This window comes from Colossoma macropomum, unplaced genomic scaffold (genome assembly GCF_904425465.1).
Source record: "Colossoma macropomum unplaced genomic scaffold, Colossoma_macropomum, whole genome shotgun sequence".
NCBI classification, from domain to species: domain Eukaryota; kingdom Metazoa; phylum Chordata; class Actinopteri; order Characiformes; family Serrasalmidae; genus Colossoma; species Colossoma macropomum.
This window is the reverse complement of record NW_023494803.1, coordinates 37,515,092-37,659,270: the sequence shown is the minus strand read 5'-3', so window position 1 is coordinate 37,659,270 and position 144,179 is coordinate 37,515,092. Positions and strand designations below refer to the sequence as shown.

At 39.0% G+C, this 144,179-nt stretch overlaps 3 protein-coding genes and 1 non-coding gene across 4 annotated transcripts in view; 2 read left to right on the top strand and 2 right to left on the bottom strand.

The window, feature by feature from the left end:
• The window catches only part of hhipl1 (HHIP-like 1), a 14,622-nt gene extending 216 nt beyond the window's left edge, over positions 1-14,406 (top strand). Inside the window, exons 1-9 of the mRNA XM_036594111.1 lie at positions 1-600; positions 1,709-2,355; positions 5,614-5,757; positions 7,303-7,631; positions 7,774-7,900; positions 9,093-9,238; positions 12,053-12,134; positions 12,631-12,713; positions 13,554-14,406. The exon at positions 1-600 is cut by the window's left edge and continues 216 nt beyond it. Coding sequence (XP_036450004.1) covers positions 310-600; positions 1,709-2,355; positions 5,614-5,757; positions 7,303-7,631; positions 7,774-7,900; positions 9,093-9,238; positions 12,053-12,134; positions 12,631-12,713; positions 13,554-14,137 — 2,433 coding nt within the window. The 5' untranslated portion in view covers positions 1-309 and the 3' untranslated portion in view covers positions 14,138-14,406. The remainder of the gene's footprint in view (positions 601-1,708; positions 2,356-5,613; positions 5,758-7,302; positions 7,632-7,773; positions 7,901-9,092; positions 9,239-12,052; positions 12,135-12,630; positions 12,714-13,553) is intronic.
• Positions 14,407-17,251: 2,845 nt separating this feature from the next.
• trnat-ugu lies at positions 17,252-17,324 on the top strand. Its single transcript has one exon. It is a non-coding gene; the product is annotated as a tRNA-Thr (tRNA).
• Positions 17,325-46,135: 28,811 nt separating this feature from the next.
• Positions 46,136-87,543, bottom strand: ism2a (isthmin 2a). Its single transcript, XM_036593869.1, has 6 exons — positions 86,960-87,543; positions 66,779-67,015; positions 63,569-63,854; positions 53,464-53,601; positions 51,522-51,587; positions 46,136-48,244 (listed from the first exon to the last, which is right to left on the bottom strand). Exons 1-6 carry the CDS (start codon positions 87,086-87,088, stop codon positions 47,727-47,729), a joined length of 1,374 nt encoding a protein of 457 aa, XP_036449762.1. The 5' UTR covers positions 87,089-87,543; the 3' UTR covers positions 46,136-47,726.
• Positions 87,544-88,587: 1,044 nt separating this feature from the next.
• sptlc2a (serine palmitoyltransferase, long chain base subunit 2a) lies at positions 88,588-128,617 on the bottom strand. The gene is given in 13 exon segments (XM_036594151.1): positions 88,588-91,144; positions 94,181-94,310; positions 95,389-95,524; positions 107,599-107,725; positions 109,607-109,729; positions 109,731-109,827; positions 110,912-111,017; positions 116,998-117,091; positions 120,594-120,718; positions 124,575-124,723; positions 125,016-125,170; positions 126,159-126,353; positions 128,299-128,617. Coding segments are annotated over 13 exon segments (1,698 nt in total). The 5' UTR covers positions 128,440-128,617; the 3' UTR covers positions 88,588-91,024.
• Positions 128,618-144,179: the final 15,562 nt, after the last annotated feature.

Below are 144,179 nucleotides of genomic sequence, written 5' to 3'. Positions count from 1 at the left end.
AGGAGAAGCGGATAAACGCGTGGGAGCTTTGTTAACGTGACGCCTCGGCGAGAAATCAGAGGGGTGTTGTACACTGAATTAAAAAAATGGAGGGATGAACGGATGAGTCAGAGGGAGGATGACCAACAGATGGCACGGCAGATAAGTTAGAGCGAACAAAGCGCAGGCTGACTTTCCGTGATTGCAGTCCGGGCAAAGTGCAAAAGTGCAGAAAGGCGGTGAGGACGCCCGGGGGACCCTCAGCACGCGCTTGCATAACGCCTGCATGCTTCCATGGGTCTGAAGTTGGGCTCCGATTAACGAGGCACCATGCGCTGGTTTGGCGAGTTACTCGGCGCTCGGTGGCGTTTGCATTTCGTCTGGCTGTGTTTGCTGGGGTTTTGGGCAGCACCTGTGCTCCTGCATCCTCAGTGCTTGGATTTTAAGCCCCCTTTTCAGCCCCAACAGCAGCTCCGGTTCTGCGTTATGTACAAGCACTTCGGCTGCTGCGACTATGCCAGGGACCAGCAGCTGATGAGGAAGTTTTACGAGATTATGGACAACTTCGACTATTTTGGCTATGCCACCTGCGCAGGGTACGTTCAGGACCTCATCTGCCAGGTCAGTAGCCGTTCAGTATGAGTGGACTTAAGTGCATTGAGGAGAATTGACAGTACTGAGTTCTCTTGAATGCTGTTGTGTTTTCTATAACAGTGATCTCCACATCAGCTAAATATAAAAATAACAGTATTAAGTGTTTTAAATATGGTTTTAAGTACATGAATTATGCTTTCAGTAGCCTATTAAAGTATCATTCAATTGATTAAAGGGCCCATATCACGGAAAACAGAATTTTCTTCACTTTTTTGAAATAAAGTTTGAAGTAATATGTAAACATATTACGTAAACACTTCATACAGTCCACATGTGGAAATTAACCTACAAAAACAGCCTATTTTAAATTCACTATTTCTGTGATGTCATAAGAACCAGCTCATTTACATATATACACCTATGCACCCCATAGCAGTTTGGCTCCTCCCATTCAAACTGAAGTTATAAGGAGTGTGGCACAGCCAATCAGAACAGAGCTCATGTTTTTTTTTGTACATAGAACCACACAAATTTTATAAGGGGACCTCAGGGGGAAAATGTAGGATAAAAGAATAAGGACAATGTTGGATATGGGCCCTTTAAAGTATCATCTTTTAAAGTGTAAAAGGTATTTAAAATAGTTTTAGATATAATAATTATACTTTCATTATTAAAATGTGATTTAAAAAATACTGAAGTATCATTTTTAGGTATACAAAGTTTTAAAAAGTACTCAAAAGTGTCAGTGTTAAGTGGAAAAAGTACAATTTTAAGTATAAAAGTTATACTTTCAGTATTAAAGTATTATTCAAAACTTTTTCAAGTGTAATTTTAAGTATGTAAAGTATTTTAAAGAGAAGAATTACATATTAAAGTAAGTATTAAAGTGTCTTTTTAAAGTGTAAAAATGATACTTTCAGTATTAACGTATTATTTTAAAGCCTGAAAGAATATTTTTTATGTATAAAACATATGAAAAGTATCAAAAAGAGTAGACAGAATGGTCTCATTTAGTCTGAGTCCAAAGATTAAGCAGAACAGTACTGTGTGGACGTGCAGAACATGAGCAGTGAGGAGTATCGCAGCCTGCCAAAACTCACCCCCCCTCCCCACTCTTCCTGTTTCTTCTCATCAGGAATGTTCTCCCTATGCTGCCCACCTTTTTGATGCTGAAGACCCCAGCACACCCCTGAGGTCCATTCCTGGACTCTGCCCAGATTACTGCTCTCAGTTCTATTCAAAGTGCAAGGCCACCATCTCCCTGCTGTCTGACGACTCAAAGTTATTAGAACTTCAGCACAACCAGAGCAGGTTTTGTCAGTATCTGGAACTAGATGACCAAGACTACTGCTACCCTCATCTCCTGACCAACGAGCAGCTGAACAAAAACCTGGGCCGCGTGACGGCTGACTCCGACGGCTGCCTCCAGCTATGCCTTGAGGAGGTGGCAAACGAACTCAGGAACCCTCTGGCTATGGTGCACGCCAACGACGGCACCCACAGGTTTTTCGTTGCGGAGCAAATCGGATTGGTCTGGGTGTACCTTCCAGACAAGTCGAAGCTGGAGACGCCGTTCCTCAACGTCACCAAGGCTGTGCTGACCTCTCCATGGGAGGGAGATGAACGAGGCTTCCTGGGACTCGTTTTCCATCCCAACTTCAAATACAACGGCAAGCTGTATGTCTACTACTCTGTAGAGGTGGGCTTCGACGAGAGGATCCGTATCAGCGAGTTTCGTATCTCTGCCACAGACATGAATGTGGTGGACCATAGTTCAGAAAGGTGAGGCTTTCTGCTGAGCATGTTCTGATAATGTTCATCCTGTTAGGTTTGTAGATAAACTGTTTAACTGTATGTAGGAAGACACACTTTAATAAACAGCACCCTTGTTTTTTTGGCCCATTTTGTGTCAAGAACATAGCTTATCTCTGACCTAGACTGTGTAATTACAATATATCTGAACAGCCTGAATTAAAGAAGATAACATAATGGTTGAAGGGCCATATCCTACATCTGATTGTTCAGTTCAGGTTTTGTGAGTTTACAGGGCTTATAAAAAGTATCATTGAACATGCACTCACAGTGGATTTCATTTGTTTTTTGTTTTTGTTTTTTTTACGCTGATCAACAGAAACACTTTTTTATGTCAAAGTGAAAACAGATCTCTGCAAAGTGATTTAAATTTAATTACAAATATAAAACACAAAGTACCTGATTGCATAAGTATTCTCACCCTTTAATATGACTTTCGTAATCAAACGGATTTCTGTGAAGCTGCTTTGTGGCAACATCAGTTGTAAAAAGCGCTATACAAATAAATTTGATTTGATTTGATTTGATTTGCAGTCATATAGTCAGGGGTCAAAGTGATTGTAGTATAAATACACCTCCATCTGGAAGGTCTGACTCCTGGTGAGTCAGTATCTTGGTATAATCTACAACAAGAGGACAAAAGAACACTCCAAGCAAACTGAAAAGGTGACTGAAAACCTTCAGGGGATGCATACATGACCGTTTTCAAGTCACTGAATATCCCTTGGAGTACAGTTAAATCAATCACTAAGAAATAGAAAGTACATGGCACAGCTGTAAATCTGCTGTCCACAGAACCTGAGTGACCACGCAAGAAGAATACTAGTGAGGGAGGCCACCAAGAGACCTATGACATCTCTGAAAGAGTTCCAAGCCTCAGTGTTTGAGTTTGGAGAGACTGTGCATACAGCTGTTGCCTGGGTGTTTCATCAGTCACAGGTTATGGAAGAATGGCAAAAAGAAAGCCACTGTTAAATAAAGCTCACGGCTATGGTTTGCCAGACGGCACGTAGAAGACTATGCAGTCAGCTGGAAGAAGGTTTTATGGTCTGATGAGACCAAAATTGAGCTTTTTGGCCATCAGGCTAAACGCCACTGCACATAATCATAAACACACCACCCCACTGTGAAGCATGGTGGTGGCAGCATCATGCTGTGGGGATTCTTCTCTACAGCAGGCCCTGGAAGACTTGAGGTGAGGGTTGAGAATAGAATGAATGCAGCAAAATACAGGGAAATCCAGGCGGAAAACATCATACAATCAGAAAAAAACACTGAGCTTTAGGAGAAGATTTGCCTTCTAGCACAACAATAACCCCAAACATGCAGCCAAAGCTGCACAGGAATGGCTTAAAAACAACATTGTTAATGTTAATGTTCTGGAGTGGCTGAGTCAGAGTCCAGATCTTAATCTAATAGGGAGTTTGTGAGTTTGGACTGTGCCTTCAACATATGGTGGTAGTATGAGAGAAGACTGACTGGGGGAGGGGAGAGAACTCTGAGTCTTGGGCTGGAGTTCTGGGCAGCTTCTGACTGGAGCTAGAATCTCCCATCCAACCCCATCTTTTTAACTGTGGGAGGACCGATAGGACTTAGGAACAAGGAGGAGATGGGGTAGTGGTGGGGCTTCGTCATGGGAAACAGAAGGTAGGGATTTATAGAGCATAAAATTGCAAGGAGGGAAGGAGGAGGGGTTTCAGGTTATGTCAATTATTCCATAACTGCATTTTGGGACTGGACTTGAGAAAAGCTGTTCACTCACGATCCCCATGCAACCTGACAGAGCTTGAGCAGTTTTGCAAACAAGAATGGGAAAAAATTGCTGTGTCCAAATGTGCAAAGCTAATAGGGACCTTTCCACTCAGACTCAAGGCTGTACTTGCTGCCAAAGGTGCATCTTCCACGAACTGACATGCTGGGGGTTGAACACTGACATTATGTTTTATATTTGTAATTAATTTTAATCACTGTGCAAAGATCTGTTTTTACTTTGACACAAAAAAGTCATAAAAACGCTTATTGTCAAAAAATGATAATGGTGATTCAGTGTTCTATGGTCATAAAACAAGAAAAAGGGGGTGACTACTTTTTATAGGCACTGTAGATGCCAAAAATAGTTATAATTAATTTTTATATGATCATTTTCCAACCTCTCTTTATTATTACATAAGCTACATTGCCTTTAAGAGTAATACATGTAAATGAGCTCTGTTCTGATTGGCTGTCCTGTACTGGGCATCATTCAAAAAGAAGTCTGGACTGAAACACTACTTATAACTTCAGCATAGAATGGGCGGGGCTAAAGTGCTCTAGGCTGAATAGGTGGATATATGTAAATACATTGGTTTTTGTGAAGACCAAACAAGCTGTTTTTGCAGCTTAACTCCTATATATATGGACTGTATGGAGTCAGTGGTACATTTTGAAACCGTAACAATGTTTACATACAACCTCAAACTTTTCAAGTTGAAAGAAACTGAGGAAAATTTACTTTTACATGACATGGATCCTTTAAAGTAACACAAGATGTGTTGGCCCTAACTGAGCACACTCCATACAGGTATTTTGAGAATGCACTGTTTTAATAATTTTGGTTGCCCTAGATCAGGGGTCGGCAGCATGCGGCTCTTTTTCTGCCCTGTTGCGGCTCCACAGCAGAATTAGATTTTTAGATAAAAATGAAATAATCCTACTTTGCAGTAAAATAAAGCTTTACTGATCGTTCTAACATAGTTTTAACAATAACTAGTCTTAAACACTGGAGTTAATGTAGCATATATATTGTTTGAACTCTCCTGTTCCACCTTAAATGGTGCAGCAGTCACATTGGTGAATGAGAAGCTGACTTCAGCCTCATAAAAATCAAATGTTGAGAGACATTTTACAAGAAACTATTCCGCTTTTGGAAAAGTTTCCTGGCGGAGATGCGAGAAAAGCTGAGCTAAAGCTTAAAGCAGAGCAAAGTAAGTCTGCATTTTCATTTATATTTAATTTTTAGCCTATACTACCACATTAGCACATACCGAGACATTTTTACAGCCAAGATGATAAAATGGACATAAAATGTTGTGGCTCCCAAGGTGGTTTGATTTTTGTTGAAAGGACAAAATGGCTCTTCTTAACATTTGGGTTGCCGACGTCTGACCTAGACTTTTTTCTCATGTTTCCAGGATAACTTGATGTTTGTTGGAGTTTTCACTGACTCACAGAATGCTGTTGTTTTCTCAGAGTTATATTGGAGATCGATGAACCTGCCTCTAATCATAACGGAGGCCAGCTTCTCTTTGCTGATGATGGGTACTTGTATATCTTCACTGGGGATGGTGGCATGGCCGGAGATCCTTTTGGAAAATTTGGAAATGCACAGAACAAGTAAGTCTGGAAAAACAATCACCCAAACTGGTGGTGTGTTTTGCATTAAGACACAAAAAGAGCCATAATCCTTGCTTAAGTGGTTAAGCACTCTGTTCTGAATTTCCTTCATGCTCCTGGTTCACTGGGTCATAGTTCTTTTCACATTGACTGGGTGCAATTAAATCTCTTCATCATGATCTAATGAATGCTGCACTTCTCTTTCTATTCTGTCTGAGTGATTAAGTTATTAGAAATGTTATTTCTTACCAGATGATTCCAAAAAAGAAACATCATATTAGTTACATATGTTACAGTCTGTCTTGGCACTAAGATGGAAAGTAAAGTAGCATTACATTACATTACAGTAATATTAGGCCTAGACAGAGCAGCAGGCTTTGAATAACCATCTGTTTCTGAACGAATGCACAAATACTTGTTTTCAAAATCAGCCATAAAAACAACATATAAAGTGTTTCTCAGTTGACTGCCTGAGGGAACAGATACACATTCATTTTAATCAGTGCTTTAGTCCACACCAGCTGTGTTAGACACACTTCTTACACCTGTCAAAACACAAGCCCTTCTGATCTATTAAGTTTTACTCATCCAGTCTATTTTTTCACTTGCACGCTGAGCATTTTTCTCATCAGCATCTTTGTTCTTTTAGCTTTATTGGCCTATTTTTGTGGCTAAAAAAGGCAAAGCTTTCCAATCCAATGGGTTTTATGGCAGCATTCCTAGGAGTCCAAGCCAGCAGGGGAGCAATAGCAAAGTGAAAGAAAAAAAGTGAAAGTTTCAGCCAGTCATAATCCAGATGCTCTCCATGTCTTTCCTAAACTGCTGATCGTTTTCTCCTCCAATCACTGCTCAACAACTGTACAACTATCCTCCATTGCTTCAGACAAGTTTTCAGGGTTTTTAGTAGTGAACTAGCATTCCTGTGAATGTACTTTAAATTTGAAGCTCCAAGTGTTCAAAAGATGTGTCTGGAGGACTGCGAAAGCAAGACCTGATACCTCCACAGAGTAGAGGACTACCATTTACAAGACAAATATAAAATTGGGTTGAGTTAAAGAGAAAACGTGAGTTAAAGAGAAAAGGTGCATCGTCCTTGTCAGCAGTGATCTGCAAACTGTCATCAAAGGTAAGATATAAATGGAATAGAACAACATTTTCCCCACCCATCGTGGGGGTATGCTTTAGCTAGGATGCTTGACAGTTTGGGTTTTTAAGTTTGATAATGTTCTAAGTTGATAAATTTTCTATCTTTATTATGAACATTTCAGCTGCCCAATTTCAATTCGTAATCTTCATTGAGGTATGCTGCCATTGTGGTGCTGTATAGGCCTTCACTGACCATCCAAAAAAGGCAGCCAGATAGGGACCACCAAATACCTTGACGGGGGGATGATAATTTGAAAATCCAGGCCTGCTAAATAGAGAAACGCATAACATAACAAATGAATAACCAAGTATTTGTGGCTGCCCTGGTTAATATGCATTTTCTGAAATGCAGTTATTCAGGTGACTAATTTTATATTTGTTTGACTTTTTTATATCTAGATCTGCTCTCCTGGGTAAAGTCCTACGCATAGATGTGGATGACAATAACAGGGGGCCTCTGTACAAAATCCCTCCTGATAATCCATTTGTCCATGATCGCGATGCTCGGCCGGAGGTGTATGCCTATGGGGTGCGGAACATGTGGAGGTGCTCTGTGGACAGAGGGGACCCTCACACCAAAGAAGGGAAAGGACGCATCTTCTGTGGAGATGTGGGCCAGAATAAATATGAAGAGATAGATATAGTGGAGAAAGGCAGGAACTATGGCTGGAGAGCAAAAGAAGGCTTCTCTTGTTATGACAAGAAACTCTGTGCCAACAGCTCTTTAGGTGTGCATCCTGTGTTAGTGGACAGCAATACAGTCAAAGAAATGTTGGTTTTCTCATTTAGGGACTGATGTGTAATGTTATAAATATTGCAAAATTAATTAAGTAGCTGGCATTAATCATGCAATTTTTTTGTTCTCTTTAGATGACGTTCTTCCAATTTATGCATATCCCCATAAAATGGGCAAATCAGTAACAGGAGGATATGTGTACAGAGGCTGTGAATGCCCCAATTTGAATGGAATGTACATATTTGGAGACTTCATGAGTGGGTAAGTGTTAAAAAGTGTGAAATTACCTCCAGTTCTGAGGAAACATCACATACAGTCGTGTGCAAAAGTTTGAACACCCCAAGGGAAGTTATGTTTTGTTTTGATTTTCTAAGCAAAAATAAGTTTACACATCCTCTTCAAATGAACAAACTTTAGAATAAACTTAAACATGGCATTTTTGTGCCAATTTTATTGCTAAGTTTAGCATATTGTAAAAAATTTGCACAGGCTACATTTTATGTTTAATCTTTTAAATTAAGTGTATAAATAGAGAATTTGTTAACTTACTTTCACTCAGAAAATCAACAAACATAATTTGACAAGGGGTGCCCAAACTTTTGCATACGATTGTATATACTATACCCATGACCGAGAAGGATAAGCGATTTAGAAAATGTGTGTGTGTGTATACTATAGGTTATGCATATAGTATTTAACTAGAATACTTGTGGAAGTGGACTGCCACTGAACATTTGGATGCTGGACATTTAATACAGTTTAACACAGTTTAACAAGCCAGTTCTCATTTTATTGGAAAAGATCTTTCAACACATAAAATTACTTAAAATAAGTACAAATATGTAGAAATAAGTTATATACTTTGATAGTACTCTCACAACAATCTCAAACTGCAACATATTAGATAAATTGACTAGATTTAAAGGGCTCATATTGTACATATACTTGTTTCTTTTTTCCTGAGGTGCACTTATAAGGTTTTGTGTACCAAAAACGGCCATAATTCATATTTACATATCCATTTTCTTGCCTCTTTTTATCCTTTGAAATAGGCTGTGTTTGTTACTGTACCTTTAAGACTGATGGACATACATGGCCTCTGTTGTACTTAAATCAAAAATCAGTCTGGGCTGAAACCCTCCTAATAACTTCTACATGAGTGGGCGGGGACAAACTGCTGTACGCCAAATAGGTAGATATATGTAAATGTGTTGGATTTTGTGACATCACTAAAACAACAAATCAAAACAGGCTTTTTTTGCAACTTAGCTTCTATATATGAACTGTATGGACTGAGGAGTGAACGGCATGTTTTGAAACTTTAACAATGTTAACAAAAAGGTGAGGAAATTTTGGTTTTCTATGATATGGGCCCTTTAAAATGATGTCACCTGCCGGGATATAATTTTTTGCAGCGTAGACGTTAAATAATGTAAACGTTTGTGTCCTGCAGACGTATGATGAGCCTAAAGGAGAACAGGAACACACGGAAGTGGGTCTACAGTGAGATCTGTATGGGCTTGGGCCAGACCTGTGCATTTCCAGGCCTCATCAATAACTACTACCAGTATATCATTTCTTTCGCAGAGGATGAGGCAGGTATGACGCCAAAGAGCATGAAGTTCCTTCCCAGGCTGCTCACACGTTGCCAAAACTCCTTTACAGTTAAGAGATGTGCAGTTAAAAGTGTTTATCACTGACAGGAGTACATTTGTAGCTATTTATAGTTCTCACTTCTTCCATAAACTGTCACTGTCATATCAAAACCTCAAAACTCCACATTTTCTAGGGTTTTTATACACCATAAAAAAGAAACAGTAGCGCTTTTTTATTGTCCCTGAAGTTCTGGTATTAACCAGATACATGTGAGGTACAAACTCCAAAGTACTGTGTAGCCATTTTGGGTAAAAAAAAAAAAAAACATCAAAACAGTCTGACTAAATTACACTGAGCAGGATGTAAACAGGACATAGTAAATTGTCTCATAATTGAATAAAAACAGTGTACAATAATTTGCAGTAACAAAGTTGAAAGCAAAAACAAACTCACACTAACTTTCTCTCTAATGTTACATGTTTGGGGTGGAAAGTTACTGGAAAAAGTCTTTAAGACCCAGTAAAACTACAGTAAGAATCATTGCTTCAGATTCAGTTTTGTTTCTAAGTACCAGACAGGTACATACTATAAGTTGTATCACCTTTTCATGCAGTTGTATGCAAAAGTTTAAGGACCCCTCGTTAAATTCTGTTTTGTGAGAACACACGTCTGCATATTTTATTGCACATTTACTGTTTATTTGCTGAATTTAATATATTGGAAAAAATCAAATTGCCTGTGTAAAGGTTATTCTTTTATGTTTTATTTTCCAATATGTCAGAATATAAGTAGAAATAATACGTAGAAATTGTGCAGTAAAAGTTACAGAAAAGTGCCACATTATTTGTTCCCTGTGGTCGATGTGTTCACTTGTTTTCACTCAACAAATCAACAAAACATGTACTTTGACTGGGGTTGTTTAAACTTTTACATATAAGTATAACTGCCTGGTACTGAGAGGTGTTTCCAGTTTACTTTCCTGCTTATACCTGAGGCATTACAGAGAAATGTGGTGTGAACATGCCAAACAATCATCCAATTATGAAATAGGTTATTATGTTACATGTCAGTGTAATTAAGTCAGACTGCCTGGTGTTTATCTCCATTTCTCTCACAATAATTAGCACTTCGAAGTTTGTACCTCACACTTACCCAGTTAATACTTACACTGTAGAACAATAATCTTCCTTCTGTTAATTTGTTACTTGAACTTCATTGTACTCAAGAGTTTAAGGTAACCAGGTAACTTACTGTTTTAAGTTAAAACACTTTGTTGAAGCAGTTGGGTATTTCAGTTTAATTTAGTTTGACCGTCTTGGAACTTACAAAATAATTATGTCATAAAAATATCACTTACCTGATAAATAACTATAACTTAGTGCATGGGTCGGTAACATGCGGCTGTGGAGCCGCATGTGGCTCTTTTACCGTCCTGTTGTGGATTCACATCAGAATTAGATTTATAGGTAAAATAAAATAATCCTCCTTTACAGTAAAATAAAGCTCTGCTTATCCTTATAACACAGTCTTAACGGTCTGAAACGCTGGAGTTAATGTAGAACTGCTAATTTACTAACCTTTAAACCTGAAGGCTGGCGTGCAGACTGCTGGCCACAATAGCAATGCAGACAACAATCTCGTCTAGCTAGTAGCTAACATAAGGGCAAAGATAAAGATTTAAGACGAACATCAATAATTTGGACTTATTTGCATTTATAATCACTCCAGCTGGTTTCCTGATACATTTAATCTGCAGTTGGAAACTGTCAAACACTAAAAAGTCACGAAGCTGATGTCAGATTCTCACTTGGCAGCTTCTTTTTCAAATTTTCCTGTTCCACCTTAAATTGTGCAGCAGTTACATTCTGGCCTCTCAGACACCATTTAAGGTGGAATGGGAAAATTTGAACAAGAAGCTGGCCAATGAGAAGCGACTTCAGCCGCGTAAAAAGTCTAACGTTGAGAGACAATTTACAACAAACTATTCTACTTTTGAGGAAAAGTTTCCTGCCAGAGATATGAGAAAAGCGGCTGTAGCTGAACTAAAGTAAGTCTGCGTTTTCGTTTACATTATATTTGTTTAGTCTACACCAGGACATTAGCTAGCATATTAAGAAGCCAAGATGGTAAAACATTACTTCAATAAAATGGACATGAAATGTTGTGGCTCCCAATGTGGTTGATTTTTGGTGAAAGGTCAAAATGGCTCTTCTTAACATTTTGGTTTCCGATCCCTGACCTACAGCAGCTTAGCTCTGCCCAGTCTTTGGAAAATGGTCATGTAAAAATGAATTATGAACATTTTTGGTACATGAAACTACACAGATGTTATTTGTGGACCTCAAGGGAAAAAAAACAAAAGAAAAACGTGGTATACACAGAAGTCCGGAGAGGCCATGAGGTAGTTATAATTTTCTGGATTGTTATCTGGAGATAACGAGTTAATTATCTTGTGATCTCAAGATAACAAAGTTGTTATCTTCAGATAAACAGTTAAGTATCTTGTGATACTACTTCTGTTATCTTGAGAGAATTAGTTAATTGTCTTGTGATCTCAAGATAACAAAGTTGTTAACTTGAGATCACAAGATAATTAACTTGCTATCTTAAAATATCAATCCAGAAAATTATAGCAGCAGCTCATGGCCTCTCCGGACTTCCGTCAGTATATGGGTCCTTTAACAGACACTAAAAGTAAAAGCGTTTGTTTCTTCTCCTGTAAAATTAGCATCACAAACACAAGGATTTGTTATGACAGTGAGCTCAGGTAATGACCTGAATGCTTTGTGTCTCTGCTCATTCTGTCTGTGTGATTAGGTGAACTCTACTTCATGTCCACTGGAGTTCCAAGTGCAACGTCAGCCAGTGGTGTTGTGTATAAAATCGTTGATCCCTCTCGGTAAGAACTTTAGGCCACAACCACAGTTCAGAATGTGCTGCGTCAGCGCAATTGATTCTTCCTGAAAAGAAGCTTCTTAAGTGAATGCACATCTGCTCATTATTAAGCTGCACAGTCACTACACAGAAAACAAGTGTCTTTAGATGTTACTTTAAATGTACAGTGGAGTTCAGTCTTCCATTGCATGAAAAAAAAACTAGCTTATAAGTTACTGTCCGCTGAGACTGAGCTCATATGAAGTGAAAAGCCTGGCTTGGCACCACGCTGCACTGCTGTCATCTAAATCTCTCTCTCACTGGCATGGATTAAGTTAGCTGGCCAAGTTCTCCACAGCTGTAATGTGATTTCTGCTCTCTGTCTTGTTTCAGCGTAGTATTTACTTTTGAAATGTTTTCCTCAGAAAATTCATCAGTTTGTTTGTATCTGATTTGTGTTGATTACACAAGCTTGTGTCTGTTGGGGAACAGATTAAAGAGGATTGTTTATTTTATCACAGACGTGCTCCTCCGAGAAAATGCCATTATGACCCCATTCCAGTCCGAGTCAAGAGCAACCTCATAAAGTTCAGGCCAAAGGAAAGTATGTTTTCTAGCCCACCAAAGGCTTCATACTTCTTATAATGTGTTATGGTCTCTAGTTTTCTGTTTATAACACCTGAGTTTGTACAGATATCTTGGCAGTACCTGTTGGGTTTGGACAATGCTTAGGAATATAGTCCTGGTTATATGACGTGTGATAAAATTGATGGATATTGCATTAATGTTGCCTTAGCATGCTTTTCAAAGGCGAGTATATTGTATGAAAATAGCAAAATAATCAGTCTTATTAGCTGATGTTAAAACACATCCTCCACAGCATTAGGCCTGTCAGAATTATTACATAATGCAATCATTTGCCATTATTAGCATTTCACATCAAATGTGTGTGAATTATCACCTCCACAGCATTAGCTGGTAGGAATAATAAATATTGCATGTATTTTAGCGTAGCATAATTTGAACATGAAGATATTGTCCTAAAATAGCATAATTATTAGCCTTATTAAATGATTCAGCATTAACCACAGTACCAATCTACACTGATATTAATGTGAAAATAAGTACTGCATTAATGGTATCATAGCAAATTTCTAAGAATGCAGTATATATATATATATATATATATATATATAAACATATAAGTAACATTGTCCCACAATTCCCATATCAGTGCATCTCTAGTCAAGGTGTTGTATTAAAATAGCAAAATAATTAGCCTTTTTGCATTATTTTCAAATGTCCCTCAATTAATTGGCATTAATATTTATGCAATAACCAATATTTCATAATGTTACAGTACCATCATTTCAAATATCATGATACTGCACTACACAGCCAAAATATTCTAACTTATTAAATGATTAAAATGTCTTCTGCACAGCATTAACTGGTGTTGACACACCAACAAAACAGCCGAAAGTTGAAGTCCAGCCAACAGAGCCTCCACGGGTCACCACCAAAGACTGGCTTCAGGAGTTACTGGACACCCTCAGGGAGCAGGAGGCCATGGGCAGGACCACGCCGTCTCCAATCACTACAACAACCAGACCTCCCAGGCAGTCCCGTCCACGTAAAAGCAGACGCAGAAAAGGCAAGCGCAAGCCTGAGAGGGGCACATACAGCGGGGCTGTGAGACTGGCTGGAGACACACACGGCCGGAAGGACCGTGGGAGAGTGGAAATATATGCCAACGGAGAGTGGGGGACAGTCTGTGATGATCTCTGGAACACCAAGAACGCTGCTGTTGTCTGCAGACAGATGGGCTTCCCCTATGCACTAAAGGCCTCCAAACACTCGGAGTTTGGAGAAGGAAAACAACTGAAGATCCTGCTGGATGACGTGCAGTGTGAGGGTACAGAGGACACCCTTCTGGACTGCCAGCATGCGGGTGTAGGCACCCACAACTGTGCTCATTATGAAGATGCAGGTGTGATTTGCGGTCATTCAGAGCATGTCGAGCATTAGCGTTAGTGCAGGTATACAATCACAATGGCCTCTGTGCAAAGTTCAGGTGGAAAAAGGGACATTGACCTCGAAAAGTAGCACATAGGTCTACCTCATCCATTGAATCAAAAACAAATCTTAGCTCATAATCTTTATTTGAGGTTTTAATTGTTGCAGATCATGCAGTTCACTCTTGCATCTTCTTGTGTATTAAGGTCCATAAAATATGTGAATACACAGCTCTTATTTTGTATTTCTCAATAAATAATTCTGTGAATTACCGTAAAAATGGAGCATCAGTTCTTTCCTAAAATACCCAAATAAATAAGTCATTACTTTCCTTTTGCAAGCACAAAAACGAACTACCGGATTTTAAGGGGGAAGTTTTGGAATGGGAAACAGAACATCTGTACAAGTCCTCTTATCCAGAGCTAATTACAGGTCAATCATATTATAGATGTAGGCACATGTAGTGTTAGGAGTCTTGCCCAAAGAACCTTACTGGTATAGTGTGGTGCACTTGCAAAGGAATTGAACACTACACCAACTGCTGTAATCTAGCTCTTATAATCTTTGCAATTAAAATTGCTTTTTGAATGCCTTTGGCCAGTATCCTATTCATTCAGGTGTTTCATTCAGCCCCATTACCACAGATGCATAAAATCAAGTACCTAGCCAAGCAGTCCTCTTACAAACATTTATGAAAGAATGTGTCGTTCTAAAGAGCTCACTGAATTCGAATGTGGTACTTTAATAGGATGCCCCCCGTTGCAACAAGGCAGTTTGCGAAATTTCTTCTCTTCCAGATATTCCACGATCAACTGTGAGTGGTATTATCGAAAACCACAGCAACTCAGCCACGAAGTGTCAGACCACATAAAGTTACAGAGCGGGTTGCTGAGTGCTGAGGAGCATAGTGCATAAAAGTCACCAACGCTCTGCTGACTCAATGACTGCAGAGTTCCAATCCTCCTCTGGCATTAAAATCAGCACAAACACTGTGCGCCAGAAGCTTCATGGCATTGGTTCCATGGCCGAGCAGCTGCATGCAAGCCTTACATCACTAAGCACAATGCCAAGCATCGGATGGAGTGGTGTAAAGCACTGCCAGTGTGGACTCTGGAGCAGTGGAATATTCTGTGGAGTGATGAATCACACTTCTCTATCTGTCAGTCTGATGGGCGAGTCTGGGTTTGGCGAAGGACAGGAGAACGTTACCTGCCTGACTGCACTGTGCCAGCTGTAAAGTTTGGTGGAGGAGGAATGATGTTATGGGGTTGTTTTTCAGGGGTTGGTCTAGAACCCTTAGTTTCAGTGAAGGGAAATCTTAATGCTTCAGACATTTTGGATAATTGCATGCTTCCAACTTTGTGGGATCAATTTGGGGAAGAACCTTTTCTGTTCCAGCAGGACTGAGCCCCAGTGCATAAGGCAAGGTCCATAAAGGCATGGCTGGGTGAGTTTGGGTTGAAAAAACTTAACTGGCCCTCAAAGAGCCCTGACCTCAACCCCATCAAACGCCTTTGGGATGAACTAGAACAGAGATTGTGAGCCAGGTCCTCTCGTCCAACATCAATGTCTGACCTCACAAATGCTCTTCAGGATGAATGGGCAAAAATTCCCACAGACAAAATCTTGTAGAAAGCTTCCCAGAAGAGAGGAAGCTGTTATAGCTGCAAAGGGGGACCAACTCCATATTAATGCCTATGGATTTGGAATGGGATGTCATTAAAGCTCCTGCAGGTATAATGTGTAGGTGTCCCAATATGTTTGTCTATATAGTGTATCTTATATAATGGGTCATTCTCAGCACTGCACTAACACTGACGTGGTGGTGTGTTAGTGTGTGTTGCGCTGGTACGCGTGGATTAGACACAGGAGAGCTGCTGGAGTTTTTAAACACCTCAGTGTCGCTGCTGGACTGATAACATCACATCAACCAAAAATGTCTTACATCTACAAGGTGGACCAAGAAGGTAGGAGTGTCTAATAGAGTGGACAGAGTGTTACAAAACTCCAGCAGCACTGCTGTGTCTGATCAACTCAGACCAGCACAACACACACTAACACGCCACCACAATGTCAGTGTCACGGTAGTAGTAATAGTAGTAGTGGTAATGATCCACCACCCAAATAATACCTGCTCTTGTGGTCCTGTGGGGCTCCTGACCATTGAAGAACAGGGTGAAAAGGGGGCTAACAAAGTATGCAGAGAAACAGATGGACTACAGTCTGTAATTGTAGAACTACAAAGATCACAGATAATGATAAGTGGAGCTGATAAAATGGACAATGAGTGTAGAAACAAGGAGGTGGTTTTAATGTTATGACTGATCGGTGTATGTCTAGGTAGACAAGGACAACGGTGATTGAATTGTGCTGTCTTTAGAAGTGTTTGTGCTTTTCTTGCTCACCTCCACAGCCAGCATCGTTGTCTCTCCCAGCATGACAGTGAACACTGATGGAAATTCAACATGCAACACAAATCATTTATCATAATAATACAGCTCAAGATTTCATTTGGACCGAATATCCTCCATATTAGTGATCATAGAGGCCTAATGCCCCCCATTTAGCACTAGCTGATCACAACTACCTATATTTATCCGAAACAAAAGTCATGTTTAAGTAGGTATAACTTATATAGGTTAACATCTATAACATAGCACAGCCCGTAATCAGCCTAGCTAAAGAGGTTTGTAAGTCATATTTAACTGGATAGGGAGATAAAGTTAGTTTAGCTATCAGAGGCGACTTTAGCTGTGTTTAGACGAGTTAGCTGGCTAGCCATCCTTGGCTAACGTTACTCGATAGACTGATACGCGGTATATAACAGCAAATCGATCACAGAAAAACACAAACTAACCTCAAAATAGTTGTGTTACAGAACATTTAACCCTAATATTTGGTAAAGCATGTGTAGCTAAGCTAGAATGGTGCACTAGCTGTGTTTGAAGTGAGCTAACCGCTAGCAAACAGTGGCCACTTGATAAGTAGCCTAGATATACGCGGAAAACATTCTAATACATCAGCACAGGATTGCAGACGAACATGAATGATTTGAGTGATGATATCAATATACGTGAAGTAAAGTCTTCCACAGTCTTTATACTATATTTTCAGGCGGGTGTGCATGGCTCCATAGCTCAGTGGTTAGAGCACTGGTCTTGTAAACCAGGGGTCGCGAGTTCGATCCTCGCTGGGGCCTCAACTCCACTTTTCATTATCAACATTATGAACGTTATAATCATCGGAACCCCACACGATCAGTGGAACAATATAACATATAAATACAATTATATTCCTCCAGTAAGCATGGCATTTCTTACAGGGCCACACAGTAAGTCAATAGGAAGGAGACTATACACACAGAGTGCAGTAAAACAAGACAATACAAAAATAAATACACAGCACAACTTATGAAAGTATGAAGGCAATGAAAGTAGAGAATGTTTTGCCCTTTTTACCGTTTACCATTTTGGAGATACTTGTTGATCTGTTTTTCTTTGGACTACGACGATTTCATTGTGCAAGTGGTAGATAGACCAGTACAGATACCAGCACAATGTATTGGACCATGAATGTAATGATAACAATATATTGTAATGAATATAATAATAACAATTAATTATAACAATAGATTGATATTATATGACTTGATCTGCATCAGCGAGAGAAATATGAACGTCAGAAGGAAGAAGTTGGGGAAAGTGTTAGAAATGTTTATAATAAACATTTTCATTCAGAGCACTCTGAATGACTTTATTTACAACCGTTGAACTATTCAGAAATTCAGAAAATTGATGGAATTCCCCTTTAAGCGTTGTTTTGGTATCCTAGAATGAATGGAATCTTTTGAAACACCTTTTAATAGATTGTTAAGTGTCTGTATTGCATACTGAGTTGTAATGTAATGTGTTATGTCTGAGAGGTCAGACAATGTGAAGTTTTACCTGACCGCCTGTTTTATTTATTAAACAAAGATCACACTGACACATTCTTCCACTTGACTGTCATGTTCTAATTCACCTCCTTCTCAGTCCACTGAGGCTGGTGGAAAAGTGTGGCTGAAAACAAGGCTGAGAAGCAGACAGAGACTCTGAAAGGTTTCTCACTCTTCCACATTTAACAGGACGGCGTCCTCCTCATTTCAATAAGGACGTCTTTGTGTTGGGAGCTCCATCTCCTCTTTGAACAGGGTCATTGATATGCTGAGCGTTCAATCACGTAGGTAACGCCAGACTATCTGTGCCAGATTCGCCTCAAAAGTGCCTGTTCCACTCAAACGTAATTTTAGGTTCTGTCTTCAGCAGCATCTCATTCAATTCACGCAACTTCTCCAGACGTATAAGAATATTTCATCAAACCGTTCGACCAGGTTGGACTAAAACAGTGGAGCTCCTACATTACTATATGTACATGTTTTCATACTTTTCACACACTCAATTACAACATCGTTAACATTCAAAAGTTTGGAATCAGTTGCCATGTTAACAATGTTTGATATTTTATGCACAATAATAGCAGTTATTAAATGAAGCTATTAAATGATAAATAATAGATACCATAATTATCTATTTATATGTTTTTTTGTTAGTCATCTGCCTTGAGAACTGATAACATTCACTCTAGAAATATGATGAACTCTTGCTACTGATTTTATTATAACTCAGTTCTCAGTGTTTACACAGTACAGCTTTCTCAGTCATTTTACATCATTTTACAACATCTGCAGCTTTAGAACATCTGGATACATCCAACACATACACACACACACAAACACAAACACATACACACAAACACACACACACACACACATCCTGTATAAATAAAAATAATGCATGGCCACGACGTAGTAAGGCGTGAGAATGAGATAATTAAGTCGTGGGAAAAAGATTATGCCTTACTAACTTGTGACCACGCATTATTTTTATTTATACAGGACATCACCAGCAGGGCTCTGTAAAAAAGACATGTATGTATATAATATATATATATATATATATTTATATATTAATATATGTATGTAATATATATATATATATATATATATTTAGACGCACATTATGCTAATACCTGGACCTGTTATACTTCATTAATAGCATACAGGTTTGTTTAGACTAGGTTTACGTGTTAAGAGTGATGTTACTAAGACATCTGCTGGTGTAGAGGAGTAACTGATTTCCACCAGCATGATGGCCCCAGTGACTGAGTCTGTGACCATATCATACCAGCAGGGGGCAGTGCTGCACTGCTCAACTACTGACAGACGGATTGGAGCATCATTTGCTGTGAGCTTATTCCCCCGTTTACCACCTCGAAGTGAACACGGTGATAAAATAAGATTAGAGAAAGAAAAGTTGTGAAAGAAATGAATCGTTGAATTGCGCTCTATAAAAATGATATAGTTGGTGTCACTATAAGCACTTTCTCTTTTTGATGTAATACATATGAATATGTGCTACTTGTACGTTCAACATATGGTATTTAGGTGTTGTTTAATTTGAAATCTGTTACTCACATTGACTCACTGATTAAACTATATATAACTCTGTACAGCAGCCATTACACACATTAAAACCACAGAGGATTAAAACACTATAAAGCCCTAAAACTTAAAACTAACAATTTCCATTGCGGTCCTCATCACAAAAAACAAAGCACAGTAGACATGACAACACCACAACAATATAAAACAGGGTGGATTTTCTGGTAGATGTTCTGTATACCTCAGCTTCCTAGATTACCATCTTTTAAGAATTTTTAAGAATCAATTTAAATGTTATTTCTGATGCTTTTGAGTTTTATAGGACGTTCCATTAGAAGGCTGCAGAGTCTAAAATATTTTAGAAGTTTCTAAAGTTATTGATTGGTCATAATGGAAGCTTTTTAAGTTATTAACTGTTTATATTTTATTATATTTGTATAGTTTTTAGAACTGAAGTTATTAAAAGTATGTTCGGGTTATGACTGGAGATATTGTAGGTATGCACTGGTTATGTCTGGAGCTTCTAAAGTTACGTACTGATTATCACCGGAGGTACTGAGGTTATGGACTGGTTATGACTGGAGGTATTGGAGTTATTGATTGGTTATGACTGGAGATATTAGAGTTATTGACTGGTTATGACTAGAGTGGAGATTTGATTGATAATGACTGGAGTTTTTGAAGTTATTGGTTGTAATTAGTGTTTGTGAAGATAACTGGCTGGTTATGACTGGGTTTTTGAAGGTTTTGACTGGTTATGACTGGGTTTTTGAAGGGTTTGTCTGGTTATGACTGGGTTTTAAAGATTTTGACTGGTTATGATTGGATTTTTCAAGGTTTTGACTGGTTATGACTGGGTTTTTCAAGGTTTTCACTGGTTATGACTGAGCTTTTTGAGTTTTTGACTGGTTATGACTGAGTTTTTTGGAGTTTTTGACTGGTTATGACAGAGTTTTTGAAAGTTGTGACTGGTTATGACTAAGATTTTAAAGGTTTTGACTGGTTATGACTGGAGTTTTGACTTTGTTATGACTGAGTTTTACAAGGTTTTGCCTGGCTATGACAGCTTTTTGGAGTTTTGACTGGTTATGACTGAGCTTTTTGAAAGTTGTGACTGGTTATGACTAAGACTTTAAATGTTTTGACTGGTTATGACTGAGTTTTTGAAGGTTTTGACTGGCTGTGACTGGAGTTTTGACTTGAGTTTTTGGCTGGTTATGGTTGTTTACCTCATAAATGCTGTGCTCATCAGAACAAGGCATGGAGAACACCTGGGCTGTGTATTTATTGGCAATGATGAGGAATTACAGGAATGTGCTGGTGATGGACAGAATTAAACATTAATAACAGCGTGCCAGACACATGGCCCTTCTACTCTTACACCCACTCTGTCAGGAAGATCAAGAGTTTGCATTTTGGACATCACAAGTATAAGGCTAATGTTTTCTTTATGAATCATGTTGTCAGATGAAAAATTATCTACAGTGGAAACTGTTGGATCCAAAAGGGAAAAATGTTCCATTTCATGTGAAAAACGTTTTCCAGAGGATAAGCTGGGACAGGGCAGTGTTCACTGTTACGTTCTTTCCTGACAATGCAAAATAAGCAAGCGTTAAAAAGTGTGAACGCCAGCTTCCTTACAAAGCATACTGAGCTACATGGTTTCTATCTTCTGTTTCAAGCCAGTTCCAATCATAACGGCCAATATGGATTCATTTCACTTCTCTTATTGGTCACAAGCCTTCCTGGTAATTACGGTTGATCAATGAGACATTAATGAGCACTCTCCTCCAGCAAAGCTTAAGCAGAGCATTGACCTGTACAAATCCTATTTCCTGCCATGAACCGAGGACGTCTCCTGCTCTCTCGTTGACGACCCCAAGGACATGGAGACCCCATCCTGTAGAGTCAGGGGGGCATTTTTCAACCTCATATGTCACAGCTCATCAGAGTTAGCTTACCAGAACGCATATGGATCATTCTACTGAATTAGTTCAAACTTTGGTCCCACAGTTAAAAAAAAAAACAAACAAAAACAATGAATATTCAGACCTTAGATATATACAAGGATTGTGTTTTGATCTATTCAAATCCAAGGCATGAATTGAGATGGTAATAAGCTAAATACATACAAAATCATGACTTGTAGGGTATTTTTTATTGGGAGGTGTCTGTTCCAAACTCTAACTAACACTTGCCTGAAGATTTTCTACACAGTGTTTAATTTTCTGAGGTTTGATAAAGTGGAGCAAACACAATGTACCAGTTATGTCACATTAAAAACATATTTTCAATTGATAATTCCACATAAAGTGCTGTGGCAGTGTATATCCTGAGCAATGTTGAGGGTAAAGTAGCACAAAGTAACATGTTACAGTAATGCAGTGAATATTGCAACACATTACAGTAATGCAGTGAATATTGCAACACATTACAGTTTAAATTCCCAGTTCCAGGAAAGTATTAGATCAAATCTTCTAATCCTGCCAATATTAGACTCAATCCCATCACAGTTGGAGAGAAGTAATTAGTCATTTGTAATAGATTACTTTTTATGAGTAACTACCCCAATATTGATCCTCATTCACCAACCATTCTTAGGAAGAAAATCCCACTTATGCAGTTTTCTTGAAGATTCAGACATTTGCTAATGCTTCCTTGTTTGAGATTTGTTTTTAGGTAAGAACAGAATCTACACACTGAAGAGCACAAAAACGTGAACAATTCTGTTGTGTAAGAACACGTCACGAATCTGATGTAGGACGTTTCTCAAGAACAAATTTAAGAAAAAACTTTTTAGTGAATGGGGTGTATTACTCTCACAAAATATTGCTGGTAACACTTTACAACAAATGTTGACTAACTCGCTTTAAATAATGCATTTGGTAATAAAAACAACACTTTGGTTGTAAAAATATGGCGCTTTGAAATCAGATGAATCTTATTGAATCACCCTGTATATTGGTTTAGCCAACCATTATTAACGTTGCATCTCGAGGAAGGTAAAGCAGCCTAAACTCATACTCAAGTAAAAGTATTGATACTTGGATAAAATAATAACTCAAGTAAAAACAGCTTGAGCAGAAGTACAATAGTATCAGGTCAAAATACTATGAAAGTACTGAGTAACTTATAGAACTGCAGTGGAACTTTTTAGTAAATTTGCCATCCATCAGCATAGAAACTGAAATATGTTAGGCTTTTTTATTCTGTTAATTGTGATTCTTTTTGTAAAAATAAAATGCTCCAAAGTCATATATGTGATCTCAAAGCACTACAGATATGTTTCACAAATAAAACACAATAGATTTAACACAAAAAAGGAATTAGTAACTAAATATGAATGGCAAAGATGAGTAAAAAATTAGATTCCTTTACTCACAACTATTAAAGAATGATATGAAAATATTCATGACAGCACAAATCCATCAGTATTTTTCTTCAGTACATGCACTTGAGAGAATGTAACTAGTTCCTTCCCACCTCTGGTGGTATCACATGTGTTTTTAGTGTTATCAAATACATTAATTTTTCAATTAGGTCAATGTTGGTTAATGTGAAAACAACAGAAACAGAAACACTGTTGCTTGCTTAATATTGGCTAACTATTATTAATGTAGTACCTCATGTGTTGTTGATGTTAACAAACGCATGACCTTAATATTAGTTAATAAACACTGATTGTAAATTGTTTGCTGAATTCGACCTGATCAGTCAAGAGCAGATCAAGTGGAGTGAACAAACAGATCTGGTAACTTGCACATTCTCCACCTCCAGAACATTCCCGCTCAGAAGTGTGTCCGTGCCTATAGGTCCCGTTTATAAATAGGAGAGACGTGAACGGGTCACTGAGTGGTTGAAGGGGTCTGCAGCGCGTCTGGCTCCAGGCCGCCAGCCGATCCTATACTCAGCTGTTTACTCACAGCTAGGGGTCTTCCTGTGAACCTTCCCCCGCCCAAAGCTCCACTCACTGAGGGTCTCCTACCACGGTTCCTCTTGCCCTCTGGACTCTGGCCACACTGGAGCCATTTACATGCACCATTCACTCTCCTGCTGCACTGCTAAGCCTCAGTTGGACATTTCAGAAGTTTTAAAGAATAGTCTGTCATCACATCCCTCTGAAACTTCGGTAATGATTTGCAGTTCGTTTCATGACTGCCAACACCTGCATGAACTTGTACATGCGCTCATATTTAACTTCTTACCCAACATGTTCTCATAGCTAACATCCCCTATATTTCCCACACTATAGGTTCTCCAGATCTTTGGTAGATGTCTCGTATTAGTTATTGACTTATCTTATAAAAGTTCCTTCAGTATGATCCAGTGCATCTGTTTAATCTTCCTTATGAACTTGTCATTGTTGTATTCATGTTCTCAGGGAGTTTCTCCTTTAGAGTCTTGGTTCTTCTCAGGGGTTCTTCTTCATGCTCTTAGAGTGTTTTTCCTTTGATTCTTGGTTCCTCTCAGGGGTTCTTCCTCACGTTTTTAGGGAGTTTCTTCTTTGGAGTCTTAGGTCTTCCTCCTTGCGATTTTAGAGTGTATTTCCTCTGATTCTCATTTCCTCTGAGTGGTTCTTCCTCATGTTCTTAGGGGGTTTTTCCTTAAGAGTTTTGGTTCTTTACAGTGGTTCTTTCTTGTGTTTTTAGAGAGTCTCTCCTTTAGAGTCTTGGTTCCTCTCAGTGGTTCTTCCTCCTGTTTTTAGGGAGTTTCTCCTTTGGAGTCTTGGTTCTTTTCATTGGTTCTTCTTCATGTTCTTAGAGAGTTTCTCCTTAAGCTTTTTGGTTCCTCTCAGTGGTTCTTCCTCATGTCCTTAAGGAGTTTTTCCTTTAGAGTCTTGTTTTTTTCAGTGGTTCTTCCTCATGCTCTTGTAGTTTTGGGCTGGACCCACAATTTTTGAAAAATGGTTTGGGACAGTGTCTGTTTTAAAAATCACAATATAAATAACGTTGAACTGGGGCTTACTCTAATCTCTTTTTCCATAATTCAGCATGGCCAAATCCTCTGAGGGGCACAAGCAGGATTTCATTATCTATGACAGAAAATTCTGCCCACAAAACACATTCGGCGTAAACATTACTTGTTTTTTCCTTTGATTATGCACTTAGAAATGCTTGATGTTCACATAGATGACTGAAAAAGTCTCAAAAACTTTTTTATTCTCAAAAACTGCAGTATATCTGCACAAGCTAGATCATCCACCTAGTATTCTGTTCAGGAATCAGGCAGTGCCCTTTGACTGCTGTAAAACTTGACAAACATACAAACAGAAAGCACCAATAAAGAAAATAAACAGTGCTAAAGTCCTTAGAGGGCAGCAGGTGTGCTGTCCATCCTATGGCAGCCAGCAGCAAACATTGATATTGCTTCTGAACAATAGAAGGTCTAGGTTTACAGCGTTCTGCCACAGTAAAGCCAGTGCATTGTCCACATACCCAGGTGAGTTATCTTCTGCCATTGTGACACTGTGAATGGAAATAGCCGGGACACCCAGTCCAGGTCACGTCCATAGCGTAGAGTGCAAAGGGTCAGTGATAACATCTCCTGAGTGCTAAGGACCAAACAGCCCACAGACAATAGGCTGACCCTCAAAGGTTGAGGTCCAGCAACTCTGACGGGACAGGTTTAGACTTAGTGCACATTTTTGCACGTCTTCGCGCGGCGCTGATGACTTACAGACAATGGATTCTCTTGTATCTGGGTGGTCGACAGTTAACGCAATGCTGGACACTTAGAGTAATTATCTGAATAAACAGACGCAATTGGTGTGCTTGGTGGGTAGTAGATGGAAGAGTGTCTACTTCAGAGGAATTCTTTAAATAAATCACCAGTAAAGGAGAGAGAGAGAGAGAGCGAGAGAGAGTGAGAGAGAGAAAGAGAGTAATACCTCAGTTTCCTAAAACATTCTGTCAAATGGAACGAAAATAAGTGAACACATCCTCTACAGAGAACACACTCCTGCATATTTTAATGCAGAATCACTGTTTATTTGCTGAATTTAACATATTGTGGGGAAAATGAAACAAAAAATGCTCTGACCTGTGCAAAAGATATGGCACTTTTTATATAAACCCATCAGGCATAACATTATGACCACCTCCTTGTTTCTACGCTCATTGTCCATTTTATCAGCTCCACTTACTATATAGGTGCACTTTGTAGTTCTACAGTTACAGACTGTAGTCCATCTGTTTCTCTGCATACTTTGTTAGACCCCTTTTACCCTGTTCTTCAGTGGTCAGGACCCCCATGGACCCTCACAGAGCAGGTACTATTTGGATGGTGGATCATTCTCAGCACTGCAGTAACACTGACGTGGTGGTGGTGTGTTAGTGTGTGTTACGCTTGTCTGAGTGGATCAGACACAGCAGTGCTGCTGGAGTTTTTAAACACCTCAGTGTTGCTGCTGGACTGAGAATAGTCCACTAACCAAAAATATCCAGCCAACAGCGTCCTGTGGGCAGCATCCTGTGACCACTGATGAAGGACTAGAGGATGACCAACACAAACTGTGAGGCAGCAGATGAGTTGCAGATGAGTGGACACAGTGTTATAAAACTCCAGCAGCACTGCTGTGTCTGATCCACTCGTACCAGCACAACACACACTAACACACCACCACTACGTCAGTGTTACTGCAGTGCTGAGAATGATCCACCACCCAAATAGTACCTGCTCTGTGAGGGTCCATGGGGGTTCTGGTCTTGTCTCAGTGACGTAAGAAGGACTCCTTAAAATCAGTTGAGTGCAAGACTTCCTTAATTTATTTGTTTTTTTTTCTTTTTTCCATGAGAGCACATCAAGACAATTTTGAATCAGAAGCAGCTACCATGCGCTGTGGATGTCAAATTTCAGTCTTAAAATTTGAGCTTATTTTGTGCCGTTTGCCTCTAGAAGCATGTACAACCTACACAAGATTCACTCACTAACAACTGGTGTAAAAAAGATTAGCAGGAACCATCTGGTTTACTGCTGTGCTGCGTGGTTTCTGGTATAAAACAAGATTGCAAAAGTCTATGTGCAGTTAATTTATTATGTTCGGTGAGACACTACATGGAATAAGCTGACCAAAGTTGGTAAAATGGATAGAGACAGGCCTATTTTTTTAAATTCTTTTGAAAATTGAGGTGCTATACAAACATCCCTGCATTGAAAATTCAACCTCACAACATCACTAATACCAGTATATTAAAGGGCTCATATTCTGCCCTGTGATGGACTGGCGGCCTGTCCAGGGTGTATCCTGCCTTCTGCCCAATGACAGCTGGGATTGGCTCCAGCACCCTACCGCGACCCAGAAGGATAAGCGGTTTAGATAATGTATGTATGTATGTATCATGCATTTTTCTTGTATTTAATGTTTTCCCCAGAGGTCCACTTATTAGGTTTATGTGGGTTTATATACCAAAGCAGTCATATTTCATCTTTACATGACCATTTTCTAACTTTCTAACTGTTTTACCACTCAGAATTAAACAGGCTGTTTTTGTTACAGTGCTTTTATAACTGATACATGTAAATGAGCTCTGTTCTGATTGGCTGACCTGTTTTTTCTGTCACAGAAAGCAGTCTGTGCTTAAACCCTCCTTATAACTTCAGCATAAATGGGCCAGGTGAAGGGCTGTAGGTTGAATAGGTAGATATATGTAAATGCATTGTTTTTTGTGACATCACAGAAACTGGGAATTCAAAACTGGCTGTTTTTCCAGTGTTTACTACACTATACTACAGGTCTCGATCTTGACTCAGTCTAGCCTTTAGTGGTCTCAACACCACTTTACAACTTCATATCTGTCAATAATGTCTGCGCCCAGGTCTCTTGACCTTTCTGGGGTCAAATGCATCCCCTTAACCTCTTCTCCAGAGTCTTAATCCTTCCATTATTGTGTTTGTGGTAGCAGTGATGTACGAAAGACTGAAACAGAGAAATTGTGAGGGGAGGTATTTCCCACTGTTGAGCAACAGGCTCTTGATGCTGGACAATGTTCAGAGTGGAGCTGCTGATTGTTGATTTCATCGTTCTGGCCTTGTATTTTGGTAAATATCAAAGCACTTGACCCCACTTCAATTGATGTATTGCTGTCAGTGAGACTTTTTCTCCCTTAGGGCTCCAAAATGTACCATTATTGCTATAAATGCATTAGGTGTTAAAGGAGAACTCCACCCGTTTTTCAAAATTCCGGACTAATTCAGGTGTTGAGACATGAATAGTCATTCAGAGTGGTTTGATAAGAAGTGGTTAATTGTAGAGAAATTCACCAACTCTGATTTCTTTACAGTGATGGTGACAGAAACCAGGGGTTGCCATGTCTACAACTTAAAAAAAACCCACCAATTAACCTACATGTGTCATCTGAGATTTTATATGTAATTTGATGATGGTAAAATGGTTGAAAATCTCTTAAAACACATTTTCTTTGGGGATTATTTTGCATTACAACACCATGCATGTACCTCTCCGCCATGAATAGATTTTAAAAAATACTTTTTAGACCACAATCTGATCACACAATGATGCAGAAACTTTAAAAAATCGGTGGAATCCCCCTTTAAAAGGCATATTGGTCACTGGAGAAGTGACGTCTTTGTGCAGGTGTACTGATGTGTTCATGAAGAATTACCAAGTGAATATTAAGGAGGTACACAAGAGAGCATTTAATCTTGGGACGTGCAGAGCTTTGGGTTTTAGACTCTGATTTTAACACCACAGAGACGGAATGAGTTAAGAATTACTTTGAATAATCATTATGAAACGAAAACATCAGGGTATAGACTAGTCCCTAAGAACAGTTGCAGTTAATTGGGGCTGACATCACTGACCCCTGTGTTATTGCTCTCTTAAGAGTTTGTGGAACAGACAATCTGAGAGTAGCGCATAATGTCAAATCCCCCACGGACAAAGGCCAAATCAGCTACAGCTGCGTGCAGGACGGCAGGGTCACAGCTAGAGGGCTAGAGTTCGGCCTTGTGACGTGGGTCTCATTCATACTGCACTGGACTGTTATTACACATACAAACACATACTCTCTCAAAAACGATATGTTATTGTATTAATCTAAAGAGGAATTCCACCAATATTTTGAAAAATCTCTGCATAATTCAATCATTATAATTGAAATAAAAGAATTCAGGGTGGTTTGATGTGAAATGGTTCATTGCCGAGAACTTAACAGCTCTTTTTTTTCTTTACAGCAGTTGCGATAGGAACCAGGGGTCACACTGTCAACCCTGCAAATGCCATTTTATTTACTATCCAAAATGACCAGTGAATCTATGCATAAATGTAATCATTAGGTAATTATGAAGGTGATTATTTTTGCTCTACAGTGTCCTGTATGTACCTCTCCACCACTAATGGATCGGAAAACAAAAGCTTTAGACCAAAACTATTCAAAACTATTACAAAACAATGTCTCAGACATCATTTCTCAAAATGAGTCTAAATAATAACTTTCTGGGATGTAGACTTTAAATGCATTAAATTCTTCAGACATCTGGTTCCTATCACCACCACTGTGAACAATTCTGGGTAGAGATTCAATTATGCAGAAATTTTGAAAAATTGGTGGAATTCCCCTTTAACATATTGTATTGAATCTGTGTTGAAAGTACACTCCTGTTTCTAAACAGCTCTTGGCTTGAATGTAGCGTTCTAGGAAAACTCTAATTGGTACTGTACCTTTACATCATGTGGAGGTTCTTTATACTTGCACATCATATTTACATACAGAACCAACCACTGAAATGTTCTCTAAAGAGCCAAAAGAACCTCTCCAAAGAAACTTTTTGGAAAGGTATAACAAAATGTGTTGTCCTTAACTGGACACAGACTTGTCCAGTCACAAAAATGTCTAATTAAAGGGGAAGTATGCAGATTTTTCAAAATTTCTTCATCATTCACTCATTAAGATGCAGAAAACAGAGTCATTCAGAGCGGTTTGGTGTGAAATGCTCCATTCTAGAGAAACTTACCAAGTCAGAATTGCTCACAGTGGTGGTGATAGGAACCAGACGTCTGAAGAGTTTAATGCCTCTAAAAGCTCCTTCACAGAAAGTTATTATATGAATACACTGCCTGATCCATGACACATTGTTTTATGATAGTTTTGGCCTAAAACATGTTTTTAATACATTCATGGTGGAGAGCATGCAGGGCATCATAAGGCAAAATGGTAAACAAAGAAAATGTAGTTGTTTAAATTAATCACTGTTTTACCATCATCAGTATTACACATAAAACTCAGAAGACATGTGTAGGTTCACTGGCTGTTTTGGATTGTAAATAAATTGGCTATATTTGTATAGACATGGCGACCCCTGGTTCCCATCAGTACCACTGTAAAGAAATCAGAGTTGGAAGTTTCTTTACAACTATTTCACATCAAACCTCTCTGAATGACTTTGTTTACTCCTCAACCACAGATTTCTCTTTAAACCTTATTCATTTTGCATAGATTATTTAATCAATAGGATATAAATGATTGTGTAATTATTTATATATATTATTTACATATGTATATATATATATATATATATATATATATATATATATATATATATATATATATATATATATATATTTATATATATATATACTGTAACTAATATACTGTGTGGTTTGAAACATGCATGAGTTCATAAGTCCAGTCCAAAGATTTTCTCCAATGAGTCTTGTACATCCTGTAGACTCAAGCTAAAATCTTCATGTATATGCAAGTAACTACAGTAATACATTGACCTAGCAGTTTCCCTGAGGAAGGGAACGTTTTCATATAGAACTGTGTGGACTGTGGAGGCCTTGTTGCATAAGGATGCTGAAAATATACTCGCTGTAGAGCGAGACAGAAACCAGCCGGCTGCACAGGGACGCTCATTGACTGCACTGTGAGCTTTTCGCTGCTCTCCAGCAGGACTCTCGGAGGAAATCTGGGATTCCTGTTGGTTTGGGAGAGCAAACAGGCCTTTAACCACCAGGAGCTGGCAGTAGGCCTGAAGCACCACTGTCAATGCACATAGCGGCCCTTTCACTGCAAGGCCTGCGCACCACAGCTTCTCCACCCACCAAAACCCAGCACACTCAGGTGGTTTAGGTGGGATATGTAGTTGAGGAATTTAGTTTCTTATGTTGCATTTTCACACACATATATATATATATATATATATATATATATATATATATATATATATATATATATACAGCCAAATATCATCATATTAAAGGTGGATACAGACATTTGATGTGTTTTTGTGATAATTTAAATGCTAATCTTAATTAATATTTTATAATTTTATAATTTAATACTTAATAAGTACTTAATTTTAGTTTAAGTTAAAGTACAGATCCCTTCATTTTTCACAGAAATAAAAAAGCAAAACAACAGTTATTTTATTGCTTTTAAAAATGGAAGTGGATTATAAATGAAAAGTAGCAGCATTAAACTCTTTTCACACTCAAAGCTTGATACATTACCAGCACACCTTCACTGTTAAATTGGCTTTATGTCATTGAAATTTGTAGCCCTTAAATGCTATTTTCTCAGGATATACACTTTCACATATGCCACTATGTCCCGATAAACAGGATGTACAATTTTAAAGTATTTTACGACATTTACCATCCATTATTAAAAACTTGCCCTGTTCTGCACTTTTTATGACCTTTGCAGCTTGACTTTAATACACTCTTCTATGACTTGATAGTGGACCTGTATAAAGTACTAAACTTCAGACTTGATTTTACCTTGACTACAATATCGTCTTGTATTTATTTGCCATTTTATGAAGTCGAGCTACCTAATTGGATCACCCACTTTGTAGGAATTTGACGTCAGGTCAACTTAAAATCACAAGGCAACATATGTAAACAGCTTTATTGATTTAAGTCAACTAGAGTTCACCAGGACCACTGTTCTCTGGATATTGCTTTAATGATAGACTATTCTCAGCAAAGTAGTGATACTGTCATGGTCACTGCTGGACTGAGTGGTCCACCACCCAAAAATATACAGTCAAGAGCATCTCTGTGGTCACTGACCACTGATGAAGGGGTGAAACTGTGACAACAGGGCTACAGTCTCTAACTGTACACCAGGAAGGTGGTTTCTAATAAAGTCCAGGAATAGAAATATAAATCTGAAAATCAGTGTTTCAGTTTCTGCAGCACATATACAGTGAAACAGGAGCTTTACTCAGAGAGGTTTTTCAAGCTTCTACATTGCTAAGCATGCTAATCTTGGTCAGTATTCTTGGTCAGAGTGCTGGAACCACACAGTCCCATTTGAAATCACTGAAGCCAACAGCTCTGTGTTGAGCAGCTGACTTGGTTTCTTTACTTCCTCTGGACTTCACTCTCATCTGCAGGTGATTCCTCATCTTTTCCAGAGAGGTAAATGAGCTCTGCATGTGCTTGGCCAGCCTGCTCAGCTCCGTTCAGCTCCGTTCCCCTCTGCATTAATAATGTGCTATCATTAGGGGCTCTAGACGCAGCCGTCAATCCGTTCCCTCCTGCAGATGTCCAGCAGGACCCCCTCCTCACTGACCTCACTGCTGATGAATTAGTAATGATGCCCGACTGCTCAGAGATTAGCCTGAGACAGGGAGAGAGAGAGAGAGAGAGAGAGAGAGAGAGAAAAAGAGAGAGGGGCCTCAAACATTTAATAGAAGAAATGAGACAAAGTACTTAGTATATATATGCAGTCAAATAAACAAATTGATGGATTAACTTAATTTAAACTTGATTTAATTATGCTACACACTTCTATTCAATTCCAGTATTGTCAGCATATTCTCTCTAACCCTCCTTTTTTGCCTTTTTTAATTAAAAATACCTACTGCCCCTCACATTGTGTTTAAATTTCTCTAAGAATGGAACACAATACAATCCAGGAGCACTGCTGTGTCTGATCCACTCGTACTAGCACAACACATGCTAACACACCACCACCATGTCAGTGTTACTGCAGTGCTGAGAATGATCCACCACCCAAATAGTACCTGCTCTGTGAGGGTCCATGGAGGTCCTGACCCCTGAAGAACAGGGTAAAAGGGGGCTAACAAAGTATCAGAGAAACAGATGGACTACAGTCTGTAACTGTAGAACTACAAAGTGCACCTATATAGTAAGTGGAGCTGATAAAATGGACAATGAGTGTAGAAACAAGGAGGTGGTCATAATGTTATGCCTGATCGGTGTAAACACTCCAAATTAAAAAAAAAATGTTCTATTAGCTTCCTTACAAAGTTTTTTTCCCAACAATGTTTTCTCCTTCTCTTGGAAAGTTACCATTTTCGAGATACAAGCTTTTGTCATGTCATGTGTTCAGTTTGTAAGTCAAACAACTCCTTTGGTTCATTTTTTGTGTGTGGATATTGATATTAATGGGTCAACTTTCTATCGCTATCAAAGCTCCTTTAAAAATTAGCTGGAAAAAATATGATGCTGTTACATCAAGATACAGAGTCTGATATATAGATAATGGATGTTACACAGCTTTCAGAATAGTTATGGAAGAATCTAGAATATTCTCAAATGAGCTTTGATAGAAAATTGAGCAAAATAGTGTTCATTACCACAATCAAAAAATAATCCAAAGGAATTGTTTGACTTAAATGAAAATACACTGCGACAAAATCTTGTGTCTCTACTGTGGTAGATTCCATCTCTAATTATGTGTAGCATAATTAAGTCAAGTCCATCCAACAGTTTATTTATTTGAGTGTATATGTACTACTGCCTCTCTCTCTCTCTCTCTCTCTCTCTCTCTCTCTCTCATTTTCTCTCTGATTTTGGCTTTAAATGGATATCAGTGGAACACATTTTTGTCAGTCTAGAGGATTACTTAGAGAACATAACATTTTTTTAAACTACTTTCCTTTTAATTTTACATAATTAGAAGCTATAAACATCATTATAGCTATAAACACCAAGGAAAAATAAAAAATGAATGGTAGTGTACATACAGTGTTTACATTATGTCTGGAATGGTCTGCACAATAATTAATTGTGTATATCAGGGCTGCCCATAGTGTGACCTGTAGACCAAAGCTGGCCATCAGGGACGTTTGATTGAGCCCATCAGAAAGTGGCCTTAACACTCCAAGCCCTTACCCAATGACAGAACATAGTTTTATACTTATTTTTTTTTTAATCAAATAATTATCATTCACCGCACTGTCATTGTCTTGAAGGAAACAGGCTTAACATTCATTATAGAAAAACTATGAATAAATATAACATATTCATAACTATCTTGTCTTTTGGGCCCTCAGCTCATGACATATGTTACACTTTGACCCTCCAAGACAAAAAGATTTCATACCCCTGGTATATTCACTTTATTTTGAGTGGTTTCTTTAGATAAAACAAACGCTCAACAAATTCTCAGTAACATGTCAAAAACATATGAGGGTTAGGGTTAGGTTTTGGGTTGAGGTTAAGGTTAGGGTTAGGATTAGGGCCAGGGTGAGGGTTGGGTGTTGGGTAAGGTTGTGTAAGGTTAGGTTTTGTGTAATGGAAGTAACATATTAACAACACATCTACTTGATGTAAGTAATGTAACAACAGAACATCTACAAGATATTTACTTCCATGTATTAAAATGCTTCACTGATGTGTTGTTGATGTGTTACTGATAATCTGTTAAGAGTTTATTAATCATCTACAAAGGATCACTCCAAATAAAGTGTTACCAAAATTTCTGTAAGTTGTGCCAAAGTAGCCCTTCTGTTGGGTTTGGACCAAACAGGATTTGTTGCCCCCATGCATCAGTGAGTCTTGGACACCCAAACACACTGTCACCGGTTTGTGGTTTGTCCATCCTCAGACCAAGTCAAGTCAAATTTATTTATATAGTGCCTTTTACAACAGATGTTGTCACAAAGCAGCTTTACAGAGAATCCGGGTCCGCGCACCCAGTGAGCAAGCCTTGGCGACAGTGGCAAGAAAAAACTCCCTCAACAGAAGGAAGAAACCTTGAGAGGAACCAGACTCAAAAGGGGAACCCACCCTCTGGACCACTGTCAGTAGGTAATCACCATTGTTGACCAGGAGCACCCCAATTGTCTTGCTATTTTGGAAATGCCCAGTTATCTGGCCATAACAATATGGCCCTTGTCAAGACTCAGGTCCTCATGCCCGCCCATTTCTCCCTCATCCAACACATCAACTACGAGAACCGACTGGTCACGACTGGTCACTTATTGTTCAATATATCCCAGACCTTGTTATTCGCTTCATCTTCGAGTGGTCATGATATTTCGGCTCATAGGTGTATGATTTCTGTGTGGTGTGAAGTAAAACATTCCTGCACAGGTTGCCTGTTGTAGCTGGATCTGGAAGGTGTCCAGCATTTGTGAGGAATAAATTCTATCAGTTCTGGGAAGCAGCTGTAGTGCAAACAAACAGAAATGTGCTAATGGCTGGATTTTTTCACACCCAGCAAACTTCTCTTGTGTGTGGTGCCGGAGCGAGCTTTGATTAACAGTCGGTGGTCGTTTAGTGCCAAGCCCACATGAGCACAAGAGCAGTCTTGTGTTAAAGTAGTAGACCGCAGAAAACTCTCTGCTGTAACCGAATAGCGATTACAACAGGGCTGTGTCAGAGTGTCATGTGTCAGGATGCATTTTCTGTTTGCGTCGTCAAAAGAACAGTCTGTCCTGTAACGTGTGAAAGTATGATTGGAGGGGAGAGTAAAAGATAATAGAGAGGATATGGTGTTTGCCGAGACGTGATGTTATGAAGACGCATTGTGAGAGGAAAGGCAGAGGGGTTGGCGATGGAGGCCGCAGCGAGCCAAAGCTTTGGGCTTTGATCTCGGCTCATCACGGCCCATTCCACCAGCCCCCATCTGGACTCACTTTTCCCAGGTCTGTTTTGCATCTCCCTCTCTCTTATTTATAGCCCCAAGAGCGGTTGTAAAACAAGTCCTTCTCAAACGCTGTTCCTGCCTGCAGTGACGGAGGGCAAGCGTGCTTTCTGCCTGCCGTTCAGCAGAGTTTCAGAGGAGTTTACAGCGCTGTTTTTGAAGATTGCCACAAACACGATCATAAACCTGAACATTTCACAGCTACAAACACTGCAGTTGTCACAAACAACACAGAGCAACATGGCTTAGTCCTTTGATACGTAGAACGGAAACATATGAGAGGAGCACGTGCCAGACACATACCGAGAATGAACTAATAGAATCTGTAATAAAATGTGTTTTTTCAAATGTACACAATTTTCCATTTACCTTAATTGTAGCCAGTCTGCCAAGACATGGTTGGGATAAAAATTGACGAAAGTATGAAATTTCATCTGCTATACAATGTTAAACATATTGTATGTTACAGTTTTTATCACAACGGGACAATAAATATGACAACAAAAAGATGGAATTAAATAATTCATTAAAAAATGGATAAAAATGGATATAAAAAAATTACAAAACCCCTAAATTCCAGGTTTATTACATCCTAAGGCTCATTATTCATTTATCAATATGACTATAAAGCTAGTTACTCCTAACTTTTGTCCACTTTTATTGATAACAGTTTGTCATAAGCGAGTTTATTTGAGTTTACTTAACAGCATATTTCAAGGCAAGTGTGTGATGATGTAGGCTTGCAGCTTCACTCTTAAAAAAGATGGTTCTTCAAGGGCTTTTTAGTAAGGATAATGGTTCTATGTAGAACCATGAACACTCAAAGAACCCCTTAAATAGCCAGGACCCACTGGCAGGCCCAAAGTTTAATTACAAACTTCTATAACCTAAGAATAGCTCAGCCAGTTTGCACTGACGTCCCTGTAGTTACTGAATAATAAGCCTTAGTGTGTAATAAGCCTGAGATTAAAGGAGGTTAAATGGTTCTTTAGATTGCTGGAGAATGTGTTGTGTATGGTTCTATGTACAACCTTTTTGAGAAGGGTTCTATATAGCACCAAACATGGTTCTTCTATTGTTACAAGCCTGGCATCATAACAATATCAGAACCCTTTTTAGTGCTGTATAGAACCATTTTCAAACAGGCTCCATGTGACACTTTCTCAGACAATTGGAAGAACCATTTCATCATGCAAAGAATCCTTTAATCATGCAAATGGTTATTTGGGTTTTCATGGTTCCCTAAAGAACCACTGTCTTTTCTAAAGAACCCTCTAAGAGCCATCTTTTTCAAGAGTGCTAACTGGTGTACACAGTCTTTCATGACTTGTTAGCTACATTAGCATTGTAGCTCGAAAACTAGAGAAGCAAACTTCAGACACCAAACATGTCTTGGCTGATTGACTAATTTTAGAGTAAGGGTACTGGGTATTCCTGCTTTTCACTGAACTATTACTTTAAAGGAGAATTCCACCAACTTTTTGAAATTCCAAATTAAATGGTTAAGGTGTGAACTGTTTGATGTGAATTTTTCTGCAGTGGTGGTGGTAGGAACGAGATGTGTGAAGAGTTTCCCTTACATAGAATTATTACACACACACACACACACACACACACACACACATATATATATTCCATTACATACAGTGTTGTATAGCACTCAAAAAGACTTGTATGTTTCAGTTTACCACTATTTTAACATCATTACATATAAACACTCTAAACACACATGTAGGTCCACTGGTGGTTTTAGATAGTAAATAAAATGGCTATATTTGTGTTGTAGACATTGCGACCCCTGGTTCCCATCACCACCACTGTAAACAAATCTGAGATGACAAGTTTCTCTATCATGGTGAATTTCACATTAAACCACTCTAAAACTCAATGATTGAATTAATCAGAAATGTCAAAAAATCGGTGGAATTTCCCTTCAGGTCAAACGCTGAACTCAGACAGTAATATACTAATGGGACACAGCTTGCTTGTATTTGCTCGAAACTGAGAAATAGAAAAGAATATAAATGTTGAGGCCATAGATTTGATTGATATTGCATGTGCACAGTATTACAAGCCTCTGCCCTACTAATGCACTAACAATGTTCTGCACGGTCTATTAAGCAGAAATATGCTCCAATGGAGACTTTATAATCATTCATAATATATGAGAGAGTGCAAAGGGCACGTACATAAATGAAACAAGCATACACATAATGAATTTGGCGGTCCCTCTCTCCGGAGCTTGGCCTTTATGTTTGACCAATGTCCTGTAACCGTTTCCCCATTCATTTATTTTTGTTTCCTCCCCTGGCTGCAGACAAAGGGCAGGCGTCCCTCCCCTGGCCTCCACAGCCTCTCTGGGGGGGGCTGTTTTCAGTGCAAACAGAGGCACATACAGGTGGAGTTATCTTTGTCTGAAGCCCTGCTCTGTCCCCTCTAACCCCCAACAATCAGGCAAGGCCTGGTGGTCAGCATGGGAGCCATGAAAGACTGACCTACAATAAATATCCCCCTTTAACTCTGCAGCCAGTGCAGCTCCTCCTTGTTATTGCCACTGATAGGAAAGCAACATCACAGTGGGAGGTGCAGGCAATCCGGAGGGTGGCAATGACTTCAAAGGGCAGATAAACACAGCTCTGTTATTATTATTAGAACAAAAAAATATTATACATTCAATAAAACACAAGATATTTCCACTGGGTAACAGCGTGTGGTGATTTATTGCTTTTTCGGATATTAAATATATTGCACGCTTTGAAGGCACTTTTTCACAACACCTCCCTTGGATCTGTGAGAAAACTTTATGGCTGTTAGAGATTTTACAACACGAAGATGAATCTCGAACACATGTAACATATTGTTGCTGTTGTGACAAAACCTTGTAGATACAAAATGAAAAATTTATGAAAAATTTAAGGGTAAATTATTCTTAACTTTATTATAAGTTAAAGGGCCCATATCATACAGTTTTCTTCTAGTTTCCCTTGTCGTCCAATTATATTTGTGTGTGTTTATGTACCAAAAACAGTCATGATTCATGTTTTTGTAACCTACTGTGCCTTTAAAACTGCTGTAGGCTGAACGGGTGGGGCTAAACTGCTGTGGGCTGTGTGGGTGGGGCTAAACTGCTGTAGATTGAATGGGTGGGGCAAAACTGCTGTAGGCTGAATGGGTGGGGCTAAACTGCTGTAGACTGAATGGGTGGGGCTATACTGCTGTAGATTGAATGGGTGGGGCAAAACTGCTGTAGGCTGTGTGGGTGGGGCTAAACTGCTGTAGGCTGAATGGGTGGGGCTAAACTGCTGTAGGCTGAATGGGTGGGGCTAAACTGCTGTAGGCTGAATGGGTGGGGTTAAACTGCTGTAGGCTAAATGGGTGGGGCTAAACTGCTGTGAGCTGAATGGGTGGGGCTAAACTGCTGTGAGCTGAATGGGTGGGGCTAAACTGCTGTAGGCTGAATGGGTGGGGCTAAACTGCTGTAGGCTGAATAGACATATGCAAATGAGTTGGTTTCTCATGACATCACAAAAACAATGAATTGAAAATGGGCTGCTTAGTTTCCACATATGGGCTGAATGGACTGGAGAGTGAATGGTATGTGCTGAATGTTTAACACTGTTTACATACTACATTAAACACTTTAATTTCAAAAAGTGAGCAGAACAAATACAAACATCTAGAATAAAGTTGAATAATCTTAAAATGAGAATTAGACATATTGACTAAATTTAAGATAGTTTTTACTTGCCAAAACATTTTTTCCTTTGCAAATGGTGTAAAAACACATAAAAAAATGGAAAAAAAATTAGTTACAAGGTTTTGATATGAGAGTATATAGCACTAATACATATAGTAAGATGCCCACATAGTGATATAGAATACTTTAAAAATGTTTCCAGCTTTTATTGCACGCACTACGTTTTGTATCTGGCTTTTGTTTCCCACCGCCATCAAAAAACAAAGGACCACTAACTGCAATACTATCAAACAAAGGCATCAGCCGTGCCTCAGAAGCCCTCAGCTTGACCTTGTAGTGACCGCAGCATCGTCTGTTAGGCTTTTGAAGTTGAGTAACCATTATGAACGAAGAGAAAAAGAGCAGCAGCCACTGAGGTCACATAAAATATAAGCAAGTATCTCAAGTCGGAGCCAGTTGGATGGACCTCACTGAACTACTGAGGAAATGTATTAACCGCCACAGCAGGAGAGAGACAGAGAGAGAGAGAGGTTACTGACCTCTCCAGCAGCACCTGACTTGGACTTGAGTCAGGTTGTGTCCTGGCTGAGGCATTCAGGCAGTGCTTAATGTGGAGGCAATTAGATTATTAGTGCACCAGATGGCGGTTACATAGCTAGATAGCTATTCAGTGATAAGCTTTGTAAGCCCCATGAGGACTAGCTCTCCCCTCCTCTTTTCCTCTCCGGTAACCCAATCTCAGCGCCACTACAAGGCCACGTTTTTTTGGCTGTCATGATTGTTAAAGACTACATGTCATTTATTTTTGTCAAAGTGTTTCCTGTTAGTCTATAATAACTCCTATTAATGCCCATTGTTTTTCAAATATTTGTGAACACTGAGACAGATTACTTATAGCTTTTAGATGGATTATAACTAAATACTGCAGAATATACTAAATTAATAGTACAGCCTAATACACTGTAGAATACACTATGCTAATGGTATGGTGTAAAACTGTGGAGTATACTGTACTGATAGGATGGTATAACACAGAGGGGAAACCTTCAGAAAGGCCTAATGATTTCTGGGAACTAAAAATGCATGTTTAGTTCATTTTTAGTTTATAGAATAATTATGTTTGTAGTATTTACATTCTTAAATTCAAAGTATTGTGGTAACACTCTGACTTCAGTATCAGGTTTTGGCTGGAAAAAGAATAAATTATTGAACATTTCTCATCCGTTAGGCCTTCAGGAGCTGAACTGAAGCCTAATGTGTCATGTTAACCACCAACATAAATAGGAAGTGATTTTACAGATTTGACAAATGAATGGGACCAATATCAAAATAATGTCTGAAACTGCTTATAGGGTATAGTATATGTAAATGTTTGTTACAAGATTTAAATAAAACATATGGAATGACTTTTACAAGCTTCAAATTTTCTGTATTTAATCCAGAGTGCCCAAAAATGTGGACCTAACATAGTATTAGAAATCTCATAAGGGTGATAGCAGAAATTGTAGACGTGGGTTTTTGTCTAACTAAGTTTTGACATTTATGGCCCAAACTGAAGTCCTAGCTGTAATAGTAACAGTTTGCTACAAGTATAACACTAGAGTGTACTATATTAAAAGCATAGTATAACACACTGTTGAATATATGATACCAGTTTAGTATAAAACTGTAGGATATATTATATAATAATAATAATAATAATAATAATAATAACAATACAGTACAGTATAATATGCAATGTGTACTATATTAGTAGTGTACCACTGTACACTATACCATATTTATAGTATAGTATAACACTGTAGAGTGTACCAGAGTAATAGTAGAGTATAACACTAGAGTAATACACATTTTGTGTTATAGTAATAGTATACCACTGTACACTATACTATATTAATAGTATGTAGTATAGTAAAGTATAAAACTGTAAAGTTTACGATACTAATAGCATAGTATACCACTGTAGAAATATCGACTTCTGTAGAAAAGAAGAAAATGGATTTGTTATTATATTTGCATTTAACTAATCATTGATAATGGTTGATGCATATGATCTAAACATGTTAGAGTAACTCCCAGAAATACAGGAGGTCATTCTATTTGCATCACGCTCAATGACTGCACATGTGTGAACTGAATCTTCTCCACAGCTCAGTCTCAAGCCTTTCACGCAAAGGGATCACACACGAACGTGCATGCTTTTTCAATTACCTCCGCTCAGTAACACTTCAGAGTCTGTGAGCTTTAAATAGTGACTAAAGGACAAAAACGACGACCCATGTTCACATTAACTGTCAACATTACATTTATTATATTTATGACAGAGCTCTTGTTACAAAGGAGATGACAACTGGTAAAAAAATACATATATGACTGAAGTAGCGTGGTGTGTGGCACGGCATGAACACATTCCCTTTTTCACAAGGCAGGAACGGAGCATTTTACTCAGCTTTATATAGTGCATCTTATGGATCATGGACAATAAATACTGTACAATAATAAATCTAACAACAGACATGACATGCCAGACACTTTACATTACATAAGAAAAACGCTTTAAGAATGCAGCATTTGTGTAATTCTTCCCTTTACAATAATGACACAAATTATTATTTTTTTAAAAAATGTCTGTAAATTGTAATTACAGGTATTATTCAATATATGATAGTATATACAGAGATATATCCACTTATTTCTCTTAAATAAAGTGCCTTTCTTTCAGAAGTTTCTTAAAAGTGACACACAATCTTATCAAATATTCCTGAAAGACCATGAAGACGTAAACTTTTCACCAAATGATCTGTAGTGGAGAGCCAGATACGAGTCCGTCTGTCACATTGTCCATGGATCCTCACTCTTCAGCGCTCTTTTCTGCTTGATGATTAGATCTGAAGGCTCACGTCCAACATTCTAGAGAATCCATGCGTTCTAGCTTTAGTTGTTTCAGCACGTTTGGTACTGCTGCCAATGGTAGTGTAATACAGAGTCTTTATTGTAATATAAAGCAATGAAAACCTGCTCTAGTCTACATTCTCTATCCAAGTCTTGCGCTAGAATGAAACAGGAGTGGAAGGCTGGCACTGCTTCAAAGAAAGCCCCCACACTCAGGCCAAAGTCAGTACCCAGTGGAGTAGATAGTGGGCTTTGCCCCCTTTACGCTGGCCGCACCCACGCCTCCCGGCCAGGGCACATACCGCACAGCTCCTGGATTCCAGGGTGCTGAAACGGGAGGCAAACATGCCATAACAGAGTGCAGAGGGTGCTCACGAAGAGAGATTAAAGCTCTTTCACAGCTGCACTGTATGAGATTGTGTAGGGCTGGAATGCACAGTTAACTCACAGAAGATGCACTCGTGGCTTAAAGGAATACTTCGGCCAAACATGCTAATTTGCCTAATGATAAATGTCATCTAGTAGCCTCCAACTGACTTATCCAAGCTCTGCCTACGAAAGCCTTATATCGTGGCAACTGTTGCTAGGTTGGACAAGCTTTGCAGAACACTGACAAAAGCTGCTTTCAAACTTTAGAGAAACTGGAGCGCAAAAATAACTACATTTAAGTGTTATATATTACAAATTATACTTATATCGTATGTGTGTGAAAGGTCACACTGTTAGGGTAGACAAGTTTTTTGTTGTGTAATGTTGTTAACATTAGTGGTGGCAGATCTGTCATTGTCGTTTCCAACCTGCCTATACCGACTGGTCACAAGTAGGGGTGGGCAATATAACCAAAATAATATCATAATACTTCAAGACGTTTTCTTGATACACAACATGCATCACGATGTTAAGTTTTTCTGAGTTTTGATAAGTTAAAACCACAAACAACTATGAATAAAATTATTTTTATTTGACTTAATCCAGTCAAACAGGACTAATTAGGCTGCTTTTAATGAAAGACGCAGCTGTTTAGTGTTATGTAAGCACTAATGATATGTTTAAAAATGTACTTAAGATTGCACTACGTCAGTTTTAGGGATTTGGAGACCTCTCTGGTGGAGATGTGTAATTACACGCAATGTGTGGAAGAACATTTTGTGATGTAGGTTTTGCTTCAGACCCCTTCCCTGAGTGGACGAATCTGATGATTGTGAGCATGTTGAAAGAAAATTCAAGGAGGACTGTCAAAAGTTGGTGTCTTAAGCGGGAACGAAGTGAATTACCTACGACTATCATCATATCTTAATTAGTATAAAGTTGATTTAGGATCAACATTGAGCCAGACCTTCTTTTTGAGCCTGTGTATGTGATGTAATACGTAAAGACATATGACATGGTCCGAAAAACTCCCGCGAAATCCGACCCTACGTCTCGCACGTTTATATTATTATTTCTGGTGACTCATAGGCACAACATAGTTCAATAGGCTTTTTTCTCTTACCTAAAAAAAACGATACTTTTTTCAATTTTAGTAAAAAAATCATACTTAGTGCAGCCTTAATTTATCACAGTAATGATAAAAATGTTTGTATTGCCCATCCCTAGCCACACTCTTAAAAATCATAGTTCTCCAAGGGTTTTTCTGTAAAGAAAGTGGTTCTACATAGAGCCATGAACACTCAAAGAAGCCTTTGCATGATTAAAGGGTTCTTTGCATTGTGTAAGCGTTCGTCAGACTGATGGAGAATGTGCTGTAGATAGTTCTATATAGAACCTTTTTGAAAAAAAGTTCTATACATAGCTACAAAAAGGGTTCTTTTATTATGACGATATCAAGCTTGTAACAATAGAAGAACCCTTTTTCAAAAAGGTTCTATATAGAACCTTATACAACCCATTCTCCATCAATCTGAAAAATGCTTTCATGATGCAAAGAACTCTTTAATCATGCAGAAAGGTTCTTTGAGTGTTCATGGTTCTATATAGAACAATTTTCTTTACTAAAGAACCCTAGAACCATAATTTAAAGTGTGTACAACAACAGCTTGGTAGTGCAGCAACGTTATGTACAGTTTAAACAAGCACACTACAATTTGTAATTTGATTGAATGGGATTTTGGCCAATGTTCTGTTAACTTGTCCAACCTAGCAACAGTTACTACAAAAGACGAAGATTTGTGTGTTCAGTATGGATAAATCAATTAGCATCATATCACTGTCATAATGCTAATTGATGGCTATATAATTTCATGCACTGCTGGTAACATTAGCATTTCTGGCTGCACTGTTTTTTTAACTCATCACTGAAACCATTTACTAATAATGCACTGAGTCTGTAAGGCTCAAACCGTCTGACATCTCTATAGACGATATTACTAGAGACTAAATCTGAGTAAAACACACTGTCTATCTTAGACAGTATATGTGCTGGAAGAAAAAAACAAGCTGTCCCAGTGTAGCCCTGATAGGACATTCTGCACTGTACGATTTTTGGGGTGGGGCAACACTGTGTCTGAATTCACTCATTAAGATGTCACTTCACCAAAGGTGGATGTTTTTACTGCGGTATGGAATAGGCCTCTGTCAACACGGCTTTGTACGGTAAATCCCCGGCATTCTGTTTCAACATCTCACAAAGAGACAGATCATGATAAACGCCCAGTCTGAAAGGAGAAGCTTTAGCTGTAAAAACAACATCCCATACAAGTAGGCTTTGATTGGAGCTCACTGATCAGCAAGGGTCTGCAAAGCACGCTTTGTTTATATAGATGTTCATTTGCTTCACAAGAGCCCCTCCTACCCTAAGACAAAGCCCCCATCCATCAGCTAGGCAAAGACACTGTACGGTCAAATCACTGTCTCAGACTGCGGTCAGCACAAAAAGTTGTCAAATCAATCCAACGTGTACTTAAAGAGGAATTTCACAGCTTTAACTCAAAAAATGTTGAGATGTTGCTCATTCATAGTGGTCTGATGTGAAATGATTCATTGTAAATAAACTATCTGAGTTAGATTTCTTTACAATGTCTACAAGGCAAATATAGCCATTATAGTGTCTCCTGTCCAAAATGACCAGTTTTTCAATGCAATGTTGATAATGTTGGTAAAATAGTGGTACGTTTAAAAAAAAACATATATATCTTGCTTTATAATGCCCTGGATGTACCTCTCCACCATGAATGTATTTAAAAAATATATATTTTTTGAACAAAAGTTTATGTCAAAGCTATTACGAAACAGTGCCTCAGGCATCAGGCAGCATATCTGCTAATATTTCATATAATTACTTTCCAAGATGTAACTTTTAGAGGCACTAGACACTTCAAATGATGTCTGGTTCCTATCACCACCCCGTGAACAATTCTGACTTGATGGGCTTCTCTAGAGCATCACATTTCATATCAAACCACTCTGAATGACTTTGTTTACATCTTAACTATTTCATTATTTTGAAAGAAATCTGTTAAATTCCCCTTGAAAGGAATATTTCAGCATTTTTCAACCTAATCTCTTTCTGCCACAACTGTGTTGCACCATTGCAGATAATAATTTTGATGCATTTTCCTGGACTTAGAAAAGAGAAACTCTCTGGACCCAAAACAATAGAAGCCAATGGGCAGTTGCAAAGTTCCATCAATAGAAGTTTGAAATATATCACGTGTGAACAGTGTAAGTCTTAAGACAAGACAGGTTGAGTGAATTTTCTTATGAGATGTACAAAGATATTCTTATGAAGCTTTATCCAGCTTTCAAACTCTGGAGCAACAGTAAAATAACAAGCTTCTCTCAAGTTGTTGCATTTTGATAGACGCAAGAAGAAACTTGAAACTTGATCAAAATTTAAGCGTCCAGTCGTATGTGAAAGTTTGGGCAGCTTTGGTCATGTTTTGTTGTACGTTAAGCAAGTTAAAACATCCTCTACAGAGAACACACTTCTCCACATTTTAATGCACAATTATTGTTTATTTGGTAAATTTAACATATTAGGGAGAAATTAAACATAGAATGTAACCTGTGCAAAGGTTATGGCGCATATATATATATATATATATATATATATATATATATATATATAACGTTAAACTCAACGAATAAATAAAAATTGTGCACAAAAATTTACAAAAAGTATTATATTTACGTTTGTTCCCTGTGGATGATGTGATAACTTATTTTCACTTAGAAAATCAACAAAACATGTTTAAACTTTTGAACATATGGATTTAAACTTTTGCATATGACTGTTCTATCTGTTCCATTAGACAAACAACTGAACGATGCATTAAATATTGTTTGTAAGAGTGGTTTTAATGTGTAAAATGCTGTTGATGAAAGAGTTCCACCAAAGTGCATATTTCTCACAAACACTTACTCAGCAACTGCCTATTGACTTCTATTATAAATATCTTTCACCTCAACAGGGCTTGTGTTCTTTTCTAAGTACAGGGAGACATTTAACCAGCCGTACGCTACAGACGCAGCAGATAGACATTAGGTGGAAAAACACTGGAGTGCTCCTTTAAGACTGAGTGAAGCAATGCTGCAGCCCATTGGTTTACACTGCTGAACGAAAATTCCTGACCTTCTGAAGGAAGTGTTCCTTTGTCCCTTGTCTGATAACCTAATTATGTTCCAGTGTCATCTCCTCTAAAAGCGTATCAAAGATCGGATCGCTTTGTCTAAATATCTCAGCCTATGACACCACATGCGAATTCATCTGGGGTAACAATATACAGGCTCCAAAGAGTGGAACTATTCCATGAAATATGTTGAAGCTGATGTGCACGCGGCACTGGGGCTCGTGTTTGATTTGTTTGGATTGATCTCGCCCGGGCTGGAGGGGGGCCAGGACCGAGCTCCGAGTCTAAGACAACAAACGAGCATTCTGCTTGGATTCATCGCAAGTTTAGCAGCTTGAGTGGAATTCCTTTCATGACACATCTGAGTCTTTGAGCACACAGTAGAGAAAAAAAGAGCCATACGAATCCAATAAATGCAGTGAACTTGTTCCAGAGGATGCGTGTTTGAACCCCCACTGAGCCTTTTAGCATGATTCTGAACCAGGCCGTATAGAGAAGAGTCTGCAGACAGTCGTTACATCATTTTCTTCCCTGTCAGTGTGCTGGAGCAACTTAATCCGAGGTTATTTAGTATAGCTGTATATAAACAGTGTATGGGTTCTCTGATCAGGCATCCAGGTGTGAGTTCATCTCCATAAATCCATATTCACTTATAGACAGCTTTACCTTTACAAAAAGTGGGACAGTCTGAGATCATGTAGCTTTGTTTCTTTTAGACTTTGCGCTAATTCCACTCATGTTATTTCAGTTTGGCTGTACATAACCAGCACAGGGGTCCTCTCACCTCTTTGACTTTGCATGCAATGAAGTTCCATCAAATACTGAATTTCCGTCGCTCCATTATTCCTATAGCTCCATAATCCGTTGTGGCCGGATTTGACCTCTATAAAAGTGGCCCGGTCTGTGAGTAGACACCTTTGCTGCAGCAAATACTGTATTTCCACAACTATAGTGTTTCTATTGCTCCATATGCAGCTGCTACCAGCACAGTCAAAGTAGACAGCCTTATTTCCATAATAATTTGCGCTAACAAACTGTAAAACACTCCAAGATCAATCCCACCCTTTGCTTCCATTAGAGATGCTGCAGCTTAGTGTGGCTTTCAATACTCTCTGGCCTCCTCCAGCTCATTCATATAGACGTCCTCCTGAGGGTTTTCCGTGCACTGCAGTCCGTTGTTAGGAGGTCGGACAGAATGGAAGCGGCTCCAGTCCCCCTTGCACAGAATCCAAGGCAAAACGTCCACCTTATAGTGCAGCTCCGGAGAGAACTCTGTGCTGATGAGGTTGGGCGCTCCGGCCCCTTTGCCCCGCGTGATGAGCTTCATGTGGTCATCATAGCAACAGTGCTGAGCGGCCAGCGTGGTGCTGTCGAAGGACAGCATGGAACGCACGCAGAACTTGGCCGACGGCTTGTAGATGTCCAGGCGCTCTTTGGGGCCGCTGGCGTCGCGCCACCGATAGGTCTTGCGAAGTTTCTCGTCTAAAATGTTGACAGCGCTGTACACCACCTCAGAGGGGTAGACGCAAGGGCAGCTGGGTAATTCGGTCAGGACCTGGTGGAGGTATTTCTGTAGGAAGTCATTCTTACAGTTCAGCCACTTCTCACAGCTGTCCATATCTGTGGAGAGGAAACAGAAACAGAAGAGTCAAGACAAAGTAGAGATGGCATCACATTTTTTCTTTTCTGATACCAATATTGAAGCCATATTTTTAAAAACTCAATCTTTAAAGATTGTGGAGTAACATGCTGCCTTCTAGATGACGTCTTTTTCAGGGATGTCCATGCTTATTTCAACACAATGCGAACCACATTCTGCAGGTGTTACAAAAGTATGGCTGTGTAATCAGAGAGTGCGGGAGCTAGACTGGCCTGCCTGCCATCCATACCTGTCCCATTGAAAACATGTGGCACATTACAAAGCTCAGTACAGTTGTAAAGCTGAGGATCTGCATTATGGAATAATGGAAATAAATTACACTTTCAAAACTAGATAAATTGGAGTTTTCAGTACCCAAACGATGATTAAGTGTCGTAAGGTGATGTAAAAAATGTTGCAAATATGATCCTTTTTTTTTTTACTTTTTTGGCATGAGTTGCAGGCATAAAATTTAAAATTTGACAAAAAAAGAAAATAAAAGTTCATATGGTAAAACATAAAATAAGATAAGATAAGCTAAGATAAGATAAGATAATCCTTTATTAGTCCCACAATGGGGAAACTGTCAGTGTTACAGCAGCAAAGGGTGAGCAAGGCACTCAAGAAAAAGAAAAGAAGTAACAAGAAGAGAATTAACAAGCAAGTAAATAACTTTGTTAAGTACTTAACAAGGTTTTTTCAGTTTCTTACTTGTTACTATACAGACAATATAATAAAGAATGATAAATAAATAAAAAGCTAAGATATTTACACTATAAGCATATTTTGCCCAAAATTCACATGGAGTATTGCACATGAGGTACTGGTTTATATTACACATGGGAATGGTGAGGAGTTATAATATAAACAATTATAAATAGAAAGCTAAAGAATATTTACACTATAGAGATATTTTAAAAAATATATTGAACATGGAGTGTTGATTATATTGCACACAGAAAAACGGTGATAAATTCACAGTATGTTCTGTAGGTGTGTGAGGTCTAATGGGGGGTGGAGGGGGTTCTACTGTGCTGGTTGTACAGTCTACCAGCATGTTTTTGTAGCGATTTCAAGTAATACAAATATAATATATTAATCACTGCTTTCTGTTTTTATTAGTTTCACTAGCAATTCACGTACTGTCCACACTTTTTTTGGAATTGAGGTTTGTAAAACAGCTTTGCTAATCTTTTGGGTATATTTTACAACATGTTCCCCGAAGTGTCATCCTTGTTAAGAAAAGTTTTTCCTAAATAACCATTTGACAGATTTCATTTTCAAACTATTGCTTACAAGCACGTACTGAAACTCAAAGATGGATTAAACATTGAAAGATTGGACTTCATACCCAAAATAGTACTGTCCCTACAACTGTCACAACTATTTGTGTGATGTTGTCTTCCTCAAAATAAACCTGTTTCGTCTTAAGCAAACTTAGGTGCCCTCAAAATTTAATTGGCAGTGCTAAATCCAACTCTTTCTATACTCTAACTGACATATCCTCTCTTTAATGCGGCAGTAAGGAAAATGACTTAAAGTGAAACAGACACCTCTGAACATCAGCAGATTTCATCCCCTGCTGAGGAATAAGATCTATGCCATACTGGAATATGTTCATTAGAAACATTTAGCTTCTGATGTGAATTATAACAAAAGAACGAGTTTTTTAAGTGCTTGACACAGTATCTTGTTATGTTTTCATTCTGCATTCATTATTATTATGGTTGAATAAAAAGAGCTATCAGTTTCACTGTTCTGTGCCAGATTTGAGAGACGGAAAAAAAAAAAAAATTCCAAAGCAAATAGTACAATTTCAGGGCCCCAGAAACACTCTCTGTGGAGCAATCCTGAAAATGTTAAATGTGAGCTTTTCGGCCAATTCCAACTGGACCTCTGCTTTCTTCCTCACTGTAGCCTCAGAGGGGTCGTTTATGTAAGGACAAGGACCATTTCAGCTGCAGAGGAAACACGCTTTAAACTGGACACGGACTAAATAGAAGATAATAAAATCAATAAATATTTAAAGAGAGAAGCAGTAAAGCTAAAGTGCAGTCAGCTCTGTGGGTGGGAATTAATGGAGCACAATCTCATGAGCTCACTTAAATGCAAATTATTATAAATCGGCCCTATTTGGGGAAATGCTGGTTGGATGCTCTAAAAACACAGTGCAATATGTGAACTAATACAACCAGTAAAAGTTGAATTAACTTCTCAAGTGTACTTCAAGTTTATATTACACAGAGTTACTCTGAATACTAGAGATGGCACCTGTCTGATACCTAGTACCGGTATCGAGTTGATAACAGGGATAAGTAGTAGTGCTTAGTATTTGGTTAACCTTTTGAGGGGCCAGTTTTCGAATACAGAAATCAGTGTGGCCACATACATACATATATGTATATACGTTTTTCAGTTTTTGACATAATTTGAAAATGCTTGTTGCACTTTACATTGTGTGTAAATTTCATGATGATTGGACCAAAAGAAACAGCCCAAAATGACTTGGAAAAAAGTCTGGTTCCATTGACTTACATTAAAATCAAAGTAGGTTTTTCCCTTCTCCTGTAAAGTTATCATTTCGAAGATACAAGGTTCTGTTCTGACAGCAGCAATGTATATGTAACCATTTTGCCACATTGTCCACTGAGAAAAAACACTCCTCAAGTAAAATAAGGCAAGTCTCAATCAGCATTTAAGTTACAGGTTAGTGAAAGCTCATTAGCTCATCTGAAGAGGCAGCATCCTTTAACAGTTACTCGTCCAAGATGAAAAACTACCCATTTGGCATGGCTATTATTGAACAAAAAATATTTTACAACAAAAAATTTTTATAATTTTGACCTCCATTGCTATCATCAAAAAAGTCTTTCTGGCCGCTTTTCCCCTTTTTACTGTTGTTTTCGCAGTTAACCAGATGCCCGTATATAAATTCTTATGGATACTCGAATATCAAAATTAGTCGCAATGCACATTCCTAGCTAATAACAGCAGAAAATGCATGGTCAGAGAAAAAAAGGACAAAAAAGGACAAATCCTATCCACATTTGTAAGAAACCTAGCAGGAAATTACAGTATAAATAAAGTAGGCAATAACAACAGTAGCCTTAAATGGCATAATATTAACATAAGAACAAGCAGCTAGCCAAGTACTATACTAGAATTACAATCCCTTTATTGTAAATAGTCTAATTTTGCACACATTTGCACTGTATGTGATGTCAAAATGGCATACAGTGTTGAATCCGTTTAACCAACCTGTATCAAAAGCATCGGTGTCATTCATCTCATGTGGGATGAGCTCTGTTACTGCATTCAGGTCATCTGAAGAGGAAGAAAAACAGCAGTTAGCATCATTCAATCAAGGCCTCTGCTGTATATTAGCTTAGTAACTCTTCTCATATGTTCTTTAGCTTGGCCACCCCTCCCTGTTTGCTTCTACAAGAGATGGAAACATGGGCGGCGAAGGTTTAATGTGTACAAGCACCATCTATTACACACCGTGCATGCTAAGTGAACTGCATCTGCAATCTCAAACTGCAATTTGAGGACAAATCAGCATCAATTCCCCATGACAGCTGCAGCGAACTACACAGCGGTCTGTATCTCTGCCTAAATCAGCCGAGTTACACTAAATGGACTGGAGCTTTACAGCGTGTGTTTCGGTAAGTCAGCTGGGCTGTGAGTGGACAGACCGTGTGTGTGTATGTGTGTGGGGGGGCGTCTAGACTGACCCATGTGTGTGAGGGCTGTACTGAAAGCCCTCATTGATCTGTCTTACACAGGTCTACGCATTCAAAGGGTGAGTTTATGCTGTGTACACGACACGCTAAGAGCAGCCTAACAGCTTTTTTCTTAACACAGGAGTTTGAGCTGCTTATTAGGAATCATTCCGGATCAGAATTTTATTTATTCAGCATCTGAATAATTCTCACTAATTCCTGAGCTAACACTTCTGTAACCGCTTGAAAGACTACTTGCTTGACGATATCATAAAATGTCTCAGCGCAGCAAAGTTACCTGAAATATACTGAGGTAAATTCATAGAATAGAATTTAGACTCCACAGCGCATTTCCTTCTTACATCGCAGCTGTTGTTTTCTCTCTTTTATCGCTTTCAACATGAACTTTGGTCAAAAATTAATATGCTTTTATGGTCACAAAATGCATGGTTCAGAATCTCTGAAATTCTAATAATCTGAAAGCTGAAAATGTAAAAACATGGCCTCTTAAGGCTTCAGCATACTTCTTGCGGAGACGACGTTTGCCTGGCTTCAGCGAACAATATGACGTAATTGCGCAGAAAACGAGGCTTCGTTCGCTGGGTCGCTCACAAATTCTGTGGATGAAGACGCTATGCGACAAAGCCTCTGATTGGTTGGTAAAAAAGAGGCGTGCCATGAAACAAAGATGGACAACTTTGAGGAGCTTCGGCTTTGCCAGATACACTAATATTTCACTGTGAAACATTTGTTAAACGATGAATACTTCCTAAATGTAAGATATTAAGTCTACTATTCAGTAGTAATAACTAGTACTAAGCACCAAAACATACAGGTTATCTTATATTTAGGTTCACAAGATCATAAAATGTCATAGCGACGTGGAGCATCCGCGACAGGCAACATGAAAGTATGCGAGCTTGTAAGCCCGTGAAGGCGCTTTTGGCTTCGCACAACCCTCGAGAATTTCGTTTCGCAAAAAGTACGCTGAGGCCTTTACAGTGTGATCCTAAAGGATGCTGTAGAAGTGTTTTTGTGTTTTAAGGGCAGGTGAGATGTAGCTCAGGTAAGAAGCCTCACCGGACTGGCCTGACCATGAGTGTGACAAGTCTGCGCAACCTTAATGAAGACCTGGATGCAGTTTGAGTGGGATGAGAGAATTTTGGGAATGTATTTTTACAGAAATGACTGGGGTGACTATTAAGTTCTAGTGTTTATTACCAACATTAGCCTTGTAGCTTCAGGTTTAAACTAAAGAAACAAAAACTACATCTGAGATGGAAAAATTGAGTACATTTGATTTTTCGGCAAACTAATGTCTATGATATAGTGGTGGATTAACTGGTCAATTCACTTCATTGTGGAAAACTCTTGACTTCTCTTGATGTCACCTACGGATCAGTACTGCTATTCAGGTTGAGGTTTGTTTTGGTTTGCCTCCCCATTACTGCTGGTCTGCCACTGAGCCTGAGCCTCACCTGGACACCTCTGTTGTTCACATGTGCGCGACTCCGTAGCAGTGCAGGCGTAGCCACATGAGCGGATTCTCTTCTGGTTGCCATGACCACAGGAGACGCTGCATGGAGACCAGTCACTCCATTCCTCCTCTTCATATTCTGATGGTTTGAGACAAACAAGACAGCGTTTAGACTCACTGTGTCTCACGCAGTGTATGAGTTTCTTCGCAGTCCGGTAGGAGTAGGGATGGGCGATATGACGATATGATATCAATAGCATTTTAAATTACATCACTCTAGCATTTCTGAGTTCACTTAATGCTGAAAACTGCATGTGTCATCCCAAGAGGTGTAGCCATTTAAAGGTTTGCTGTTTCAATCTTGGCTATCTTTGGGAATCTTTGGTAATTTTGGGAATTTCACACGCTCTTTATCTTGTACTAGTTCCCAGCCAAACCTATAAATTACATTTCCAGACATCTGAAAAAATCAATCCAGCTCTAATGGGGCTTTAAGAGTAAAACTGACCCAATTTAATTTGAAGTAGTGTTATATGTAAATGTGTATAGCTTATATATAGTTAAACAGTCATAATATAGTTCAAAAGTATGTGCCACACAGGAAATCTGGATTTTTCACTTCAAACCTGAAACAAACTACTGAAAGTTTTAGAAGTTTGAAAAATACAATACAAAGAAAAGTTGTGACAAGTTTAATGAAGAAAGAATTTTGAATTTTCTGCACTACTAAAATTGGGAACCCTTGCAAAACCAAGACAAAACCACATACTAAGAAATTCTGAATCTTATGTAAATATTTCAAAAAGATTCTCATAATGAAATGTTGATGATATAATTTATAATACAAAACAAAAAAAAGCATTTTGTGTACGTCTCATAAAAAGCTTTTTTTTTTTGCTTATATATATATATATATAATATCTATATATATATATATATATATATATAAGCAAAAAAAAAACTGAATACTATATACATAACTAAACAGTCATTTGTGTTTTACATTCTGTTTGTATCTAAAGTTCAGTGTTTCGTGGACTCAAAATGTGAAGGCAAGCAAGTTACTTACATTTTTAAGTTAGAAAAACTGAATATGTTTTTTTACAGTGTAGCACAACCACTTTGTAATGAAGGCAAGACCACGTAAGAAATGCCTTTAGCTCTGCTGAAGATGCATTAGCACACTTCAGAGGGAAAAACGTGTCCAGAAAGAACACCTGAACTGAACAGAACTCATTCCAAGCTTGTGTTTTTCTCTCGCTGCCTTTTCTCCCACTCTTTAAACCCTGTACCTGCTAGGGTTCGAACCACGAGCGCTGTTTGAAGTCCCACTTCACGAGGCAGAAAAAACCAGCCATAAAGAGCTCCTCTCGGCTCCGCTTCCACAGCAGAGCTAATGATGCGCAACTAAATTAATATTGCATATTTCTCTCCAAAATATAATCTCGCTAATGAACAGGATGTGGGCTCTCCTGGCAGGCCGGGCTTTTTTGTTGTAATAAATATGTCAGTGGCAGAGACAGAGGCGAGCGGCCGGCCAAGACAAACACTTCGGTGGGAAAGCAGGACCTAATAGCTTAGCTTTCTGTCCAACAGTATACTCTCTTCACGTCCATGGTAAAGAAATTAAGGCTTTAAGAGGACTCCATGGTGGGAGTGACGGAGAGAGCGAGAGAAAAGCTTATGTTGATCATGGCTACTTGCATTTTGGATATGATGCTGCTTGCTGGTTGTAGGTTAATTAGGCTGGAGATACAGCAGCCTAGCCATGCCAAAGGAAATACAATGAGGTGTCCATGACATGCCTGGCATGGTCAGTTTTTTTCTGCTTACTCTAATCCTGGAATGTTTGGATGCACTCTCTGTGGAAAAAAGCTCGTCCAAACTGGACTGAAAAACAAGCAATCTGAGAATTCTCATCAGCAAACAGGAACTGCGCTGCCTCTTTAACACAGAGGGGAAAAAGCAGCTATTTCTGGCTACTCTTCTTCTTTAATAACATATTTTCTCAGTGCTGTCATTATTTTTTGATAAGTAAAGTACACTGTCTAACAAAGTTGAACATTTTTGGATTTTTGGGGGGTTTTTTTTTGTACCATAAGCTTCATTTTATAAAGATATATAACATAAGAATAGGAACGTCCTTCACATGTTAGCTGTTACTCTGATCAAACAAATCAATAATAAACATTTCCATTGCGGTGTGAATTATATTCTGAATGTGTGCACATTGCTCAAAAACTAGCACAGTGCATCCAACAGTATGGAGCTTCTTTTACACAGTGATAGGAAACATGGCAGCATACAGAAAGCTCAAATTCATATAGGCTCATCACAGGTTAATAGATTATCGCCTGGTCTCAATTATTTCAGCTGATCACAATTATTTTCCACAGCTGTGAGCTATATGAAATGTTTACATTGCAACAAATACTGTAAATTGTGTGCATTTTCATCAGTTATGTTGATGCAATTGAATGCAAACAAAAGAAATCAGAAAACGCTTGTATTGAGATGTCATGGATCTTACGAAAAAAAAGTTGATATTGCACCTTTAGGGGGCAGTGGTGAGTAGTATTTGTTTATCTGATGTTTGTTGTAGGGCCTAGATCACAGGAAATCAACATTCTCACACTTTTTTGAGAGTTAGATGTGATATGTAAACACTGTTAAAGTTTCAAAATGTACCCTTCACTCCCCACTCAATACACTGTTTCTGTGACGTCACAAAAACCGAGACATTTACGTCTATCTATCCATTAAGTTTAGCTCCTCTCACTCATACTGAAGTCAGAAGGAATGTTTTAAGCCCAAACTGCTTTTTAAATGAGGCACAATACAGAGCAGCCAATCAGAACAGAGGATATTTACACATATCCATCCTAAGGGAACAGTAAGAAAACATGTTCACTCCTAAGGGATGAAGAGAGGTTGGAAAACAGTCACGTAAAAATGAGTCATGTTTGTACGTGACATCACACGAATGTTAGAAGTGGAATTGAGGGGTAAACAAAACACAAAATGTCATTGATGCGAAGCACCAACATGTAGTACCCCATTAATATTTTATTGTTTGTTTGGTTTGTTTTTTGCTGGTGGGCATAAAAATGAAAGTATTAAATGGTAAAAAGAGCATTTAGAGAAGTTTAATATAGAAATATATTTATCCAATAAATAAATAAAAGACATACAAACAGCATCAAGGTCAGAGAAAAATGTGGGCACCAGCTACGTTGCTGTATCTGATCCACACATACCACTGCAACACACACACTAACATGCCACTACAACAACAGCACTGAGAATGATCCACCACCCAAATAATACCGGCTCTGTGGGGGTCCTGACCATCGAAGAACAGGGTAAAAGGGGGCTAACAAAGTACGCAGAGAAACAGATGGACTACAGTCTGTAACTGTAGAACTACAAAGTGCACCTATATAGTAAGTGAGGCTGTTATAAACTATGTTATATAAACTATGAACATAGATACAGTGAAGTGGGAGGTTGTACATGCAATAAATAGCAGATCACATTCTAATACGCTGATGTGTTTTACTGTCACATCCTCTCCTTCCGTCATTTCCCAAGATACTTTTAAAAAATATGTGTACATTGCAGCTAAGTTACATCAACGCATACTTGAGTATCCTGATGCGGAGAAGCTCTGGGAGAAATCTGAGGTTTTAACAGTCAATTGAGAACCAAGCTAAGTTCTGTAAATCGCCTTGATGTAACCTATAAAGCAGGACTGGGAACTAAATTCAGCCCTGTACTTTGATCTAGACCAGCCCACTATAACCACAGTGACCTCCACCCAGCATGACCCACCCCACCACCTCCCACACTGAGAATGCAGCGTACAGATACATGCACTCCAGGATTCGCCTGGCACACGCCGTTTGTCCCGGGCGGTCTCCATTCATTTTATAGAGTGCTTTATAGAGGAATTAATGTATTGCTCTCTCTTTCCCACTCTCTCAGCAGCCCACCGGGAATTCTCCATGGAGTGCCAGTAGCTCCCCACCTTGTGGACAATCTTGTTAAAGTGAGTGAGTGAGTGAGTGAGTTACAAGCCAGGTCCAAGTAGTGCTTCACATCTAAAAAATAAAACACACCAAAAATGTAGAATATGGGCCCCTTATTAACACCTTTAGAGGGCAGCGGTGAGTAATGTTTGTTAATTTGAGCGGAAACTGTGTCTTCTGTCAGTTGAGAGCTACTAAATATCGATAGCTAATCAGCCAATTTCCTACTCCGGGCTTTTATTTTAATAGCTGCAAACAATGAATAAAAAACAACAATTACATTTGTAATAGCAATGAATTATATGGTAATTAATCATCAGCTAAAATTTCATGATCGTGACTGGCCTAATTTCACATGCTGATCCATTTTCCTTCGACAAACATGGAAATACATGTGCACCATCTACTCTGGGGGAAGATTTTAGTGCATTAAAACAGACAAAAACAAAGGCTCTAAACACGTTGTCTGTAAACGTAACATAGGGTTAACTAAATTCTGGCATAACTAGACGAAATGCCAGAAAGAGGCCATGTCCTGCCCTCTACCAGGCCACCATGCTGCTCATGGCCGGGTCGTGTTTCTGCGGCTGGCCATAATTACAGGAAAGCGTTACATTGCTTAGTGTCTAGAGATTATGTGGTGGCCACATCATTAATAATGTGGCTCATTTTCCCTCCTCTGTTTCACATTCAGGCTTGTTTGTACACAGCAGAGTCCTTTACGCTAAGTACACTCATTAGGTCCAGTTTTAGAGGGCTGGCCCCTCAGAGGTGACAGGGGAGGCAGGATTAACCCTATAGCTATGATTTCTGAAACTTCGGTTACAACCACAGTGAGTACATTGCACAGTAAACGGGTCTCTTCTGGGTGGGTTTGCAGTTGACCACACCAGTGCATTAGTCTCCCTCTAATGACGTTTGGAGAACATGGTGTTTAGGCCAGGGAAACAGAGCTGTAAGACTTTGTGGTACGCTGCACCAATCACATCAGGGCGGTACGGCTCAAACGAGAGGAGTTAACCTTTGATGAAATTGCCGATGGAACTGATACGACTATAAACGCTGCTTTTGACGCAACACAGTGTAAGCTAAGCTTTCTGGTAAGGAACACTATAATTTCGACGGTTTACCAAGGGCTTCACTGAGCCCGAGTTTCAGCTCTACGCAAAAAACAGTACAATATCATATTCTTTAACATTCTTTTAAAATGATCTAAATACACTATCCTTCAAAGTTTGAGGTTTGAAGTTAAGAATTTTTTTTTTCAAATAAAAATGACCATGTTTCTTTTCTTGGTTTCTAATAACTTTTTGCAACATACTAAAGACTAAATATTTTTGCCAATATATTTGTAACCTTGGGAATAATGTCAAACCACACTCACTCAAACCTTTCAGGTGTTTAAACTGCTTTTTGACCAAAAGAGTTTCCTTATGCGCTTTTTGATTTTCAACCTCAATTTAATCATTTAAATCATTTAATCATTCCAGCTTCACCTGCTAGCAAGCTCCCCATCCATGCTATCCAGCAGGGAGGGTGAAGACTTTTGAAGCACCATCAAATCTTTTCAAACAGCCGCTAAAACAGATGCTATGTCATTGGACAGCTCAACACGCTTGGAGGAGAACACTACAGTTGGCAGTACACTTTAAATGAAAATGACGTTTCAAGGCAAAAGAATGTCTTATGGCTGGAGTTTGTTCAGGGCAGTGTTTGCTGCTTGCTGAACAGAAACCTTAATTACCACATCATTTGTTCTGAGACCTCCCTGACTGGGATTAGTCCACTGCATGAATCAAGCTTCTAGCAGTGCTGAGACGTGGTAGATGGGAGTTTGATTTCATTTAATTCTTTAATAAACTCTGTACTGCCAGCTTAACTGTCAATTCTGTTACGTCAGCTAAAAGACAACCATGTTGGCTAGCATTGTGTGGAGAGGTGGGGGCGTCTTCACCCAGACAGAGCGGGGCCAGTTACGCACTCTTGGACTGCTGGCAACAGATGTCAGTGGCATCTTCAAGGATCAGAATTGCGGATTGAACTCTTAGACAGTTGAGCCTCTATGCGCTCTTAATAACAGTTTGAAAAGAAAACTGTCAGTTCAGTATTTAGGAAAAACCTGCTTTTCACATCAAGGAAGTTAAAGAATACCCAAAGTATTAGCAAATGGCTGCTTTATGTTAGCAATTTTGTTTACAAGTAATTTTCTTTCTTAGCTGAGATAAATTCATATTTCTAAACATGGACACGAGAACTTTGGATGACCAGCGTATAGAAACTTTTTTTCTATGCGTTTCTTTTCAGAACAGTTTGCAAAAGAAGCTCAAATGAAGCTCAAAAGAAGCTCGAGAGCAAATCAGTAAACAACTACTTGAGAAAAAAGAATCAAAGGGTTTTTTTGTTTTGTTTCTTGTTTGGTTTGTTTCAAGAATTTTCTTTCTTTTCACGATATACGTTGAAGGTAGTGGACTTTACACATACAAGCAACACAAGAAATATCAATGCTATATAATGATTAATACCACCTTTATTAGAGAAATAAACGTGTTCTTCTATACATCAGCTATTGTTCTTATTATGCTAAACTCACCATTATTATCCAAAACTGTTTTAGCATTTTGGAATCAAACTCGTCAATTAGAGACAGAAGTGAAAATAGAGACCACAAAGCCTAATTTCGTGCCGAGCCCTGAAAAGTGCCACAAATTCCTCAGCGAGCTCAAAGTGTCCAGGCCGTGAGAAGGACAGGGCAGCGGCAGGCTAGGAAGATGAAAAGGAGCGCGGAGGCCTTCTCTGGCCAATCTGCCGTCTGATTGAACACAAATATTAGTTGTTAAGCCAGTGGAGAGGCCCCGCACTGCTATTAGCAAGCGACAGAGCTTCTAAATGCGGCGCTTTCCCAGCAATAATGTCAACTTCAAAGAAGATACAAAGGCCTGATGCTTGAGTGCCCACTGTTCGTAATGGAGGCCAGACTGAGCCTCACGTAGTCTCCCCCCACTGTCACAGACACACTGATAAAATGCTTTTAAATGGTTTGGAGATGGAAATCTCGTACAAGTTTGGAGATTTAAATCTTGTACAAGCCTGAAGATGTAAATCTTGTCGAATCTTTAAACACTGAATTCTAAAATTGAGCTTTAAAACATTTATATCTCCTCACTGTCTTGGTAAAAAACACTTGTATGCACAATAGGCAAGAAAGAGACTTTGAGGCATGTCACCACTAACAGCTTAAATAATGGAAGTAATATATCAGGACACACCACATTTAGGCTCTATTTTCTATTTACTACTGATAGGCATCAGAAGAAAGTCTGAGAGACTGGCGGCAGCAATGGCATGTTTATATAACGGTTCTTGAGTGCAACCTCGATTCATAAATCATGTCAGGACTATAGAGGAGACCGGGGCCAACGTTGCTGTTTCAATCTAGGGGAGGAAATTGGTTTAACAAAAACAGCTCAATGCATACAAACTCCAGCTTTAGAAGCACAAACATAAACGGCTGTTGTTTCTGATAGCGAGGCAGAGCGAAAACAAAGTCCCAAAAGTCAAGCTTCCTGTTGCTTTTCTGATGGGAAGAGCCAGCATGTCACATTTTTGCTGCATCCTCGCACTGAGTCAGAAAGAGCTCTTGCCTTCCTGCCAGAGGGACATATGAGCGTCTGCTCTGAGTGTAAATAAAGAAATCTTTGACCGGTTAGGTCAGAGAACTGACCAAATCATCGTAAACAAAAAACAAAGCTTGTGAGATCATGTGCTGTCGTTACTGTCGTTCGAGCTCAGTGCAGATCACGGACTGACGATCACATCATGTAGGGTGCACTTATTATTCAATACCTTTAAGGTACCAACCAAATGACTTCAATACTGCCAAGTATAGAAACAATTCTTTGTCATTGAGCCCTGAATTTCAATACCTAATTAGTCAGTCTTCGTATCCGTAAGCCAATAGGCATGCTCGTTCCAAAATCTGGACTGCTGAGTCTCTACATTTCATGACAGCATGTTATTAAGCCTGGATTAGTCTGCAGCCAGTAAATACGTCCATTTCCAGCACTCATATGCTTTTCGTTTGTAACTAAAAAACATGGTATCAAAAAAAGCATCGTTCAGGTATCAGTACTGAAAATAAGGTATCTGGATTGGTACAGATATCAAAAATATATTAACAATTTTCAGCTCTACTTATTAGGATGATTATCAGGCTGGGAGGCACTTTCAATGAAGGCCAGGATCACAAGGAAAGATTTGTATCTACTCTGAAAAATACAGCACTTTACATTTACTTGATTCAAAGACTGTAAAACCTGATGAGTTAAGTCAACTCAAATGATTTGAGGAACCTTAAAAGTTTAATAACTTTTACACTTAAATTAAAAGAGAAAATTGTACTAACTAAACGATTGGACTTAAGTTTAAGCTGTTCTACCACAATATAATTGAGTAATTGTTAATTAAATTTTATCATTTTGACAAGTTCATATTGTATTGCAGAACTAGACATTTGTAGCAATGTCTTGTCCACCTTAACGTCACTGTAAATAACCTCACCAAACGCTGATAGGACAGTCCAGAGTGCAGATGTAGTCTCTGTGGTGTTGAACCACAGCAGAACCACATTCAACAGAGAGAAACTTAGCAACTCAGCTCTCTCAACACTGATTTTTGATCAGTACTGACCGGCATGAATCACAAAAGTTTATAAATCTTGTCAACACAAGGGTTGGCTGGGGAGAATGACAACACACAGAGGGTGAAGAGACACACCTAATACGTAAATATGTAGTACTAAGAGCCAACAGGAATGATGAGAGTTTTACTCAAGAAGGCTGCAATGACCAAATTAATAAATGACACCATTTATCAAGCAAAGCTGAGAGTCTAAACTAAATTGCAATAATTTGAAGGGATCTTTGAGTCTGAAATCATCAAAGTTATGAAAAAAGTATGAAAGTCCAAATCATTTAAATGTAAACATTTGTGCTGTCTATCACATTAAGCCACACTAAATTTTCAACAGCCCATTATTGGCCTGTTTGTATTTCCATGTAAAGTCAAATTAAATATAAATAGTGAACATAAAACATTTAAATAAATTTACCTCAACTCAAAATATGCTAAAAAAAAACAACCTTACCCAAATGACCGCATTGCTCTCTCAACAATTCATTTTTGAGTTAATTTGATTTTTTTAGATTACGTTACTCCAAATTTAGTATTTAAGTTGTGTTAACTTGAGTTTTACAGTGAATGGTTCAACATTCATAAATTACATCAACACTGTTTTGTCTTTAATTAACAATAGTTGTGTAAATGTAAAATATTTTATTTATATGGATCGATATGCAGAGTTGAATCAAGTAAATTCAAGGCACTATTTTTTCAGTGCATGCTCATTTTCAGCACAGCAGGTGACCAAACGCCAGAGAGACGCCTGCTTAAACCGGAGAAGATAAACATGCTTGTATTTCCAGGTGTGGAGTGGGTCATTTTACCACTGAGGTGGTAAACGGGGTACGAATGTTGATAATTCAAGTGTAAAACGTTGTCTGTTATATTGAACAACATCAGGAAAGATGAAATGCCACTGACAAAATTACTAAAATTTCCGCTTTTCTAAAATATGTCATTGACAAAAAAACAAGATTTATTACCAAAATAAAGTTACATTTATATGTTAAAGTAATTTGAATATAGGAAGGCAAATATTTTATTGCATTTCTAGAGTTTGAACTAAAAAAATAAACACCAATTGTTTCACATAAAAATAATGCTTCGCAATCTTTGAAGTCACCGCAATCCGAAAACTCACTAAATTTAAAATTCAAAAAGAAAAATTATAATCTTTTTTCGGCTAATTTATGAACAGAATGAAAAATACATGAACTTTCCAGGCTTTATTCTCCTTTTGAGCTCATTTTCATGGTTTCAGAGCTATAAAGACAAAATAAAGTACAAAATAAAACACATATTCTAAGACAAACACAACTGCATTTAAAGCGTCCAAGTTGATTCCATCCATCTCCATTCCCAAGCCAAAAAGTTATCACCGTAAAATCGAAGCTGTCTTACCGTAATTCTCTAATGAGTCCCAGCCTTTCCAGCGCCTGCCCCAGTCCACTCCAACTCCACTGAGAAGAGGATCTTCTCCGTCATAGTTGAGGTCCTCCCCGTTCTCCTCTAGACTGGCCTGGCCTGGGCTTTCCTCACTGGAGTCATGGTACTCCCAGAAGAGCGGCCAGAAGAGCTTTTTGTGGTCCAACCATTGCTCAGAGCTCAAAGACCAGTCATTCCTGCCCTCTTTAGCCAGGTCCATCTCAACCTCCATCTGGGGGTCATCTACGACTTCAATGGTGACCTGAAAGAGGGTAAAAGAGTGAATACTGACTTTTTGAGGTCACCGTAGGTCCAGTACATTAAGAATGAGCTCTGAGATGTATTCTCTAGTGATGCTGACTGTCAAACTGGCCTGAAATCATTCTATTAGGAATGTCCACAGCCTAAACTGAGGCTAGAGTGGGGATGTATATGGACTTTTGAAGGCACAGTCGACGCTGAGGATACTGTGGGTTACGAAAGAGAGCCGAGTAGTATTTTTTGACGAAGCCGATCTGCGTACAGCTCATAAAATAAAACATAAAAAGGCCCCCACTGTCCCCTCCAGAGGATGTTTTCAGGGTGACAGGTTTATGTTCAGCATGCCCTGGCTTGTACTATCTACTGGGTGATAAAGAACTTCCAGCTATCCCCTCAGCAGGCCTAGACAAAGGACTGGCTGTTTATATTCCTCGCAACGTAACAATCTGATGGCTGTAGCAGCTGTTTATAAAGACGCTGTGCTGTTTAGCAGGGTGATTAAGCTACTGTAGCCACGCCGATTACGTCAGTCGGCCTTGTCCTCCTCTGCCCCGGACTCCAGACTGTGAGAGCAAAGCTTAGAGCCGAAGATCTGATGTTCTTCCAGAACCTACACTACAGTTTGTCTGACGAACATTACAGGTCGCAAGAGCTTTTAAATCTTGTGAGATCACACAGTTCCTGCTGAAGAAATCAATCAGGGCAGGCAATCAGCAAAATAAACTTTGTTTTTAAAAAATGAACATGGGAGAAAATGACCAAACATCTGAAGCACCTTTTAGCCAAGTTCACTTTGGATCCTCAGGGATGTCTGAAGGAGCTGAACTGCATCACGTTTGGCTTTGCTTCAACTTAAATGGAGAGTCTTCTACCCTCACAACTCGGAGAATAAGTAAAGAATACTCCTTTGGCCGGCAAGTTGAAGAGCGATATCTATCATATTTTCGACTCCCCGGCTCTTGAATACTCTCTTAACATTATGATAAGGACGCAATATGATAAAAAAAGGCCTAAATCCTCCCACATGTACTGACTTAAATGAAAGACACATAAAAAAAGCGAAAACAGCTTTGTCTGGTATGTATGAGGATGGACCGTTCCCACTTGGACGACTGCAACTTTTTCCCTGTTATAAAAGTAAATTTGGATACCAGGGTTCTCTTGTGTATTTTTTTCCCAGAAGCCTAACTTCATTGCCTTTAAAGTCTTCATGAACACATAAACTTCATAAGAGTACTAAAAATAAAATTTTTTTAAAAAGGACCCGTCTTTAGCTCACTTTAAAGATCGGGATCAGCTGTAAACATTAAAAAGAGGCTGTTAAAACAATTTCACCTTTTGAGATATTCCTGTTTTTGTTCCCTCTTTCATAAACTCTGGGGTTTGAGCAGCACGGCTGAACTGTGCTCCTTCAGTGTAAAGGTTTCGCCTGGGGTAATTCAAGAGGCCTCTTTGCTTAAGAACAGCTGTGACACAGCCAATAAGTGCGCAGAAATCCCACTCCCTTCTGCAATCACAGCGACACACTTTGCAATAACAGTATGAAACAATGAGTGCATAGGTTAATTACATCCACCGTAAAGCGCTGCCAAGTAAAATTAATCCATTTCTTCAGCTTACTACCAGTTGATTTAGTGCTCAGAGAGGTGGGAAATCTACAGCACTGGGCACTGTCACACAGCTATACATATTTGTTATAACATATATGTGCCTCTCAATGTCAACAATGGTGTTTAGACAGGAACGAAAGCCAAGATATACAGACCAACTACAAAGTAAGGCCCCAAAGCCCAAGCCGCAAAATGATTGATCTAGCGCAATTACTCATGCGATTCAAAGTTTCAGCCACCCAGTAAACAGTCTACAAGCTTATTTAAACAGTGTTTGTGTACAGTTAAAGAACCAGAACACCTAGTTTAAGTTGTTACAGTAAAAGCAATACTAAAGCCAAACAATACTAACACTCCACACACAGAGACGTCTAGGCCTGGTCTTTTTCTAACAGTCTCTGACAGACTTTTAACGTTTGTCATTGGTTTATCACGCGGATTTTTCCTTCTCCGTCTGATCTGAGTGTCTGTTTAATCTCATAATCTCATTTCTTTAATTCTTAAAAGCATGTTTAGCATTATACTTCTATACAGTGTGCATAGGTTCCCCTTTTGAGCCTTGGTTTCTCTTAGTAGCTCTTCCTCACACTCTTAGGGAGTTTTTCCTTCCACTGGCTCATTACACACTTAAAGAAGATGGTTTTAAGGGTTTTTTAGTAAAAGAAGTGGTTCTAATTACAACCATGAGGGCTAAATAGAACGCTTTCATGCTGAAACGGTTCTTTGCATGATGAAATGGGTCTTCAGATTGATGGAGAATGTGTTGTATATGGTTTTATATAGAACCTTTTTGAAAAGGGTTCTATATAGCAGCAGAAAGTCTATGTTACAAACTTGACATTGTCTCAATAGCAGAACTCTTTTTGATGGTATATAGAACCCTTTTCAAAAAGGTTCTATATTAAACCATATACAACACATTCTCAATCAATCTGAAGAACCATTTCATCGTGCAAAAAACATTTCAGCATTCTATATAGCCCTTATGGTTCTAAACAGAACCATTACTTTTACTAAAGAACCCTTGAAGCGCCATCTTTTTAAGTGTGTAGTTAATTGTGTGCCCAATACTGAGTTTAAGAAGCCAAAATTAAGCTGACAGCCAAAAATCTCTGTCAATATAATTTTATGTAGTCAAAATTAAAGACAGTCCACTAATTTTAGTTCAGTTGAGTTTTATATGGTAATATTGATAAACCCATGGGACCTCAATATCAGTCAGGCCACGCATTTTCTAGAAAACCGCTTTGAGAATTTGCTTGTTATAAAATTTTTTTTTGACATGAACTGAATTGTGTTCTGAATATTTCCATACCTGAATGTTTGGATTTTGGGAGCCCAGGTCAGCATTGGCGAGGTCAGGAAAGTTCTTCAGGTCTAAAATGAATGGCTCCTCTTCCTCAGGCGCAGGTTTGGGCAGGACTCCCTCTGAGCGGAGCTGTGACCATCTCCGCCTGTGGCGACGTGAAGGTGAGCGACTCTTTAGCTGGTTCTGCTGCTGGAGCTCCGCCAGCGTCCGCTTGACATCGACAGAACCAGCCTGGCCTCCAGTCTAAAGAAACAGGGAAAAATATAACATCATGTTACGCAATAAGCATCACAATATTTAGTTTTTATGAAGTTTTCCAACAACCTGACACGGACAAAATGTATAAACATTAGATCCAAGTTTAAAAAGAAGTGAAGAACAACTACGACTTCTTTTTTTATTCAACATTTAATTAGCTAATTAATAGCATGCAGCTTATGCAGTTGCTGGTCTATAATTGGTCTAAATCTGTCTATTTATTGTACACATGAATAGGGAACCATCAGAACCTCCTAGTTCTTCAAGAGAATGTCTGTAATTTTAGTTGACTTTTTTTAATCATCGTGCTAGAATCATGATGCATCATGCCATATTTGAACTCAATACTGGAGGTACTGTAATAATATGTTTATTTCTTTAAGTTTTAGTTGGAAACAAAAGGGTATAGATCGTGGAACGCCCAACAAAAAATGATCCAATCAGTATTTTTTTCATAGTTTCTACTAGGGGTGGGAATCTTTAGGCACCTTACGATTCGATTCGATTACGATTTAGGGGGCTGCGATGCGATTATAAAACGATTATCGATGCATCTCGATGCATCTTTTTTCTCTATACAGGATCTCTATCTTCCTACTGTCTAAAAACTTGGTAGTTTTAAAGCAAAGCATTTGTAATGATCCAATGATTCATTACAAATACTTTGCTTTAAATATCTAAAATATCTTTTATTAATAAATCAAATGGAGGTGATGTGGCAAGTGAACTAGAAGGCTCTCATTCAGAGACGCTGCTGCCACTCATCTGCGATCAAATGCGCTGTTGCCCTGAAATAAGATCCAGTGGTGATGGGTGTCCACGCAGCGCGTTACAGCCATCCTTCCCGACTGGACGCTGAATCTCGGCTTCAAAGTGTGCAGCATAGCGCGAAAGCCCTGGTTCTCAATGACTGAGAACAGCAGACAGCAGGTCACATAGCCCCGAGGTCCGGCCTCGCCAGTAGCGAACGAAGAAACAGAGATTAAGACGAACATTTGGAGGACTTATTCGCATTTATAAGCAGCGCGGTTGGTTAAATCTGCTGAGAGACTGTCTTTCTCTAAAAAGTTGCGAAAATGAACTCGCTTCTCTTTCGAATTTCCCCGTTCCACTTTAAATGGTGCAGCAGTTACATTCGGCGCCTAAGGCAGAATTTAAGGTGGAACGGGAAAATTAGAACGAGAAGCTGGCGAATGAGAAGCGACTTCAGCCTCGTAAAACAGTCGAACGCTGAGACATTTTACAATAAGAGGAAAGCGGCTAAAGCTGAAGCTTAAAGCAGAGCGAAGTAAATCTGCGTTCTCGTTTATATTGTTTAGTCTATACTAGGACATTATCCCATACTGGACATTAAATGTTGTGGCTCCCAAGGTGGTTTGACTTTGTTGAAAGGACAAAATGGCTCTTCCTATCATTTGTGTTGTGACTCCTGACCTAACCTGGCTTTAATGCAGAGGGTGCCGGGCGGATTTCTCGCTCATCCAGTTGTGTTTTTGTTATGTGCCGCCACAGACTGTCCGGGCGCTGCACTTACCCAGTTCCGCCTTTTGCGTTCTGTCAACATTACGTTATAAATTAAATATTTAGAAAATCGATTTTTGACATTTATGAATCGATTCAGAATCGTTCACGTCCGCATCGCGATGCACCTAAGAATCGAGTTTTTCCCGCGCCCCTAGTTTCTACCTACATACAACTATGCAAGCTCTCTTGTGGGTTGCAACTATCAACCTATTTAGGAAAGGTCAGAGGAATTAAATAATCCCATTTTGATTTACAATGAGACCAATTTGTCTGAGAAAAACATCACTGTAGGTCTTCTGGAATTCCAAGATACATCACTGTGGTTACGAGTTGTAGTCTAACCAGGTTTCATCAGTTGTTAGAAATGGAAAACAGCGGTGGCAGCTCTAAGCCAGCACTCTTTTCTGAAAAACTGCAACACAGAGGGTAAAATATATCACTGCTGTCAGAAGAAAACCTTGTATTGTTTTTCAGTTTTTGACATAGTTTGAAAATCCTGTGGCTCTTTACATTGTGTGTAAATTTCATGATGAACGGATCAAAAGAAACAGCCCAAAATGACTTGGAAAAAAGTCTGGTTCCATTGACTTACATTAAAAGTAAAGTAGGTTCTTTCCTTTTCCTGTAAAGTTACCATTTTGGAGATACGAGGTTTTCTTCAGTCCATTACAATCTTCAAATAAAAGATATGAGATATTTTTCAAAAGCTTCAAATGTGTTTAACATAACGAAAAGTGTATTGTGATTTAATGTATCATGATGCGATCCTTCTCAGGTGACTGAGTCTTTGCCACAGCTTCCTTTGCCTTCATTAGGAGTCTGAAGCTGAATCTGTTGAAAGCTGCTTTGTCCCAATGTGTACTGTAAATAGCACTACACGATTGAGTTTAATTGGTTCTGATGACCCAGCCGTCTTATATTTTATCAAAAGAATCTGATTCAACTACACGTTCTGACGGCCAAATTACTCACCTATAAAGTCTTCTGAAGAACAAAATATGGGGAAAATATTTCCTAAAGCAATTATACCACGCATGTGAAGGAGGTTAGAAGATCAGTCATACTCCAACACCATATCAAATGTATACAGCTGTGACCCTGCACTCTTACGAAAAAAAGGCCTCGGTTTCAAATAAACCCATCTGGAGTGAAATGTCTACCACATGACAGCATATCAGGTGGATTTTGCAGAGGGATTAGGGGAATTATGTCAATAATCTTTTCACTGTATGGCGCTCGCTCCATGGACTCTGAACCAGTCTTAGACCTACAATATATGAAAAAAAGTGACGTGCTTTTATTGATGAAGCTTACAAGTTTAAATTCATAGTGGCTTACAGCTCAGTTTACATTCAAGCTGTTGAAATGCAAGAACGCTTCAGTATCCTCAAACAATCTATTGCACAACCCATTTGACATTGCAGAACTATCTGATAAAAGGTGGAGGCTGTTGTTCTTAGGCCTCCATCCTACATAAGTTATTTATCAAACACAAAACCTCGGCGCTCCACGGGGTTCCCGTTAGCAACCAAACAAAACAAAGCGGGCAGAGAAACATCACAGGCATGAACAACATGACGGCGTTCGGCTGGGCCGCTCTGCTCTGTCTCTTTCGCCCACAGCCAGACGCGCCTCCGTCTCCTGACAGCTGGTTGACATTAAGTGCGATGCTGGGTCGAACTGATGGAGAAGCGCTGTGAATTCCTGGAGAAAGGCCCAGGATGGTGCATGCAGGTAAATTATTACACATTAAGGGATATGTATCTCTTTCATCTGGTTTACTTTAATATGGAGACTTGAAGTCTGGGCTAGAAGAGCGGCCTCCTGTTGTCTCATATCCACAACAGCGCTCTCTATGAGCTTTGGAATTATCTGCTGTGCATCACCGGCAGTGACCGTTCAGGCAGCTCCTGTCTCATCACTGAGCTCCATGAAGTTCTGGTGGTGCTGATGGTCCAGAGATTCGTCACACTGTTTTGAAAGGCAGCTCCGGATAATCTCATAATGCTCCAGTGTGCTTTACAAACGTACTAATAATTTTAACGCACCGCTGTGCGGGAGTTTCACTCATGAAGCACATTTTACGCCTATTCTCACTTCCAACTGACGAGCACAGGCTCCCTTGAAAAGTGACCCAGTTTTCACACAGGCCAATCAATTTTGTCACTGATACAGATTTTACAGAGCTAAAAATTTTAAAACAAATAATACTGGCCAATATAATATCGTATGGTCAAAAATGAAACAGTTCTGGGCCTTTTTTAAAGCCAGCGCAAGTATTTTAAGTATATACACTGGGGTCCAAATTCTGAGACCACTGGTGAAAATGCATTCCTTTGTAATTTAATACAAGGTTTTTTAATACAAATGATACTACATTACATTTTAAGTGAAGAGTAGAATCGTTGTATGTTTACATGAATTTCAGAATTTCTTAGTATTTGGTAGGTCCCCCTTCTGCTTAAGCTGGCATGGGTGTGCAAAAGCTTCTGATCAGTAGATCAAATCCACCTAAAAGTCATCTGAATGTGTTTCAATGGAAGGAATAAGACAAAAATAAGAAAAATCACTTGACCTTTTTGTCCAAAGGCCTCAACATGGTCAGTTTCACAAATTTGCTTCAATTAACAGTGACCAGTAAATAGTACAGAATTTCAAATATTTCTTAATTTTAATTGTCATATCTTTTCTTTGTTCAACCTTTTTTTTAAGATTCTGAAACTTTAAACAGGTTTAAATGAAACAAATATTAGATTTTCAATGTGTTCTCAGACTTTTGGACTCTGTGTGTAAGTGTATGTAACAACACAACAACATATGACTTACTGGGCTGGACAACACACTCATTTGTTACTTTGGTGGTCAGAAATGATAACTCCAGCAAGAATGTGGGTGGAGTGGCCCAACACAGAGTGTGACATTCAAAAGCCACCGGTGCAGCACGACTTTCAAGCCTATTTTGTTCTAAAAACGTGCTTGAGCCGCCGCCTCCTTTTTTACTTTTATCATAAACACAAGCGAAAAAAGGGATTTTCCTGTGTCCAATTTCTCACAGTGTGATTGCGTGGATGAATACCGTTTATATCACCTCACTTAAATATGAATAGGTAACTTCTCCCAATTGCTAACCAAATACAACTAATTTAAAGATTTTTCATAACACAACTCAGCTGTGACTAATAAATGTGAATTTACTCATATTTGAGGTATTTATTTATAATTTAAAAAATAAAGAATACAGTGTATTAGTACTTTGTAGACAGAATACCGATTAACCCACACAGCCTTAATAATGGTTGATTTATTGGCCGAATGATATATCAGTCAGGCCTAACTAAGAGTGTCTTTAGCCTGACTATCATTATGAACCACATGCATGCTTTAACAGCACCAGATGAGACCCAGTCAGGCCAGGCCTCTACATCCTGATTTCCTCAAAACTTCAAAGGACTCACAGAGGCCCTGTCTATAAGCCACCAAAGACATCAAAGAGCTGCCATACAACAGGATCAGCCAGAGACCCAGAGCCACATACACACCAATAATGACTAGGTCAGTCCTCCGGCCTTATCAATTCCCTCTGTATTGTCCACTTTTTAACATATTGAAACCTGCTGTATGGTATTTCTTAAAGCCTTTAAACTGTGAGGACACACATCCACATATCGCCAGATTCACTCATTAATCCCTCACACATCATAACCACATTCAGTCCCTTATATATTAGTTTAAAAGGTAAGTTCATGTATGGGATGTGTTCTTGTCTAGCTGTCCTGATCCCAAGGTATTCGAGGCATAATCTGATCCTGTATTGTGATTAGATCTGGCGTGTGTGTAAACGCAATACAGCCAGCTTGGCAACATTCACTGTCTAATGTCACCCACAGCTTTCAGTATTGTTCCAGACTGTTCATTCAAATGTTGGATTACAAACGCAGAAGCCACTCATCAACAGTGAAGGGCACAGCTGTCGATCAATGCAGCACGTTTTTGTTTTGACGGTGTTTCATTTCTGGCCACTAAGCAAACGTAGATAACTTGTCATGTTTTCTTTCTCTCTAACTTACAACACCTTAAATGCTCTGCATCGTGAGTGTAAACAAAACTGCATAGCCTGTCTATGCTACATCTGCTCACCAGCACCTTACCTGCCTCATTTATAATTTGAATATCAATGGACAGTGCTGGCTCTACCTAATAAGCAACATAAGCAGCTTTTTTTGGCCCCGCAGCCATCAGACGGCCCCCTAACAACGTCTGGGATATTACTGTTGTCTAAGATGCTCGAGTGAGGGGAAACTTGTCTCAAAAATGAATGTATGAATGTAATCAAAACACAAAAAAGAAGAAGAAAAGATGAGGTAAAAAGGCTTGAAGATAAAGGTATGTTTTTTGTTACTGTTATGTCATTTCCTTTGGAACAAACACAGACACGGTTAACTCATTTTACAATAGCAGCTAACAACTTTCTATGTTAATCCAGGTTTAGATACTCAGACTATGATTAGTCCAGGTTTAGATACTCAGGCTGTGATTAGTCCAGTTTTAGATACTCAGATTTATTAATCCAGGTTTAGATACTCAGACTATGATTAATCCAGGTTTAGATACTCAGACTGTGATTAATCCAAGTTAGATGCTCAGACTGTGATTAATCCAAGTTAGATACTCAGACTGTAACTAATCCAGGTTTAGATTCTCAGACTGTGATTAATCCAAGTTAGATACTCAGACTATGATTAATCCAGGTTTAGATACTCAGACTGTGATTAATCCAAGTTAGATACTCAGACTGTGACTAATCCAGGTTTAGATACTCAGACTGTGATTAATCCAGGTTTAGATACACAGCCTGTCATTAATCCCAGATTAAAATGAACAACCAATCACATGAAACTTGTGGAGCAACAGGAGGAAAGAAAATCATACTACCTAAATATGCAGAAAATAAAGCATTTATAACAGTAAAATGCTGCCACCACTGCCACCACGGTTAGAACCAAATAAGCTTAAAGTTAGCCTGGTTAGCAAGATATACTGTATCGTGAGACAGACGCCTGGATCAAGAATGCTGAGGTTATCCGTAATTTAAATCGTAATTTAATAGAACCCCAAATGAGCATCAAATCATCAGCAATAATTAGCCACAGTTAGCCAGTTATACATTTATATAGTTTCGAGAACATGTAGCAGTCACTGTTATTTGTTAACCTTGTTATAGCCTGTCTATGCAGGCTGCAACGTAAAAGGTGTCTTCTCAACTTTACCGTCTCCAACTTGCCAGACCAAGAACACAAAAAGTGCTGGCCTTAAAATGCTTTACTTCATGTTTAGGACGTATAGGCTTCAGGGACACCCAAAATTAAAAATAAAACATCTGCTCCAAATGAAACTTGTTACCTTCCCAAAAGACAAAAAGAAAAGAAAATACAAAAACATATCCTAACTCCCTAACATAAAGACAAAACCCCAAAAGAAACAGTCTGCACCCACTACAGCTTCCAGATCAGCAGAATGAGAGGCCCCCCAAAAACTCTGCTCAGTGCCCCCAAAAAGGCTAGAGCAGGTCCTGTGCATGGGGAAGTGAGATGTGATTAATATGTGGCTGCAAAAGCCACATTTGAAAAGGACAAGCGTAAACATGCTGGATGATCCGATCACAAAGATCAGACCACAGTGATCAGATGTTAATGCCAAGTGTAAACAGGGCCTTGCTGGTACAGCAGCTGCATTCCTGCCTGGGCAGGGATTCAGTTCCCCAGCCATCTGTGGACTGATGTTGTTATCCACTATGGTATGTGAATGCTCGTACCACCACTTGGTCTTATCAGAAGGAAAAAAAAGACTTCTCAGCACCATTTTTGTGACCATTTGGCATCCTACTGTCCAACAATGAAACAATAAACCTCTCATACTTGAGCCTCCATGTATCAATACTATCTGTTCCCCCCAAATATTGGGATACTACTTTGTGCCCCAATCTATTAGTTACAGGATAATAAACCTTATATGAGTGAATAGAAAGCCTAGAGCTGAAGAGGTTAACTACTGGTGTTGTTATGATCGTCAGAGCTAAGACAATCAAACACTAATAGGGAGCAATAGTGCATACAGAGACCCTCAGTGTCTGTATTTCTACCTACAACCGCAGAATTAAAAGACCACGTTAGTGCTATCAACTACAACCACATCTGTGCTGCTCCTGCTCTTCCTCGTGCACATCTGGAGGCCTGATTTGATTGTCTCTCTCGTCTTCTGGCGGAGCAGCAGAACTGAGAGTGGGGTGCAAGGGGCGAGAGGCTGCCTGATCAAAGCCTTCCTCTACTGATCATGTGTAGCCTGCCTTGTCTCACTTCTCTGACTCCGTCTCTCCCACACGCAAAGCAGATGTCCTCTGCTCCAGACGATAAAGCTCACCCCGCCGCTCTCTATTGAATTTCACCATCTCCTGGGAAGAGACGGAGGCACCTTCTGCGGTGCTCTTCAAACAAGTACTGACCTCACAGCGAGACAGAAACACTTTTCTACATTAAAAAAAAAAAAAAATCTTTGTGTGAACTTATTTTAGTTATGACACACATTTAATCAAAAGAGTAGAGTCAGAGTAACAGAATGGAGTCAGCATATATGGATGCAAATGCAATTAATGCTGATATATGTTCAGCTTGTGAGAGAAATTGGTTCTAGTATGGTTCTAGGAAAAACTCTAGTGTCACTTTATTTGGACAGTCCACTGTAGTCCCCTATAGATTATCCACAGATGTTCAAACTATCTGTTGAAACTCAGTTGATTCTAAGCAGTGGTGGAGTTAGGATTAGGATTTGGAGCAGGGTTAGGGCTGGGTTGAGGTTTTGGGTTGAAGTTGAGATTAAGGTCAGATTTAGAGTTACAGAAAATTGTGGTCAATTTAGTAGATATTTAGTTGAATGTAACTTGAAAGTAAATTAAGTATCTACAAAGGTTCCAAAAAGCACTTCGTCATATTCTTCATAACGTTCATATTTCATAAGCTACATTTAAAAGGTGGGTGTCATATGAGAGCTGGTCTTCTTTCCAGTCAAATAGATGGGTGATGTAATTTTAAACCCTTATAATAAAAGAAGCTGAACTCACAATTTTTTTTTCTACTGAAAGTCGACCCATTTTTCCACAAATCTGGGCTATAAACTATAAACAGATGGCGTCTCTTCAGTGATCTGCTCTGTAAAAATTATTTTTATAAAATAATACAAAGAGCGTCTAAGATTTTTGGCTTTCAGCAGTAAATTGTAAGCATATAGCGATATGTGTGATCATAAAACACGTTCTGTTAATTTGAGGGGAGCTTTTAAAAATAAATAAATAAATAAATTAAATAAAAATTTACAGTTATTTCATGCAGTTACTGAATAATTTGCCTTATGATTTGGTCACGTAAATTCAGATGGACGAACCAAAATATACCCTGGTCAATAAGAGGTTTTAAGGGACCATCCGCTAAAAAACCCACATTCTACACATTCTTGATTTTTTCTTTCTTTTATTTTGTGAACATTTGTGTTATGTACCAAAAACAGTCCTAATTAATTTTCACCAACTTTATCTCTTAGAATTAAACAGGCTGTTTTTGTTTTGCCTTTAAGACGTGTGAACGGGCGGGGCTAAACGGCCGCAGTCTGAATAAACAAACATATTTAAATGTGTTGATTTTGTGACATCTCAAAGACACTGAATTCAAAACGGGCTTAATTTCCATATTAATTTCACACATTTTTAAACTTTTGACAGTGTTTGCATAATACAAACTTATTTTATAGAAGGAAAGGCAGTTTTTCATGATATAGGCCCATTAAGAGAGTCTTTAGGGAACCAAAAGTGGCTCTTCTTTTTGGCACCTTTACTGTTTTTTGAATTTCCAAGCTGGAGGTCTGCCATCCGATCTCGAAACAAGAGTGAAACCAGGGAGAAATGTTTCATCTTGACATGTCTTGCGAGTCTGAAAGCGAAGCCTGAGGAAGCTCTTATTAGTTAGTGTCTCGAATGTCCAGCTAAATGAGATTTCCCTGAAAACGTCCAGTCACTGCAAAGCTATGAGTGTACTTTTTTACAGGTGCGTGTAAACGGAGGAAGAGGATCTATTACATGACGTCTGCCCTGCAGTAAGTCTGCAGTGAGAGAAATGAGGTACTTGAGAAAGCCTTCCAGGGATCTCTCATACCTTCTACCTCAGTCATGCTATAATCGAACCTCGGAGAAAAGTCGGTGCCAAGATAAGCTACTCGCTCAACATAGCACCGTTTGGATTAGTCTCTTCCTCCACATCAATGGGGATGACTGGGCCTCCGAGTTTCGGGGGAGGAAAAGGACGGCTTTGCTTTTATATGAGTAATACAAGTTAATAATGGAAAACAAACTACAGAGAGGACGTTCCTGTGGTGTGCAGCACCCCACAACAACTGACTCTAATTCAAAGTCCCTCGAGCTGGAATTCCTAACCATTCACATGTAGAGGAGGAGGAGTTGCAGACAGGGAAAAAAAAAAAGGGCAAAACGCAGCCACGCCTGATCCCAGTGTCACTGCAGGGATGGACGCCTGCCCAAAGCTCGTCTCAAACACGATCTTTATGTTTTTCTTGTTTTCTCCCCCTTTCTTTTCTCCCCAGGTCCTGCATACCAGCATGTTGCAATCTGATTTGGTTGGCATGTCCCGATAGCATCAGTGTACCATGCGTCTCACAAACACTCATTGTGCTTTCTCCTCAGTGGGCTCAGGCGCAGGGGCCCGAGAGAACAAACACGGCAGCAATTTGCCAAACATAATAGCATGAAACCTGTGGCCAGACTGTGTGCTGGCTTCCGCTGGACTTAACGTGATGAAACCAGTGCTCCATCATTAAGAAAGCAGAGTCCATTGGCTGCTTACAGAAAAACATATCAGCTTTAAGTGTTCAACTATACATTCCTTTGAATTAAAGAGGAATTTATTTTTCAAAATGTCTGCATAATTAAATAGTTATGATTTAAACAATGTCATTCAGAGTTTTAAAGGTGAAACTTACTGAGTCAGAATTGTTCACAGTGATGGTGATAGGAACCAGACGTCTGTAGAGTTTAATGTCTCTAAAAGCTCCCTCACAGAGCTATTAATGAAATGGTTATGAATACCCTGCCTTGTTTTACGATCGTTTTAAGATAGACTTTCAGGCAAATATGTATTTTTCAGAATACATTCATGGCTGAGAGATACATGCTATGTGTTCCAAGGCAAAGACGAATGTATTTTTTCAGATTTACCACTATCAACAATGTATATAAAAACTTTTAGGTTCACTGCTGGTTTCGGATAGCAAATAAAATAGCTAAATAAACAAAATAAAACAGCCCCTGGTTCTTATCACCGTCGCTATAAAGACACCTGAGTCATTAAGTTTCTCTACGAGGAACCACTTTTCATCAAACCACTCTAAAACACTTTCTATCATCTCAGTGATTGAAGTATGTAGAAATTCTGAAAAATTGGTGGAATTTCCCTGCGTGATCTGCGTAAAATTAGTTTGGGAAAAGCAGCATATTAAAAAAAGTGAATTATTGAAGTTAATTTCTGTTTTTGACAGTTGCAAAAAACGAGGTCCCATTAAAGGGGAATTCCACCAACTTCTCAAAATTCCAATTCATATTCTTTATACTTCAGGGGTTTAGATATTAATAAAGTCACTCAGAATAGTTAGATGTGAAGCGGTTCATTGTAGAGAAACTCAGACTCAGGAACTGAGGGTCACAATGTCTACAACACAAATATAGCCATTTTAGTTGCTGTCCAAATGACCAGTGAACCTACACAGTCTTTGATGCTGGTAGAAAAGTTGCAAATCTGAAAAAAATCTGACTATTTTGCCTCATAATGCCCTGCCTGTACATCTCCACCACAGATTTTTTTTTTTTTAAATGTAGCCATTTTAAGCTGAAACATTAAAAAAATCATAAAACAGTGTAATCAGACAGACAGTGTACTGTTTACTCATAACCATTTAATATAATAATCATCTGTGAGGGAGATTTTAGAGGCATTAAACTCTTCAGACGTCTGGTTCCTATCACCACCACCACTGTGAACAATTCTGACTCTGCAAGTTTCTCTACAATGAAGCATTTTAAATCAAACCACTCAGAATGTCTTTGTTTACTTCCTAACCATTTAATTACCCAGAATTCTCCTTTAAGAAAACCCCTTAAGAAGAGCAGTTAAGAGGTTTAATGCAATGCACTTGGCCTAGCTTAGGTTTATCCCTTAAGTATTCGACTTAAGATAAATATTTAAGATGTTTTATGTGCACACGTACATATGGTTGGAGGCTGAGTGCTCTGAAGCCCTCACAAAGCATAACCTCCTGTTGTCGAGACAGAGACCAAATGGGATGTATTAAAATGGAAAACTGAGCAGCGAGCTCATAATTCAATGAAATGGATGGATCTGATTATTCGCCTCCAAAAAAATAGGAAAAAGATATTTTTTCATAGGCCTAAGGATTAATCACTGTGTCAGAAGTCCTTATTCCTTACAGAGTTGTTATGCAGTTAAACACCTTAGTGTGCAGGACGTGAAACCGAAGGAAAGGACGTCCAGATGAATATGCGCCACAAAAGTCAAATCTGACTGGTTTCATATGCTGCAACAGACAAGCTTCAAAAGCTTTTGACTTCTTTCACCAATCACCAATCAAATTCCCAGAGGAAATTACTGTTGACACACAGTAACTGCATTAATTCACTGTTTACATCGGGACGCACTGGATCCAGTGCATTCTTTGAAAAGAAAAAGCTTTTAGTTTAACTAAGCCATGCAGGAGAAAGTTTTCCTCTGTTCAAGTAGGGTCTCTAAACCCCCCCAAAGTGGGTCTTTTAGGTCATATTATCATTTCGCTATAACTCAGAGATGCGGCTGATTAAATTATATTTCTCTGGCGTACCACAATCCTCCAACCTTGCAGTTATGGCTGTACGTCACTCTACTCTGTAACATTTATATGTTCATCTGACATGGAATAACATAAAGCCAAATTTCGAAATCCTTGCTGAGCCTCGAGGAACTTTTCAGGAGTCAAAAAGTCCATTAAACATACAAACGCTTCATATAGTACTGTGCAAAAGTCAGAGACCACTCTTCATTTACTTGATTTCCAGTCAAAACAGTCTTTAAGCACAATGTATTTTGTTTTTTAGACGGAGGAAAAAGTAGAAAATAGACACAAGCCTCCAAAAACTAAATATAATATCACTGTTGTTGGAACAAAACCTTGTATCTCCATTTTTGACGTTTTTCAGTCTTTAACAAAATTTGAAAATACTTGGCCTTTACATTGTATGTAAATTTTATGATGAATGGACCAAAAGAAACGACCCAAAATGACTCAGAAAAATTCTGGTTCCATTGACTTACATTAAAAGTAAAGTATGCTTTTTCCTTCTCCTGTAAAGTTGCCATTTTGGAGATATGAGGTTTTATTCTGTCAGAGTTATACTCTTCTCCTTTATTACAGCTTCCATTCTTTTCAGGAGACTCACTTTCAGTTTTTCAAAGAAACCTGCAGGGATTTTTTTTCCACACCTCTAAAGTTCAGTCGTCGAAGTTAGTTTTCTGCCTCTCACCAAGTCAGAGAGGTGTCAAACTCAGCCACTAAAGGGGTCAATTATGATCTCAACAAATCTCTGGGCCAGAGAGAAAAATGTTTTTATTTAATTTTTAATTCATGTTCCGCTGTAACCCGAACTGCCCATTGTTTTTTTCAAAATACGTAATAACTTACAAAATACAGGCACTAGTAGTAAACCTTGAAATATTACATGAATACTTGAAAAACTCAAAATTTAAACATCCCCAGGAGCTCAGTCTGTTAAACCTACCTATTTGCTTGAACTGGACACCTGACATCCTTTCTTTGCTGCAAGTTCATTAAGACTTGGGCTCAGTTTCTGACCAGCTGAGCTGACGTTAGCTGTTTATGTTGGTTGAACTGCACCTGAACGCAGGTAGTGCATTTGGTGATACGACTGGTGTGGAATTATGTAGAACTGTGTAGAACTGAGGTGTAACCGCTGTCCCATAGATTACTGTTGGGGTAGGAGAGTCAGAGCACACATTATGTTGCAGGGCATGCTGGGGACTGTAGTGCAGCACGTTGTGAACCAGGGCTAATATTAATCGGACAGGATTTTGCCCTGATTGGGCCTTGTGTTTGACACATGGGATCTAAGTAACCCCAAACACATTCAGTGATGTTGAGGTCTGGACTCTGGGGTGGTCAGTCCATTGTTCAGCTTCTTTGTTTGATGTGTCCGTCTCCTTTTCTCAGTGAGGTTCTTCTTGACAGCTACACATCCTTTCAGACCCACAGCGCTGAGTCGTCTTCTCACAGTGGAAGGATGGACAGAAACACCTGTGGATGTTTTCAGATCTGAAGCAGCTTGATTTTCTCCTCTCTCTCAAAGACGAAAGCTTTAAGCGCTGTTTATTCGACGGGGGCCGTTTTTGGTGGTCTGTTAGGGGTCCCATTTTCTATTATGTCTTTCGTATTATTTATTGAACTCTAGGTTTGGGAAGTCCTGTTTTTTTTACTTTTAAAAATCTTAAATCTAATATATCTCCCAAAAAGTGAATAATTTTTATTTAATGGTGGTTTTGACTGGAAATTACATAAATGAAGGGTGTTCTCTGACTTGCGTACAGTGCTGTTAGTCTACAGCTTGGCTCCTGGGTTGTCTGCATGTTCTGACCGCTCTACAGAAACATTTCATTACAGCTAAAATGGCTGAAGCCAGTGATATACACTTCAGTCATTATATTCATTACCGTAGTGAAGCTGGTGTGTTCTTATGTGTTCCTGTGGTTTTACTGAAATCTATGCTACTATTCCAGCATTAAATCCTGGATATAGCATCCACACAGCGTGTACAAAAGCTCGCACCATATACTTTGAAACACAGCTTATGGTTTACAGTTTCAGCTTAACCTCAATTAGGGCGCTGGATATTTGAGAGCTTTCCAGCCCACAGTCATCCAGCACAACAGTAAAGAACAGCAACATGAACTTCTGAACAGGCTCAAGAATTTGGCGCCCTCTGCAAAATGTGGCACCACCAGCGTCTGCTCGGTTCTAAGAGCAGCCTTTGATTATTTGGCTTATCTATTATGGCACCAGGGCTGCTCTACCTATATAGCAACTCACATACCTTTCTCCATCTCACCTCTTACCACAGATCCCAGAGGGTTGCTGTCGTTTCTCTGAAACAGTGGCCCATGTGATCCCGAGAGGTCACGTTAATAAAAACAGTTAGTCCAGTTGAAAGGAGGAAAGGAGAAAAGAGCCACATGTTCACATGTTACACAAAGGCACCCTGTCAGCACATCTTTCTCCTCATTGCTCCACTTTCTGACGTCCTTGCACTACACATAGGCAGGGTCGGCCCTCGACTATCGCGGAATTTTAGCTGACAATTCATTGCCGTATAAATAATTGCAATTAACAATTTTGTTGTCTTTTCTTTTCATTGCAATATGTAATTAATAAAGCCTATTCACTGACGCCCTCTAAAGCCGTCATTAAGAAAACATCAAAGAAACAAACGTCACTCACTGCTGCCCTCTAAAGGTGTTATTAACAAACATCAAAGAAACAAACGTCACTCACTGCCACCCTCTAATGGCGTCATTAACAAACATCAAACAAACAAACGTCGCTCACCGCCGCCCTCTAATGGTGTTAAACAACCATCGAATAAACAAACATCACTCACTGCCGCCCTCTAAAGGTGTTATTAACAAACATCAAAGAAACAAACGTCACTCACCGCCGCCCTCTAAAGGTGTTAAACAAACATCGAATAAACAAACATCACTCACTGACGCCCTCTAAAGGTGTTATTAACAAACATCAAAGAAACAAACGTCGCTCAATGACGCCCTCTAAAGGTGTTATTAACAAACATCAAAGAAACAAACGTCGCTCACTGATGCCCTCTAAAGGTGTTAAACGAACATCGAATAAACAAACATTACTCACTGCCGCCCTCTAAAGGTGTTAAACAAACATCAAATAAACAAACGTCACTCACTGACGCCCTCTAAAGGTGTTATTAACAAACATCAAAGAAACAAACGTCACTCACTGCCGCCCTCTAAAGGTGTTATTAACAAACATCAAATAAACAAACGACACTCACTGACGCCCTATAAAGGTGTTATTAACAAACATCAAATAAACAAACGTCACTCACTGCTGCCCTCTAAAGGTGTTATTAACAAACATCAAAGAAACAAACGTCACTCACCGCCGCCCTCTAAAGGCGTCACTAACAAACATCAAATAAACAAATGTTGCTACCGTTGACCTCTAAAGATGTTATAGCATCAGTCAAAAGTCATAACTTCTGCTGTTTTGTTTTTGTAAGACCCATGACGCGTCTGATCTACTGTCTAATTCAAACTAGATCTCTGTAAAGCACAGTAGCCTCAGTTTCTTCAGGTCCTCACAGAGGGCTTGTATATGACACGGGTTGTTTTTAGCAGGGTATGTGGCTAGTAAAAGTCTGCCTGGGGTGAAAATGCATTTCCTCCCTGTGGTAACACTCCATAAAGCTGGTGCTGCAAATATAGGGCAAAGAATCATGCCACTGCCCTTTAAGCTGAACCAGCTTGCTGATTTCTTTGTATTTGTTTGCTGTAGCTGATCTCTCAATTTAGGCCACACATTCTCTGAAACCAGTGGCTCCTCTGATCTCCTCCATACCGTATGAATTTTGTGTAAGTGTATGTATTTTTCGAACCTTTGGTCATTATCAAGCATCTTAAAGGGGAATTCCACCCATTTTTCAAACCTGCATAATTCAGTCATTGAAATGTAAACAAAGTCATTAAGAGTGGTTTGGTGTGAAATGGAGCATTATAGAGAAACTTACCAACTTAGGTTTCCTTACAGTGGTGGTGATAAGAACCAGGGGTTGCAATGTCTGCACCACAAATATAGCCACTTTATTTACTATCCAAAACCACCAGTGAATCTATGTGTACCTTCTTGGTTTTTAAATATAATAGTGGTAAATCCGAAAAAGTATGTTTTCTTTTGGGATGGTTTCGCCTGTGTGTACAGCTCCATCACAAATGGATTTAAAAAATCCATTAGACCAAAATCTTATCTCAGAACTATATTAAACAATGCCTCAAGCATCAGACAGTGTATTCATAACCATTACATGTAATAACTTTCTGAGAAAGAGATTTTAGAGGCGTTAAACTCTTTGGATGTCTGGTTCCCATCACCACCACTGTGAACAGCTCTGGAGCGTTTCGCATCAAACCACAGCGAATGACTTTGTTTCTATCTTAACTATTTAATTATACAGAAATTTGGAATAATTGGTGGAATTCCCCTTTAACAAATGTGGAGGAAAATGTTACATGGTCAAATCTACCACTCGGCCACCTGGCCAACAAGAGAGATGCACAAAAATGAAACAATATATATTGTTAAATGTATATTTCAGAATATAAATAGAATAGAAAAACCTTGCATCGCTAAAAATGGTTTACAAGAGGAAGATAAAATGTTACTAGGTTTTAAGGCAAATTATTGTAACTAAGTAATTTTGGGCCATTTTTTTGGTGTGTTCATTATCAAATGTTCACACAGGGATAGTAATATTTCCACATATGGAAAACATAATGTTTTAAGCACATTGTTGCTGTCAGACCTTGTATCACCACCTTTTTTACTTCAGCTGAAGCTGCAGTTTTCAACTGAGGTAAAAAAAAAAGAAAGAAAAAAATGGAGATACAAGGTCTGACAGCAACAATGTGCTTAAAATATTATGTTTTCCATATGTGGAGATCCCACTACTATCCCTGTGTGACGTCTCCAACTGTATTCGGGCCAACTGGACAGCCAAAGACAGCACACAACACGACTGGGATTCAAAGCCTCAACTACTGCTTATCTAAACAGCCTTTCCAACTACATACATTCTGGGACAGTTACTACAGAGTACATCACCGATTAGCCTTTGACACCATTCCAATCATCAATCACCCTTTATCAGGGAACTAGTGGGGCAGTTTGACCTCTAACCAACGGGCCACTCTTACACTTGCCACTACAAACATCTACACTTCAGCGTTTCAGACACCTGCTTCAGTATGAGATGAGCTCTGGCATGACTTAAACCTGGACCAGTGCTTGGCCACTTGAACCTGCAAACCCTTTCCCACATGACAGAAAATACAGCTGATCTTAGCACTGACCTGCAACAGTCACTACTGAGACAAGGCACAGTTAGGTACAACTAGATCTACAGGGTTGGATCCCCAGGGTGATCTTAGTAATCTATTTATGCCTGCAGAACTAGAACTCATCATTTAGACTAAATGAAAAGCACATAAATAATGGACAATGGATTAAGCCCATTTTTGGACTCAATTTAAATGTCAATGGAAAATTACCCAGTCCAGGTTGAGTCTTAATCTAGGTCTGGGAATCTGGCCTTTAGTCATTATTCACCCATTTTCAGATCACATGTCTATGTGTAGTATAAAGGCATGATGGAAAACCATTGGGCTGGTTTCTTAGACAGGGATTAAACTTAGTCTTGGATTACATTAGAATGCAAATAGAGTTAGTTTCCTAGATAGAGGTTAAGTCTAATCTTGGAGTAAATTTAAGTGTGGGAAATTCTCTTTAGTATATATTTAGACTTAAACTAGGTCTGGATTAAAGCTAGAATTGCCTTACGCTGCAACGCAAACAGGATCAGGTTCGTAGACTCAGATTTAGCCCAAACCTGAACGAATTTTCAATGGTAATTCATCACTGGCACTGTAGTTCATTCCCAGACTAGTCTTAATCCATGTCTGGGAAACTGGACCATGGTGTTTCACCATTAAAACTCCCATTTAGTCTAGTTTAGGCATTATCTAGGTACAGTATCTGGGCACTTTATCTGGGTACTTTATCAATGTACAGTATAAATGTTTTAAATATTAAAATGATGGAAAGCCATAGCACTGGGCACTTGGACATGGATTAAACCTAGTTTGGATTGAACTGCAACACAAATAGGTCAATTTCTTGGCCAAAGATTAAAATTAATCTTGGACTAAATTTAAGTGTCTAAGAAGAATTACCACTGGAAATTCTTTTTAGTCTAAATTTAGGCTTAATCTGGGTCTGAGAAACTGCCCCCTAGTCATAACTCACTCATGGTCAAGGCACAACAGGTCTACGTACAGTAAAAATATGTAATAAGTGAGTGGAGGATTACATGGATTAAACCTAGTCTTGGATTACACTGGAATGCAAACAATGCTAGTTTCCTAGACCCAGATTAAGCCTAAACCTAGACTAAAAAGAACTTTCAATGGTGATCCATCATTGGCACTGTAGTTTAGTGCAACACTAGTCTAATCCATGTCTGGGAAACTGGCCTATAGTGTTCCCGCATTAGAAATCCTATTTAATCTAGTTTTAGGATTAATCTGTGTCTATTTAAATATGTAAGTGATTGAAAGCCATAGGGCTGGTTACTTGGACATGGATTAAACCTAGTTTGGATTACAATGCAATGCAAATAGGTCAATTTACTTAGACAAAGATTAAGACTAATCTTGGACTAAATTTAAGTGTCAAAGAAGAATTACTACTGGAAATTCTTTTTAGTCTATATTTAGGCTTAATCTGGGTCTGGGAAACTGACTCCCTTGTCATTATTCACTCATGCTCAAGGCACAACAGGTCTACGTACAGTATAAATATGTAATAAGTGAATGGAGGAAAGTCTTGGACATGGATTAAACCTAGTCTTGGATTACATTGCAAAGCAAAAAGCGCTAAATTCCTAGACCCAGATTAAGCCTAAACCTAGACTAAAAAGAATTTTCAATGGTGATCCATCATTGGCACAGTGGTTTAGTCCAACACTAGTCTAATCCACATGTGGGAAACTGGCCTATAGTGTTTTACTGTTAAAAATCCTATTTAATCTAGTTTTAGGATTAATCTGGGTCTATTTTAAATATATAAGTAATTGAAAGCCATAGCGCTGGTTACTTGGACATGGATTAAACCTAGTCTTGGATTACGCTGCAATGCAAACAGCGCTAGTTTCCTAAACCTAGATTAAGCCATCATTGGCACAGAAGTTTAATCTGAGACTAGTCTTAATCCATGTCTGGGAAACTGGCCCATAGTGTTCCAGCATTAAAAATCCAATTTATCCTAGGTTTAGGCTTAATCTGGGTCTGGAAAACGGACAAAAGTCGAACTGATATCAGCTCCAGCTCAGGTGGGGACCAAAGCTGATCTCAAAAGAATAAATAATTGCCCTTTAAGTTCACATCACAGCACCTCACCAACCCCAGCGAGGGTGCTGTGCTCACGTACCCGCAGGGCGGCGCTGCTCCCGGGCTTGGCCTCCCCAGCTTTAGGCGTGAGGGCGGGGAAAGCCTGGACTGACAGGAGAACAAGGGTCAGGAAGGCAGTCCAGTGCAAAAGTGTCCCCCGAGTCCGCATAGCTTTCCAAAGAACGAGCGAAAAGAAGAAGAAACACCTATTGAGGTTTAGAAAGGCTGTTCGGGAAACTGGCCACAGGTCCGGACTGCGCTCTGTCCAGCCTCAGAGAAAAACAACCTTCATCCAAAGTCTGTGAAACCAACAGAAGCTCCGGTTATGCCCTCGTTGCCATCATGTCTCACGAGAACCTCCTCATACTCATAAGTCTTCGACCCCCTGAGCATAAGGTGCCACTGGCTCTGCACTGAATCCTGCCCTGATGAAGGTTCTCTTGCCCCTGGTGGTCCATGTGGGGGTCTTCACACTCCTAGAGTTCCCCTTCTTCCCCTCCTCGCCGGGTATCTTCTCGACACCTTCTGCTACGAGCAGCACAAACGCTTGAGGAGAAACTCTGCACCACTTCCAGCATCTGCCCCAGCGTTCTACCCCCCAGCGCTCGTGCACGACTACAAGCGCCCCCCATCCCGCATGTACTCTCGTGAAGAAACTCACTCACCCAATCCCCGCCCCCTCCCCTTCTCACTGGTCGGCTTGGGAGCGTGACGTACGAGGGGGAGGGGCCTATTGGGCACCAGTGGTGCGCGCCCCCGAGAGAAGCCTTGATGAATGAAGGCGCGTTCAAGACAGTGCAGTGACCCAATAAGAACGGTCTATATTTAAACAACTATGAAAAATTAGTTAGTTAGTTGTTTTTCACATAATTTCACAGATATAAGTAGTAAAAAAAAATGTTATTTTAACTTTATTTCTCAAAATTTATAAAAAAAATGTTTTTTTTGTTAGTTTATGTTTCTCATATAATTTCAGATATAAGTAGTAAAAAAAAGTTTATTTTAACTTTATTTCTCAAAATATATATAAAAAAAATGTTTTTTTGTTAGTTTACGTTTTTCATATAATTTCACAGACAGTGGTAAAAAAAGTTTGTTATTTTAACTTTATTTCTCATAATTTATAAAAAAAAAATTTTTTTGGTAGTTTGTTTTTCATATAATTTCACAGACATAAGTAGTAAAAAAAATTGTTATTTTAACTTTATTTCTCAAAATTTATTAAAAAAAGAATGGTTTTTTGGTAGTCTATGTTTTTCATATAATTTCACAGATGTAAGTAGTAAAAAAAAGTTTGTTATTTTAACTTTTTTTTATAAATTTTGAGAAATAAAGATTTTTTTTGGTAGTCTTATGTTTTTCATATAATTTCACAGATATAAGTAGTAAAAAAAGTTTGTTATTTTAGCATTATTTCTCAAAAAAAGTATCACTGAGTAAATTAAGTCTTATTTTAACTGCTGAAACTTCATTAACAGATAATCAAAATGCGAGAATAATCAAAATAGTCGAACCTGCTCAGTCCATCTGCCTTCATCAGTACTAAATGAGTCACTTCATGTGTTTGGACTTCATTGGACTGGACTGGCCAGTATGACTCACTTTAATTCATAAATAAAGTGAAGACCGCTGCAAACTGTAACGCTGGAATAAAAATCCAAGACAAAATACACTTCAGTGCTTGTATTTTAATGTCCTCCAAGGAGTGAAACAGTTTAATACGAAGCCCACAGTGTACTTTGATCCAAAAAGGAGGTCTATCATATGGTATGCAGTCTTTGCAGGAATTCCAAGTTGTTAAACACAGACATGTTCCTATAAAGCAAGTGACTTGGTTTAGATTTACACTGAAACTGTCCTGCTGTCCTCAGACCTGGTCCACGGTACTACAAAAACTGAGAAATACCCTCAGCGTTTATCCTAGGAAGTACATATATGTAAGAAAGAAAAATATAATAAAATAAAATGTATTTCAGTGGTTAGGCCACCTCATTTTCTCATCTCGCATCTTCTCACACGCTGTGATCCTAAGGAAAAAAATAATTTCTTTCTCATGTAATCTGGTGTATAATTCAATATAACTGCAGCTATATACTTTTGTCTTGTATATACTTAACTGTCTTATTTTACAATCCATCCTTTTTTGATTTAAAAAGGACAAATCAGAAAGCAAAATGCCACGTGAAACATCTTATAATCAACAAACGCAATGCAAAGATTAATGACCAACAACAGTGATAACAAAGATCTGGAATGAAAAGCCACAAAAGCCACAAACCGTGTTCATTTGAGCACCTTTTATCGTAAACTAGCAGCTTCAGTGACGTCGTACGTGCATTTGAGGGGGTTACAGATGATAGAAAAATACTCATCAGTAGTATCTGCATGAGAGCATGCACACTGTAGACAAGCGTGCACGTGTGAGGCCTTCTGGAGCTGCCTTAGATAAATGGAGTGCAGTTTTCCAAGAATAAAGACAAGAACACATTCATAATAAATAAATATGTACACAGAGAAACTGGAGTGTAAGAGAAAGCACATATAAAGCAGGCGTTAAGACTCCTGACATGGCCTGAAGACTTCAAAATACACTAAATGACAAAAGAAAAATATGATAAAGCTTGTGGTCAGAGCATATAAAAGGGGGTATAAATAAAGAACTAAAAAAGAAAAAAATTGAAAGACACGACTATAAACCCGCTTGACGAAGGTGATATTAATTCATGACAATGAAGCTTATATATGCATCATTTAAGACTCTGCTAGCAAGAATATTAAAAAAAGGGAAAATCTGGTTCTTTTTAAGGGGCATTTCGACCTAAAACTAGCATTTAAATGTTATTTGTCATGTTATGAAGTACTCTGTAGCAGAACGCTGCACCCCTCAGCCTCATCGGATCACCGGAATTCACAGCTTTGCATCTTTTTGGGTTGTCATCCATCAGTGTTCTCTCACTACAATACCCAGCATGCAAAGCTCATATGTAACCACTGGGAATCCACCCTACTGCCATAAAGAAATTCACTGATATATAGGCTAACAAATATAGACGTGATATTCATCTTTCTAGAAGTAATGTTAGCTATCTGGCTTCTTTCTGCATTAGCAAGCTCGTAGCAAAGAGCCCACCCCAAAGCGCTTGTAGTTTTTCCAAAAGTTGCCAAAAGTTCCCCCTTCCTTCAAGATACATCATCAGAAGGGGGTGAATAAGCATGTTTACAACAAATATAGACATGGTTAAGTTTTTCATTTTGGCCAGACTGCCCCTTTAATATTGGCGAATAGAAACATACACACAGGGCTTTCCTACGGACAGATGTTCAAGCCTCTGGAAGCAGTTTCCTGCACTGGAACTTGATGGATGTTAGCTTATTCTGGTATGCGCATATTTTTCTTACAGATGAAAATCTGATAGATGTGCATGACCACAGATTTTCCAGATATGAACACTGACCGTCCTGATTGATATTGCAGTGAAAAAAATAACTGGCAATGACCGCTAAGTTCAAGTAAGACACCAGTTCACGCTGTGAATCGATGTAAACGCGTAGAAGGCGAAGCTGTGGTGATTTTGGTGTGTGATTTAGTCAACATAGCAAAGGTACTACAAAGCAATCGGGAGAACCAATAGTTGCTTTCCTAAGCCAGCGTCTCTGGGACTGATAATTTGTTCCCCACTGGTCTGGTCCCACTTATTGAAAAAGATGCTTTCTGCGTGCAGGAAAAAAAAAAAGGGTTTGGTTTGAGGGCTGCAGTTACATATGGCTTTAGCAAGAACATAAGCAGTCCAAAGCCTCTTGTGGTTCACAGAGAGGAATTTAAGCATTTCTTTTTCCCGCAATAAATGTCACAATGACTTAAGTTCACATCTCAAATCTTATGACAAAATGACAGACAAGAAACGACTAAGATGACAGAAAAAAAGAAGACAATTTCCACTTTAAAGCATCAGTGTTATTAGGAACTCCATATGCTTTATAAAAAAAAAAAAATCATGATAAAAAAAAGAAAAAAAAATAAGAATGGCATTTGTTAAGTGGTTCAGTGACTCTTCTCGGAGAGCTCCAGAGGAGCAGTGCACTTTTGGTTTGGACTGGAAGACTCTCAGTCTTCACACTCCTCATATGTGGTCTCATCAAAGGGCCGGTCGAGAGTGGGCAGGATTCTGTGTCGGGAATTCTTCACCTGCAGCAAGTCGCCCACTTCACTGATCGCACTCAGAGCCTGTGAACAACAGACAACACCATGCTGTCAGAATCACACAGGCAGCTTCTAATGTACGGTCTGGTGAGACCACAGCTGCATACAGTTGTGTACAGAAGCTTGAACACCGCTGATCAAGTGATATGACTTTCTGATTTTTTTTAAGTGAATATAAATCAGTACAGAGAACACAGTAATATGGCATTTTTCTGCAAATTTTAGTGCACAATCTCTATTTATTTGCTCAGTTTAATATACTGAAAAATAAATAAAACAAAACATAAAAGCATAAAATGTGCCATAACTTTTGCACAGATCGCATTTTAAGGTCAAATGTTTCCCCGTTATGTTAAATTCAGCAGATGAACAGTAACTTTTATAATTACTACTTTCAATAATAATTATTCAATAGAAATGATGCAAAAAATACTGAATCTAATTATTCTTTGTAGTTAAATGTGAATAATTGTATTTGTCTAATTTTAATAAATAAGACAAATTCATTTAAAAAGTGTGAGTTTCCAATTTTTATTGCTAATGTCCAGTGAGAGCAACAGTGGCTGCATGCGCCAATGAGTGTATATATCATGTGTGTGTGTGTGTGTGTATATATATATATATATATCATATAGAGTCAGTGGTCTCTTTTGTGATTGCAGCCTCACTCTTATTCCTAGAGCCCGTGGGTTCTAGCTACAGTGGAGTCTCTCGAGGAGAACTGGAGCTCCACTTTGCTGATGCTTTTGTTCGTTTGCTGCTGGTTGATTTATCCAAAGATCTTTCACAAGCGCTGTAAAGCACAGTCTGCTGAAGGTGCTGAAGGGATCACTTTAAAGGCTGTATTTGAACGATAGGGCTACAACCACTGATTCTACCATAGCAACAAACCGTGCGCTGCAGCTGGGCCTCAACCTGCACTACTGCAGATGGTTTCAAGGGTCAAACTAGGATTAAAAGAGCATTAAAAATGACTGTGTTAACTTTGACAGCCCTAGTAATTACATAAATGATCAATGATCACAGTTACATACATTATATCTGAGAGTTTGAATTTCCCCTTGTTTATCAGATCTTTGAATGTTTTTAAATTTTAAATGCATTTTTGCTGAATTAAAAAAAGTATTTACATTATTTTGTGAAGTAAATATGACGATACATAACTGCGGTACACATCAGATTTCTGAGTCAGTGTTATTTCTCCTAAATCCACAAGGGGCACTAAGCACATCATTCGGTTTCCTCACACAAGGATATATTTTTACCTAATAGTGTTATTCGGTTTATGAAGTAAACGTCACCACATTCAGAACGACTCAGCTGCTGAAAACCTTTTTCTCCCATAGATGATAAAAACCCTATTAAATTCTTCACACACACTTTCTAAGCCGCTCATTCTGGGTCACGGGGGAGCTGAAGCCTATCCCAGCGGTTACTTGGTGGAAGGCAGGAAACACCCTGGACAGGTCGTCAGTCCATCGCAGGGCCCCATTCAGTTGTAATGAAAGGCAAAATAAATTGCAATGGTATTTTCCCTTCCTTTGGAGTGGTTAGTAATTGGCGTCAGTCTAGGTGCAGCAGCAAAGGGTTTAAACATTCAAATGAATGTTTTCTGCATTTTAATGTGATTTTTTTTTCTTTGGATTTGACGAATATTCGAATATTGAAATTTATTTCGACAGCCCTAATACTTAATTCAGATCGATTGCAATGCACCACAGAAAACACAGGGGGCAGCAAAGCTTCTATTGTTCCATTACACAAAATTAAGTCACTTGAAGAGAAACTTTCAATGACTGAATGATGCCAGCGCTGTGAAGCGACTTGGTAGTACTCAATAAATTAACTGAACATAGAAAAAAACTGCTAGTTGCAGCCTTTCTAAATACACCAAACTACTATTTGATTCCAAAATCTAACCGCCTATATGAAACACCCTCAGCACGGCAGGGTCGAGGAATGAAGAGGGTTTCTTTTCCCTCGAGAAACGAGAGCACACGCCACAGTTACCTCTCATAACAGAGTTCAAGCCCCAGTCCATCAATCCTCTGAAGTTTAGTGTCTCTAACTTGATACTCCCCTCTTTGTTTGAATGCAATTACTGATAAAGGAATGCGAGGCTGCATCTTCAAAGTGTCCCATGCCATAAATTAATTGACAATGTCAGCTCTCTTTGGCAGCCCGCAGTTGAGGGGTTTACATAAGAAGTGCCTGCCACAGGGGTCTGCTCTGGCAGGAGATCAAAGAGCATCTTAATCTGCCTCCCCAAGGACTCTTGATTTAACCATGCTGAAAAGCACTCCGGCCGTCACCCCCCACCCCTCCAGCCCCCTCCCCTCTAAGAAAACAGGCCCAACTTTGATGTGACCGGTTATCGCATCCACGCATTTCTCAGCCGTTTCTGCGAGATGTTTTCCGTGTATCTGCTCGCTAGCCGAACGGAGAAGCTACGAAGGCCTGACATCAGAAACTTATTTAACCAGGATATCAATTACAGTCTCTCTCTCTCTCTCTCTCTGATGTCACTCCCAGTCTTTCATGTGTGTTTTATTGCTGTCAGCTAATGATCCTCTCAGCATTATTTATGGGTTTGTCACATTTCTCCCCTCAAACACATTTTCATGTAAAGGCTCTGCAGCGGGTGAGACTTTTTGCAGCTTTCTGGTCTTTTTGTAGATGAGAGGCTTTCCTCTGTGAGCTTCCTCCCCTCTCTTCCTCCTCCTCAGGCCTACAGATGAACCGTGTGCTGCTGTCACCTGACCTCAGTAGAGACTTGGACAGCATTGGTTCAAAAAGCATCCAATACTTTGCTCCCTTTGCTACAACATGGACAGAATTGCAGATGCTACATGCTGTCATTCCAACAGACTGCAATGCACTGCAACTAAAACACAGGGGGCAATATAGCTTCACTGTTCGCAACTAATCGCCTAAACACTGAAGCCCTAATCTGATCCACCAGGCCAATCTGGAGTATTTGTAAAATCTTTGCATGGATGGTTTGACACAGCAACATGGTGGAGGAGTGTTCTTTGTGTTAGAGAGGTTCTAGTACATTACCTGATCTAGCATTTCTTTGGTGTGGGCTGCAGACACACAGAAGCGTGCTCTGGACTCGATGATAGGAGTAGCAGGGAAGCCCACTACCACCACACCTATATTCCTCTTCAACATCTCTCGACCAAAAGCCCTGGACAAATCAAAGGGTAGCAATTAAAAAATGCATGTCTCTCTTTTTAAAATTTTGTAGAGCCAACATTAAAAGTACAGAGATCCCAAAAGGACATGGGAGGAGGGAATAAAACGACATTTTTTTCTATAATGGGTTAAAAAGAAATGAAAACCTCCTGCCCGCAAAATGACCTGGGATTTCTTAAATTAATTATCTCGACATAATTTTCTCAAGATAATTTTCTCAAGAAATATAGTGAAAACTTGAGCACATTTACAGTCATTTTTCAGTGCTTGCCAACAAACATCGTCATTTTACATCAGAGCACAATTGGAAATGTTTTAAAATGCAACAGACTGTTTTGGAGGAAAGGTTACACCAATATATCCAAGGTACTGTTTTTTGTTTTTTTTTTTTATTAAAGAACCGCTACAGCTTTCTGGACAACTTAATGGCCATAGCTGGATGCATGCAAAGTTTTTAGAGAATAACCTGTGTGTCAAAGAAGAAGACGTCCAGAAAATTACCCCAAAATAATTAATTTGAGGTAATTAACAATCTCAGGTCATTTCATAGGCAGGAGTTTTGTTTTTTTTTACGAATAATAGAAAAACCTATGTCTTTTTTTTTTTTAAACCATGTCTTTTCCAGGGCTCCGTATTAAAAGCAACTTTGGCTATTTTTTTATTATTATTATTATTATTATTATTATTATTATTATCATCATCATTATTATTATTATTATTCAGCTATTAATCCCAAGGCTTATAATTCAGTAACAACCATGAATTATTCAATAGCAGAACCGTACAAAAGTCAGAGAACACTATTTATTTTATTTCCAGCCCAAATGTCCGTTAAGTAGAAGTTACTTTTTTCTAAGAAGACGCCTCAACAACTAAATATAATATCACATTTTTCAGTATTCAGTTTTATTGTGTGTCTAGGCTCTTAAGGCTTAAGGTCCTAAACATCTTTTGAACACTACTAATGGTGGACACAGTGAATTACAGCCAGCCATTCCGGGCTGAACTCATGTGTTCACGCGTTTGCTCCCCAGCAGAGTTGTGATGCAGGCTGAAAAGTGGAAGCTCACCCAATCTTGGCAGGCATATAGAGCATCAGGGGAACCACAGGTGAATCGTTGTTGCCATAGATGATGAAGCCCATCTCCCGTAGCCTCCTACGGAAATAGACTGTGTTTTCCGCCAGCCGCTGGACGCGCTCTCTGCCTGGAGCAGACACACATATACAAAAAGACATTTCAAACACCGACGCTTTCAGAGAGGGAAAAAAAAAAACAAAAAAACAAAGCCTTTTCACTTGGCGTTAATCTGCTTTTTCCACAGCCCTTTCATGCGATCAGACAATTAAACTTACCAATCCACAGGAACCATTACTGGAGTTAATAGGGAACCTGACCACCTGAGCTATAAACTTTATCATCGGACTGGAGCAAGAGCCGAGCTGCGGCTCCGCATGCAGTCCGTCCCGAACTGTTAAAAGGAGAAATATTTTATACCTGCTGATTTTATTCAGCTTTTTAAAATTTCCCCTGTGATGTCATCGAACCGCATGCCCTTTGCACAGAGAGGGATAAGATGTTTACTATTCATGTTTCCAGCGTGAGGTTTTATCACACTTTAAGCTCCATCTAAGCCCTCATGCCTCCGCCAGAGAGATGCTAATCGTCTGGCTAAACAAAACCCGGCGCTGTATGTAACAGAGGTGCTCTGAAGTGGCTGCGTCAGAAAAACTCCACAGCGAGATTGGACGGCAAGAGATAAGCCTAATGAGAAATGTGCTGTAAACAAGCAGGCCTTCACAAAACGACGTGTTCCGAGAAGGTGAATTCAAATGCTTTCTCTTGGAGAGGGGCGTGCGTTCCCCCAAGAAGGCCCACTCTGCAATCAAACTCAAAGGCATTCTTCAGACGTTTCAGCACAGCGCAGTGATCTGCTCAAAAGCGCTTTCTGAAAGCTTCAGTTTTCACTTCTAAAACGTTCCACGCATGCCAAGTAACAGCACTGAGGAATTTCCTGTTCTCTGCTAATGTCCCACCCTGGTGTCACCTACGGATGTTCTGTACGCTGGAGCTTGGCAACAATGTTAATATAGTATTGAAAATGTGCAAAAATTAATGTTTGAAACAAAACACTGAAACTTAAAGCTTCACTCTCTTCCAGCGGAGGCCAGAGACAGTGATCAAAAATCTGGGTGCATCGTCTCAGAGTGAAGTGGGTGAGGAAGATCAGCCAACTTAACACTACACAGCCACAGTCCTGCAGAGCTTAGGGGGTAAAAGCAAACTCCTCAGGAGAACGTCGGCCCGTTAATTTGTGCGATCTTGGTGAAAGACATTAAAGAAATAAGCCGTGAGATTTACATTTCTTTTCTATTTAAAGAGTGATGGTAGGTGACACAGAGTTAAACCCCCACCTGTGGTGAAATTACTGTAACACACAATAATCAAGTGGCTCAGTGCTTTTACACAAATGTCAAAAAAACAGAGTATAATAAAATACAATATAATATACAGCCATACATTGTAATAAATTGCAATGTTCAATAAAAATAATTTAGATCTAAGATAATTTCATTAACAACTGTTTTATGGTTTTTAATAGCTGGGTACAATTAGAATATTTTACTAAAGGGTTGATATTGATAGTCTACATGACAAATAACCTACAGCCTGCATATGAAAACAATTAAGACTTTCTTAGGAAAATGATTAGGACTTTAAGAGAATATTGGAGAACGTTTGAAGTTTTTTTTATGAGAATTGCTTGTTAGAACATTATAGACTTCTTAGGGTTTGTCTTAAGATACTTAGTTTTTTCTTTGAAAAGCTTTCATGTTGATGAACTTGAACCACAGTACTGACAATTCAGTATTACCCTAAGTTCTAAAGGAGTTCTCGTAAATGCTAAAGAAGCCCAGAAAGAGAACCAAGTCCCCTTTAAAGCACTGAGGTCAGTTGCAGCTGGTTCCCTTTCAGGTTCACTTTAAAAGAACTGAGTTTGGTTCATTGATAAAGAATGAAAGTGTGAAAACACCTGTCAATTTTACAGGCTGCAATCTCTGGGGCTTATTAGTCCTCGATAGCCCTTTACAAACGGCAGCACTTCCACAGAGAAGAGCTTTGATCGGCTGTGTAAAATGTTCAGGATGTAAAATGTTCAGGATAGCAACTCAAGAAAAAGAAGACTGTAGAAGACTGCACTTAAAATCAACTCCAGTCTTGATCTTAGAATCAGAAATCACATCGAACCTGAAAACCATGTATCGCTACACTTCCACAAAACAACGCAAAAGGATTTAACCAGAAAAGAACAGTAACAGACACGCACACACACCAAAATCAAACAGGTCTGCCAGAGCCAGCTGTGCAGCCACACGTTGGCCCTGACTGCAGCGCTCAGTCTCAATTAGGACCGTTACATCAAATATTCTCAGCAGTGAAAACGTACCATCTGGTGGCCCGCGGGCAGGTTTAGCTTTACAGAACGGGGCGCTTTTCTGAAACAGAAGTCAGAAAGCAGTAAACGGAGGAATGGAGCGAGGGAGTAAAGGATAGGCCTGCAGTGCGACAGAGCAGCGTAGGTGTGCGTGTGTGGGTTTATCTCTGATGAGCGCTTGTGAAAGGAGACTTGACTGGCTGTGAAATCGGAGTCCTCCAACGATCCCTCTCCATGTAAATTGGCTACTGACAGATAAAGCAGGCTCCACATGTCACGACTGGGTCACCCACTTTGTGGTAAGGAAATGGAGCCTGACCGTTCGTGTAACGTTAAACACCTCGTTTCACAGCGAGCGCGCCTTATTCCTCTCTCCGTGAGCACGGGCTGCTGTGCCCTCGCCCTGCACCCTTACAAGACACTGTGGGAAATTACAGCCAGTGACATTTTGAGAGCATTCTGAACCACGTCCTGATTGGATCTGAAAGATCAGGATCTGAGCGGATAAAGGAATTTCGGAATTAAGCCCAATCCATTTCCAATCCTTTATAAAACTTATTTTCTTTCCAGACTGTGATGTATTTGCGAATGAAACACAGAAACCGGGAGGGTCTCTGAGCGAGCCAAGCATTTTCTCTTGATGATAGGTAGGGGTTAAATGATAGGTGGGGTTTAAACATGATATTATTGGTTAATATTATTCTGCCCTTCCCACTCGTGCATGGTGATGTCATCAAAACCCCGAAGACATTTTAGAGGCAGGTCAAAGTCATTCAATTTTGATTACATTTCTTGGGAAAACTAGAATTTTCTCTTTAAAATGATGTAATATGATGAACTGTGCTTGATATGACATGCAGTAACAATGTAAAAAGGTCAATTTTTATTTAAGGTTGACTTTTAAAGCCATTATCCACAATTTGTGGCGTTAAGGTATGTTTTCTATGTGCAGTGTTGCAATGAGGAACTATTTTAAGGTGGAAAATGAAAACAGCTCCACAGCTACTTGTAATACCTGCAATGCCAGAGTTTCAACTGTGGTCAAGCTAGCCGCCTTTCATTCATGAACAGTTAAACTAGTTGCGTATAAAATGTGAGTGGACAGCTATTAAACACTTGGAGATAGCTGGGAAAAAAAACATTTCTCATGCTAGATAAAATGTGAAAGATGTATATTAAATTTTTCAAAGATGTGGTCTAAATAGCAGAACACAGTTCAAAGTATGCACATCCTACTGAAAATATAGTGATTTTAATGTAATATTTTTAAGTAACTGACAAGGACATGGGAAGTCCACCTGCCTTGGACTGGCTGCCCACTCTACACTGAAGTCTCCTAACTATTACTACTACTACTATTAATATTAGTAGAATAATAATTTTGTACGTAGTTTGACCAGAGGAGGATGGGTCCCCCCCATGTGAGCCTTGGTTCCTCCCAAGGTTTCTTCCTCAGCTCTGAGGGAGTTTTTCCTTGCCACTGTCGCCCCTGACTTGCTCACCTGGAGGATTTACATTTCATGTTGAAACTTTGTTCTAAACGGATTTCTGTGAAGCTGCTTTGTGACAACATCAGTTGTAAAAAGCGCTATACAAATAAATTTGATTTGATTTGATTTGAAGTGGGGGTGCTGTAGCATCTCCAGATTCCAGTATTATTTAACCTCAACTGCAAAAATAATAATATAACCATTAGAATCATTTGGGCCTAGTAAAGAGGAGCTGTGTGTATTTTTTATTGTATGTTTTATACTGATGAAGATATGATGACAGTAGTAGATTAGTCACTAATATCATCAGAAGACACATTCTTTGGCAAGTTTTGACCAAGTTCTCTTTGAATTCTCTTTCAACACGCTCACAATTATTATATTCATCCCCTTGGGGAAGGGATCCGAAGCACCACCCACATTACAAAATGATCTTCAGGCCATTGTGTTCAATTACACATTTCCACCAGAGAGGTCTCCAAATCCACAAAACTTACACTGAGCAGCTTTCAACTTCAAAAATTAAACTAACACAAAAATGTTTGATGTTTTGAATTCATTTCAATTTGTTTTTTCAACCATTACATCCCCAGCTTAGGTTTGAATCTTCAGAAGGCGCCGTTGAGCTCGAATGGAGTAAGACATGTTTCTCATAAGCTGCAGCCAAGTGAGAATTTATATTATCAAGAGCGCGCTGAAAGAATTTCTTTCCTTATATTTTGTTACTTTATTAGTTGTGCATTCTCTCTAGCACTTTGTTGTCGTTTCACTGGAAAAAGGCAGAGCCTTGCTGTAAAAACAGGTCTGAATCTTCAGCGGGTAGCTTGACTACGATGGTGGCACAATCTGTTTCTGCACCACCTATCAGCAATCTGATCGTCGCTCAGCTTATTTACCTAAAGTTTGTCTAGAATGAGAGACAGCAGAGCGAGCAGTGTGTGCATCAGCACGTTGAGGTGCCAGTTGGATGTTTACATAGTCATCTTTTATCAACGTACACATTATCAAAAGAATTCAATTGTAAAAAATACAATTTTGCATTACATCACTGTGTATTTCACACATACGCTGCTTAAAATTTCAGCATTACCAACTCAAAATACTGTCCTGTGTTCCAGGTTTTTGGCAGCTGAGCATAGAGGACCTAAACTGGACTGTTTCATAAGTTAAAACGTGCACTGTGCAGCTGTATCATCCACAAAACCCCAAATATTGGACTGGAACGTGGCACTGACAGATACTGGACTAAGACTGAGACATCTCTACCCCATTTAACTGTACATCTGCAGCACCCAACAGCGCTAATCCCTGATTTAATGAATCCCTTTTGTCAGGTTCACAGTGGAGTCGATCGGCGGAATCAACCTGCCGCTCTTATCACTCTCTGAAAGATAGGCGTAAACAGCGGCTCTTACTGCTGACAGCGATTACGGCCTCTGCGGAGTTCAGCTCCAACGAGAGCCCTTGATAAACAGCAGCTCTTCCAGAGAAGAGAGCTGATCAACTACGTAAAAGTGCACAACTGCAACAGAAAGGAGCATCTGAAAGCAATAACGCTGGAGAGGAACTCAAACTGCCGGACTTCAAGCCCTTCAGTCAGCGAGCAGGTCCTCCAGGAGGTGGGGGAGGGGGGTGCTGGGGGGTTGGAGGTGCACTGGGGTGGAGAAGGGCTCTCCAAAGTAAATCTTTCTGGGGTACCCTTTCAACAGCTAGTTTCACAATGCACAACCCCCCCCACCCCCCCCACCCCCCCATAACTCCTTCCAGACACAGGGACTGGAGGATTTGAAGCGAGAGAAGGACCAAGAGAGGCTGAAAGAGCTTCCAGATGTGGGGGGCCGTTTCCCTTCCTCCCCCCCCCCAAAAGCCAGTTCCTCCTCACTTCCTTTTCATCTGAAGGGGAGAGATAAGTACAAACACCCATGTGGAGTTCAGGGCTATGGAGGTACGCCCCCCCCACCACCGGCCCCTGTCCACATGGCCCTCTCAAAAAAAGGGCACCACGAGGCTCTGCAGCACCTTCAAGGCTCATCTGTGCTGCTTCTGCTGACCGCTGGGTTCATATGCAGCTGTCCAGCTCTTGATCTGATCTTCATCTCAGCAGATGAGAGCTGACTGACTGGACCGTTACGTGGACCAGAGCCCAACCAATATACTGGATGGCCGATAACTTGGGTCAATAGTGACTATCTATGGTTTTGTTTGTATCAAAAATAGTGTAGATAATTACAGGTTTTATCGTGGGGATTCGACTTCAAGGCCTTCAAGGCCTTCAAGTCCAATAAGAATCACACCATGTTTAACTATAAAACAGCAGTACAGGCTGAAGTGGTGAAAGTGAACACAAAATGGTTAAAATAAGAAAAACAAAACAGAAAAAAGGTCAAATGCATCCAAACCTAAACTTTAGCATGAGAATGTCATATTCTTACATTTCTTTATCAAAATAATTAATGAAAAACAGGAAAATAGGAGGTAATTAATGGAAACTAAATCATTTTTTGCTACACAAATTATATTATTAACTGACGATCATATCAGCCTGTAAAGTTCTGCTAAACTAAAACTATTGCAACACAAAATGAAAATCCAAAAAACATCTTTATAAAACTATGCCAGCCAATATTACTGGCTATCAACATTTTTAGCCAATTAAAAATTATATCAGTATCAGCCACAAACTGCCCAGACTGAAGCATCTCACAGCCTTACAATCCAACACATCATGAAGATCAACATGATACCTGATCCTGAAAAGGTATCAGATATGGTCACCATCATAAAACCGTGACTTACAATGTTAATGTAATTTTAAATCTAATATGGTTTGCTTTTCAAAATTTAATTCGTCCATTCATCATGTAACGTTCATACTATGTAAACGGCGGCTGGCTTTCAAAAATAATGCAGCCAACATCAGTCCAACTGCAGCTGGGTTTCTACCGAATACCAGATTATTTTTACTTCTTTCCTGTAAACATGATGAGAGCTGGTGATCTGAACATCTCATTCTTTTCAAAAGTGGAGCACTGGGAGTAAACAAACTCAAACACCTAAAACATGTGTTAACTCACTCTCCAGCCAAGCAGGTAAATACCTTCAGACAAAGATGAACGTCTAATGTTTGTCAAGACCGCCTGTGCACACACAAGGCAATTAGGCTCAACAATGAGCTTAGATTTACTCTCCTCTCTGAGCCTTCATCCCACCACACAACAAAGGCAGACAAATGTTAAGACTGTCCTGGTCAACCAACTAACTAACTAACTAACTAACTAACTAGTCAACTATGTAACTAGTTAATTAACTATCCTGTTAGAAAACAGCCTTGATGGTCACCAGCAAAACCAGCATATCGCTGCTGTCGGAACCTTGTATCTCCAAAATGGTAACTTTACAGGAGAAGGAAAAAACATACTTGACTTTTAATGTAAGTCAATGGAACCAGACTTTTTTCCAAGTCATTCTGGGCCGTTTCTATTGGTCCATTCATCATGAAACTTACACATAACATAAAGGGCAAAGGTATTTTCAAATAATGTCAAAAACTGAAAAATGACAAAAATGGAGATACAATGTTTTGTTCTGACAACAGCGCATATGCTGCATTTTGGATACTGGTATGCTGGTCAACCAGCAAGACCACGCTGGGTGGCCAGCTAAACCAGCACCAAACCAGCACTAGACCAGTATAAACCAGCTAAAACCACCCTGGAATTCATGCTGGTCTAGACTACTTTCTTCCTCTTTAAAATGGTGAAGACAAACTAAAGCCCAAGACTAAAGGATCACCTCTGCACTCATGACTAGAGATAGATGCACCAATAAAATAAAGAAATGGACAGACAAACTGGACAAACAGGTGAACATAAAGCGTCGGTTCCCTGGACACACACTGCCTTCTCCACTGAGAGCCTGAGAGCGGCTCCATCTGAATCTGGGAAAGCAGCCCAAAAAGTGTGGAGCAGCTGTCGGCCACTTAATCCTGACCTCATATGTTAGCAAACAAGAATCAAACCCACACCAAATACTAGGGAATTTGCTTTGATGACGAAATCAAACAGTGCCTGAGTGACCAAAAATTACACAAGTTCTACGAAGCTTTGAGCCTGGCGTCCAAAACAAACTCGACGCCTGCGTAACAACTGGGTTAACAGCGCACACAGACACGTGAAACCACATCTGCAGCTGATGTCAAATTGACTTGCAGGATTTAGACCTCTTCGAAACAGCCGAACGTTAGCCAAACATGACTGGAACATGGCTGGGTGAGGAGAGCCAATACCAACTCTTAGAAACGGTGCATACAGCAGAGTTCATGTTTTATGTCTGTGCAAGCCTGACACAGATCTTACTGCAAAAACGGTAAAAAAATTAAATACAAATAAATTTAGTCAACATAGGAAGTGAAGGTTTGGCAAAAGATCTAATTTACACAATTTAACAGTGTAGCTGTTCAGCCAAGGTGTGTTTGGTGTTTGAAATTTCTTTCTTTAGTTTTACACAGGAGCTGCGAGGCTAATGTAGTTAATAGGGACGCATGATAACATTGAAATCATATCAGTATTGGCAGATAGCTATTATCTATAAATGCTAACCCAGGCAGATTTTTGCTATGTATTTTAAATGTTTATGTATCAGAAAATCGGGTAACGCTTCACTATAGGGCAGCATTCATAAGGCTACATGACGCCTACACTATTATAATAATAAAATCGTCATAAAGCAGTGTCAGTAATAAAATCTTCTGACATGCAGTCGAATGCAAAAGTTTGGGCGCCCCAGTCAAATGATGTCTTGCTGATTTTCTAATACATCCTCCAGAGAGCACACTTACACACATTTTAAAGCCCAATTACTGCTTACTTGATGACTTTATCCATTTTTTTTGGAAACAATAAAGCATGGAATGTGGCAAAAGTTATAACACATTTTATACATCATGTTTTATTTTTTCCAATATGTTAAACAGAGCAAATAATTAGAAATAGTGCACTAAAATTTGCAGAAAATGTCATATTTAACTGTGTTCTCCATAGAGGACGTGTTCAATTATTTTCACAATCAACAAAACATCATTTGACTGGGGGTGTCCAAACGTTTACTTACTTTTACTGTCAACTTCACATCAAAGTTGAGAAAATTTGAGAAAAACGAGAGATAATGCCTACTGGCTTTATAAAAGCTTATGTGGGTTTAAATTTACTGACATGACGAGCGCACGTTGGTGTTATGTAAAGAAGCAAACTTCAGGCACGAAACACGGCTGATCGACTACATTTAAGTATGCAATTGTGTAAATAAAGTTCCTGGTCAGTCCGTCGCTTCAGTGATCGTTACGTGTCTATGTGCACTGTGAGGCTGGCTGTTATGAATGGACTGGGGCTGAATGAGGCTGGGACTCGGCCCTGGACAGGAGCTGAAGAGGTGCATGTTCCCAAGAGGACCCACAGGATATCTACCTCACTGACCTCTGCCTGATTAGTTTTCTTTGTGAAACCACCTCCCCACCCCAAACACACACACACACACACACACACACACTCAATTGTTCTTCATGTCTCTCACGTAATCTGTCACAGATGCTCCACAATGAGTTAATCTGTAATGATGTCATTAGTTAATCTGCAACCTGTTATTACTCTGTTCTCTGAACCACTATACTGTCTCACTGTTCTTTTATACTCAGAAGAGAGGCCCCTGGAAATGGAAGCAAATGTGCTTAGAAAATTACAGCAATAATATCATTAGTCATACTGACACTGCACAGAAAAGTGCTGAAGAATCTGGCAGGAATTTTCACACTAAATAAGCCAAAATACATCTAAACAAGCTAATATCTGCACGTTTTTGGCCAACATCATGACAAATCAACAAGATTCTCTCAAAGGTAGCAGAAACTTTGAGCTATATCTCTTTGCAGTACATAAATCAGCCCATACGGAAAAATACAATGGCATTTTTCAAATCTTATGCACTTATACTACATTTTTATGCTGATTCCAGTGTCATTTTTTTTTTTTAAACTAAATAGGCTGATAGTCAAATTTTTTGCCTAGCATTAGCACATTTCCTGTACTTCCTATTATTGAAAATTTCATTATAAATAACATTACACATTAGTTCCACTGGCACAATCTGATTTGTTGAGAAGTGTTCAGTCAGACACGTTCACAGTGATTATCGTTTCACTGAGCACCAGTTACTATATAACAACTTGCTTTATGCTGCAGCTCAGCATTCCTAATTGTCTACTTTAGAGCACACAAAAACAGAAAACTGTCCGATATTTTCTATTAGATCATATTTGATCTGCAGCCTGTTTCTGAAGAAAATAGTGACCACAGGCCTACGTCAGATTCCGAACTTGTCGTTGAACCTAAGCAACCTTTGCGGTCAGCAGCTGTGACAGAACAATTAAACAAACTGAAATTAGCCAGAAACAATTCAGTAAAATGTTTTAGATACTAACCGGAGCAAAAACGACATTCAGGTTAATCTGGTAAATACTGAAAACCCTGAGCTGGACCTGATATTGTTTTAAGCCTCTGTCCATAAGGCAAAGGGGTACTACTCTTTGGTGGAATGAATTGCCAATATTAACGCACGTTTAATGTTTGGGGTTTCTGTGCTTTACTTTTTTCTTTATTTGGCAGAACTGTTCTATACAAGCAACAGAACACGTTTCAGGTGCAGCAGCGGCATTCGAATAAGCCAGAGTGCACAAAAAAAAAAACAATATAATAAATTGGCTAATAATGCCGTAATATTTTTGGCCATATACTTTTAAATATATTTCTCCAGTATGAGTTTCATGAGGTTGAGCAAGATATACCAAATGGAATATCAGGAGAACCCGCTCATGTTCCCTCTAGAAGACTCTAGCCTTCTAGGCCAGCTAGCTTTTCTGGAAGTATCTCAAGCGGAAGCAGCTGGTTCTTCCTTCTGTCCATCAGACCAGCTTCTCAAAGTCAGTTAATCAGCCTGTGACAGAGGAGACCACACCTCAGGGATTCACCAAGACCCTCTCAGAAGAACCTGCTCGGAAACACGTGGAACAAAAGGCCTTTGTGGACCCTGTATGAGCACGAGGGAGATGGGCAAAGCCCTTCACCTGGCCCAGTTTTCACTCATATCAGTCACACTGAACACTACCTGGGCCTGACAAGCCAGCAGGGCCTGTTTTAGTGTAGCTGCCTGCCATGATTGAGTGGCAGACGAGGAAAGAAGCCTTTTGGAGGGTCCAAGCAAAGGGCCAGATCACCCTGGCTGTGTGGGTAATTGTTAACACATTTCTCAAGTTTAAACTTTGAGCTAAATATTTTACCTGGACGGCGTCTGTACAGCTGTAGAAGTCATCAGTCTTATTTCATGAGTGATGGGAAATTGCACAAAGAAAAATCTCATGCAACAGCTTTTTTACCGTCTCACTCCCTCTCTTCAAAGCAAATCCTTGAGAGAGAGAAATACTCATTTCTCATTCTGGTCCAAGCCTAGACGCAGCATCTTGAGCAAATAAACTCGAGGGCTGTATTTTTATTGTAAAATAAAAGCAGTCAATAAAGCTATCAAAGGAATAGTAAACTTTGTCAGTGCATGCATTTTAGTTATCACGATTGTAAAAAATAAAATAAAGAGAGAAAAGATAAAAAGATTACCAGGGTTTATGAGACCTAAGAATCATTTTCTGAACAACAGGTCACCAAAAGAGGAATGTTTTGCAACTGGATTCATTTCACACACTGAAGCTGCAGATAGGAACTGATACGTGATGTGGAAGCAGGTGTGACAAAGGCCCCTCTGTCAGAGTGCAGCAGTGTGGAAACACCAGGACTTCAGGTAAACAGGTTTAAATCAGTGGACTCCACAACAACGGCATTCAAGATTATGCAATAAACGTCAGAGCTTTATTCCTCGACTCTAACACAGCTATTATTTTTTTTTTCAGCAATAACATGCACCTTTCACTGTGTAAGCAAGAAAACCCAATTCCTGCACACCCCTTCCCAGACCTAGGATCAACTGCTTTTATTCTTGCCTTTGTCACTAGTGCCCCCTTGTGGCAAAATCTGTAATCCACCACCTCTGAGACCACCACTTGAGCACCTGGCAAATATGAGAATATAACCAATAAAAGCCAAGAGGTGTCATATGAGTCGTGAGGAGTCTATGGTTGCATCCAAATACTTACAAAGAACTTTCCTTCCTGTCTGCTTTCCTTGCTTTTGCCTGAATTGTAGCTATGGCCTCACTAAATGAGCCGACTGAGATGTGGATCCACAGGGCAACAACACCAGGCAAAATCAAGGAAAGCAAGTTTTAGTCAACTGTTTAGACGCAGTCTATGACTCTTACCTATAGTGGTTCCATCCTCTCCCATAATGCACTTCATAGAAGTGATAATTTGCTCCACCACTGGAGGTGACATGGAAGTGGCGTACACCGCACTGTGAGAATGAGAGCGCAGGTAGTCTATCAACTCCTACAGGGAAACAAACAATAAGAAACATAAGGAACAATTATTCCCATCTGAAATTGATAAGAATTTCACTGCACAGTGATTCATAAACAAAAAACAACAAAAATAAACAACAAAAAAAATCTTGCTTTTCTCAGCAATAGAAGCAATAGTTCAGTAAAAAAAATCAAACTCAATAACTTTCAATTTATCCAAAATGCAGTCAATCAGCCAAGATATGTTTATTTCTTTAGTTTTGGAGTGGAGCTACAAGACCCACTAACAAGCTAACAAGCCATCTAACAAGCAGTAGAAAATTAATACCCCACCAATTAGCACTGTGACAGAGTCATCTACTACAGCAGACTAGGGCTGTTACAATCATTAAATTTTAGCTGATTAATTCAATAACTGTGATTAACGACCAAATGAGCGTCTTGCTTCCTAGCTATGTTTACTCAAACACATGCTTACAAGTAGACAAAATCATGTGCAGAGTCAAGCAAATCTACCAAAAAGTTTTCCTTGAGAGTGAAAAAAAAATAAAATAAAAAAAAATCATTCTTCTACCATTACTTACATAGCTAATTAGACAAACATTACTATTGTTGCGCTGTAAATGTTAGAGCGCTAACTTAAAAACTGTTTTCATGAGTCCCGTCATGTGTCTCGAATGCTTCTGTGTTTTATAATGGACACCTGCCTCAACCCAACGCACTCAATTCACACTTTGCTTGATGCAGAACGATGTGATTGTGAAATCTAACGACTGTGGGAAATGACTGCAGTCAAAGTAAATAACTGATCATCTCAAATAATTGTTAACCTTTGTGTGGTGTTGGTGTCTTTGTTACTCAGTGATCTGGTGGACCCACCGCATTCAATATAGCCATAATAGTTTATGTAAAAACACTCGATGTTTAAAATATCACAAGTGTAGAGTTCTCCTTTAGCATCTATAGCTAGTCAGCAACCTGTCCATGTTGTCCACCCTCACACACACTCTCACACACACACACACACACAGACAGATACAGAGACAGACACACACCTACAGACACACTAACAGCAGGCCATGCAAAAGGAAAACAGAGTGAAGGACACAGCACCTCAACACTTTTATTCTCTGCAGGTTCACCCAACACCACATGGGTAATATAAATGTGTGGGGGTGAACAGCGCAAAGTTAAAATGAGTTATTTTATATGTTCATCACAGAAAATGAGCAAAGGAATCAGAGGTTGAAATAATAATAAATGGCATCATTTTCTCTTTTGGGAAACATGGAAAACGGGTCCCACAGGCCTGAACACAACACAAGTTATGAAAAGGCTTACGATGGAGAAGTATGGACAAAATTCAAGCTCAAAATGGCTCCTACTACTGTTTTAGCTACGCAATGTACTGAATAAGCCAAAGGTGTCAAACTGGGTTCCCTACAGGCCACAGCTCTTCAACACTGTTCAACACTGTGACCCATTAAACACACCTGATGAACTCATCAGCAATACTTTTACAGGTTGAATTCAGAGTGTTAGAAGAAGGAAAACCCTCATCTCTTCAGAACTGTGACCTCTTCAGAGTTGACAGCCCAGTTTAAACAGTGTCAGAAACATAAGCAAGTGTACTTGAGATTACATAATTACTCAATACAGTGTGAGGCATTCAATTAATATAGGTAAGCAGTATGCTATTTGGTGGGGTATATGCTGTCATTATTTTAATTAGCCTTACAGTAAAAGTAAAGCAAACTTTGCACACCAAACATCTCTTGGCTGGTCGATCATAATTATGGTAAAAGGAAATTGTATAAATTTCATTTTCCCCTCAACTCCTGCTTTATATTCTAAGATATAACTGTGTTGTTATAGTACAACTAATAAAACACAGCAGTGGGTTCCACACCTTCTTCCCTCCAATGTAACCCCCAGCTGCTCCAAAGCTCTTAGTGAAAGTGCCCATCATGATGTCCACATCTGTGGGGTCCAGGCCGAAGTACTCCACCACTCCTCGACCGCTGCCCCCCAAGAGCGCCGATACTGTGGGCTTCGTCCAGGTACAGGTAGGCCTTGTACTTCTTCTTCAGGGCTATGACTTCAGGCAGGCGGATGATGGAGCCCTCCATGCTGAGGAAAGAAAGGATTACTCAGACGGGTGTACATTTCTCTTTATAGTTCACAGTTCTATTTAATTCAGAGCTCCACTTTACAACAAGACCATCCTTATAAAGAGTTTATGAATGGTTTAAATTTAGGTTATTAAGTAGCCCATAAACACCTTATAAAACATTAACAAGCAGTTATACCATATAAATTAAAAGGGCAGCAGTGACCTGTTATGCCTGATGAATCTGACAGTTATGCTGCAGACTAGGGCTGCATTTTAACTGCTATCGCGATTTGGGCTTTGACATTAGAGGTATATTGAGTGCTTCTCTGCTCTGCCACATGGACAGCTCAAAACCTCCATCTTTAACTACACGCTTGTAAAAACGCATTAAACATTAGGATTGTTCTCACACCCAGTATTGTGTTTTGAGTATAGTAATGGCTACTGTCACAATACCTAAACACAAAAACACTAAAATATTTATACATCCTTATGTGCCTACATAAAACAGAAATATATATTTCTTTGTTTTGTAGCAATTACAGAAAAATCTGTTGAGATAATACAGACTGTTTTCAGACTTTCAGTGCACAGAAATGTGCTTGAAGTTCTGATGTCAGTAGCTGTTAGTATTTCTTTTCTTTTCATTACGCACAATAAAACTTTTGTAATTCTGTACTTTGCCATTTGCTGTACAGATACTTTCAATCATTAAACTCATTAAATCTCAAATGAAATCATTAAAACTCAAATTTCATCACAATTTAAACCAATAATTTCGGTATGATTCCGAATTCTTTTACAAAAATACTCTGAACACATAACATATGATTAGAGAAACTAACTAATAACAGTACAACAGACGTTTTTTTGTTCTTTCTCTTTAAACCCAGTTTTTCCCCAAACTGCCAATTCCTTCCCACTTCCTAGGTCTCCTAATCAGGTGCTACAGCATGTGTGAGAATTTAAGGTGAAAACAGAGTTTTGTTAGAAGCACATTTGATTAATTCTAGTGGCAGAGCGCAACAAAAGAACAGGTGCAAATCAACACTATGGAACTTGCACTGTGGTCCAATTACAGAGTACGAGGCGAGGACTCACCTGTAGATTCCCTCCACCAAAATGAGGATTTTCTTCCAGGGCCGGTGTGTTCTGGGCTGCCCGTGCACTATAGCGTCTCTGAGCAGCTTCTCCAGGCTCTGCATATCTGACACAAGAGGAACAGAGAAGAATTACTCACCCAGACTTTCACCCACAGAAAATCATACACCAAAATATTCACAACTGTAGAAAACAGTAACATATTTCAAAAAATTATAGAGGGTACACTTTGCTGACCAGAACAAAAATGCCCTAAATGTTTAATGAACGTAAGAATAGAAAACATTGTTAAATAAAAGAGTAAAAGAGTTTGATTTAGTACTTTTATACTGTTAAAGTTTCAAAACAATGTTTTGAAAGAATTTATGGAAATGAAGCTGTAAAACAACTAGTTTTGAATTCACTGTTTTTGTGATGTCACAACAACCAACAAATTTACATATACCCTCCAATTCAGCCTACAGCAGTTTAGCCGTGCCCATTTACACTGAAGTTAAGGAGTGTTACAGTTCAGACTACTTTTTTTGAATGAGGTGTAATACAGGACAGCCAATTAGAACAGAGGTCATTTACATGTATCAGTCGTTAAGGCACAGTTTAAAAAAAAATCCATATAGAAACACATATAGAAAGGTTGGAAAAAGGGTCACGTAAAAATGGATTTTGGTACATAAACATCATAGAAAAACTAAAATACAAGAAAACTGCAGGACACAGGCTTTAATGGAGCTGTTGGAAATCAGCACAGCCCCTGCTGAACCATTAAGATTCTGCCTACGTTCTTCACTTTCACCTCAGAGGAACCTTAAGCAGACTGAATTGCTACAACTCTAACAACTTCAGGGTCAATAAGCTGAAACAACACAATGAACACAAGGCTGCAGTGCTGCTACTTTAGAAGTCGTGACGGACAGAAATCCATTATGGCACAGGGAACACAGTTTATTACACATTCCCCTCGAGTTTTTCATCAATTTAAAAATCCATTTAAAATTGGCTACCATTATCTGTTTAAATTGACAGTTTAAAAGTTGCATTTAGAATAATGTGCCTAAATAATGATCGCAGGGATGACCTTTGAAGCAACAAAATTCATATTCATGGCCTGCAGCCAGACAGTCAGAGACAAAAGGCTATGAGATTCAGACGGTTGTGTAAATGTTGAAGCGCAGGGCTTTAATTTCAAACTCAGACACTAAATCAGTGAGTGCATTTACAGGTACTCAATAATCTGATCATAATTTGAATCATAATCCTAATTAAGCAGTTATCTGATTATTCAAATGATCACGTAAACAGCATACTCCTATTCCTTAGGAGGTCTAGGTCTAGAAATCCGATTAAGAAATCTGATAAAAGATTTTGCAGCACATGTAAACTTTTACTCTGATTTCTTTCAGATTTCTCGGCCTGTGCATGTGCAAAAATAGATGGAGGTACCAGAAATAAGCGAGCAGTGTTGCTGTGAGACGCAGCAAAACACTTTAAATGCTAAAACCAACTACATGCTTGATAAAATGAAGGATTTAAATATTCTTCACCTTCTAGATCAGAGGTCACTAATAGGCGGATCGCGGTCCGAGTCCGGACCCAGACGCTGTCCTTTGCGGACCTGGATCTATAACCGATAAACTATTGATAATTATTTAACTTTGACAGGGGTGCTCCTATTATAGTCGGTGTAACTTTTCTAGCCTTTACGGTACCGCTTTAACGGGCCAGGAGACTCACAGACCAATCACATGCATTGTAAATATCACACATGATGCTACTTAGCCAATCAGATCTGTGCATTACGATGAGCACTGAGACTCGAGTGAGTGATGCACACAGGGGAGTGACGAGGAGAGAAACAGCAATCGGAGGATAAAGTGAGTCAGAGGGAAGTTATTTCACACTGCATGCTCTAAAAAGAGAAAACTGACAACAAATGTTGTTGAAATATGACTGAATTGTACTTTTTTTATTGGACATTCAGTTTTTGACTGTATAAGATGTTGATATGCCTACTAGGCTACTTCAGTTTACAGTGTATGGCACTGAATCATGATGCCAGTTAGACATTATGACGTTCCGGACCTCTGCTTGAGGAAATGTTCTCGAACTGGACCTTACTGAATTTTAATTAAAGACCACTGTTCTAGATGATGTATGTTCACATTTTCAGTTAAAGTGGCACAATGCTTAAAAAACAAGCCACGATGAAGTTTGAGTTTTACATTACGTTTACATCACGTCTTCTTCTGTGAGTTTACTGGCCGTTGGCAAAGCAGGAATCCAACTACTGCCCGACTCATGTAGACCCGGAGTTTCACATTATCTGATTACCCAAGTACATGTAAACGTGTGGATCGGATTACCGACAATATCTGATTTTCTGCACTTATCGGATTATTAAGTGCATGTAAACGCACTCAGTAATCCTGCTGATTTGATCCAGAGTCCAGTCACAGGTAGGGCTTAACGATGTAGCGAGTCAGAGTGGAAGGGGCAATACTGAAACACAGTGTTCTACAGAAGGTGGACGTGTTTTTATGTAGAACCAGCGGCTTGTGTACGTTGGAGCTTGACCAAAGCAACTGCCTTTACCCTGCTGTGTCAACAGACAACAGCAGAGGTGGAAAAGCCAGCGCAGGTATGAGTTAAGCATGTGTGTGTGCCAGTGAGTGAATAATAGTGGGAAGCAGTAGCTGAAAAAGCTAAATGTTCCCTGTGGAGGAAAAAAAGGTCGTTTTTGTTGACCTTGACAATTTGCCAGCTTAATCATTGTTTAAAAAATAAATATTGAAAAGTGAAGGTACATTCAGTACAATAAGTAGAGGATAATTCTGCCACTACAGTCTATTTTCTTCTTTTAGCTAATATATAACGTCCTGGACAAGATTCAGGTTTCCAAGACCTTCCATGCAGTTCACACTGTGCTAAAGACGTTGCTATAAGCTTCTATTACTTGTTAGCTACATTAGGCCTTTAGTTCCAGCACAAAAGAAGCAAACCTGGCTAATCAAATACATTAGGAAAGGAAAATGACAGAGAAAGTATATTGAGGCTGCAAAATTTATTCATGTGAATAAACCAACAAATCATTTAATCAGCTTAAATATTTACTATAAACTCGAAGAGCTGTAACAATTAAATATCTGACACAAAATGAGGTCCTGTTCACCAAGAGCTGAATTACCACCACAGAAAAAAACACACGTGGTGCTTTGTTAAAGCTAGAACTGGGCAATATGACAATAATTTATCCTTATTGTGGCAAATTACGCCACAATATGCTTTTCCTCAGCATATTCTCTCTCTCTCTCTCTCTACACATACATATACATACATATATACATATACATATATATATGTGTGTGTGTGTGTGTGTGTGTGTGTGTGTGTGTGTGTGTTCCTATAGCATCAGTACTTAAAGCACACTTACTGTGTTAAAATTAACACTTACTTATTATAAATAAAGCATAATTAGTCCTGTTTAATTGGACTTGTATCAGTGAAACAAAAAAAAATCATTATATTCATAGTTTTTGATAGTATTTTTTTATGTGGCCTTTGTGGTCCGTTTTTGCTTACTGCAACTTATCAAACCTCAGAAAAACTATCATGATGCATATCGTGTATCAAGAATATGTCTTTATGTATCGCTATATTGTATTTTAGCCGTATCGCCCACCCCTCGTTTAAGCCCACTCATAATTTTGAGCAACAGCAAAAAGCAATAGCTAAACATAAGGGATGGTAATAAATATCTAGATTAACATTGGAGCTCTTCAGGCTGCAGCATCGTTTAACTGGTTTAGTGTAATTTTAATGTGCTACTTAACTAGACGAGTCGTGTGTGAGCAGGTGTCCAGGTGAGCGGATGGCATCTTTTTCACGAAAAAAAAAAAATATGCTTAGAAAATGAGTTGTATGTTAAGCTAATGAACCAGTTTACACAGTTAGCTAACACATCGCTGTTGTTGGAAGAAAACCTCGTATCTCCAAAATGGTAACTTTACAGGAGAAGCAAAAAACCTACTTTACTTTTAATGTAAGTCAATGGAACCAGAATCCAAAACCCCCCCCCCAAGTAATTTTGTGCCATTTCTTTTGGTCCATTCTTCATTAAATTTACACACAACGCAAAGGACAACAGGCATTTTCAAATTATGTCAAAAACTGAAAAACAACAAAAATGGAGATACAAGGTTTTCTTCTGACAACAGCGATACGTAACGCTGTGACAGGACGAGCTTCTGAATGTTTCATAGTTTTTTGAAGTAGCTTCTAAATCCATCTGTTTAACAGAAACTGATGCAGCTCAGAATATTCCACTGACTAACACTAGTGGTGTAACATGGTGAGCTTCAGCGATGTTTGTAAGGGGAACGTTAGCACATTCTGACAAATCAGAGTGAACTGTGTGACTCAGCGAAGAGTACTGTTTGTCAGAACACCGCCGTGGAGGGAGAGCTGCTGTTTACTGACCAGTCAGCTGCTTCAGAGTCCACACCAGCATGTTTTCTTTTCCAGTCATTGAAGGTAACGTTGTGTGTCCGTGGAAAGATAAGTCAGTCTTGCATTTGCATATGTTGTGTGTGACCTCTGCATCCTTCATTTTAAGAAAATGCTCCCAGACTTTATTTCTTTTTTAACTTTGCTAGCCACTCACATAGGTGTGACACTTTAAGCGAACTGCTGCCCTCTTCAGGTTAAGTTTCTGACTCATTCTAGGTTGGACTTCACTTTAAAAATGTAAATGAAAAACATGTTAATTATTATATTACATGCTCTTACAATTACTTGTATTTTCCAAACCTGCATATGTGGTAAATCTGATGTTTCACTACACTATTCCTTTAAGCTGGAGTTGCAGATGAGGTTCTTGTCATCAGTGGCTGAGATAGTTAAGCACATAATTTGCTCCAAATCTCCAAAACGGTAACTTTACAGGAGAGGGGAAAAAAACTAACTTTACTTTTAATGTAAGTCAATGGAACCAGACTTTTTCCAAGTAATTTCTGGGTCACTTCTTCTGGTCCATTTATCATGAATTTGACACACAATTTATATGGAAACAGCCATTTTCAAATTAAAAAAGAAGAACGACAAAAATGTAGAGGTTTTATTCCGACAGCAGTGAATTATTTATCTGAGAGTACAGTGGAATGAAGAATGGTAGAGTCTCTGTTTTTTCCTGCTACTGTGCATCATACAATGCTCCCAAGCCTCTGCATGGTCATATGACAGAGCAGAGTAATTTGGAGAGGGTAACACTTTATTCTGAGAGTCCACTGTAGATGACTTGCAGATGCTCACTTAGTCTTTGACTAAAATTCAGTGAAATATCTATTAATTTACTAACTGATTAATTAACCGGACTTTAAGTTAATGTAATCAATTTTATTCAAACCTAACCCTAAACTTAACTTCAACACAAAACCTAATCCTGAACCTAACTCTAACTAACGCTGTTGACGGTCAACTGAGATTCACCAGATATAAACAGATATAAACAGTGTTAGTCTATAAACAATGTTAGAATCTGTAGATAATCTACAAGACACTCAAAATAAATTGTACTCTGAGGTCGTTCAGGCAGACCTTCATCCTACCAGTTTTGAAATCTTCCAAAAAATACTTAAGTAACAAAGTAGATTTACTCAAGTATTTTCTATCCCTGCATTTGAGGTGAAGAAGAAACTGTGTACATGTGAATTTTCAGGGATGATTCACAGAATCAACATATCATAATTTAATTTGTCATATCTCAAATTCTCAGTTCAATTCCTTTTAGTGATACAGCAAAAAAAAATAAGGTGTTCCTGAAAATTTAGTATGTTAAAGTTTGCATATTCAATTATTACAGCATTCAATATTATTAAACCACAATATTTCAGACTTTAGAGTGGCACAGTGGATTTTTGCCCATTCAAACTGGTTTCTTAGTAACGCTAAACAAGAGCTGTGCTTTATTGTGTCCTGATTTCATGCACTAGTAGAGACCTAACACTGCACTGGGGCCAGCGTAAACAAACCAGGCCAAACCACAACCACAGGAAATGGTGGAAATGGCTCAAATGGTTGAAACTTGTACTCACTATTGTGCTTGAAGACCCGGATGGTGGAGCCGGAGAGTCGAGCTCCCAAAACCAAAGAGGCGTGATTCAGCTCGTCACTCAGAATCAGACAGCCCTGCATCCAGGAAACAGCAAACACAATGTCAGGTCACAGGGTCAGCACGGCTGAGGTAAGATTACACCTGATTCACCGTTGAACAGCCATGAGGTCATAATCTTATTACCAGTGTACAACATTTCAGTCACTATTTTTCACTTTTATTCAGTTTTTTTTATCAAAAGTTTTTTTTTAAAACTGTTCTGTCACCCAAACATTCCCTCGTAAAGTACATCGATTAATCTATCCATAAAGAAATCCCCAAATTTGCAAAATTATGACTGACACGCCTCTCAGCCAATTTTCTCTGAACATTTTTTCCTCTGCGAAGGAACAACTCCTCAAAACAAACCTGCAGTGAGAGTGGCAGTAAATTAGTCTGAATTATTAGACTAAAAAATGGTGGACAGGTGTTACTAAGTAACATACTATACCTGATCATCTGGAGGGTGGAGCTGTTTTTATTTACTTCCTGAAGCTGAAAAGTTTTGGATCAAACTCTGTGCTCAGTGTCAAAACTATTAACAGAGAGACTAATACTGAATCTAAAGTCAGCTAAACATTATCTGGGTTACTGTACTTACTAAATATCATGTTAATATGATGTCTAACGTAGATGAGGGCAACATGATGACATTTTATCATTAACATGACACATTTTGGTATAGCGGTAAACAATATGCTTTTCTGAGTATATCATGGATAATATCCATACATAAACAACACTGAGCACCTGCATGATTTATTACAATTTGTCGTTTTAATGGAAGTTTTTAAATGTGGCAGTACTGGTGCTTTGTGTCTGTCATGATATTGTGACATTATCAAGTATCGTGAAAAAGGTTTTACATATCGTGACATAATGTTTATGCCATTTCGCTCACCCCTAGTCTAATGATAAACAACGTTACAGTAAACGTTGAGTTCAGTTAGCTAAACAGGACTGTACAGCGCCCACATTTGTGATTAAAACATTGTGTGTAAAGATAAACATGAATGCACTCGTGCACGTGCCATTCTTTGTACTGTTTAATTAATGTCTGATAAAAGAAGTCGTGTAAAAGACGACGAGCCCTCCTCCATGTAACGTTGCTCTGAGTAGCTCCAGTGTTAGCTTTAGCACTAGCTCGCCTGAAGGAGCTGCTTCGGCTAAAGCTTTCTTAATAGACACGAAAACCTGCTGCTTTAGTGTCAACTGACTAAAAAAGATTTGCCTGGTTTGATTATCGCAAAACTGGTTTACAGAATCCATTTTTGTTCACCAACTTGCCCTACATTCACATTTTATCAGTTCCGGTCACAACTGGTCAGTCGCTAAAAGTCAGCTGTTCTGTGTACATCCTGTGTACAAAGTCAGCTGTTCTGTGTACATCCTGAAGCTGCGCTCTTGCAGACTGGTGACACTGTTGTCTGACAGGACAGAGACCTACTACTTGACCTCACTGGCTAAAAGAAAAACAATGAACTTTAAGTTCAAAAACACAGACAAAAACTAAAAATAATTTGCTTCTGTAAGTCAGCAGTGCTGTTTCAAAATTAAAATTTTAGGGTCTTTTATACTTGTAGTTTGGTACCCTTAACCTGGACCAAATCAGAAAATGATACATTAATGCATTTTAGTTCTGGTTTGCTTAGTGTTCACACTGACACACTTAACATCAAACCAAAAAATGTAAACAAAAGTCATGCAGTGTAAAGTCACAACTGATTGGGCAGACCTTACGACGTACAATCACTTTATTAATGTCCACTGAACTTTATGAATCACGCTGTTCTCAGTTCGGTCTGGACTCTGTCTTGTGATATTAGACAATAAGCCATGAGTCTGTCTGTGTTCCCGTGTTGTTGCGCAACGCAAAGCAGGGTGAAATCCCGGTAACAGCCTCGAAGTGTCCACTCAAATCAGGTATTCTCTAATGACTTCCAACATGCCTCAGCCTCGTTTTAAAACGGAAACTGTGCGTTCTATAATCACAGATTCAGAGCTTATGAAGAGATGATAAAACACATGCATGTGTCAAAACAGCATCAGAAACTCGTCTGTTCCACAAACCACGCAGAAAGGAGACGACGGTTCATTCTGTCTATGTTTATCATGCTGTTTGGACATCTTTGGTCTGTCTTGCGTTTATACTTCAAAGCAACCGTTAAGAGTTTGTTCTGAAGGAAACTAAGGCCGATCCTCTCAGGAGGTCTCGGCCCGCTTATTTGACGCGCACCAGAGTTTGGACGGCAGTGTTCGCCTTAAGGGTTGATTTTCATCAAACCAGTCCTGCCAAATCTGAAGGCACCCTTAGTTTTATTTTGAACAGAAGCGAGTTTCCCTCCCTCGTGGTTGCACAACGTTAAGCTGCACAAAAGAGGAACGGAAATGTTTGTATGTAGTGCTATTACGTTTAAACTACTGAAAGAAGGGAAGTTGTGAAACCTCTCTGATGAGGTCACGACTGTAAGCGAGCGGCCTGTCGAGATTTCAAGGCTTCATGCCAGGGGGGGAAGGGGTGTCAAACCCAGTTCCTGGCAGGCCACAGCCTACAGAGATTAGGGTTTTCCTTCCTCTAACACTCTTAAGTTGACTTATGAAGGCCCACCAGCACTACAAAATAGCATTAACTACCATTATGACTATTTAAAAAAGAATTATAAAAACTTTATAATGAAAGTGCATAGTGGTTCCTGAGTCTCCCACTGTGTAAGCACTGGCTCTACACTGTAATTTTAATCAATGGACACGTTTTATTCCTGAATTCAGCTATTTCAGACAGACGTGAGCCTAAGGTCACCATGCCCAATGCCAAGCATCTGCTAAAGGGGTATAAAGCCCCCCAGCACTGGGCTGTGGAGCAGTGGAACTGCGTTCTCTGGAGTAATGGAGCTCCATCCAGTACCTCTGGGATGAGTTAGAGTGATCCAGAACTGACCGTCCAACATCAGGACCTGACCTCACTAAAACTTTTGCAGCTGAACGCAATCAAATCCTCACAGCAATGTTCCAACATCTAGTATAAAGCCTTCCCAGAAGAGTAGAAGCTGTTACTGCAGCAAAGGGGGGACAAACTCCCTATTAATACCCTTCATTTCAGAAGAAACAATGGATGAACAGTTGTCTACAAACTTTTAGACATATACTGTAAATCCCTTTTCCTCTCTTTATCAAAGGTAGGTGATAATCTATAATGTATGGGAGTCCAGTTGTGTGATTTCCTTGCTCAAGCACACCTACTAAACCTGATCAGGAACTCATGAACACATAAAATGAAATAGTTGTGGGATCTTATGGAACATGGGACATGCGCTAACAGGTTAGAGAAGGATCCACCCATTCAAAGCTGCGGCAGTTTGTTTAATCAGTCTGAAGTACTGCAGAATGACTTGTGAGAGAGAGAGAGAGAGAGATATACAGGGAGATATACAGGGAGTGGTCTGGATTCAAAGTAATGGGAATACAGATAGCAGCCAAGGGGAAAATAGCAAGTGAGTGAGAGGTTTCAGCATCATGCAATGTGTCTTCATACAGTACCTTGCCAGTCAGCGCGGGAATGTTCATGGAATTGGTTGCAAAACCCATGCCAAAAGCCATGGCTGACTCCACGCCCAGAAACCTGGCTACCAGCTTCTCCAGTTCCTCATGCTGGTCCAGGTTACCTAAGCAAACAGACAGAGCAGTCAGCTAACACAAACCCCAAGACACTTTACTGCAGTATAAACATGCCTGCGTGTGTGTACATATTATTTTATGCTGTCCAAGAACAGCCACCACACAGAGCCTCGTCTTCATGCCTTAAAAAGACATTGCCTCTGTGGTTATCCTCACCCTAGTATTTCATATTAGGACTCTATTCAAAACACAAATATAAACGTGTCTGGAGACTTGAATCCTGCTAGAGTGCTTCTACTAGGGATGTAAAAATTAATCACAGTGCATTGATCTGAAGGTGGTGGTTACATTTTATAACTTGTTTTATAACTTATAAACTTGTTGAGTTCATTTTAGTCAATTATGATAATGTTCAATAACGTTTCCATACAGTTTTGTCTGAAATAAAGTTCTTGGGCAATGATCAAAATTAAAAATCCCAAAAAAGCTTTGAGTATTTTATTATCTATATTCCACTACTCTACCTCTGAAAAGTTCAGAATCACCGTTTTCATTAATATGTTAATATTATGATGATAGTACTCTACAACTTCATAGGTTTCAACTAATTTGTAGGAAGCCTTAAAAATAAAGAAATGCTAGATGTGTCAAAAATGGTGAAAACAGCTATAGATAAGTGAGAAAGCTATAAAACATTGTGAATGAAGTTAATACAACTACAAACCAGAATGCCTTGTATTTAACCAGTAAGTATCAAATCTTAAGGCACATAACATGTCAAGTAACTACTGTAAATACGGTCTGTGCTGGTAACAGAGTTACATTTTTAGAGTAACTTTGTGGGAAAACAACCACAGTAAATGGGTTGGCAAGTGGGGTGGGGTTCTCTTGCTTTACCTTTCATATTTTTATTCAAAAATGACATTATGAAGTGGAGCCAGAAGCAAACACAGAGATAGCATGTGAGAACAGGGTGTGAGGCCTAATCTTTGCCAAATACAAGAACACAATAAAAGCATACTTCAGTTGTGATTATAGTATACTGTCATCTTTAAATTGGCCGTGAAACTGAACCTGAAACCTGACGCTGTGTCATACAATGAACACTATATACAGCCATACAGGTGACTTTTTTAAGGCCTCCCCTGAGTGCATTCAACCAGTGCAGCTCAACAGCCACGTTTTTAAAATATCTCATCTATGTTAGGTACAACAAATGTGACATTAACAGAGATGAAACAATATTAAAATTTCATATCACGATTATCATGACCAAAATTATCACGATTATCGGTATTATCGCGATATTGTTCAAATGTTTTGAAAAGTAAAATAAATACTGATACACAAACTGAAACTCGTTTCACCAACTTTTACATTAACACAAATAGAATTGGCAGCAATATACACTTTTTGTTTGCATAAACATTAAAAAATAAGGTCAATACATTTTTAGTATTACTTTTGTATTACTTACAACACTCTGTAAACAAAAGAATAGCAAATGTATTATTATTACTGTTATTATTATTATTATTATTATTATTATTATTATTACTGTTCTTCTTCTTAATAATAATAATAATAATAATAATAATAATAATAATATTACAATAACTAGGGATTTCCCTGCATAGAGAATTAAATCTGGACCAACTCTGAGGTGCGTCTTAATGGAAAATTACTACTTCTAAGAAGTGCTGCACTCGGGGGATTTCTGTCCGAACTGCAACTGCAGCATTATTGTGCCGTTGTGGCGCTGAACCCCTAATCAATACAGCGCACCAGGAAAAACAGCCAAAATCAGAGGAACTGCGTGACCGCGCTGTGAGCTGCAGACAGTGTAGAACTCACAGTGTGTCTCCACCTGTGGAGCTGCTTCTCTAAAAGCATTTAAAACTAAAACATAACTTAAAACTAACGCGCATCTGAGCTGCGGCAGAAACACTCCTGAAGTTTAATCTCTGAAACTCTGCTTTTCCTAAAAGCAGCACAGCGTTTACTCGCGCAAGGTCCCGTCTCAAAGCACACTATCTTCCCTATGTAGTGCACTTTGTGGATCATGAAATAGCAAATCCTTCACCCAAAGAGTGCAGGAAACGTTCGAGTCAGTCATCTATAATCAACATTAACAACAGGTTACAAATTCTCTATTTAAAACTCAACTGCTGGTTAATGATGATCATGTTTGTTTGAACAGTAGCGCCCTCTGTAGGGGACACTGAGTGATTTGAGATGGTGTTACTCTCCTCTCCAACAGTAAACACTGCAAGCGAGACAAGAAAGGGGAGCTGTGTAGATTGAACCTCTGCAGCGTCTCGTTCCGGAGCTTGTGTGACTTAACTCAGAGCTCATTTTGGAGACTCTGCTCCACAGAAATGTGTTAAAAGCTTTAGTTTCGATTCACAGTTGATTCACCGATTGTTTTTCTTTTTTTTTTTGACGCTAAAAGCTTCATTTTATATTATTAACGAACCATAAGCAAAAGTTAAACCACACAAACCGTGACATTTCTTCTATTTCGAAGTCCCCACAGACTTCTCTGTTAAAGTTAACCTTGCATTCTCTAAAAAGTAGCGGGTGGTGGTCGCGAAATGACTCGTAAAGTTTGATGTGTTGCCTCCTTTCGCCGCTATTTTCTTTCGGCATGTTCTGCAGACAGGTTGGTCATCTGCAGACAGGGTGGTCATCTTCAATTAACTTTCCTTCTGCATCCTTATAAAACCCAAAATATGACCAAACGTCAGACTTGGTCTTCTTAGAAGGCTGAAATATCTCAGAATCTCAGAGTTTTCACACCGCGGTAATCGACCGCGGTTTTAACGATACTTTAAAGTTCAAACGGTACTACTAACCGTCATTAATTTTACCGCGGTTTACCGTGAAACCGGTAACCGTTTCATCTCTAGACATTAATGTACAATATCATCACTCAACATGTTTAATAGTTCAGTTATGTTTATATTTGGGAATACTAGTGCCTGCTATGATTTGCATGGTATAAAATAATTTATATAAAAACTATTTTTTAAACCATTTTTAACCCTTTTTTTAACCCGTTTTTACCATCAGTGGGGCTGTTACTGTGATAACTTGACAAACTTAACAAAAAAATTTAAATACTGAATAATAATTTCTGGTGTCTAGCTTACAGTATTTCAACCCACAATGCAGAAGTTACTACTGAATCATTTTCTAAACAATTATAATCAAATTGTGCTTCTTCTTTAAGCGAAATGTCATGTAATCTCTCTTAATTATGCATCTTTGTATCTAAATATCAGCAATGACTCCTTTTGTCTTAACTCAGGTATATCTTTAGACTCAAGCTTAACGCTGCAAAGTTTTGAGGATTTGGAGACCTCTCTGGTAGAAATACGTAATTGCACACAAGTGCGGGAGAACATTTTGTAACGTGGGTTGTGCTTCAGATCCCTTCCTCGAGCAGATGAATCCGATGACTGTGAGCTCGTTGAAAGAGCTTTCAAAGAGAACTCAGTCAAAACTCGGTGAAGTACGTGTCTTCTGAGGGTGTGAGTGAATTATCTACTGTAGTCATCATGTCATCATCGGTATAATGTTTGTATCAGAGCCTGTGCATGTGATGTTAATACGTAAAGACCCATGATGTGGTCTGAAAAACAGCTAAATCTGACCCGACACCTCTGACCTTCAAACTATTATTTCGGGTGCACGTTTTTGCCTGATTTTTTTCCTGACTCAGTAATTCTACTTCTTTCATTTTTAACAAAAAAAATCTTACATAGTGCAGCTTTAGGGACATATACATATTTTCCAAGAAGACAATAAAGTACTTCAGGAGAAAATCAACCTAAAAGTACTGTTCAAAGTTCTGAGATTTACACCCCTAATGTCCACCATGCATTGCTAGTTAGCACGTACCCATTTCCTGCCTGGTGCTGCCCACTCCAACTCCATATTTCAGACTGACTTCTGCCACTGCATCAGCACATGAGCCCTTGTTCTCAGCAAAGCCCAGGTAATTATACGAGCCCATGTTGATCACGTCTTTCACCACCCTGCCTGTGTAGCTGAGGAAGAAAATCCCAGCGTTAGGCAATCATGCATGAAAGTCACATTTTCACAACCAACCCAACCCTGCACTTCCAGATACTAAAGCAAACGCTGCCTGTGACATTTACAGCGCTCATAAAGCGAAAGGCATTTTAACCACAGATCTGAAAGTGACCCAGAGTGCAGCGTTGCTGCCTTTTGATTTACGCTGCCTCTTATTGTGGAGGTTAAAACAAGAAAACCTTTTACGGAAGCTGACAGCGTACTCCATTCAGCAGCTGCTCACACCTGCGGGCCACTTCTACTCACCTAAAGGTCCAGTTGTAGTCATAAGAAACTCGCTCCACCAGGTCCATTTTGTCCGCAGGCACGCTGCATATTGGTCTGTTCCAGTTGTCCCGAATCCTCATGTATAAATTCCGAGTGTAGAAATTCTCAAAGTCTTGATAGAGTGGGACAAAATCCTAGAAGAAAAGAAAAATTAATAATGTCTTCACTCATTTAACAGTAGTTCTATTGCTGGTGTTTGTTATTGCTGGGTCAAACACTCAAGGAAAAAAATGTATTTAAACAGAGTACAATATAAATCGGCTCTCATTTTCTCCACATAAAAGAAAAGCAACCTTTGATCCTTTTAAATATTTAACCATACAGCAAAAACAGAGCGATATCCTTCCCCTGATACATTTCCTTTTTCCTCTCCTTCCTCTGGCAATGATTTACCACCTCCAAAAAGAGTTCTAGATAAACTTTTATTCTGCACTGCACAGGCAATTTACAGTAAAGAACAAAATGACAGGTTCTGTTATTTCCTTTGCTTTGCAACATAAAAAATAAGGAGATTAAAGTGGAACTCTGCTGTTTTTCTAAATCTATGCTTAAATAAATGATTAAGAATAAAAAAAGTTATTCAGAGCAGTTTGACATGAAATGTTCTTTTCTAGAGAAACTTAGTGGTGGTGATAGGAACCAGACGTTTGGTGGCGACAGGAACCAGAAGTTTAATGCCTCTAAAACCCCCTGGCAGAACGTTATTACATGAAATGGTTACGAATGTGCTGTCTGATACCGGAGAGATTGTTTTACAATAGTTTTGTCCTGAATTCTTTATTTTGTTTTAACACATTCATGGCAGAGACATATATAAAATAGTCCCCAAAGAAAGCTTATTTCTCAGATTTATCAATAACATTACAGATAAAAATAGATTCACTAGTCATTCTGCATAGCAAATAAAATGGCTGTATTTGTGTACAGGACCCCTGGTTACTATTACCACCACTGTAAAAAAACAGACTCACAACAAACCACTCTGACAGACTTTGTTTACATCTAAATCCCCTGAATTATGCAGAAAAAGATCTGCAAAATTGGTGAAATTCTCCTTTAAGTGAAAATATATTACTTTTTACACATGGAATATAAACACTCCTTAAAAAAGATAATGTTTACCTTCTGTTCCTCCCTTTCTCTGGCAATATGGCATTTTTCAATCTTCCTCGCCCTGAGGAAGTCCCTCAGGTAGCCGAAGATGGTGAGGATGCCGTAGCCCATGTACGTGAGCACAGCCACCAACATGGGCGTCTCTTCAAACGACTCAATGAAAGGCCTGCTATATAACCCTCCATTGCACGCACTATGGTGAACCTGTAGGCCAGAAATTTAAAACATTTTTGGCTGTTTATCCAGACCACTGACGTAAACAAGACACGCAGCATTCTTTAACATGTGCATTTCAAAATGTTCGGTCAGGAATACAACAACAAAATAAAAACAGGCTGCATTTCAATTGTGCTTCAAAAGTCCATATAGAGGCAATACAGCCTAGATTAGTGTAAAACTTCACTGATTAAGCCAGGAGTGAGCCTGGAATCCATACTCTACTACATCCAAACTCTTTATGTGGTCATACTTTATTAAACCAACTTTATATGAAACAATAAAATAAGTGCAAATCCCACACAGGTCTTGCCGCTCAAATTAAGCCAGTCATGTAAAACCACATGTCTCGGAGTCACATGTGACTAGTCATGCCTCTAACAAATACCAGACTAGCAAAGAGAAGCCTGTGTGAACTGCAGTCAGCTCCAAATCATTTACAAGGCAAACAGACCCTCAGCTTGAGCGTGCTTGAGAAAAACCCAAGGTTGGAGAAGCTCATGAACTCACGCAGAGGCCACAAGCGGCCATTCATAACAGAAACATGATACATGACAACAAACACAGACCTGTGACAAGTCCTCTAAGACTGAACGGTAACAAAGTGAAAGAAACAATGGTGCACTCACAATGAAAAGTCTGGGTTACAAGTGATCACAACAGGTGAGCTGCTGTTTTATACAGACGGGAGGCACGGCTGAAGTTAGAGCCGGTCAATATGATTATATTTAACATTACCGTACACTGACCAACTGCATGCTTCATTACAAAGAGAGCTGTTTAACTGGATCAATGCAGTGCAGTGTGTGTCACTGTATTCATAGTTTTTAATAGTAAATGTGGCACCACTTGTTCTTTTCTGTCTGGTCCAAACCTCAGAAAAAACTAAATATCATGATGAGAAACTTAAAGCAGTATCATATTAGATTTTTTTGCTAAATCTTCCATCTCTTGAACAGATTTAACTCCACTGATGAACTAAATTTAGTAGGATGCCATCCAGTTTGCTTTTTCTGATTGGTTTAAAACTTTGCATAACCTGGGATGAACATCTCTGACAGTACCAATTTACAGTTTTTGCTCACTTTTTGTCATTTTTATACTTTTTTCAACATTCAGATTTGGACTTTTCAATTGTTTTGTTCAAATCAGAAGCCTAGTGTGACCAAAATGCTCATATTATTGTGATTTTTTGTCATATAGTATGATCAACTGGGAAAAAAGACGTCAGATTTGTGCTCAAGCAAGCTCAGTGTGCATATGAACTAAGGTCAAGTTTTCACACATGGACATTAATCGGACAATCACAAACTGACCAACTTTCTGGGCCTAGCAGCAGCTGATAAGAACAGTCACGGCCATACTTCAAACCTGCTTTCCTGCCAGGCTGGACAAACACGTTTGAGATCAGTGGATAACCATGGCCAAGCAAAAATGACTGCAGAGGTAAACAAACCTCCCATGTCCACATCTTTAGCTGAACTTTCTGGCCTGCAGTCCAACTTATCAGGGTGGTGTGTGGCAACCGCCAGCTTACATTACTCACATTACATTAGAGCCCAGCCCTGCTCCTGCATATCTGCTCACACCTTGAGTTCAGATTCAACCCTAATCAAACACACCTGACTCTCCTGGGTGAGGAGCAGGTGAGCAGGTGAGCACAACAGGCAGGTACTGTGCTGTACTTCTGTTATTGTAGACGTCCATGTTCACAAGCAGGGGTCACAGCCATACAATGCAAAACGGAGCTAAAGGCTGAAGTTGGCTTCCTGTTCGCCAGCTACTCGTTCGAATTTTCCCGTTCCACCTTAAATGGTGAAGCAGTTACGTTCTGGCGCCACAAGCATTTAAGGTGGAACGGTAAAATTCGAACACGAAGCCATGTAGAAGCCACGCACTGCAAAAGTAGACAAATTAATGGAGGCTTGTTTACCTTCTCGTCGCGCTGTTTATATATCTTCTTCTGCTGGTGGTGGTGGTTCTTCACGAAGCCGTTCCTTCCCTCCTTCAGCCCGTTTGCTGCACCATGACACGGACCGCCGTTCTCTTCCCGACTCGCTGAGCTCTCCGTCATGCTTGTCTCCGACACAAACGCGTGGAGTTACATACATGAAGGGTCTGATGAAGGTAGGAGGCGAGGATGTACGATACGGCGGGGGTAATCGGGCAATAACACGACCTACCCTCCCAGAAAATCCCCCCAACAACCAGGACGACGAGGAACCTGAAATTCCACCCGCTGAATACCGGAAATCAACACCAATGCCAACCAGAAGCAGCCAATAGTAGCGCTTATTTTTGCATAGAGGGCGTACGCAGGCTGTCGTTGCAGTCTGAGCCAATGGCTGTGTCTATTTTTGCATACGGGGCGTAGCTACCGTGCCGTACTCGCCCAAGCTTAAGGAAGTCTAAGCAGAGTTTGGAACTTCGTAAATTTCCTGCATTGTGCTTGGTTTTATGATTTAATGTATCTAAATACATTTTTAATATTAAAGGGATATTTATTACCAAAAAGCAGCTTAAATCGTTATGTAACAGTCAGGTTCTTAACGGTTCTCAAACGACGGTTGTCAACGGGCGTAGGCACGTCACGTTGGACGCCACGGGGCGTTGCCAAATCCGGGAAATGGAAACAACAGGCTGAATAAATAAACAGGACAGGTTAGTGTATACTAGTGTTAGTAGTAAGTGTTAGTGTTACTTTGGGAATCTTCATATAACAGGCTGTGATGACGAAAACAGAGGAAAAAACAATCATAAAGCGAAAAGATACGGACTCCTGATGAGGGCGATGAACTCTACCAGATTAGCAAATGCAGTCTCAGCCAATAGTAGCCCTTTATTTTGCATAGAGGGCGTGGTCAAAGTGGCATTTCATTCCGGGCCAGTGATAGAGCTGCTTTTAAATGTTGGGCGTGGCTTCTGTTTCAATCCAGCCTCAGTGATGGAAGCGCCGTAATGAACTCAAGTAACCCCAGCTAGAAATGTGCGGCGTTTCCTCTCCTGACCGAAAGCAGGTTGAAAAGCCACGATGAGTGATATATATATATATATATATATATATATATATATATATATATATATATATATATGTCTATATATAAATATATATATATATATAAACAATAGACAACACATTAAAGAAAAAAAAAACAAGTAAGGTGTTGGTTGAACTAATTAATCTGGTGTCATTTCACTCTCCAGCAAGGTACTTTGAAAAAAAAAAGAGCAAAAAGTAAAACTTACTTACTTAAAACATTTATTTTGTTGTTGCCAGATTAATTACTTTAAACTGCCAGAACTGCTTCAGGGTCCTTGCTATAAGTCTCTGGATCGGTCCTGGAAGGAGACACCATTATTCCAAACAATATTCCCTCAGTATTTGATAATGATGGTGAAAAACACTGTCTACCAGATCAGTCCAAAATCTCCCATAGGTGTTCAGTTGGGTTCTGCAAAGGCTATAGCAAATTATTTACATCATTTACATTATTTTCATACTCAAAAACAAAATCATTTTCATAATCAATGCATTCAATGAGTGCTGTGCCCTCTTGATGGGGGTACTGTCATCCAGGAAGAGACCACCCCTATCAGCATAGAAATGTTTCATCATAGGATAAAGGTGATCAGTCAGAACAACTTTGTATTGATTTGCAGTGACCCTTCACTCTAATGGTACAAGTAGATTCAAACCACATCAGCAAAATGCCCCCATGGCATAACAGAGCCACCAGACTGCCCCACTGTAGGGGTCAAGCATTCAGTGCTATAGAGGTCTCTTAGTGTTCACTTACTGTTCTCGCAACACATGCACTCTCTCACTTGTGTAGAATATGGTGAAGGAAGACTCATCTGACATGATCACTTTTTTCACATCTCTGTAGACTACTAGTGAAGACTAATGCCAACACTGAACTCTCAACTGTGCATTCATCTCTGTAATGAGGGCTTTAAGTACTGCAGCCCTACTATAACATCCCTCTCTATGTAAATGTGAACAGACTGTTCTTGCTGACATTCTCAGTCACCTGAGGAACAGCAGCTCTTAAACCAATGCACGGCTCTTAAACTAATGCATCATGCTCACTTTGTTCTCATTCAACCACGATTTCCAACCCTGTTTACTGGTGTCTTTCTCACTGATCTAAATGCAGATGTCACTTTAGGCCCCGTTTACATCTGACATTAACATATGACCTTGGTCACCTGATCATAAGTGGACAGCACTAAGTACAAACAGGGTACAATGTGTCTTGGAGACACTTTGTGATCTGATCACCTAAACCACCTTCGGAGGCAGTCAGGGACGCATATCACAGCAAAACCTTTGTAGTATGAACGCTAAACCGCCTAGATGCGTCTTTGACGGTGGTCAAGGACCACCTTAATCAGCTACGTCATCACGTAGATGACGTAGAATGTCAGCAGACATTCATGCTTTATTTTTTTCGTCTCCTCTCAGTGTGGACAGAGCCGTAGTCACTGTATCTATCTATCTATCTATCTATCTATCTATCTATCTATCTATCTATCTATCTGTCTATCCATCTGTCTGTCTGTCTGTCTGTCTGTCTGTATGTCTCTCTAGCTGTCTTTCTGTCTGTTCATATGTCTGTCTATCTATCTATCTATCTATCTATCTATCTATCTATGTATCTATCTGTCTGTCTGGTCTGTCTGTCTGTCTCTATCTGTCTGGCTATCTATCTATCTATCTATCTATCTATCTATCTGTCTGTCTGTCTGTCTGTCTGTATATATGTCTCTCTATCTGTCTGTCTGTCTGTCCGTATGTCTTTCTGTCTGTCTGTCTGTGTGTCTCTATCTATCTATCTATCTATCTATCTATCTATCTATCTATCTATCTGTCTGTCTGTCTGTCTCTCTATCTGTCTGTCTATCTATCTATCTGTCTATCTGTCTGTCTGTCTGTATGTCTCTCTATCTGTCTGTCTATCTATCTATCTATCTATCTATCTATCTGTCTGTCTGTCTGTCTGTCTGTCTGTCTGTTTTTCTGTCTGTATGTCTCTCTATCTGTCTTTCTATCTGTCTTTCTGTCTGTCCATATGCCTATTTATCTCTATCTATCTATCTATCTATCTATCTATCTATCTGTCTGTCTGTCTGTCTGTCTGGTCTGTCTGTCTGTCTCTATCTGTCTGGCTATCTGTCTATCTATCTATCTGTCTATCTGTCTGTCTGTCTGTCTGTCTGTATGTCTCTCTATCTGTCTGTCTGTCTGTCTGTATGTCTCTCTATCTATCTATCTATCTATCTATCTATCTATCTATCTGTCTGTCTGTATGTCTCTCTATCTGTGTCTATCTATCTATCTATCTATCTATCTATCTCTATCTATCTATCTGTCTGTCTGTCTGTCTGTCTGTCTGTATGTCTCTCTCTCTATCTATCTATCTATCTATCTATCTATCTGTCTGTCTGTCTGTCTGTATGTATGTCTCTCTCTCTATCTATCTATCTATCTATCTATCTATCTATCTATCTATCTATCTTTGTTCAAGGCCTGCACTGCACATAATATTGTCCTTCAGAAGCTGAATTCTGTTTGTTGGAGCAGGAGAACACTGACCCGTGCAGTTCATGTGGACTTCAGCACTTTCGCTAGCAAACATGGACCCTACAACATCCTATCAGACTAAGAACAGAACGTTTCCAGGTTATTAGGCCAAGTATGTTACAGTAACCTGCTTCTGTTTATCTGTAGCCTGCAGGGGGGAAATGACACACTTGGCCATGTTTTCACAGCACGGCAGGATACTGATCCTGTTTGCTTTTGTTCATTTAATTTGATAAAACATGAATATCAATATGGTCCACATTAAAATGCATAAGTTCAGAGCAGATTTGCCTGTTTGCTGTTCAAATAAAAAAAACAAACACGGAAAAAAAACATTGCTTAGAAAATGACAGAATGCAAATGGGTGATATAGTGAAACATCCTAAATGTAATATAAGGTAATGTAATAATATCAGGTATAATTTCTTAATAGGAGTCAAAATGTTTATGTGATTTGAACAAGTAATATTCTGAAACACTGCCCTTAAAGCAACTCTCACTCCTTTTTCTTTTCCTTTTCTTTTCCTTGACTGATAAAAATGAAAATGCCTCATGTTGTTCTTCTACAGTCACTGCTAATAATGGATCTGAACACTGTGAATAAAAATGTATGTCAAACTCTGGAAAGCAAGGCAGAAAGTGTAACCACTGATTTAAAATAATATCATTTCCAGAGAAATGCATCACAGTTTTTACTAGGTAGTGGCCTGCAGGCTGAAGTGAGCATGGAGAGCCTGGTGGTGGCCCTCTAACATCATCATCTGTCCAGCATCCTTATCTGAAGCAGAAACAGTCGATCTGTAAGCTGTGCTTTCCAGTCCTAACACCCCGTGTTTGCTTTTGAGAGGCTTGCTGACCCCTCAACAAAACACACAATCCACAATTAAGCCCCTGTGCATGGATGTGGCTCTAAATTACCAGGCCCAACCCCACCTCCATCCCTCGAGGCTAGTCCCTGTTTTAACATAATGGGCTCATTGTCAGTGTGAACTTGCTGGAGAAAGGCCTAGGATGAGAAAATAACACATTCTCCTGCTGCCAAGGCAAGATAAGACAGTGTTTAACTTTGCATGTATTAAACGATGGCTGTCATTATTTTTCTATTTGTGCATTAAATGGTTTCTATTCCAGGCTGCTGCCCCTGCTGAAAAGACATTAGGCCTCACGTACGACTGTGATGCACGGGACGCACATTTGAAGACTTGATCCACAGCTTACTTATCAGGATGGTTTGCTGGGGTTGTGGATTTGAGGCTTCAGCTCCACTGTACTGGATATTGGCTGTTTGAGTGAGGATGGTGAGCTTCGACTGTTATTTGATATATCTGGCTTTACAGAGTGCTGGATCAGATAAGGCCACTTTTTGCTTCAGAGAATCCTGTGATACATCTTTTACTCCTTTTTTTTCTTAAATCTGCAGTAAAATGATACATCGGCATAAAACAAGAATAACTATAAGATTATAGTTATTGTTGTTCTTAATTATTAATAATAATAGTAACAAAATCAATGAGTGCGTTTACATGCACTCAATAATCTGATCATAATCAGATTTCTGCAGTTATCCGATTATTCAAATGGTCATGTAAGCAGCGTGCTCCAATTTCTTAGATCGGAGTAAAATCCGATTAAGAAATCCGATAAAGAGAGCTGGATTTTAATTCAGTAATCAGGGGCCATATTACAGAAACTTCTTAAGTCTGAAATCTTATCTCATCTGCTCAGTCACCATGACAACTTTAGTTAGGGTTGAAATTAGGACTAAAGCTTTTACAGAACAACAGTTCTTAAGTTTATAATCTTATCCTAACTCCAGATAGGAAAACAGTACTACAGAAACATCCTAACTAGACAAGATTTCCTAAATCCTGTCCTAATTTTAAGATAAGAGGAGTCTTACCTTCTGTTTTAATCTGTTTGTATTGTTTTGTGCAGTGTCAGGCAGCAAAGTACACTATAACTGGCATAATGATCATAATGATATCTACATTGAAAACTATGCTTTGACCTGTGTGTTTTTTTTTTCCTAACAGCGTTTTTAAAACCTCAGATGTTGCACACACGATCTCCACCATCCCATTTTACCTTCAGGTGTTAATGTTTGATAAAAACTCAGTGATAGTGGTGAATAATGAGGAGACAGAGCTGAACGTGTGTCTGTTTATTAGGACGAATAACATTAGCGTGCTCAGCTAAAGTGTTTGGGAAATGAAACTCAAACTGTGGAGAGGCGACGCTCTGATAAACAGCACGAAGCGCTGACACAATATTCTTAACTTTCAGTTTATCACGCTTTAGTTTTATTTGACCTTTTTTACCTCAGTAACGATAGCTAACGTTAGCTAACTTTATGGCGTCTTTACGTTTCAACTGTGCACCTATACTCAGTTGCTAGGTAACAGACGTGACAGCTGATTGTCGACTTCGATCGAGTAAGTTAAGATTTGCTAACTTGAGATAGATGCTGTGAGATAAGATTCCTAAACCAAGATAATATTTGCTTCTGTAACATGAATTTGTGAAAAATCTTATCTTGACCTGTCAGATCTTAAGTTATGACAAAAAGATGTCTCAGTGTATGTGAACTCTTACTCTGATTTCTTTTGCATTTCTCAGTCTGCGCATGTGCGAAACAGACCGCGGTACCGTAAATAAGCAAGCAGTGTTGCCGCAAGACGCAGCAAAACACTTTCGGAGCGACGATGAAACAAACTACATGCTTGACAAAATGAAGGATTCAAATATTCTTCATGTTGTAGATGATGTATGTTCTTATTTTCAGGTAAAGTGGTGCGATGTTTAAAAAAAAGTCACAGCATGAAGTTTGAGTTTTTAATTTTATCTTCTGTGAGTTTATTGGCTGATCCGATTACTGTCTGACTCATGCAGACCCGGAGTTTTCCAAATGTCTGATTATTCAAGTGCATGTAAACGCACTCATTGTTTATGTATACATACATATGCGTGTATTTATGTATGTATGTATGTATATACATATATTTATATACATATATACACATTATATATATGTATATTTAAATATACAATATATTAAATTAAATATATATATATATATATATATATGTATGTGTGTGTGTGTGTGTGTGTGTGTCCTCAAATGCTACCTGCAACCATAAGTTACATCATGTGCTTCCCTCTGGAAAATATTAGAATGGGAAGATATTCTGTCACGCATCCCTCCAGCCAGGACTCTCAGGACACCAATTCCCAGAAACCTCTGGGTGAACATGTGACATCAAGGTCACCAGGTTCCACCTATCAGAGATCAGCTTCCCCAGACTATTAAAGTTCTTCACCTGTTTTATGTATCATATGACTACATCCAGTTAATTTAGAAGCCCAGGTTTCAGGCTAGGTTAGTTGCGATGTATTGCTTCTTTCTACTGAGTGTTGTTGTCTGTGTTCTGATCTACTCTTTGTGTATCTGACCCATTGTTTGTATTTTCAACTCTCCCTTTTGCCTGTTCCCTTTTTGGACTGGTTGCCTGGATTTATCTTTGTTATGTTTGTACATTGTTGGCTCACTTTGGTTTTGACCTTCACCTGTTTTTCAACCTCGATTGTGGATTTTGGACAAACTAGTAAAGCCTCTTTTTCACATTTTAACCTTTAGTCTGACTTGTTACACATTCATTTTACAGCAAGTTAACAACACCAAGCATGCTGATGAGGAGATGAAGATGTACAGATGTATGCAAAAGGTAATCTCAAACTTGAATTACATGTTTTCTTGATTTGTACACACTTTGCTCACATGTTGGTATGTTGTGAAGTCCATTTTTTTCCACCTACGCTTGCAATGTTTCACACAACCCCAAAACATAATAGATTCACCCCCATGCTTAACAGTTGGCAGGGTGTTCCTTTCATCATATGCTGCACCTTTTTTCTCCAAACATGCCATTGATAATTGTGGCCAGAAAGTAAAATTATTATCTCATCAGACCACAACATGTGTTTCGAGATATTTGCATATTTCAGACATTGACTTTTAGGAAGAATGAGGTCTCATGTAAGGTGTCCTTCTGATGACTCCTCCATGCAGATCATGTTTGTGAAATGACACTGCACAGTAGAACAGTGAACCACCACTCATGTGTCAGTTACACTTTCAGCTGCAGCTTCTTTACCATCATATGGGGGTTTTGCTTTGCCTTTCTAGAGCAGTTCTATCTGAGAGTTTTCTTAGTCCTTCAGATCTTGCCTTGACTTCCACTGTTGCCCTTAACTGCCATTCTTAATGACATTTCGAAGAGTGGAATCTGCGAGATGTAAGCACTTTGACATGTTTTTAAAGTCTTCTCCTGATCTAGGCATCAATTAGCTTCATTTTCAGATGCTCAGCCAGACACTTACAGGAGCCTATGGTTATTGAGAGCTAGCATAATGTTAGAAGAGTCAGAGAATTTATGACGCTCTGGAATTATTAACTCAACCAGTCCTTACAAGTCAATTAAAGCCTTATGAGTTGATGAAGTTCTAAGATTTTACAGCAAAACATGACATATGCTACAATTATTGTTTTATTTTTATGTTAATGAAACATAAAGAAACTATATTAACTTTGGCAAATTTTTTCTATTTTTATAATAGTTTGCTTGTGAATTGGTCTTTCTTTTCACTTCTTTTCACTTATAGTGGTCTTTCCTTTCACTGTGTTTATCAAACACAGAAGCCTCTGGTGTTCTCAGAGCAATGGACTGGCCAGCCCAGACCTTAGCATCACTGAATGTGTTTGGGATTAGTTGCAGAAAATACAACCAACTTCTAAGAATGAACCTTGAAGGTGTTATAATAATGATAATAAGAAGAAATAAAAGTAAATTAAATAAAGTAATAAATTGAATAAATAAATAAACGAAATCTGAAAACGTAGACTTTTTATAACATGTTCTCTTATGTAAAATTTTAGATTGGAATAATAATTAAAAATATGCTGTACAGTAATAATCCAGTACAAATCAAATGTACACTTGTGTCTTTAAGACAATCGTATCTAATGCACAGTGAGGATTTTCATTTGCACACAAGCAGCCATTGAAGTCCTACAACATTTGAAACCGCCTGTGCAAAGAAATGGTTTTCTGTCTTTTCAGCAGCTTTTCGTCTGTATCTGTGCCTCCAGTGTTCCGTGCCGACCAACGTTTTAACATCGCAGCCAAGGATCTTTTGCCAAAACTGTGAAAACAAACCCTTTATCTTTTTACTCCTTCTTCCTCGCTAAGCAGCTCTGTGTTTCATTAAAAGGAGAAACAAAAAAAAAGGAAGCGGTCGCCCCCGGCGTTCAGTGGCTCTCCCCCTTTTTTTTTCTCTCCCTCTTCATCTTCTGGTGCATTGACTTTTCACACTGATCCAGGACTGGGGCTTATATAAGCGTTGGGGTGGAATGTCACTCAAGGAGATTGGTGTCAGGACTGATAAGCTCCAAAGTGATCGGAGCCTGAGATCTCGCCACCTAATTATGGAGCCTCTCGCCCGACGTGCATCTGGAAGGGAGTGATAAGAGGCGTGGAGCTGATGGGAGTAAAGCGGGTCTCAGGAGGGGGGCTGAGGAGGCTGCCGGGCGAGCGGGCGGGCGAGCCAGGGATACACAGCGCTCTCTCTCTCTCTCTCTCTCTCTCTCTCTCTCTCTCTCTCTCTCTCTCTCTCTCTCTCTCTCTCTCACTCACACACACACACACACACTCTCGTGCTCTCTTACCTCAGTCTCTCTCCTTTCTCTCTCGCTTTCTCTCTCTCACTCTCTCTCTTTCTCCCCTCTTTCTTACTCTCTCTCTCTATTTCTCTTTCTCTCTCTTGCTCTCTAACTCTCTCTCCTTTCTCAGTCTCTTTTCTCTCCCTTTCTCTCTCTCTTCTTTTTCTTTCTTACTCTCTCTTTCTCTCTCTCTCTCTCTCTTTCTGTCTCTTTCTCGCTGTCTAACTTTCCTTTCACTCTCTCTATCTGTCTATCTACCTATATCTCTCTGGTAGAGAGTTCAGAAACCCTAGGAAAGGATTTTGTTTATCTTTTTTTACAATCTCCCCAAAAGAGTGGTGAAGTGACTCACCCATGTGTGTGTGAGAGACAGACAGAGAGAGAGAGAGAGAGAGAGACAGACAGAGAGGGAGAGACAGAGAGAGAGAGTATAAAACAGTGTCCTGAGCCAACGCTATGTAAATATGTATCTGGGTGGATGTGCACTGCAGATGAGGAGAGTGTGATAAAGTGTGCTTGCTGTTTTGTGCTTGAACTAGATGCAGCCCTGTTAGCTCTTCTCAGCACTCGTATCCAGACAGCAGCACAATTCAGATATTTAGCGTCAGAATTCAGCCATATGGATCCTCTCTCAGCCCTCTGTCTCTGTCCGCCTTCGGTCATGCACATTTAGTGTGATGTGATGGACGTGTCAGGCCTTAATTGCATTTGAGAGTTACGACAATCACAGTGAGAGTTATGATGCTCTAACAAATGAATAAATCACTGCTCATTCAAGCACTGCTGATGGAGGACAAAGTGCTCGTAACAATATCTACACAACCACCACAGCTGTCCCACCGTTCACTTTCAGTTCATACCTGCACATGTATCCACAGGCAGAGGAGTGCAGAATCAGGATCAGAATCAGAACCAGAATTGGAATAAATAGCAGTTTCTGTATCAGAACCAGTATCATTATTAACATCACAATCAGAACCAAAATCAGTATCACAATTAGAATCAAAATTAGAATTAGAGTTATAATCAGAATCAGAACCAGAATCAAAATCAAAATTAGAAACATATTCAGAAATAGATTTAGAATCTGTATCAGTATCAGAATCTAAATCATGATCAAAAAATTAATCAGTACCAGAGACAGAATCGGAATCAAACCCAGAATCAGGATCAGAATTAGACTCATAACCAGAGTCAGTTTAGAATCAGAATCAAAATCAGTATCAACATTAGAGTCAGAACCAGAATCATTTTTAAAAATATAATCAGAATCAGTATCAGAATCAGAACCAGAATCAGTATTAGAATCAGGATCAGAATTAGACTCATAACCAAAATCAGAATTGGTATCAGAATCAGAATCAGAATAAGTATCAGAATCAAAATCAGATTCAGGATCAGAATTATACTCATAACCAGAATCAGTATCAGAATTGGTATCAGAACCAGAATAGAGCCAGAACCAGAATCAGTATTAACATTAGAGTCAGATCCAGAACCAGTATCAAAATTTAAATTATAATCAGGCACTGGTGCAGAACACAAGTACATACATTAGTAACATGGGAAATAAATTGAGATGTTCGGTTTGTTCCTACACTTAAAACACAAACCAAGGGAGCTGAAAATATGTTGCCACTAATTCATATCGCTTTTTATGTTGTGGTATCAAAGTCCACACATGCTAACGCTATCTGATTGGGTTACATATCGAAGTGTGTGTGTAATTGAATGTAGTTGAGCGATTCTGTGCAGTGATTTCTGTATTGTTTGAGTGTGTGGGTGGAGGTGGCGCTGTGCTGTGGTTCACCCTGTTGCAGTGAGTGATGTGGTTTGGCAGAAACATGTGATTGGAATGATGAGAATTCTATACACACACTTCTCCTCTTATCACACCGCCGGGTTACTCCTCCTCCTGCACGTGACGCGCCGCAAGAGCTCCTCCATTTCAAGCCCAGCTTAGAAAAGCCATTAAACATGGAGGACTCCCTCCATCGCCGCCGTACCAGCGCAGTCTTCTGCCTGTGTGTCAGTGAAGAAGAACTGGTGTACCATTTTAAGGCTTATACATTACACATAAAGCTCCTTTAGGCTCTCCCTTAAAGTGATAGTTTGCCAGTTTATCAGCCAAGACATGATTGGTGATTAGCTATGAGGCTAATGTGGCTAAGAGGTAACTAAAGCTAATAAATAAGTCATCTTTTAGCATCGTGCAAATTGCACACCTGAAGTAAACCCTAATAAACTTGCTTATGTTGTTTCTGACTAGGTATGGCTCACTGTTGTCTGTAAACAGGAACCAAAGTACATCATACAGCCAAAAGCAGTAGTAGCAGCCGTTGCAATGGCTTAATTTTGTGCATACTTATCAGTCACAATGCTAAATGATGGAGAAACGCTGTTCAGCTTAGCTCAGAAGTGAAAATTCTCAGAACACTACAGTTTTGCAGGTTTCTTCTTCGTCTTGTAATCTAAGTAAGGATCTTTGTAAGCGGCCTGCTCTCTTTCTGGGCCGCTGCAAACATGGGTCAGATGCTAACACATGCAAACGACTGGCAGACTGGGTTGTTTTCATTTTGACTGGAATGAGAGGCCTGCCTGGAATTACTTCTTCAGAAACAGCTCTACGTCACATGCAGCATCAGATCTGTTTGTTTCTCTGCCAGGTGAAACAAGGCATTTTATAATTGACTGCTGACATGATTCTGACCTAAAAGAAACAAAACAGAAAGCAGCTTATCATCAGCAATCTTGAATTTGATGTGTGGTGTCACAACCCCAATTCCAAAAAAGTTGGGACGCTCTGCAGAGTGTAAATAAAAATAGGATGCAATGATGTGCAAATCATGTAAACCATATATTGAAAGGAAAATAAAGACAACAAATGTTGAAACTGAAAAATTTTATTGTTTTTTAAAAAAATACATGCCCATTTTGAATTTGATGGCAACAACACGTTCCAAAAAAGTTAGGATGGGGGCCTGTTTACCAATGTGTTTCATCACCTCTTCTTTTAACAGCACTCTGTAAGCGTTTGGGAACTGAGGAGACGCTGCTGTAGTTTTGAAAGTGAAATGTTTTCCCGTTCTTGTTTGATACAGGATTTCAGCTGCTTATCAGTTCGGGAGCTCATTTGTCATATTTTTCATTTCATAACCCTCCAAATGTTTTCAGTGGTGACAGGTCTGGACTGCAGGCGGGTCAGTGTAGCATCTGGACTCTTTTAATACAGAGACATGCTTTTGTAATACATGCAGAATGTGGTTTTAAATTGTCTTGCTGAAATAATAAAGGCCTTCCCTGAATAAGACGTCATCTGGATGGCAGCATATGTTGCCAAAACATGTATATATCATTCAGCGTTAATGGTGCCTTCACAGATGTGCACGTCACCCATGCCATGTGTACAAATGCACCCCTGGACAATCATGAATACTGGCTTTTGAACTGTACACTGATAACAAGCTGAGTGGTCTTTAGCCCAGAGGACACAGTGTTAATGATTTCCAAAAAGGATTTCAAATGTTGATTCATCAGACGACAGGACACTGTTCCACACTTAAAGGGAAAGTCCACATGGATTTACACACATATGACAATGTTATACAATGTTCTCTCATAAAATCTTTAAATAAGCATCTCAGACCAAAACTCAGCATGGCCTGTTTTGTCATTGAGGCCTGTGGGAGCACCTGCTGAAGCTGTGCTATATGCCTCCTGACCTACAGGTGGCACTGGTGGACTACAGGACTCAGAGAAAGACCAACAGGAGCAGTGTGGTTTATTCCACATAGATTATGTACTCTCTCAGAAGTAATAAAATTAAATAATACATGCAGATATTTTCAATCATTTGCTCTAAATTTTATTTCCATGTAAGTCAATCTGTTATTGAATTTGGACAAAATAGTTCCACCTTTACTTTCTGTAGAAAGATTTTATGATATAATCCACTGCGGAAAACAGATTTCAGCAACAGAAAAACAGATTTCAGCAATAGAAAAATCTTATAATTTAACAATATAACACTCTCATGTGCTGTAATTGCAATAATGTGCTGCATATTCTTTTGCACAATAAATTAGTGAGTTTGTATAAATAGGGCTAAAAGAATCTTGTATGTATAATTGTGCCTGATTATCTATGACTGAAGTCCAGCATTGCAAAGATGAAATGACATATTCAAAAAAGTTCTAGTGCTAAAAATGATCTATGTACTGTATAATACGTCTATAATAATCTGTGATATTCCTATATTCCTGTTGCACTGTTTTATACCAATCTGCATCCTACTTTTGTGGTAATCTGTAGTATACTACAGTAATTGTCTTAATTTATTACACTTTTCTTAGGAATCCCATACATATTCCTGTAATACTACTATAGATCTTAAGCCTAGTCTTCTATTTATTTGTTTATTTGTTCAATTTCAGTTTGTGCTCAAAGAAAAACACGACATGTATTTGAGTGATTTTCAAACAAATGTAAAATAGGAGGTACACAGTTATTAGTCAGGGCAGTGCTGGATTTCATGGGGTTGAAAGAATGTGAAATATTCCAGAAAAGAACTGCTTAAACAAATAATACTTGCTGTGTAGACTATTACACAGATATGAAGTAGCTCTGTATGGATGTGCTCGTCTCACTTTGTCTAACCTGTGTACAATAATGGGACCCGAGAACAATTTCAGTGCGTTCGTCTGGCTACTCAGCAGATAGAGTTGCCATGGAAGCCGGAGTGATTGAAAAAGAAAAATTACAGGCTGCCAAGAGGCTGCACAGAGAGAGAGAGAGAGAGAGAGAGAGAGAGAGAGAGAGAGAGAGAGAGAGAGGATGAATAGCAGTGCTCTCCAGCGCACTCACAATACAAAGATTCAGTTAAACAGAAACTAAAGCATTTTTACTTTCTGACATTCCATTTCATCAGTGTGTCTCAGGAGCTGCATTTCATTTGTAGTAACCATAACATACAACACCATTAATTAGATTTCCTTCAAATCCTGACCCAGTAAAACTATCCTGTAGCAATTAATGACTGATGGAGCCTTAAAACTTTCAAGGCAAGGCAAATTTATTTATATAGCACCTTTCATACACTCCTGTCATTCAAAGTGCTTTAAAAATGAGTTGTTTAAAAAAGTTAAGTAAAGGAGAATAGAAATTCAAAAAAATATGATTAAAGCATGATTAAAACAACAGATTTAAAAGAGAAAATTCATTAAATTAAAAATCTAATTAGAAATTAAATTAGGATAAATAAAAATCCAAGTAAAAATTAAAAAGTTAAATTAGGGTTGGGAAAGTGGTGCTACAGAGGAAAAGGACTAGAAACGCTAACAGTGTTCAAACTGAGCTGAAAGCTGTTTAAATAGGAACGTTTTGAGCCTGGATTTAAAGTGTCCAGCGTCGGGGCTTTTCTAATGCTCTCTGTCAACTGGTTCCATTTAAGAGTAGCACAGTAGCCAAACGCTGCTTCTCCATGTTTAGTCTTCACTTTTGGCAGGACTAACTGACCAGTTCGTAATGATCTGAGAGTTCAAGGCCAAAGAAAAATAGTTTAAACTTTAGTTTTGCACTGGAGCTACGAGGCTGATCTAGCAGGCGGGGCCATAACTAGGATCAAGACCTTGCTGAGGTCGATTTGCATAAAAGTGACCTACACAAAGAATAAACTGACCGTCCAACATGAGAATCGCACTGATAATTTCTCATTTTTTAGCATTTTTCCCCAATTCATTGCTACCTTTTTTACCCATCCATAACTATTATGTACCTTTTCCTTTCATTTGTTCATTTCCCATCGCTCAAACTCTTTCATAAACTGCTACTACTGTTCCTTAAACTGATTTGACTCCAGTTACCTTGTTTAGGTTTATTTAGTTATTTTATTTTATTTTATTTTATTTATTTATTTATTTATTTATTTTAGCTGAAAAAAATCAGTTGGTAGTTTTACATTGATCTTATTTCATTTACCTCTTCTCTCTGCTTGTCTCTTTTTTCTTTTCCATCTCAGTTCTCACTGATTACTGAAGAAGCATACATTAAAAGTAAGTAATAAACAGCTGCCTCTGTTAATTACCCTTATAAATAGTCACATTTCTATCATAGCTATGTTGTATCCCAGCTAGAATTTTTTTTTTTGTTCTAAAAACAAAGTTCTATTAATGTTTTCAGTGGAAAGTTTTTTTTTGTTCCCTAAAACTTCATCATGTAGCATAATCTGTTGCCCTGACAACATCCCTAAAACATCCTCTGAATGTTGCAGTTAAAATGTCTATTAATTCATTAAGGTGTGTCTTAGTAAACATTTAACCTAATAAGAACATTATTTGAAATGATAAACATCCTTAAAGCATTTTTTTAATAATACATTAAAAGGTTTTCTTTAGACATTATTAGAACTTGTAGCTAATGTAAGCCAAAGTTGTGGAACGTTCCCTGCTAGATGGGATGTTAGCCTATAGTATGTGTGTTGCCTACCTCAAGTCACAGTCATGTTCGCACAGTCACT

Coding starts and splice junctions, on each gene's coding strand:
- ism2a (XM_036593869.1), bottom strand. CDS start 87,088: ATGCGGACTCGGGGGACACTTTTGCACTGGACTGCCTTCCTGACCCTT. Junction 67,016..86,959: donor GGAGCAGCGCCGCCCTGCGG/GTACGTGAGCAC, acceptor CTGTTTCTTTAG/ACTGGAGGCCAGGCTGGTTC. Junction 48,245..51,521: donor CACCGATGCTTTTGATACAG/GTTGGTTAAACG, acceptor TCCTCTCCACAG/ATATGGACAGCTGTGAGAAG.